The sequence below is a fragment of the Rhipicephalus microplus genome, chromosome 5 (assembly GCF_043290135.1).
Source record: "Rhipicephalus microplus isolate Deutch F79 chromosome 5, USDA_Rmic, whole genome shotgun sequence".
Classification (NCBI taxonomy): Eukaryota; Metazoa; Arthropoda; class Arachnida; order Ixodida; family Ixodidae; genus Rhipicephalus; species Rhipicephalus microplus.
The window spans coordinates 160,055,997-160,200,175 of NC_134704.1; the positions used below are offsets into that span (position 1 = coordinate 160,055,997).

Consider the following 144,179-nt stretch of genomic DNA (forward strand, 5'->3'; position numbering starts at 1 on the left):
TTCACCGATTTTCTTTCGCTAATTGCCTTGGACCATTGCGTGCTTATCTCGCACACGTACTTTGCCCCACGCATGAGGGCAGGGGGGGGGGGGTGTAAGGTTCTTGTTCAATCACGCTTATCCTTTGGTGAGGAGAACTGTGTAGCTTGGCCTTACCGGAATGATTGCGTTCGTTTCCTGGGCTACAGAAGTCAACTTCGCTTGCTGGGCAGGCCCCATTTGCGAAAAGAGCGTGCTTTTCAAACACAGCGAAGTACCAACTGGGACACTCGTTAGCTCGCACTGATATTTGTCTTTACCTGAGATAATATTTCGTGCGTCGTTTTTGTTTAAACAGCGCGCTAAGCGTCGAGTTGTAAACGTTGTTAATTATCTCTTGTCCATGAGTGTTGTTTTCGTGCGTAATTTGTGCCTGAGCAGTGCGCTGCATGTTTCGATCTGCTAGAAGTTCTCAGCAATTACATTCCGAGTTATTGCTATCACATTAATTGCTTCGCCCTTGCGGCGAAACTGTGATTCCTTTTTTCCACCTCACCTTTCATCCTGCTCTTTTCCTTGACATAAGCGATCATGCTTTAGCTCTCAGCCGGGAGCATTGCTCGCTGCCAGTACCGTTCGTAGTGGCGTCATTCCACGCCAAACATACCAGCCATTTTGGCGAACATCTCAAATCCATTCGAAGTAAAATTATGCTGATATGCTGCGTTGAAAGCAGCGAAGTGCTAGATTACTCCGAAGAGAAAAAAATTTATTGTCACGGGAGTGCTTTCCGCACTTCTAAATATACCATACGATTGTTTGTGAAAAACAATACTTTTTTAAAGTACAGCTTCTTTTTTTCGAAACAAAGTTTAGTTCATGTAATAAGTATTGGTGACTATGCAAGGTGTTGTAAGCTGATCATTATGAGCGCAGTTTTCCAGCCACATAAGCCTTTAAACATTTTGCCAAAAGAGGTAATGTTTGCAGTTTTTCTATGGCAATGCTGCTCTTTTTATGAATGTCTGAGCAATAAATTATTACTCCATAGAAGGTATATTTTGCTGGAAAATTGCGTTTGAACCGTTCAAGTTGCTAAAATTAACGAGAAAAAATAGCAAATTTCTCAAAATCACCATTTTTGTTTACATTTAGGCCAATTTGCATCACGTGGGGGTCCAAATATAGATAACAATTGCATTTAAATGGAAACAAAATAGGCAATTCTTCTTATATACGAAGTTTTATTACTGCAATTTCGTGTTGAGGAAAAGGAAGAAAATAACTTTTGAAGTGTCCAATTGGCGGCTATCTTGCCATTTCTTTATATGGCACCTTCCGCCTAGTTCTCCGTGGCCCCGGCATCCTACAAAACGGGCAGGGAATTTCCTCTCGGCCTGAGTATAAATTGGTGACATGCGTTGCACGCTGGTGATGTTATCGCATGCGCCCTTCGTGCGACTGAGATGGGCCAGCTTGCTTCCCCCTTGCTTCAGCCGCGTTTGTAGTTTTCGCTCGCGTACGTTGACCCATGGCTAGAACATACGATTTGCGGGGGGGGGGGGGGGGCTGTTGTCGATTTGGACATTATACGGCACGCGACAGCGATGCCGATATCGAATACCTGTCAATTGCAGTGAAAGGTTTAAAGAAGAACTATGACTAAACTAATGTTAGTTACACGCACCCAGGCTGTCTGTCAACACATCAACACGCTCAAAGAAAAAAGTGGCCTGGTAGTGGCTTTTTGGCTGAAAAAAAAAAAAAACTGAACCTGACAGCCAGCTTCTATGTACTTTTTCATATGGTCTAGTGAAAGACAATGTCTCTGTACCAACAATAACTGCAATGTGTCCGTTGATATCGCAAACGTTTTTTTTTTTCACGTCACAAAATAAAAGGCCTCCGTGAGCTTTACGTAGATCTCTGCCGTGCCAATGACGGACAGTTTTTATAGTGTGGTTTCTGTCCCAGCTAGGCCAGGGTCAGCAGGTACGCGGACTCCTACGAGCTCGATTATATGGACTACGGAGATCCCTTCTACACACTAGATCCCATGCTCAGGCGGGTTCCGTAGTTACGGCCGAACGATCGTCTCCCCCGGAAACAAAGTGGGAAGAAGTACTCAAGAGCTCCGACCTCGCCGCTCAGCTACGGGCCCTACACAGAGGTCGCTGACGCAGCGGTTAGACACCGCCTGCGTCGTGGGAGCTGCCTGCAGTGGCTCCTCCTTCATGGGAGGAATTTCGCAGTCACACCTTCAGACCTTGATAAAGTTCATTGTCTGTCCATTTGTCAAGAAGAACGCCACACACGTTCTGAGTTTGGTGTACCTGGTATGAAACATTGAGCGTTACATAGCTGTGATAACTTGCACTTTTTTCTCTGTTTAGTTCTTCACCATGACGAATACTTATTTTTCTTCAGAAAGACGCAGTTCTCCTGCATGTCTGACCCTTTGACTTGGAGGCAGTTGAAGGTACAGTAAATGAAGACGATACTAATATTGTCATTTGACGAGCTAATAATAATTAAAATACAGATTACAAAAAAACACCAGACCTACGCAGAAGGCGCAGCACAGTCACAGTGAAACCTAGAAGAGCGGCCTTTCATAGCCTTTGTCAACACTTATTGTGTAACTGCTGCAAGCACACTTGCTTGATATCTACTGGGCATCAATAATAAACTTTTCGATAGTAGGCCAGCATTCGCAATGCTATTTTTCGTCATTCTTATGAGTAGTATCTGCTTCGCACTTGCAAGGAATTTCGTGCCAATTATTCATGCAGTGGCTGATGACGATGAGAAATTATTGCTGAAGTGGGTATGCGCAACAGTTATTGGGGGAAGGAGAACAAGCTTTTGTAATGGACATTCAAAACATTAGTACCACCGCAGTTATTACTCCTGAGGTTACTATGGTTTCCGGGACACTGTGGATTAAGAATAAATGAACTGGCCGATTCCTTAGCACGAGCCGCACTTGATGGCCCAATTTTATCCATACTGAAAGATGTTGAATATCTTACAGCAATAAGATATCAAAAATCAGCAATCTGCACTGATATGACAGAAAAAAGTAACTGCATGGACAGAATATAACCACCTCAAGTTTCCATGACGACCCCACTGGAGCCAGTCCAGAAAGCTCGAAGTGTTAATTACTAAATTCCGATGTCGTGTCCACCCCCTCCCCCCTAAACCTGTATCTACACAGAGCTGGTCAGACTACATCACCCCTCTGCGCATTCTGCGGGTAAATGGAATCAACTGAACATTAATTTTTGTATTGTCGCCGTTACGCTATACTTAAAAAATGCTTCTAGTTATTCCATTTCGGAAAATAGGCGTTACATTGACGGCGGAAACTGCACTAAGCTTTGGTGTCCCAATTTTGGGATATTGCCACTGGGAAGCTTTCAACGCCATTTGTGATTATATGCCGACGTCCAAATGTATATCTTTGTGATCTACAATCTAATAATTATTATTTATTACCCCCAAAAATTCTAAATGGTGAGGTGACATAAACGCAGCTGAGTGATAGTCACAACACCTGAAATCTCAAAATTTCTCAGCTTGACTTTTTTATGTTTTTCGTTTTTTCGTTTGCTCTCTTTTTATGTGGTTTCTCTCACATTAATAATATTATAATACGAATTAATACACATAGCTATAACGCTCTGAGAAAAAATGCACAACACTTTCTTGGCAAATCCCCCAAAGTTGTTGTGTGAGCCATGAGTCAAGGGAAACAAACAAACAAACAATGGGTTGGAGCAATGAACGACCCACTCGTTACGCTATTCGCATTGTGCAACGACTGGTTCTTCTTTCGCTGTTTTAATACGGTATATAAGTCATATTAACGCGATTGCTTCCCCGACATCAAGCCTGCCTAAGGCAAGTTTGCCAGTGAATCACAAGCACCAGCATAGCTTAGTGATAGAATACGGGGCTATCACCCAATGGACCCGGGTTCAAGCCCTACTGTGTCTTTGGTACTAGGTTTGCCAACAAGTCACAAGCACCAGCGTAGCTCGGTAGTACAATACGGGCCTGGCAAACAGCAGACCCGGGTTTCGAGCCCCACTGCGTCTTTGTACTAGGTCTTTTTCGCATTTCGCCGGCGCCAATGAAGACCGCTATTCAAGAGCCAACGTTTAATTGTGGACCTTTGCCAGATTTTTGCAAATATGAGGTGGAGTTGAAGCGACTTCGCGCAATCCGTCGTCGTGCCAAACGACGTTATAGGCGCACGAAATCCATCTACGACTTGAGGGAAGCGAGACGTCTACAAAAGAAGATTCAACGTCGAATGAATGCACTACAGTCGCAACGATGGAAATCACTATGCGAGTCACTCGATCCCCACAAACCTCTTTCGCAAATATGGAGAATAATCCGCGGCCTACAAACATTGCCACAACAGAATCGTCCGTTCAAATGCCTTGCTCTCCACCAAGGCCGGCGTGAAATTGATGCAGCGGAAGACTTCTGTGCCAGGGTTGCAAACAAGGGGTCCGAGATCAACATGAGTAACCTACGAAACGCGCCGGCGTCCAGAGACACTCGCATGGACAATATGTTTTCTCTGGAGGAGCTTCAGGCAGCATTGATAGCATGCAAGCGCTCGTCATCGCCTGGACCCGATGGAGTCACTTACATGGCCCTTGCTAACCTAGGACGAACAGCTCGGCGTGCCCTTCTAGCTGTATACAATGACTCGTGGAGCAACGGTTTAGTTCCTCCTTCGTGGAAGTGCAGCCGCCTTGTACCCCTGCTCAAACCAGGCAAATCGCCTCTATACATGGCCTCCTATCGCCCCATCGCGCTTGCCAGCTGTTTTGGAAAGGTGATGGAGAGAATGGTGCTGACTCGCCTGGAGTGGTACTTGGAACATAACAATATATACCCCAATGCTTTGACCGGCTTTCGACGTGGACGGTCTTCCATAGGCATTGTTGTTGATCTTGTCACGTCTGTACAACAGCAGAAGAGCCTAAAGAGATTATCAGCGGCACTTTTCTTGGATATTAAGGCTGCATACGAGAATGTATTACATGAAATCATCCTGGACGCCTTGGGCAGCATTGGATTGGGAGGCTGCGTTTGCCAATGGAATTCAGCTATTTGAAGGACAGAACCTTCTTCGTTCAGACAGAAGATGGCGCAACAAGGCAACATCATACTTATCGCGGCGTACCTCAAGGTGGTGTCCTAAGCCCCATACTTTTCAACCTTGCGCTCATCGGCCTCGTTGACGTCCTGCCACACTCCGTACATCTGTCGATATACGCGGATGACATCTACATCTGGGCATCAGGGGTCACGCGTCTACACGTACGAGCCAGGCTAGAGACAGCGGCTACACTGACGTCAAACTACCTTCAAGGACGAGGACTGGAGCTGTCATATGAGAAAAGCTCACTAGTCGCGTTTACACGCAAGACAATGACGCCATACCGCATCAGAAATAATGGGCACACAATCAGCTATCAAAAGACTCGCCGTTTCCTGGGAGTAATAATAGATCGTGATTTGTCTTTGAGCCCTCATATCGCTTACATGAAGAAGAAACTGACCATGATCACCCACGTCCTAAGGTTTCTTGCGAGAAAATCATGGGGTGCATCGGTACGAGCCATGCTTCAACTGTATGCTGCACTTTTTCTTGGCTTCATGCGCTACAGCCTACCTGTGCTTGGTAAGGCCCGCATAACAAACGTACACGTCCTCCAGTCATTACAAGCTCAAGCACTGAGAATATGCCTCGGGCTGCCGAGATGCGCATCCTCAGCAGCGACTGTCGCAATCGCTCATGAACACCCTATCACAACCTACATTCGTGTCGATGCTTTAAGAACGCACATAAGACATGCCACCCGGATTCAATCGCATCACCTCGCCTCCCTTCCAACTTCCAGGCCATGCTCTGCGTTCTGCTCTATTATTGCCCCACATCGCATGGTGATTCCCACGAACTTCACGCACGCAGCAAAACCGTCGTTACCATTGTGGTGTCTACATCCACTGGAAGCCCTGATAACCATCCCCGGAATGCAAAAGAAGAAAAATTTTTCAAATTTGGCCCTAAACCAAACAACATTACCGTTTCTGCATGAGAAACACAGTGGACGCATTCACATTTACACGGATGGGTCGGTCACTTCAACAAGTTCAACAGGCGCAGTGGTAATTCCGGAGAAATCCATCACAATAAAGCTCAGGACCTCACATCTGACATCATCCACGGTGGCAGAACTTGCCGCCATTCGTGCGACTCTGGAGTTCCTAGTTGAAGAACCGCAACAGACATGGTCAATATTCTCCGACTCCAAAGCAGCTCTCCTGGGCATCGCCTCGCCATATCGTCATGGACCAAACGAACAGCTAATTGCTGAAATACGACTGCTTCATCACCGGGCTATAGAGAAACAACATGACATAGCGTATCAATGGATACCAGGCCACTGCAGCATTGATGGAAACGACCGGGCAGACGAAGCAGCCCGAACTGCTCATGATGATGCCCCTTGTGTAGCTATACCATTATCAAGAACGGACGCCGCTGCAAGGCTTCGATAACTTGCACGAGAACTGACACTCACTCAGTGAAATTCACCGACATTCACCAACGTCCGCCTTCATAATTTGAACCCACACCTACAGCTCCGTATTCCATCAGGAATAACCAGAGCAGAGGAGACAATTTTGTGCCGTCTGTGGATTAGGGTGGCCTTTACGAATGCTTATTCGTTTCGAATCGGAATGGCCACAAGCCCGACATGTGACAACTGTGGCTGCGCAGAGACTTTCTCCCATCTTTTCTGCGAGTGTCCCCGCTTCAGCGTGCCAAGAAAAGAACTGTCAAAATCTTTAGATAGAATAGACAATCGCCAATTGTCGGAAGAAAGGGTATTAGGACACCGGCCGAGACCGTCCTCTGCACGCAAGACACTGAGAGCGTTGTTGCGCTTTCTGTGGGCAAGTAGTCTTAGAGACAGACTGTAAACAGCGTCGTGGATCGTCTGATGACCTTCTCTCTCTTTTTTACAACGTCTCTTTTCTCTCATCCTTTATCCCCCTTACCCCCTTCTCCAGTACAGGGTAGCCAGCTGGTCTGAGAACTGGCTAACCTCCCTGTCCTTCCTCATTTATTCCTCCTTCCTCGCCGGCGGCGGCGGGGGCGGCGGCAGTGGCGCAGGGGCGGTGACGGACCACTGCGCGTGACCAGAATTGTAATCTCATAACAGCTTTCGCTATAACAGGATACGATGCCATTTCAGGTACTTCCACGGAGACGTGGGGAGAGAATATAGGTCGGCTAATCAAAGCTTTCTACAATGTTTCTGCAAAATTATTTATCACCTAACAACAGTGACATGAACAGGGCGCTCAGTGTGTAACTGCGCTTCAGTTGACGCCTTCAAAGATATCCCTGCGCGCAGGGGTGGATGGATTATCCAGGGTTCAAAGGGTTCTAATGAACCGAGCTCTCCGGTTGTAGGGGCTGCCCGAGGGGCAAACAAAGTGGCCGATTTCGTTCTCTTGTTTGAAATTGTTTAGCTAAATTTCCCTGATAGAAACAGATTATCTCTTTCAATAATCGATATACATGTTTCTAAGACATTCATCCTTGCTTTACGTGCTAATCTTCAAGTCTGCTAACTGTTCTGCAATATGCGAATTAAAACCTTTTACTCGCCCAAGACCATGCATCGATGCATCGTATAGAGTGAAGGAGCTGATCCAGCGGATGGACACGTAGGGTAGCCTGACGTGGATTTTAGTAGCTATGGTTCAACATGTGCGGCGCAAAGCGAAGGCCCAAAGAGAGCGATTCCTGTTTGAAATATCGTTTAATGCGCTCAATGAAAATATTCGGCATGAAGCTGACGCATATGTATGCTATCCTATGCTTTCATTATAGTGTAAACAACGCTCAATGAAACATTTGTATGGTATGGAACTACTTCATTCTGCAGGTACTTTGAAAAAGGAATAGTTTCATTGTTCGCTTCTGGCATTGTCATTCTCTCCTAATTCCTGCTTGGTGGTAATATATGGTGGTAAGAGGCTGTGCAGAGGAAATAGCTACAATATTGTTACGGGGATCACAAATACACGGAAAAGTGAAACGAGTGTATTTGCAATATTTACAGGTAGGTGTGACACCTCAAGGCTGCTAGGATCTCGCGCGCCAAATCCGCTTCTTCTTCATCTATGCGTCTACGACGGCGGAGCCATGCCCACTGCCTCGTAACATCACCGCCGGCGGACAAAGCGCCGTCATGGCGCCTCTAAGTCAATCAGGACTGGCAGTCTGTAGCACAGCTACTTGGAAAGGCACGACTTATAGCGTATCTGGTCGCATAGTCAGTTGCGACAGTGATCCATTTGTTGCCTGACACGGACGTTGGGAAAGGTTCGAGCAAGTCGAGGCCGACGCGGAAGAATGATTCTGGGGGTATGTCGACAGGTTGGAGCAGGCCAGCCGTACGGAGAGCAAGACGTTTGCCACGTTGGCAGCGCTCGCAAGCAGTGACATTGCGGCGCACAAATTTATACAGGCCAGGTCAAAAGAACCGTTGCCGCACGCGGTGATAGGTGCGTGAAAAACCCAGGTGTCCTGCCGTCGGAGTGTCATGCAGATGTTTAAGAATTGTGGCACGCAGGTGTCGGGGAATAACTAACCGAAAATTCCGGGCCACCAGGTTTTATGATGCGGTGGTACAAAATTTTGTTGCGGAGGACATATTGACGGAGCGAAGGGTGGGAGTGTCCTGAAGATACTCGCTCAATGACCGTCTTGAGGGTTGCGTCCCGGTGCTGCTTTGTGCCGATGTCGCGCAAATCGGATATGACGAGCACACAAGAATCTCCCTCATAGACAACGAGGCTAGCAGGGTCCACCGGATAACGCGAGAGACAATCGGCATCTTGGTGTAAGCTGCCAGACTTATAAGTTACGTCGAAGTTATACTCCTGGAGACGTAGAGCCCAGCGACCTAGGTGACCATTTAGGTCTTTGAGCGACGACAACCAACACAGAGCGTGGCGGTCCGTCATAAGTGAAAACTTCAAGCCATACAAGTAGGGGCGAAATTTCGCTACAGCCCAGACCAACGCAAGACACTCACGCTCCGTTATCGAATAGTTCTGCTCAGATGTGGAGAGGAGGTGGCTGGCATACGCAATAACACGCGTTTGTCCCCCCCTGGTGTTGAGCGAGGACGGCACCGATGCTGTGAGCACTGGCGTCTGTGCGAACTTCAGTCGTCGCGGACGGGTAGAAGTTAGCCAAAATTGGCGGTGAAGTGAACAATTGAATCAGCGTGGAAAACGCAGCTGCTTGGTCTTGGCCCCACGAGAAGGCCGCATTCTTTTTGAGATTATCAGTGAGTGGTCCTGCAATTGTAGCGAAATTGCGTATGAAACGTTGGAAGTACGAGCATAAGCCCCCAAAACAACGAACATCTTTGGTAGTAGAAGGCAGAGGAAAGTTCTTGACAGCGCTAATCTTGTCAGGGTCTGTTTGGACGCCAGGAGCACTTACACGATGACCAAAGACCGTCATTTCTCGTCGGCCAAAATCGCACTTTTTCGTGTTCAGCTAGAGTCCTACTCGACGAAAAACGGCTAGAATGGTCGACAAACGAGTTAGGTGGCTTTCAAATGTTTGGGAATACACAATCACATCGTCCAGGTAGCAAAGGCAGATCGATCATTTATAACCGCGGAGGAGAGAGTCCATCATGCGTTCGAACGTTGCTGGGCGTCGCACAGCCCAAAAGACATAACCTTGAACTGATAAAGGCTGTCCGGTGTGACAAAGACAGTTTTATCGTGGTCTAAGTTGTCAACAGAAATTTGCCAATAGCCCGAACGCAGATCTATAGATGAGAAGTATCGCGCGCCATGAGGGCAGTCAAGGACGTCGTAGATTCGTGGCAGCGGATATACGTCTTTGCGGGTTATCTTGTTCAAGGCACGGTAGTCAACGCAAAATCTCCAACTGCTATCCTTCTTTTTGACTATAACAACAGGTGACGCCCATGGATTTGAAGAGGCCTCTATGACTCCTTTGGAGAGCATCTTGTCGACTTCTCGTTGTATGACCTGGCGTTTGGACTGGGAAACACGACACGGTCACCGTTCAACCGGACTAGTAGCGCAGATATGTATTTTACGACGCACGACGGATGTTTGATCTAAAGGGCAGTCATCGATCTCGAAAATATCTCGGTTGGTGGTCAGAACGTGGTGGAGTTGCGCAGCCTCACTGGGCAGATCAGGGGCAATCATCATCTCATCGTCGTGATTTTATAGGTAGGGGCGTTTGCTCGGCTGGCTGCAATAGGGGACGAGCAGTCTTCAGAGTCTAATGCCACGATGTTACACGCATATAGCGGGGAAACATGGCCTAACGAAATGCCTTGCGGGAGAATTCGGGTTGAACTACTAAAGTTGAGAAGCAGAAGCTGAACGTAGTTGTCCACGATAGTAACGATGGTATGCGGCACAGCAACACTTCACGCCAAGAGCACATCCACTAATGGAGGCACTATGTAGTCACCCTCAGTAAGAGCTGGTGATATCGTTAAGGCCACAAACGTGGTGGCTTGCGGTGACAGCCGAACATAATACAGCGCACAAGCGGTGTGATGGTGAGGATGGCATAGCCCCAAGTCGAGGCAGTTCCAGTTGGAGAACGCTGGTTGCACAGTCGATGAGAGCGGCATGAGTGGACAAGAAATGCAACCCAAGAATCAGGTCATTGGGGCACTGCTCAATAACTGCAAAAAGAACTGATGTGGGGTGATCGGCCATTGCGATGCGTGCTGTGCACATTCCTGTGATGGCAAGACTTCTTCCATCGGCGATACGAATAATGCCAGAAGCAGCCGGTGTGAGAACTTTCTTCAGGCTGCGACGAAGTCGGGCACTCATCACAGAAATTTTCGCCCCGGTGTCAATAAGTGCAGAAACAGTCAGGCTGTCAACGTCTACGTCGATCAAATTTCGTCGTGTCGGCAGTACAAGGAGAGGATTTGAGGTCGGTGTCGAAGATGCAGCTTCACCTCTAAGAGCTGCACCGCTTAGTTTCCCTGATCGGAATTGAGCGGGGAGGTCGGGTATCATCGTAGAGGAGAAGGGGACGACGGGCGACGGCCAGGCGGCGAACGAGACTGATGACGTCGAGGCGACGGTGAGTGTCTGTGCTGCGTATCAGGGGCTTCGAAGGGTGGAAGGCGATGGTAGCTGTCGGGGATCAGTACAGGAGGCTAGAAAAGGCGGTAGCTGTCGGCGCGGTGAGCAGTGTTATGCTGTGTTCGGGACGGAGACCAATGGTTGCGGCAATACGGTGCGACGTGCCCTATGCGGTGGCAAAGAAAGCCGGCCGATCATCCGCCGTTCGTCATTCGGCGGGATTGCGAGATTGTGGAAAGGACCGTTCCTGGGGCGGTGACCTAAGGCGAGGCGGCGACCTTGAGCGGAAGCCAATTGGTCAAGACTGAGCAACGGCGCAGACATCGAAGCCCGAATAGCTGAGTTATTCCCGCACGATCGACTATACCAAGCAAACCGGAGGTACTTGCGAATCGACGTGGCCGTTGGTGGTAAGAGCAGGTGTAATTGTTTCGATTTTCTGCCGGACGGCTCGCGTAATTTCAGACGCCGGTGAAGACTGTCGATGAGAGGTCAGTCCTTCTTCGCAGGAGGATGTCATAGCGGTGTTCGGCAGTCGAGTGAATGAATACGCCTGCTTTTGGCCTGTTCAAAACGCCGGTATTCCTGAATAATTTCCTCGACAGTCGCGCAGTTGCGGCACATTAGCAGCTTGAATGCATCATCCGCTATCCCCTTGAGGACGTGGCCAGCATTATCAGACTCCGACATGTCGTTGTCGACTTTACGACATAGAGCCAGCACGTCCTGTATATACGAGATATACGGCACTGTGGACGTCTGAGCACGTATAGACAACTCCTTCTTTGAAGCCACCTTTCGACCGATTGGCTTCCTAAATAAGTCATGAAGCTTCTCCTTGAATGTGTCCCAACTGCCGATCTCCTCCTCATGGTTCTCGTACCAGACTTTGGCTGTTCCTTTCAGGTAAAACAGCACGTTGACCAGCATGAGAGTCGGGTCATTTCTGTTAAGCACACTGGTACGTTCGTAGCAGCTATCCAATCGTCAAGATCAACTTCGTCTGTACCCCAGAACGTTCCTGGATGTTTCGGATGCATCAGCACGTACGTGGGGGGGGGGGGGGGCGGTGGAGGCGTTGCCGTGGATGGTGCAGGCGTCGCCAAGGCCGATGAAGAGGTGGTCATGGGATCAGTCCCGTGTTCCATCACGGAAACTCCGATTTGACGACCATTGCGGAGCTCTGATGTATGGCGCTTCGTTACCCCACACTTCCACCAATTTATTACGGGGATCACAAATACGCGGAAAATGGAAACGAGTGTATTTGCAATATTTACAAGTAGGTGTGACACCTCAGGGCTGCGAGGATCTCGTGCGCCGAATCCGCTTCTTCTTCATCGATGCGTCTACGACGGCGGAGCCATGCCCACTGCCCCGTAACAATATATATATATATATATATATATATATATATATATATATATATATATATATATATATATATATATATATATATATATATATATATGAACCGCCTGCCGACAGGACGTTTTTAGAGGCCTTGAATGGGAAGAGTTTGGGATAAGAGTCAACGGGGTGTACCTCAATAATCTGAATCGATGACTTGCATTTCTGAGTTACTTAGGGGACGAATTGCAACTCATGATTATGGAGTTAGATAAGAAAAGCAGAAAGGAGGGTTCGGCAGAAAACGCAAGTATTGTACAACAACCTCGGAAAAGAACAGCGCTTCGAGATAGGTAAAAGTGCACTAGAAGTTGCAAGAGACTGTATACTTAATACAGGTAGGAAGCACGGGTCAAAACAAACCACGAGATTGAAGTAACTAGAAGGATAAAAAGGAAGTGGCGCACATTTGGCCAACACTCTCATATTTTGAAAGGTAGATCGCCACTTCGAGAAGAAGGGAGTTTGGCTGGTGTAAACGACCTCACTAAATTGTAGTCGGGTGCTTTGGCGTACGCGTGTTACAGCGAGAGAACGGCTAGTGCTTATGCGGAAAGGTTGAATTTCACCATTAGGTGGCATTCATAGCATAAAAAGTCGCGACGACAACTCGGAAAAATACACAAATTGGTCACACAGCCCACTCACAGAGCCATCATGGCAGCGAGCACATTGCTCCTTTACCCAGCAGCGCCCTCTAGTCACGCGCCGACTGGTCATCGCTAGAAGGACCCTCTTTCCGGCGCCGCACAGCACACTTCCTCCTCAAGTACACTGTAATGCCACCTCTCGGTAGCAGACTTGCGTCACTGTTTTCCGGGTGCCGCTCGCTCCGCCTGCAGGGATTAAGCGCCCCTATTCACGTAGCGCCATCACGTGGTCACCGTTGCTTCATTTAAATTGCCAAGAAGCGAACACTACGCAGACGCCGATGCTTCGCAGATTCTGGGCTGATTAAGCGTGGTTGCCATCGGTCGTCGTAATTCTTGCCGCACTTCTTCGGTAATGTAGTCATGTTGCCTGTTGATCCCGAGAAAGGGGGCAGAATGCGCCTTTCATGTTGAATTGTGCTGCGTACAGCTCATGTGATTAGACGCGGGTGTTGCTATATACAAACGTTAGCGATCAGTGAGAAAGATAAACGCTTGGCCATGATCGTCCGAAGGATTTGCTCTTGGCGGGTGCAAATCAATGTTGCATCATGGCCTAGGAAGAAGGAAAGCGCTGGTGTAGCGGGGGGGGGGGAAGAAGTGCTGTTGTGCAAGTGCCCTTTTTGCATTCCCCCGGGCACTGCACCGTGCTCCCTGCTACTGCAGAAGTTAGGTGCCTTTTCTTTCTCTTCTCACCACGATCACTGCCAGAACTCTCCTGCTCACGCTGATGTGCTTGGCTTCTCTTTATATATCCACGGAACTGCAAGAGTTGCTCTATTTGTATCAACCACAGATACAGTAGTGCATCTGTGAGTAATAAAAATAGTCCACGCAGTGAAAACTCCAAGTACCACCATCTCGCATCTTTCATTGAGATAGCATTGTATCAGCACTCTCGGCTGTATTTTGCCACCGTAGTCGGCGTCGCCGTTGCCGTCCTTCACCGTATATGCATACATATCTATATAAATGAAAACGCAAGAAAGAAAAATAATCCAGAACGAGACCACGGCGCGTGGAATCGAATGCGGGACCTCTGCATTGTAAGTGCGAGGCGTTAGCCACTGAGTCACGAAGGACCACCTTCTTTAATGTAGAAGCGGCAAGCTTTCTATATCTACCATTTACCGCTGGCGATGGCCATCTCAGGAGAGAACTATCGTGTTCACAGCATTACCAGCATTAGCAGCATTACCAGCAAGACGTCTTCCTGGGTGTTGGGCACGCCCGCAGAGCTTTTTTAGGGTTGAAGCTCCTTATAGCGGCACCCGTTCGTCCCTCGTGGCCGTAGTAGTAGTGTGTACAAGTATGACATTTCGACCTACAAGGTGATCTGGAAAGGGATTTCTTCTGTGCGTTGTTGAACAATAAAAGATAGTGCTCAATATACATCCCAATAGCTTCTAAGGGGGATTGAGAGAGAGGAGAATTCGGCTTTTAGTTAACGTGCACGCTGCGAATTTTTTATTGTTCAACAACGCACAAAAGAGAAGAAAGGGTTGCTACGTCATACTCACTGGGCGTAACCTCATAGGTTTTAGAAAGATTTAGCGAGAAATGTGCCGCCATGCCATGAATACAGTGAACTAGTATATATCATGAACCCTAGGTGTGTAAAAGTGGGAAGTAGACACGAAGTGCAAGCCGTAAGAAAGTGTGCGTGTCCCTCCTCTCGTTCAGTCCTGGAATGTCCGCTGGATGGCGGTGCTTCTATATGAGGAATACATGATGAAAACATGCGAGATGGTGGTACTCGGAGTGTTGAATAGGTGGACAAATAGACACACAGACAGATGCATGGACGGACGCATGGATGGCTGCACGGAGGGATGGACGCATGGACGGACGCGGGAGTGGATGCACGGACGAAAGCAGGGACGGGCGCACAGATGAACGTGCGGATGCATGAACAGACGCAGGCACGGACGGGCGGATGGACGCACGGGTGGCCACACAGACGCACACATGCATTAACGGAAGTAAGAACGAATAGACGGACAGATGCTTCGCTCCACTAGCCATCATTCACTCCATGGATATGCTGCCATTTTTTTCGACACTTGGGAATGAATTTTCGGTTTTCCACAAAGCCTCCGGATTTGTTGAGTGAAAGTAGGCAATTCAGGGAAGCTGCTCTCGTGGGGTGAAAAGCCATGATTTCGCGATATTGAACAGATAAAACGTGATGAAGTAATAAGCTCATCTCATTGGTTATAAACATTGGTCATGTTGTATTCTTTCAGCGATACCTCGACGTTCTCGAGTGGAAGGCCGGAGAAGATGGGTGGGTCGCACTGCCAGGCGTTCAGGATCCAAGCAGAAATGGTTGGTTGGGCAGGGTTGCTGGATGGTCCAGGCGGCATTTCTTGAGCCACGACAGCGGACGGGTGGAGCAAGCGGTGAGCCGAATGAACCTCTAGGGGAACGTGACGTCGGAGAGAACCTGGGGAGCAAAAGCAGCCTTCACCACTCTGCAAGACAGTAGCTGCGTTGGTGTCACGACGTCGTTTATTAGGCAGAACCGCCCAATCAATGCTTTGAACGAAGGAACGAAGAGGACGTACCCCGCTATGAATATTGAGCGTGGAATATATATATATAAATAAATATATATATATATATATATATATATATATATATATATATATATATATATATATATATATATATATATATATTGTAGTGAGGAATTCGCAAGGTACTGCCTAGTGGGACCATCTCTCTCTGAGTGCGAAGCGCGAGTGGGTGCACGAGCTGTAGACGCTGGACTGCTCGAGCATTTCTGTTCGTACCGCCTGCCTACTACCTGGCGTCGCTATTAAACTCCCTTGCAAAGTGGTGGAAGTGTGCTGGGTACGCAAACCTGGAACTTCGAAGCCGGAAGCTGCCCACTGCATCAGCAATGCCTGATCAGACGACCGAGCAAGGTACCACCCTTCAAAGCACGGCCCGATCTCAACTGGTCATCGTACCTATTACCCTGCGCCAACGAGATCCCCCCTTCTTCAGCGGCACCGAGGACCAAGATGTGTAAGATTGGTTGCAGCTGTTCGAAAAAGTGAGCGCCGCCAACAAGTGCGACGACCCCTCGAAATTGGAGTACGTCCCATTTTATCTTAAAGACGTCGCCAGCCTGTGGTTCACAAACCACCGTACTGAATTTACCACTTGGGCCGCTTTTAAGACTACCCTTGCAGCTGTGTTCGATCGCCCCGTAGTGCGCAAGCTGCGTGCTGAACAGCACCGACGCGGACGAGCACAAAGGCAGGGCAAAAGCTTCACAAGCTATATTGAAGATGTCATCGATTTATGCCGGCGTTTTAACCCTGAGATGACCAAACAAGACAAGATTGGCATATCTTGAAAGGAATAGACGATGATGCCTTTCAAATGTTGCTGGTAAAGGGCCCAAGTACCGTGTCCGAACTTGTGACCCTGTGCCAGAGCTTGGAAGAGATTCGGAAACAACGTGCGTCAGTTCGGAGGTCGACGACAGCAGACGACCCTCTCACTTCCCTGGCCGTCGGTGGTGACAGCACCCTGCTGGAGCAGATAAAAGACTATGTACGCGAAGAGGTCGCCCGACAGCTTTTGTGTCTTTCGTGTCTGCCGACCACCGAAGCACCAATGAACCGCCTAACGCCGGCAATCAGACAGGCTATTCAGGAGCAGGTCTCCGAGGCGTTGCCATTACCTACGTCTGCCTCCCCACCAACACCTGTTGCCGCGCCACTGGCTTATGCGGCCGTCACGGCAATGCCTCCACCTCGTATGCAACTGTATGCGCCACAACCTGTACGACCTTCCACTGCACCGTTTCCACCTACACAGCAGCACGGCGGAAATCTTTGGCGCACTGCTGACAAGCGGCCCATATGTTACTTTTGCGGATTTCCAGGTCACGTTGCACGTCTAGGTCGTCGGCGCTTCGCAGTTAGTGCACCAAGATACGCTGACTACCCGTTTCGGCCTCCATACCACGCGCCTCCCATGCCACCTGAAGTTCACGAACGCGATGCGCAAGCTGCGTCCAGCACCCGAACCTCCGCTTCTCGACGTTCAACTTCCCGCTCGCCTTCCCCTTCAACAAGTCGTCGTTCTGTATCACCTATGCGTCGACGACCCACCTCCATTGAGACGGAAAACTAACTGCCGCAGCTCCGGAGGCACGAGCTGCGTCATCGTCTAATCGTTCAAGTCCTCGCCTGTCTCCCGCCAATCTTATCGATGTAATTGTCGAAGGTGTACGAACTCTTGAACTCATCGATACCGGTGCCGCGATATCTGTGATTAGTCAAAGACTCTGTCGCTCTCTTCGTAAAGTGACGATGCTTTCTCCCGTAGTTTCTCTTAGCACTGCGAGCGCCCAACAAATTGAGCCCATCGCGGCATGTACGGCAAAAGTGGTTATTCGAGACGTGTTGTACATCATTGAATTTCACGTGTTGGCTTCATGTTCCCACGATGTCATCCTAGGATGGGATTTCTTATCACGTCACCACGCCGTCGTTGACTGCGCTCGGGCCGAAGTGGAGCTGTTACCGTTTCGTGACGCGCCTTCTGTTGATGCGGCCGTATCTAGTGTGGCTAACCTTGTCGTCGCGACGGACATAGACATTCCTGCTTTCAGCGCCCAGTTTGTCCCTGCCTGCTGCACTTCACTTTCTGACGCTACCGTCCTATTCGCGCCATCTGACATCTTCGGTAGCCGCCACCATACATCGCTGCCATTCGCCGTTCTTGCGCTTTGTCAAGACACTACCGGAATATTTATTTGCAATCCGAACTCGTGCCCCCTCAGTTTGCGCCGCAACGAAACGCTCGGCCACATTAAGCTTATCGATGAAGGTACTATCGTGCCTGCCGATTTCTTCGACACCAAGCCGAATATGGAGCTGAACGCGTTGGTTCCTCACTTTGCCTCGAACAACGTGTCGTCCGATGCATTTCAAAGTTCTATTCACAGCCACCTCGCCCCGGTTCAACGAGAGCAGCTTGTTACCCTGTTGCACGAATCCAGGCGTTCGTATGACTTTCCTCAAGCGGTGCTAGGAAGAACGAACACCGTTGTGCACACGATTGACACAGGGAAGAGTGCTCCTTTGCGCCAGCGCCCCTATCGCGTGTCCCCGGCGGAGCGTCATGTAATCGCAGAACAAGTAGACGACATGCTACAGCGTGGAGTCATCAAGCATTCTGGTAGTCCTTGGTCTTCATCGGTTGTACTCGTCAAAAAAAAAGGATGGTTCGATCCGGTTCTGCGTAGACTACAGGCGCCTAAACAACATTACAAGGAAAGATGTTTACCCTCTTCCCCGCATAGACGACGATCTCGATTGTCTCCAAGGTGCAGAATTCTTTTCCTCGCTTGACCTTCGCTCAGGTTATTGGCAGGTCCCAATGGCTGAGTCTGATCGTCCAAAAACGGCGTTCGTCACACCGAATGGTCTCTATGAATTTACCGTAATGCCATTCGGACTCTACAATGCGCCCGCCACATTCGAGCGAATGATGGACAGCATTTTACGTGGCCTCAAATGGAACATTTGCTTGTGCTATCTTGATGACGTTGTGGTCTTTTCACCCGATTTCACTTCGCATCTCACTCGTCTGCGTAAAATTCTACAGTGCCTTACAAACGCCAGGCTTCAGCTTAACCTGAAGAAATGTCACTTCGGGTCTAAACAACTCACCATACTTGGTCATGTCGTCTCGAAAGCCGGCAACCTTCCCGACCCTGACAAGCTTCGTGCTGTTGCCGAATTTCCTAAGCCAACTAAAGTTAAAGAATTACGGAGCTTTGTCAGCCTGTGCTCCTATTTTCGTCGGTTTGTCCGGAACTTTGCTTCCATCATCGCTCCGCTCACCAAGCTCCTTGCTGGTCCTGCAGATCTTTCACATTGGACTGCAGCCTGTGACGAATCCTTCGCAACACTGCGCCAACTCCTTACCTCACCACCCGTACTGTGTCACTACGACCCTACTGCGCCGACCGAAGTACACACGGATGCAAGTGACGTCGGCCTTGGTGCAGTGTTCGCGCAACGCAAACCAGGTTTTACGGAGTATGTGGTCGCCTATGCCAGCCGCGCCCTCACTAAGGCAGAAGCGAACTATTCTGTTACGGAAAAAGAGTGCTTGGCGATTGTGTGGGCGTTAAACAAGTTTCGCCCCTATTTGTACGGCCAAACGTTTGATGTGGTAACTGACCATCACGCACTCTGTTGGTTGGCTTCACTGAAAGATCTTTCTGGTCGCCTCGGACGTTGGGCACTACGCCTCCGGGAATTTGACATACGCTTCGTCTACCGATCGGGGCGAAAACACTCTGACGCAGATGCGCTTTCACGATCACCCGTGAAATTTGATAATACGGAGATATCAGCCCTTGACCTTCCTCTCTCTGCCGTCAGCGTCACAGACATGTCATCCGAACAGCGGAAAGACCCTTGGATTTTCTCGCTCTTGAATATGTTTTCGGTCGCATCAACTTCCGGTTACCCGCGTGCTCTTCGCCGCCAAGCAACGCATTTCGCCATACGGGATGGCCTGTTACACCGTCGCAACTACCAAGTGGTGGGTCGTAAATGGCCGCTAGTCATACCCAGCCATATGCGGTCTGATATCTGCGAATATTTTCATGCTGAGCCGCAACACGCACACGCCGGTGCGCTAAAGACGTATGAGCGGATCCGCCAACGTTACTACTGGCGGGGTATGTACACGTTTGTACGCAAACACATTCGCTCATGTTCCCTGTGTCAGCAGCGCAAGACATTTCCTCATTCACCCGGTCAACTGCAGCCTTTACCACGTCCTGCACGCCCATTTGACCGTGTTGGGATTGACCTATACGGCCCACTACCGTGCTCTGTTGGTGGTAATCGATGGATGATTGTGGCTGCCGACCATCTGACAAGGTACGCCGAAACGGCAGCGCTACCTTCGGCTGGCGCTCGTGATGCTGCAACCTTCATCTTGCACCGATTTGTTCTTCGTCATGGTGCACCACGCGAGCTCCTGAGTGACAGAGGTCGCGTATTTTTTTCCGAAGTTCTGCAGCAGCTCCTACAGTCATGCCGTACGGTACACCGCACATCAACAGCCTACCACCCTCAGACGAACGGCCTAACGGAACGTTTCAATAGAACCCTCGGAGACATGCTCGCTATGTATATTGATTCAGACCACTCCAACTGGGACGTTGTCCTTCCTTTCGTGACGTATGCCTACAATATGGCGATTCAATCAACAACAGGCTTTTCTCCATTTTTTCTTTTATATGGTCGTGACCCATGCAGCACACTCGACACAATTCTGCCATACAATCCTGATGCCTCCGAGTTCAGCCCAGTTTCTGAAATGGCCGAACATGCCGAAGAGTGTCGTCAGCTTGCACGGTCCTTCACAGCAGATAATCAAGCCCTCCAAAAAGATCGCCACGACCGTGATCTTGTTCAGGACACTTTCCTCGTCGGTTCTCTCGTGTGGCTCCGACTGCCTCTGCACTCTCCTGGCCTGACTCCCAAGTTTGCACCGAAGTATACTGGCCCTTACCGCGTCATACAGCACCCTTCTTCTGTCACCTATGTGATTGAACTGCTCAAGCCGTCCACGGACAAGCGCCGCCTTGGTCGTGAGACGGTCCACGTCAGTCGCCTCAAGCCCTGCTACGACCCTCCTGTTCTCTCGTCACCTTGAGTCGCCAGGATGGCTCGTCTTCGTCGCCGGGGTATTGTAGTGGGGAATTCGCAAGGCACTGCCTAGTGAGACCATCTCTCTCTGAGTGCGAAGCGCGAGTGGGTGCACGAGCTGTAGACGCTGGACTGCTCGAGCATTTCTGTTCGTACCGGCTGCCTGCCTACTACCTGGCGTCGCTATTGAACTCCCTTGCAATATATATATATATATATATATATATATATATATATATATATATATATATATATATAATTATTGATTCAAAAATTCATTGGCTACTTTTTTTCTGCTGGGGCGCTGTCGCTTGGAGGTGGCACTCACCGGCAACGAGCTTATCAACCAAACCAGTCTTGGGCCATTCGAGAGCCGAAGATGCTCCCCTAGTCCAAGGACTTTGCGCCGTCACTTGGGGCACCGACTTCGTCAGCAACAGAGGGTGAGACGGACAGGGGATGATCCCCTTTTGCCCTGCCCTGCTCGAAGGAAACTGCTGGGCTACCCTAAGATGCGACATTCGATTTTGCACAATGTCAAAAATTTTGTTGCGAGATACAAAAAAACGTAAAAACGTAAAACACGTTACACCAAGTGAAAATTGAAGGCATCCCTATTCAGTTTACTATTATGTTGTGTCTTACAGAACGTGTACTGAAGACAGTATTCCCGGATAAACATTTAGTCCAGCCTTCAAAGCATTGAAGTGAGAAATCATATATATTTCGCGCTGTTCGCTACAACTTATGCTGGAGAAACCACTCTGTAAGAGTGTATTTTGATGAAGTCAAACGGCTGATTTTCAGAAATTATATGCAGAGACAAAGGCAGATTTGGTAGGGATTGAACATGTAAACGATATAGTTATTAAAGGGGGTGCGGAAAGCAGTGTCAGAGACCTATGTATTGAGCTCTGTATACAGCGCAAATCGAGAAGGTTATAAACAACATCTGAGCGGTCAGAGTTAAGGTTTGGTTGAACAGAGGACTTGAAATTCGAATGTGTGCTTTCAACCACGTTAGTAGCCTGTATGTGTTTGCACCATAGAGTTAATATACTGACTTTATAAGAAAAGCTGCCCATAGGGCCGATGCAATAAAATTTATAATCACTCGGGCGCCACCCTGATAGGACGACACTCGGCTTTCGGGTGATCTACACTCGCACTTGCCACTGCATGCGGCATTAAGCCCTGGAATTGTTTTTGTGTTTCATAGATTTCTATTGCATCGCAGTAAGAGACAGTCACAAAAAGATGGGTTGTCAGCTCATGGTAGCGAAAAACGCGGGTGTTGAGGCACAAGTGAACCAGCTGAATCGGCCACACGGCCCCACTCCCAAATGTTGAGAGATCGGATAAGACAATTATTAGGATTTTCTACGCCGAATGGCATGCTTAGTCTGGGATTCAATTAGCGTGGGCCGCTGTACTGGCACGTTTCACAAAGGCGTATCGGGTCTTCGTGTCGAAGCTGCAGAACAGCGCTGCCTCCGATCCTTCCACGCTGTGTATCAACATTTGTGGCAAACCCCCTTTACACCCAAACGTTTCTTTGGTACAATGATTGTGGCACAATCTGGTAAACAAACCGGCAAACGCTTTTTCAGCCGGAGAAAATTACAAAAATTACCATTGTATCTTTCGTAATAGTAGTTCATATATACATCACACAATTTCGGCTTCATTATAATACGTTAAGATACTTATTTATGATGAATACTGCAAGAATGTGAGTGTTCTAAACTGATATAATAACGCTTCCTTCAAATATTGTAATGGCAGCATTGACAACATTCCAATATGTCAGCCCTTTGGTGGTTATAGCTTTTTTTGGCCCAGCTTTTCATCTAGAGTTTGTATATTAACGCTGTGGTTTGCACAGCCACGGCCGGATGACAGGAGCAACAAGAGCGTACAGCATGCTTGCCGCTCAAGTACACTGTTAAAAATAAGTTAGTAAAAAGCTAATGACCACGAGCAAACCATTAGTAACAGCAGCTCTTACTAACCTTCTTGGGTCATTACTAACTTTCTACTATCCACATTTCGAGATGCTTTAAGGTTGCAATAGTTACTAGGTTTTTTTTGCGCACTGTCAGTAACTTTTTTGTCATGCACGTACCTAATGAACTTTTTAAACAAACTTTAGAGATTATTACTATCAGCGTTCGCTTCGTGTATCTGTAGCTTTTCTAAGTCAGCCTCTTAACAGCACACGGGACGGCTTATGCTCTCCCATAGTATAGTACCTCGTGCTCTAAATTACTAACAACTTTTTCTAAACCCACAAGCGTCTAACGACCTATTTAGTAGCACGGGGATGCATTCGAGGTCATTGAGACAATATATGCAAGCTTACTACTCAGTCTTATATCTTCAATATTAGGCCATGTTGAGGCGGTAGTATGCAAAGTACGCATAGCTAATTATCTTCTTAATACGCTTGTATAAATGTCTTACACTACGTTACCTCGCTCGCCTGAAAAAACTGTACGTTGTACAAATAAAGGCGCCTAACCTAATTTATACACCCTACAGCATAGCCACCCAGCAGCACCAGCTGCACTTTTTAAAGTTAGGGCTATAAGTACTCCTGAAACCGCTTGGGATCCGTACTTCTCCCATGGACTTGTGCATGTGTGCTTGACTTCATTAAGACAGTATGCGCGTAATTATTCAGTGATACATCGAAATGTTGACGCTCGCGAATAGAACTGTTACAAAACGAGTGATTCGTGAGGGAAAATGATCGCGCCTAGTAGATTTTTTTTTGTTAGCAGCCGTTACTACTCAAGTTAGAAACCATTACAAACTGCGTCAGTAAAGGTGAAGGTAGTAACGGTTACTTACCTCCCCGTTACTTACCTCACTTACTAACCGGTTAGTAACATATGAGAGAAGCAGTAAGTAAACTGAGTTTTGTAAGTACTACAACCTTCTTTTAGAGTGTAGTCCGACCATGGCACAGTTTTGCCGCATGATCCCATTAGAGGTGTTTCATCATATTGTAACGCGGACTGAAATAGCGAGAAAGAAGAAGAGGTAGGACGCTCTCGAGCGATGGTGATTCGGCAGTAGGTAGGCTTGGCCGCCTCCGTTCCGGTCTTCGCAGAGATACGCTGATCATGATTTATCGCATGTACGTTCGTCCGATTCTTGAATTCGAATGTGTACTATTCTTTGGTGGACCAGCATACAAAATAAACCCCCTGATTCTCTTATAGATGGAAGCTCTACGTAGTTGTTTAGGTGTGCCAAAATTCACAGCTAACAATGTTTTGTATCAAGAAGCTCGGACACCCACCCTTGCTTGCAGATTTCGTATTTTAACAGTAAAAACTTATTTAATATTTTCTGAATTCACTTTAAGAAGCCGACAGTTTGTATTCTTTGCCGAGCCTGGTGTCTTTTTTAATGAGCATTGGTCCCGTGTATATAAACCCCAAGTGCTATTTGTTCAAACACTTCTAGATGCTTTAAATGTTAATATATTCGAGATCACACCATCTGTCAAACCAATCGGCCAAGTGCAAATAAAATTTGACGATATCTTCCCCATGAACGCTAAACACTTGCCCTCTAAATATTTGATTGATTTATTCGAACAACACCTGTCTCAATTAGGTACTAATACAGTAATTGCAACAGATGCATCTATGAGTGGCGAAAAGGCAGGTGTGGGTATGTTTTCTCTCTCATTATTCTGGTCATTTTCATTACGCCTCCCAGATTATACACCAATATTTGAAGCGGAATCAATGGCCGTTATACTAGCTATTCGTAAACTTCCTGCGACTCATTCGACAGCTGTGATAGTGTCTGACTCGTATTCCGTGTGTTCATTTTTATCATCGTCGTCGACATCAGCAGTACTAGCAACTTTAATCCCAGCAAACATTCGTCTAGTGCAAATGATATGGGTGCCAGGCCATCGTAGTATATTTATAAACGAGATGGCTGACAGACTTGCGCGAACATCTCTTGATCTTCCGATTGTGCCAATCATGTCTCCTACAGCTTATGTAACAGCGGCGAGGTTTAGAAAACTTTCCCTTCTTGGAGACTCATCAAAAATCACGATACTGAATCCAGATTTCTCGCACCTGCACTTCACATGGAATAATAAATGGTGTCCCACGCGTAAATTAGAAGTCTAGATAACAAAATTACTTTGCTGTGTACCAACTCTTAATTTCTACTTAAACAGGTCTGGTCTGGTGCCATCCCCTCTGTGCTCAAGCTGTAATGAACCTCTACATATCGACCATTTTCTTATCAGATGTCACCGTTTCAAAAATCAAAGAAAAAACTGCTTCGAAATTTTATTCAGGAAATTAGGAATATCACCTAATACTCCCAATATTTTGTCTTTTGGGGCCACTTCATTGGGACACAGCGACAGGAACATCTGCGGGGCTCTCTGCGAATTCATATATAACACAAGAATATTACCTTGCTGAGTCAGCGATCAGCTCTCGAATTTTACTAGCAACGCTACCACTTATTATTTAGCTGATACACTGCAATGATTCAACTTTCGAAGAATTTTATATAACGATTCCACCTCAGATATTCAACAAATTCTAATATTTCTCCCCCTCCCTTTTTTCCTCTTTTTTCACATTGCGCCAAAATAATTTTACAGTCAAAATACAGTAATATTCCCCTAGTCTAGAAAACCTAAAGGTATTGACTTGCATTAACCACCGGCTTCTTGGCCAATCCCCCTTAGTTGGTGAGAGCCACAAAAGAAAGGAACAAGCATGCAAGGCAGTGACAGTTAAGCGCTGGCATTTTCAGTCTAAAAAAACTCATCACATCCGTAAGAAATTTGGTGTAGTGGTGCTGGGTAATTTGCCATCCTGGACCCCGCAGCAGTAGTTCTTCGAAGAAGCAGACGCTTAGCTGGTTTACTCCCGGCAAAATCATGAACGACGTCACAGCAATCCCGTTAATGTACTACGCTGCTGCATCCACCAGTGCCACCAACACGGCTCAAGGTAACCGTCGACCTCGACAACCAGACTACTGGGCACCTGAACCGCGGATATTCTCTGGTAAAACTGACGAAGACGTGGATATTTGGCTAAAACGCTATGACAGAGTGAGCCACTACTACGAATGGGGCGTGCCGGCGGAGCTCGTGAACGTAGTATTCTTCCTTGCCGGGACCGCCTTGCTTTGGTTTGACAACCATGAACATGTCATCACCACTTGGGATATATTTGTTGAGGAACTGAAGGCCTTCTTTGGGGGCACAAGTTGTATGAAAAAGAAAGCTGAGCAAACGCTGTCACGTAGGGCTCATTTGCCCAGTGAAACTTGCACAACCTGCATTGAAGAGGTATTGAAGCTTTGTGTGACTGTCAACACAAATATGTCTGACAAAGGCGAAGTTGGTCATTTGCTAAAAGGCATCGCCGAGGACGTGTGCAATTTTCTGATAAAGAAAGAAAGCTTGAACACTCCTTCTATTTTCAGACAGCAGTGTCGCACATTCAAGGCGTTGAGAAGCTGCAGGATTTTACCCAAGTTCGGGCACTTGGACAATGTTCCCACTGTCAAGTATGGACGTCACAGCCTGCGAAGACATTCCCTTCCTCGTACGTCGGGTAAGTCGAGAAGAGCTCGTATGGCTTCAAGCAGGAGACGCTCACCACCAATGCTCGTTCGCCGCATGCCTCGAACCACCTCCCTACTGGACGCGAGAGCGCCACGTCGAAAACTGACCGCGCACAGAAACTGCAGATTTCACCCCGCGGCTTCCATTTTTCCCGACGGGTCACGGCCACCACGGCATGTCATCATCTCGACGTGCCGCTGCGGACCTCCGACCGTTGTCAATCAGACCTCTACCAGAAGACTACTATGCGTCATCATCGAATTGTTCCTGCGGAGCACGACCTGCTTCCGAGTACTTCTGCCACTTCTGCTCCTGCTAATGTAAGCCGACAAGTCCGCGTTTGCTACACATGTGGTCTCCCAGGGCATATTTTGCGCTTCTGTCCCAGCCGGCCGCTTGTGCCGCCATATTTTCGACGTACCCGGCTCGTATGCACGAAACGCCTGTGCCGCCCCATTTTTTGACGTACCCTCCTCGTATGCACAAAACCTGGACCTCTCACCAGGCCGACCACCGTCCCCGACAGCAATGACCTAACGAATTTCGCGGCGAGTTCTCCACATCCAAGCAAAGCCTGACGCCGCCTCCGACACGTTCCCGCCGGTCGCCGTCTCCACGTCGTCGGTCGCCTTCTCCGCATCAGCTGGGAAACTAGCTGGGGCGACCGATGGAGGTGCGGTCGCGGGACGGTCAGTTTCGCCAATTAGTCCTTCTGCTGTGATGTTGATGAACAAAGTGCGTGTGTGTATAGACTGTGTAGATACTATTGCTCTTGTGGACACTGGTGCTGCTATTTCAGTTATGAGTCTTCGTTTCAAGCATATTTTCTTGGGTCACGAAGTTATGTTCGCGTGGAATCACAAAAAAACTCTTCGTGGAGCTGTAGGTGAAGCGCTATGCTCTGTTGGTATTTTCTCAGTTGTACGCATGATTGGTGGAGAAAATTTCCGAGTTTAGTTCACTATACCGGCTCGCGCAACTCATTACGTCATTTTAGGGATAGAACTCTTTCATGATTGCGGCGCTACGCTTGACTGTGGAACTGGAGGGATTATTCTACAAAGTACGTTCTCCGCTGCCACAGTTGACGACTTTTCGACTCTGCCCATCGATGCACTTTTGTTGTCTGAAGATGTCACGATCCCTGGTCGGACAGCACTGTTTGTTCCCGTATGCTCTTCTCACGTCCGCTGAAGACCCTGCACTGGACTAGTCGAGCATGATCATACAAACGCCAGCAAGTCGAATGTGTTGCTCCCACGGTCGGTCCTTACAGCCATCGACGGACATGCTTGTTTGTGGGCGCTCAACGCAGTCTCAGAGCCTCTTCTTCTACTAGTCGGATTCTAACTGGGAACGTTTGAGGAGCAGGCCACAGTTGACGTGAGATTGGTCTCAGAGTCTCCAGCAATCAGACGTACTGCGCCACACTACTCAGTCTAGAGCAAACGCATGATCAATAAGTCGTTGCCTTCTTCTGAGCAGCATGTTCTTGAAAAGGTGCTTACATGCTACGCGGGAGTCTGATTTCGCTCAAGACAAGCGTTCTTCTATGTTGCCCGAATCCCGTATGCACCACCGCATCAACGCGGGAGATGCTACACCAATACGTCAGAAACACTATCACGTATCCCCGTCAGAGAGGCAACTGATCGCCGATCAGGTCAAATACATGCTGCAGAAAGACGTTATTCAAGAGTCAAGCAGTCCCTGGGCAGCTCCTGTTATATTGGTAAAAAAGAAAGACAACTCTTGGCGATTTTGTGGAGACTACCGGCGTCTCAACGTGGTCACAAAAAAAAACGTGTATCCGCTACCGCGCATCAATGATTCTGTTGATTGTCTGCACTCGGCCACATACTTTTCAGCCGTTGACTTAAGGTCTGGATACTAGCAAATACCAATGCATACCTCTGACAGAGAGAAGACTGCTTTTGTCACGCCTGATGGGTTATTTGAATTTAAAGTTATGCCGTTTGGCTTCCGTAATGTGTGGCAGGTTTCGAGCGAGATTCATAGACTTCATCGTTCGCGGTCTCAAATGGGAGATATGTGTGTGTTATCTCGATGATGTAACTATTTTCGGCAAGAAATTCTACGAGCACAACCCTCAGCTTAGCGGTGTTCTAGATTGCGTCAAACAAGCTGGTCTCATTTTAAACGCAAAGAAGTGTCATTTTGGTGAGCGTCAAGCCCTTGTGCTCGGATATCTAGTCGACAGGGACGGTATACGGCCAGACCCGCAAAAGATCAGTGCTGTCCGAGACTTCAAGCAACCAACGTCTGTGAAGGATCTCCGCAGCTTCGTGGGCATGTGTTCTTATTTTCGCCGGTTTATCAAAGACTTCGCGCAGCTTGCTTATCCTCTGACAGAGTTGCTCCGCCAAAATGCCCCAATCCAATGGACCATTGAGTGTGAGGCGGCTTTCTAGCAGCTGAAGTATTTGCTTACTTCCGGGTCCCCCTTGCGCCGTGTAGAACAGGAGGCACTCACGGAACGGTATACAGATGTTAGTGGTATCGGTGTTGGTGCCGTGCTAGTTTAGTATCACGACAGCCGCAAGCAGTCGTGGCGTATGCGAGTCGTACTTTGACTAAAGCGGAGAGGAATTATATAGTCACCTAGCTGGAATGTCTTGCGATTGTTATCGCCGTCCAAAAGTTCAGACCTTATTTGTACAGCCGGCAATTCAAGATCATTACATCTCATCATTTCCTTTGGTGGCTCGTCAGACTACGTTACCCAGCTGGCCGGTTGGCTCGTTGGGTCTTACGGCTTCAAGAATATAAATTTTCTGTGACCTACAAGAGCGGTCGATGTCACGCAGAGTCCGACTGCATATCTCGTCTTTCATCTCCGACTGTGCATGCTGCTGATGATGATTTCGATAACTACCTGGCTACAATGTTATCCAACTTCCCTAATTTGGACGTCTTCCGTCACGAGCAACAGCGTGACCCTTCGCTGAAACCAATGATCGATGTGGCTTGTAGCTCTAAACGCACCACGCCATTCGTGATTCATGACGCCCTACTATATCGCAAGAATAACTACAGCCATGGTTTCACACTACTCCTTGTCGTGCCAGAATGTCTGCGTCTTGCGGTATTGCAAGCCATGCACGGATACATCTCGTCTGGGCACCTTGGATTTGCTCGAAGGCTTCGAAGGCTTCACCGTATCCGACAACGTTTTTACTGGCCTCGACTCTGAAAGACCACCACGCACTACGTCGCAAGTTGTCATGTCTGCCATCGCCACAAACAACCTACCACGCCCTTGGCCGAGCCACTGCAGCCGGTTAAGCCACCGACATCCCCGTTCGAAAAAGTCGGCATAGATTTACTGGGCCCTTTCCACGAGTCTACCACCGGCCACCGCTGAATTATTGTGTGCGTAGATTACCTGACGCGGTATACTGAAACGATAGCGGTTGCTTCAGCCACATCATCTGATGTGTCATGGTTTCTTCGCACTCGATCATACTCCATCACGGGGCCCTTCATGTGGTGATAAGTGATCGTGGCCGGCAGTTTACCGCTGACGTTCTCGAAGAGTTGCTACGACCTTGTGGGTGCCAGTATCGGCATTCCACGCCATACCACCCTCAGACTAATGACCTCACTGAGCGCACCAATTGTACCATCATCAACATGCTTTTAATGTCCGTCGCGGCAGATCACAAGAACTGGGATGCCGGATTACCTTTTGTTACAAACGTTTTTAACACCGCGAAACACATGGACACAGGTTATACGCCTTTCTTTCTCCTCTATGCTCGTCATCCCCAAATGTTCATTCACACCATACTTCTTTTTTTAAAACGCCAGTGTCGCCCAGACTTTGTGTCGCGCCGAAGAAGCTCGTAGACTTAATCGTCTCCGAACTCTTTCTGCCCACGCTCGCGTGAAAAACTGTTACGACGCCAACACCCGCCTGTGACTTTCGCTACAGGTGATTTCGTCTGGCTGTGGACGCCCGTTCGAAAGAAGGGACTTTGTCAGAAGCTTCTTTCCAAATACGCAAGACCATTCGTCATTACTCAGTGCCTGAGTGACCTCACTTACGTTGTTGCGAAAGTGACAGCTCAGAACCGGCATTCGCGTAAGACGCAAATTGTGCACATTGCCCGATTGAAGCCCTACAACATCCGATCGCTTCTACTCGCTCGGTGAGCTTCGTCTTGCCCAGAGAAAAATGTAACGCGGACCGAAACAGCGCGAGAGAAGAAGGGTTAGGACGCTCTCGAGCGATGGTGATTTGGCAATGACAGTTGAGCGCCAGCATTTTCAGTGTAAGTGAACCCATCACAACCGTGTATACACACACACACACACACACGCACACACACACACACACACACACACACACACACACACACACACACACACACACACACACACACACACACATATATATATATATATATATATATATATATATATATATATATAAATATATATATATATATATATATATATATATATATATATATATATGTAATGAAACAGAGAAATTTTGCATAAGTATGAAAAGAAAGAAATCGAGAAGCACGAAAGAAAAAAATATTCATAACTAATACAATTAAGGCTCCTTGAAAGCAACGAACTGCATCTTAACTTTTTTCTTCACTCTTCTTAGTGTTGTTAGTGTTGTGTTCTTTGACAAGTTTACGGACATAGCTATTTTCGTGGAGTAGAGAAGGTATTTGATATGATAAAGTTTGCTCACCATATGTTGTTCTGAATAAAAGCAATCGAAGACGATCAAAGCGTAGATCACAGGGAGTATTGCTCCATATAAGTGCCAACGGTGTTTCCTATTTTAACTATGACATATAATCTGAGTTTAAGGTTGTATAATTGATAGACAGTATCTGGAGCTTGCCGAAAAATTGAGGTTATGATCTCTAGTTTGCAGATTTTCTATGTAGCGTACAGAACTTTTTTTGTAAAACTAACAACCTGTCAAGATTAATTGTTGAAGTTGTGCGCCAAAATAAAATACAGTAATATGAATAAAAATGAACTGAAGAATAATATAGGGGTAGCTTTAACCATTTCGGAACTAGGACCTAAGCTCATTTGAAACCCAAATCGATCAAGACATATTGGCATGTACTTTATTTATTGAGGTGCACAACTCAGGTGTTCATTAAAAAGTACACCTAAAAATTTAAGGAATGATGCTCGTCGGATTTCATTATTTTTAACCCCGAGAGAACTCCTCTAATCTTCCCACTTGTTTTTGCTCTTAAACGAAATAAATTTAGTTTTACTAACACTCAGTTGTAGTTGGTTCGAAACTAGCCAGTAAGAGAGTGAGACAAGGCTTTCATTCGCTTTCTTCTCAAGATCTTTTAGACAGCTGCCAGAGAACTACAAACTTGTATCATCTGTATACATTACTATAGAAGAAGCCACTGGCACATGAACGACGTCATTTATATAAATTGTAACAAGCGTGTTCTTCGAAATAAAAAAAATAGAGGTCCCAGTATAGAACCTTGAGGCCCACCTAGTGTTACTGGTTTTAACCGTGAAATATACCTGTGAACATATGTAGATTGTAACCTGTCTGTTAAATAGTTACGTACTAACTCTCGAACAATACATTGAATATCATAATACGGTAATTTTTTTAACAGAATATCATGGTTAGCTGAATCGAATGCCTTTCGAAAGCCTAAAAATATTCCCATTGTGAACTGCTTGCTGTCTATATTTTCAACGATTTCTTCTTTGTAGCCAAGTAATGCCATTTTTGTAGATTTCCTTGCTCGAAAGCCTAATTGCTCCCTGACAAGTGGTTCATGATCATCGAGAAACATGGTTATCCTTGTTTTTATAACGTTTTCTAACACTTTCGAGAATAAGGGTAACACCGATATTGACCGGTAATTATTAAAATCATTGATAAGGCCTCCTTTATGTAGGATTGTTACCCTTACAGTTTTCATAGCAGCTGGGAAAGGGCCTGTTACTAGCGCTTTGTTGCAAATATGTTGTAAAGGTGCCGCAAGTAAATTTGCAACAAAAGGTATTGGAATGGCTTTGATTTCATCGTTAGCAGCCGCAGTGTGTTTTTTTAGCCCCATAAGAAAAGAATAGATCTTCAATTCACTACTTGGCGATAGAAATAGAGAATTCATATAAGAGGAAGTTATGCATTTTTTTAACTTTTAATTCCTTGGCGGAAGAAGAATATGTACCAGAAGTTAACAAGTATGAATGGAATTTATTTGACAAAGCCCATTTACTGTATGAGACATCCTCAGTCACCAACGTGCTTGGAATATCACAATGAACAAGGGCACGTTGGTGAGAACAATGAATCGTGACCTGCCGACTTGAGGGAAATGCGTTAGAAACTTTGTTGCTCCCTGGTGCCACATAGTCACCCCTGACGAAGATTCGAGTTTTCGGCTTTACTAAAGCAGGATTATAGCTTTCCGGTCACTGACTTTGTGTTTTCTTCTTTTTTTTAGTCCAACCAACTTGACTGTGCGGTCGCTCTTTGTCCTGCGGATGAGTCCAGCTCTTTTTGTCGTGAAACGCTGCCCCATTAATTTCTCACAAGGTGACATGTTTTCTGTGTACGACCTCTGGAGACTGCAAAAACAAAACGTGTTCTCTCCATCGAGATTTAGCGGCAGCCCGTCTTTGACACAGTTGCAATTTCCTGCTAAACACAGATGTTGATCGTTCAGAAAAAGAAAAAAGAAAACGAAAAAGCATACACAATACGTTCAGCAAAGCGACACGTGTGGTACCAACAAAGGTCCTACGAACGAACGGTTGGCGGGAGCAGGCCCTGCAGCTAAGCACACACGAAGAGAAACAGTAGCTTGAACTGCTAGGACCAGTTAAAAAAAATCAAGACCCCTGACACCTTGCATATGCAGGGCAGTCACGGCGCAGCGCAGGGTAGGGCTTGCAGTGAGCACTGCCTCCGTCTAGTACATGGTACTTGAAGGTGTAGAAGTGGCGATGCTCGACTCGTCGTGTGCGCTCATAAGCACTCTGGGATCGCCAGCGATGCCTTCGTGTGTCCTGAGTTGAGGAGGAAAGGCACAGGTGTGAAGAAGGATAAGATGTGATGTCCGTAGCGGCCTCGGTACGCAGCGTCTCGATAAATTTGTGTGGCAATTGGTTTGAAGATGCTCTAGCCTAAATGCTGACATAACTTTAAAAAACCGCTTCAGGGTCACTTTAGGTATACACACATGTGCGTGAAATAAAAGAAAGAGAGAGAAATATAGAGATGGTAAGTGTAATGAAACCAATTTTGTTCCCGCCCCACATAAAAATAAAAACTCTCGGTCTATGCGCTGCGCCGTGGGGTTTGTGTGTATCTGGGATGACTGCGTAACTCACTGCTTTCATGCAACAGCTGCACAATAGCATGCATTTAAAAAAAACGCCTCCAATATTCCAATAAACAACGGTATTTCTCTGCCGGCTAGTCCCTCATCATCTCAATAATGTTCCCTGTCTGTCTCTGTGTCTCAATCCAATATGAAAAAAAAATACGACGTCCGGCCGCAGCACATACGCCTAGCTTTGCAATTTACCAGCTGTCTGCGCAGATATAAAAATCGGCTGACATTGCTTCTCTTTCCACAGAATCACTGAGTCGCCGGTAGTTCGTAACGTCGTAGCTCTGAACATCTGCATACTTACAGAGCCAGGAATCCAGAGCCATATATTTTTCAGGACGCCAGTCACCTATCTAAAGTTAACATAAACAGAAACCCACCAGAGTTCTAGCAAGTGCTGATTGTTCACTTCGATGTGTAGTCCCTACCTATAGGAAAGTTCTGACGACGACGCTACTTGATTTACACCAATATTTAGAGGGAGTAGCCATGAATGACGACGCGACCTTCATCAGCAGCCTCGCTACGAGGGAGTTTGCCAAAGAAATCATCGGCAATAACGCCAAGGTGAGCATCCTATCAATATCTCTGGTGTAATCAAGAAGTTCATCCTCGTTGGAGCAACCGGTTGGTTGCATCTTACCATAGTGTAGACTCGTGATGTTTTCCTGAATGAGGGCCTTTAATGCTACAGAAGGCTGAAAATTGTGCTTATATTACAGTGCGATGTATCGGCGAGGTATACACAGCAGCATATGTTTGTAAAAAGGTGTAACCTTGTAGTAGAGTTACAAGTGTACTCACAAAACATCGAAGTCGGATGCACTTCGCCTTGATGCGCTTTGCCTTGATGCACTTCGCCTTGATGCTGATGCTTCGCCTTGATCTGACGGCACAGCGATCCAGTGAAGAGAAGTTGTATTGGCTCGTTACACAAGGTACGTCCTCGCGCGGCACAGGTGGTGCTTATGTACGCCAGCACAGATTACGTCTGCAAAAAGCCTCTGGCATTTTCAACTTTGTGGGCTTCTAAGCGAGTCACGGCTCTGGCAGCGTTAACGTGAATGTACAAATCGGATTATTTTGTGGCTGGTTCACGAGTTTATACATGTGGGTATACAGCGGAATGCAGTGAATATAGTGGCATGGCCCTTTGTGCAACTCAGCCACTCGCACGCTAACCTAAGCACCCCCCCCCTCCCTCCCCTACACCAATCACACACACCTTCACACATATTAACACGTATTCAGGAAGACTGTAGCTACGTTGCGGCCATAAAATTTCCTTTTCTTTCACTTTCCTTTACGTCACGTACACATACACACGATTTGCGCGGATTCCTGCTACAAGAACAGTATGTCCATGCTGGTAATACGTCACCAATTGTGTACAGCTTGAAAGACAGATGGCTGGTCGAGAGCTCAAAGGTACTCGTGGTGGTCATTTTATGTACCAACATTAGTGTGGCGTCTACCTATAAATTTGTTTTTGCTCAGCACTACACTCCATGATAGGAGAGCGCATCGGCAACATGGCGGCCAGACTCGACACTTTTCTGTAAATAATAAAAAAACGCATTTTCAGCATGGTTTTAAGAGATATACGATACGCATGCTCTCAGAGATGGCGGGAGCGCGGCGTGTTTATCCGGTCATCTGAATCACACGGCAAAATCGCGCGCCCATCCCAACCACACTGAAAAGACGCAGAGGATCGAAATGGCTGCCGCGCTGCTGACGCAGCTTGCGTGTGACGGGAAGAATAGTTTCGCGCATTCATATAACTTCGTGCTCATTGGAAAATGCCTTGTCAAGATGTACGACAGGCAAAGTCAATGTTGGGCCGTAAACATTGTCAAGGGGTCGTGACGTAGACGAAACAAGCAAACTCTAGTTGAAAGATCAAACTGTTTAGTAGGCCGAACTTGTGGTCAGTAAGTTGATAATCAGATTACAGTGACGTATGTGCACTGGCACTGTAGCGTCGAACAGAGAGAGCATCAGCCATCGGACAACTGACAAGCGGTGAAACGCGTCGGCATTTATGCACGTGCCGTCGAATATTCTAGCGTTATCGCTAGCTGCCACGTAGGTTGCAGGACAATGTTGAATTTTCGCTAAGTGGGCGTAATTTGAACGAAACAATCTACTACAGTTCTGAAGTTTTTCGAACACTGCAGGTGCGGTTTGCGCTGAAAATTACTGACTGTGAACGGGGCGGTAGCACATCTTAGGACGGAATGTGGCATCTCTCTCCTCTGAATAAGGCATATCATCTCGATGCTTTAACAAAAGACAAATGTACAATAATAAGGTAAGAAAATAAACAATAAGTACAAGGAATAAGTTACAATAACATCGCAACCCCTCCGAAAAACTACAGCCACGAAGTGAATGGTGATCAGTGGGGCGAAGCGTTCGTCCGTCTGTTCGTTCGTTCATTCGTTCATCTGTCTGTCGGTCTGTTTTTTTGTATGTGCGTCTGCCTGTCTGCCTGGCTATCTGTACATCCGTTTGTCAGTCCGCCTGTGGGTCCGTGCGTCCATTCGTTCATCTGTCTGTCTGTCTGTCTGTCTGTCTGTCTGTCTGTCTGTCTGTCTGTCTGTCTGTCTGTCTGTCCATCCGTCCGTCTGTCCGTCAGTCCGTCCGTCCGTCCGTCCGTCCGTCCATCCATCCATCCATTTATCCATCCATCCATCCATCCATCCATCCATCCATCCATCCATCCATCCATCCATCCATCCATCCATCCATGCATCCATCCATCCATCCATTCATCCATTCATCCATCCATCCATCCATCCCTCAGTGCTCTGTGCATGCGTCCGTTCGTGCTTCTGTCCATGCTTCCGTCCATCCATGCGTCCGCCCGTCCATTCGTGCGTCTGTCTGTTTGTGTGTCTGTCTGTTGATCTATTTGCCTGATACTGCCGGTTACGCCTAACCCATGACAAGTTTAGTCAAAGAGAAGCTCTTTCGGTTTATTAACGGCCATGAAACGACTTGAGGCGCATGGCATGGACTACATCAGGTCGTGCACGGCCCCATTGAGAGTTCATGATGCCATAAAGGCATCACGAACTCATACCATACCTTGTAGTCTTGTAAGCTGAGAAGCTGAATTACTCTGTACGGTCTGAAGTACCATGGCACACGTTTTTCACTCAGTCTACATCGGCGTATCGGCATCTACACCGAAACACGGTCCCCGGGCTGGTAATCTGTGAAGAGTCGTCGAAGATTGTGACGGCGGCTGTCGATCGTATGTAGGTTCCCTTCATCAGCGACAATAGGCAGCGTTGCGTGTAGCGTTATGTCCGGTTTTATTCCTCAGACCGATTTGTACGGCGTCAGCTGCGTCATCTCCTGTGCGGCTGTGTTGTACGCGAAGGTCACGTACGGAAGAATGGTGTCTCACGTCTTCTGTTCAAGGTCGACGTACATGGCCAGCATGTTGGCGATGGTCTTGTTCAGACCATCAGTGAGGCCATTCGTATGGGTGTGGTAGGCGGTGCGGTGGCGGTGGCCTGTCTGGCTATGTCTCAAGATCACCTGAGTAAAATCCGTAGTAAAGGCCGTACCTCTGTCAGTGATAAGACCTTCTGGGACGCCATGACGAACCACTATCTTCGCAATGAATAACTTGGCTACTTCTTTGGCACTACCTTTTGGGTGGGCCCTTTGTTTGGGTGTAGCAGGTGAGGTAGTAAGTAGTTACGATGATCCGTTTGTTCCCGAAATTGGACGTCGGAAACAGCCCCAGCAGGTCAGCGAGGTGGTTCGATCGGTTGAAAAAACCCTGTATTATGGCCTTGTAGGTAGTGTGTTGCGTCGCTGACAGTCTCGAAAGGTTTTTACGTAGTGGGTCACGTCTGTAGTGGGGCGGGGCCAGTAGTACTTTTCCTGTATACTCACGAGCGTACGGAAAACTCCAAGATATCCAGCCATCGGGTCATTATGCAGAGCATTCAGAACGTCTGGACGTAACGCCGAAGGTAGCTGGTCCGGTGTGGCGAGAATTTTTTTCTTAACGAGGATACTCTGCGCAAGAAAAACAACGCCACTGCTTACTTGAATACATTTGGAAGGACGGCAGTTTTGCCCTCGAGGTATTCAACAAGATCCTTGAATTCAGCGTCAGCTGTCGGTTCTTCGGCAAAGTCATCGACTCCTAAGGCTCTTAAAAAGTGGTCTCCGCTCTCGTCGTCCCTTGTGGTGGCTTAACGGGGCACGTGACAGGCAGTCGGCGTCAGAGTGCTTCAGTCCGGAGTTGTAAACGATGATAACGCCAAGTTCTTGAAGTCTTAGACTCCAGTGCGCGGTGACCTGAAGGGTCCTTCAAGCTTGCTAGCCAGCACAAGGCTTTTTGGTCACTCAAAACATTGGGCAGCCTTCCGTAAAGGTATAGAGGATACTTTGACGTAGCCCAGAATACAACAAGGACTCTTTTTTTAGTCATGTTATGCTAGCCGTGGCTATCGAAGGCAATCTGCCTTTTATAGCGACCGGCTAGCATAACTGATCTCCATTAGTTTTGTGTACAGGAACGGCACCGAGAACTACACTAGTTGCGTCGGCGTCGATTTCCGTATTGGCGTATTCGTCAAAATGCGCAAGCATCGGAAAAAGTCTACAGGCGTCCATTCAGTTTCTAAAACGCTTCAATTTGCGCCGTTTCCCACTTCAAATCGACATTGGTCTTCGTGAGCACCATTAGCGGCTTGGAGGTGTGTGAAAAATGCTTGGCGAAATGTCTGTAATAGGCGTACAAGCTGAGAGATCAGCGCACGGCTTTGTTGTCGGCGGGTGACTAGGTGGTGATGGCAGCTGTTTTCTGTGGATCTGGCCGCACTCCTGTGTTGCTGATCACGTGACCCGAAAATAGGGGTCCTTGTAGGGGAAGCAAGTTTCTCTGGCTTTAGGGTCTGACAGAAGCTACTGATTGCTTGAAGTACAGTATGAAGGTGCTGAAGATGTTCGTGTAGAAGCTTGAGGAAAACGCAACGACGTCGCCCAAGTAAAGGAGGCAAGTCTGCTACTTCAATTGAGCTAGGACTGCACTCATGACTCGTTGGAAAGTCGCAGGTGCCGAGCAAAGGCCAAAGGGTGCATGGCCCTAAAGTCGAACAAGCCATGCAGTCTTATGACGACAGTCTTTTCTCGGCGACTCTTGTTAACTTTGGTTAATAGGAGCCTTAACTCTCCGTCGCCTTGTCCGCTCATCTACCAGCTCTGCGCAGAAGTGGTTCCGAGCTGAGAAACAAATGCTAACAAACTGCTGGTGACCTTGACAGTCCGTGACCTCGGCGCACTACGCAACAGTGTCAGCAGCGGTGCGACTCGTAAAAGTGGGTGGCAGCTGCGGGATCCGCCGGCGTCAGCGACATCAATGTGGTGAGTGCCTGATGTTTTACTCTCAGTTCACCAGACTGTTCTAGCACAAGTTATGGTAGTTTAGAGAATGCTGTGTGAACCATTGGAATAAGCTTTGATCGTTTCAAGCCAAGTCAGAGCGCTTTGAAACGAATGTTAACGCGGAGGGTGCAAGCACGGCAGTATTAAAAATTGCTTGCGCGTCTTGCTAGTCGAATTATAGTGGGTACGGCAAGTATATTTTTAACAGGGCAAACAGCAAGAGCCTAGTTTAAACGACGGAGAATCTTAAAGTGAAAGAACTCGTCGATGTTTGTGATGAACTTGGCCTTATTTTGGGCTGTGTGAAATGAAAGCAAATAGATCCTTGAGATCATAAAGCATGCAGGAGTAACTGCTGAGGAAGTCGATGAGACCTGGGCGGATATCAAAGCACGCCGCGAGGAGGCTGAAAGGCGAGAAGTTCACAAACGCGAAGTTGCCGAAAGGCGTCGTGAATGCGAAGAAGCTGAAAGGCGAGAACGCCTTGAGGAGGCCGAGAGATAGGAGCGCCTCGAGTTGAAACGAATAGAATCGGCAATCCTACAGTTTTCGCAGGCACCTAGCGTAGCTTCTGCGGCAGTTCCGATCAGCGGTTATGGAATTCAGGACCACCTACCGACTGTGAACTGCCACCGTTCGCCGTCGGCGAGGACATGGTGAAGCATCTCGTCAAGTTCGAACACGTCTGTGAGCGAAATGCCTGGAGCGGTCGTTTTGGTAGCAGAACCTGTTAGCTCTTTTTCCTGGCGAAGTGTCAGACATGATAACGTGCTAGTCGAGTAAAGTGTTCCAGAGCAATGACGAGGTTAAGGAAGTGCTCTTGAGACATTTTAAGGTGTTACCCGAGGCTTTTCAGCAAAGGTTCCGGTACGCAAAAAAGGGCAATGAGGTACACGTTGCTTAGGTGAAGACACTACAAATCGGCTTTAGGACGCGTTTCGTCCTAAAGTCGATTTAATTGACTAGCTCAAGGGCGAAGGTGTTTATGACGATCGCGATAAAGTGGTAGAATGCATTGCATTAAAGCGATTCTTGCGCTGCATTGAGGATGATGTCAAGCTGTGGCTGCAGGACAATCTTGGTGAAGTGCAGCTTAACAAGGCAGCAGGGTTAGCTGAGCAGTATTATACTCGCCGAAAGTTGCATAGCAGGGTTGATAACGATGAAAGGATTTGATTGATTGATATGGGGGGTTTAACGTCCCAAAACCACCATATGATTATGAGAGACGCCGTAGTGGAGGGCTCCGGAAATTTTGACCACCTGGGGTTCTTTAACGTGCACCCAAATCTGAGCACACGGGCAACGATGAAAGGAAAGAGAGCTTTTCAAAGAAACCTGATCAACGGAAACCCACTCCGCAGAGTAATTTCAGGAAGGACCCGTCTTTTACGAAGGAGACTGTAGGGGAAGGGCAAACGGAAGTTGAGAAATCGAGTGAGGTTCCTAAACAAGGCACTGACCCCACATGGGCAATTGAACCACGGAAGCTGCTTATCTGCTACAACTGCAAAAAGGAAGGGCACGTGGTGGTCAACTGTAAACAAAAGTTCGCTTTCGCAAAAATCCGAGAATCGGAAAAAAACACGCGGCTGTTAGAGGCGAATGTCCAGGAAATTAGTGTGAATGTGAAAACGTGCTGAGCACTTAGAGACTCAGAGGCAACCATGGACATTGTCCATCCTTCGTTGGTGTCTCCGACGACTTTAGAGGAGAATTCGCGTGTATCATGCAAGTCGCCGAGGAGCAGAGTGCTTGCTTACCAATAGCTGCGGTTGCCATTGCAGGCCCGTTCGGTAAGCTTCACACCGAAGTGGTTGTGTCTGCCGCACTTCCGGAACGTTTTCCTTATCTTTTTTTCAATCTGAGTAGATTCTCAAAGAGCGGGGTAAATCGTTCTTCTTCAACTTAGCCTACATAGCCCTCACGCAATCGCAAGCGGGGAAGCATTTGCAGGAATTTGATCTCGTTTAGTGTAGTGAAACACCACCTGCTAAATAGGCTGATCTGTGTGACCTTGGCGGCGAGGCGATAGTGCTTCGGACAGGTAGTTCTCCGGATGAGTCACTCGAGCCGCCCGACGTGGAAGCCGTCTCTGTCGGTGGAGGAGACGACATGACGCCATCGGATGAGAGCGAGAGGGGTGCTACGCTGTTACATGTTGCAGAAAGTTGGGGTGAGCTGTCGAGGGTAGATCAAGAAACGCTGATTCGAGAGCAGCGTGAGGGCCTCTTGAATAAAGCGCTAATGCAAAGCGTAAAGTTGGAAACAAAGAAAAATAATTATTCTTGTTTTGAGAAAGCAGGGCTCCTGTATCGGAGCTTCACAAATGTGCAAGGTAGCAAGTATGAGCTGCTCTCGCTGCCACAAACGTATCGTCAATAACTCTTGCAACTGGCGAATGAAAACGCGTGGGCAGGACATCTCGGCATAAAGAAGACCAAGGGTAGAATTTCTCTTGAGTTTTATTGGCCGAAATGCTGGAGCAACATTGAAGACTTTGTACGCTCATGCGACACTTGTCAGAGAGTGGGGAAATACACGGACAAGTGGAAGGCAGCCGTGAAGCTAGTGCCGTACATCACAGAACATTTCCGGCGCGTAGTAATTGATATCGACGGGCCATTTCCAGAGTCAAGGCAAGGTTGTCGGTACATACTAACGGCTCTCAGTGTAGCCACGAAATGTCCAGAAACTATACCACATAAGGAGCTCAATTGTCTTTATGTGGTGGATGCACTGCTATCTATATTTGCACGCGTTGGATTTTCTTCTGAAATTCAATGCGACAACGATAGTGTCTTCACCAGCTGCCTTCCCTCTAGCTTTTTAGATAAATGCGGAATAAAAGTAGTACACTACTCGATCCATCACTCTCAATCTAATCCGGTAGAGCGTATGCTTTTCGTTCTGAAACGAATACTGAGAGCTGTATGCTACGAGGACAAATGCGACTGGGAAGCGTGTATTCTTCCCACTATGTTTGCTTTGAAATCAGCTGCTCATGAGAGCACTGGTTTTAGCCCTGCAGAGTTTATCTAAGGGAGGAGTTTGAGAACATCATTTCGAATGCTGCGGGAGTCCTGGAGTTCTGGAAGAGAGTTGATGAGGACTCTAATGTAGTTGCGTATGTTCTAGACCTCGTTCAGAGGCTTAAAAAAACGAAAGGTCTTGTTGAAAACCACATGAAGGCTCCACAAGTGTTGTCGAAGGAGTACTATGACGAATCGGCGAGGAAACGCACCTTTGAAGCAAAGCTAAACATTCAGCAAAAGTCTGTCTGGTTGCGTATGAAACTGAGAGATGATTTAGACTCCAACCAAAAGTTTTGAAGATACCCGACGTTTCGAAACCGACTTGGTTCCTTCCTCAAAGGTGACTGCGGAGACTACGTAGCAGCGGCATGTTCAAAGCACTCGCTTGGCTGGTAATGACCCGCTTTCTCTCTCTCTTACTTTGCCATAGAGCGCAGTTCATGTGTATACACTGGGGGAAGGTTTCCTAGAGAGTGGTTGATGTAATGGGCTGTCCTCTGTATGTGCCATGACTCGAGTAATAACCTTCTCCTTCAGTTCGGCTCTCCTTCAAGGACGGCTGTCGCTTCAAAATCTATACGGGGATCCGATGTCCCATCATGCTCGGTGACTGCGCTGCGCTCTTTGCAGAACTTCCCCACACCGTTGGCGTGTTGCTTCAGTCGTTTCGGCAGGCTTTTAGTCTCGCTGATATACGAAGATGGACACTCGGCGCACGGAATTTCGTAAACGACACCGGGGGTCCTGTTTATTGTTGGCTGGTCTTTCGGGCGGGGGCGGAGGCGGCCCAGCGTACACGAAGGAACCTGCGCGATGCGAACCCCTTCCTTTTTGAAGATTCACGCCAACATCTCGCTGGTTCCCTGAACCTATAGAACTAGTACGCGTTTCGGCAGAAAATTTGACTTCTAGTGATGTAATCGAAAGGGGATCTGATGCAATCTTGGGGAAGCTGACCCTGGAGCCTAGGTTAAGTGATGTCGAGAAGGAGGACTTGAGGAAGATTGTTTCCGAGTTTGAAGACGTGTTTTCGGACCGTCCCGGAAACATGACGATGATTGAACACGAAATTGAGCTAACATGTGATGAGCCGATCCGTAGCAAGCCGTATCAATGTTCCCCTGTGCAAAAGCAGATCATGAAAGAGAAGATCGATAAAATGCTGGAGTTAGGGGTCATAGTACCGGGCGAGAGTGACTATACATTCCCTGTAATACTGTTTAGGGGCCGGAAAAAGATCCTAGGCCATGCAATAAATATTGGCGTCTTAACGCCATAACTCGAGACTAAACTTACCCGATACCAAACCTAGAGGAGGGGGTAGAAACTGTGTCGCAGTCTAGCTGTATTTCCACGTTAAATATCATGCGAGGGTATTGGCAAGAACCCCTTACGGAGCGCGCTAGCCGCATTTCCGTGTTCGTTTCTCCATTCCAAACGAACGTATCGTCCACTTAAGCTCAGCTTTGGATTCAAAAAGGCCCCTTTTGGTTTTTCAGGCTTAATAGACCACGCTCTTAAAGGCCTCTCTGAGTTTGCTCTGTCGTATCTTGACGATATTGCCATCTTCTCAAACAGCTGGGAAGAACATGTCGAACATTTAGGAGTGCTAAACAGGTTGAAAGAAGCTGGCCTTACCGTGAAACCTGCTAAATGCCACCTAGGGTGCGGTGAGTTGTCTTACCTGGAGCAAGTTGCGGGGCGTGGCCGGCGCAGATCTTCAAAAATGTAGGTAGCCGCCGTCGTGAACTATCCATGACCAACCGCAAATTTTGCATTTTTGGGCCTAGCTGAATACTATCAGCATTACGTGCAAAACTATTCTAGCGTTGCCAGCCCTATAACTGACGCACTTCGAAAGTCCGAGCCGGTAAAGTGGCATGGGACTCAAAAGAGAATGCGTTTTGCAAGCTGAAACAGGCCCTAAGCGAGAAGCCCGTTCTCATGGCACCCGATTTATCTAAGAGATTTGTGATTCAATGCGACGCGAGTGATCGCGGCATGGGAGCTGTATTGTGTCAGAAAGACAGTGCTGGTAACGAAAGGCCAGTTTTGTATTTAAGTCCAAAACTCAGTGGCAGGGAGGAGGCATACAGTACCTCTGAAAAGGAATGCGCTTGCCTCGTGTGGGCCGTTCAAAAGCTAGCTTGTTATGTCTCCGGTTCGAGGTTTGTGGTCGAAAAGTACCCCTCTCCTCTAACCTGGTTAAATAACATGTCACCTAAAAGTGGCCGGTTACTGAGGTGGAGCATGATACTCCAACAGCACAACTTTGACGTTCGCTACAAAAAAAGGAAAGCTAAACGCTAATGCAGACGCATTGAGTCGCGCGTTTTAAAAAGTACCTCTTCCACCTTTTGGTCTTTCGCTGGCGAGTCGGGGCAAAATTTTGTCCTCATCACAGCCTTAGCTGGGTGCTCTCGTCCAGAGTGATCTCAAGGGGCTGAGTTTACGTTGTTGTACGTGTAAACATTTGAGTTCTTATTTTAAGAGTCTTGTGTCCCTCATAAGCCTCTTGATGTAGAGGGAACGAAATTCCGATAGACTCGTAGATAGGTATATGTTGTACTACACTTTGTCTGGTACTCTGTCGGGTAACCGAGGGGACTTGCTTGTGTCGTGTGTTGTCTGCTGTCGAACCATTTTTGACAAGTTGCAAAACCATCGACAAGTACTGAGGCCAAAAATTGTCAAAAGACTAGTAAATTTAGTCGACAAGTTTTGGCGGCAAGCCAGTGGAGCTGGGATCCGCCCTCAAGAATGGGATGTGTTCACGGAACTGAACTTCGAGTCACATCCTTCCCTGGCCCGGGAGGCGAACCTGGAGGGACCTTGCGAACGAGCGCGCCCGACATCCAAGCCACGTGGAAGCAGCTCACCTTTACGGCGCATTGTCTGGCGGTGGGGGTGCTGTTACGCCTAGAAGTCCACACCGAATGTCATTGCCTCTGGAAAGACAATCTGTGCCAAGGCCAGTGAGGAAGCCCGCCTGACGCCATTATCTCAACGACGTCATGTAGCCCGGCGCCGCCGGTCTGTCTTACGCAACGCACGGCGAGCTCGCTCAACCCGCTGGCCAGATAGCAACCCGATGATGCAGGCGGCGCCATCCGGTCTGGCGAGTCTTACGCAATGCGTGGCAACATTACTCGTCCTTGGGTGCAACACAGCACAACGGCTTCAAATTTGAGCATCATGACGCAACCCCGTGGCGGGTCCCCATTGAGGGATTCTTACGCAACCCGGTGGCAGTTCTGATTGGACATTGATTATGTAAAGGATACCCTGGGACCCATAAAGAACCACGCGGCGCTTCGCGAAGCAGCCGACGTATGCGTCACAGAGAAGACATCTCGGCTCTTCGAGTCCCTAAGCTGTCGGCCCCAGTGCCGAATATGTGACACCTTTATTTCTATGCTCTATATAAACCTTGCCTTAACTCACAATCATCGTGTCCGCTCGTGTAACAGCTCTGCGCAGAAGCAGTCGCTAGCTGAGAAACACACGCTACTAAACAGCTGGTGACTTTGGCGGCTCGTGACCTCACCGCACTACGCAACAGTGTCGGCAGCGGTGCGACTCGTAACGGTGTCTGTGTCACTGGCTACACTGTGCCATCAGCTTGCCTGCCTGGACCCTGGAGCTTTTTAGTCTGTCCGGAATTCCGGTAACGCAAAGACGTGACATAGCCTGTCTCGTAGCTGCCACCTCGGCAAGTGGCGCAATCTATGCATGATAAATACAAAATTAGAAAACGTTCAATGCCGTGCATTCCACTTCATTAGCACGAATTACCGCCGGTAAGATACTGTCACGCAGATGTTGGCGTCCTGTGAACTAGAATTACTTGAGGCACGAAGACATAAAAACCAGTTGAAAGCTCTTCTAAGGATACTGCATGGACAACTAAAAATTACCAAATATTTGTACTTAAAAGTACCAGGAAAACGAAGCAGTCGGGTTAATCACGACTGTGTTTTAGTACCGTACTTTTGTCGGAGTGATGTGTTTCGTTATTCTTTTTTTCCAGCTGCGATTGAGCTTTGGAATGCGTTGCCAGGCATTTTAGTAAATGCAAACGATCTTTGCCGATTCGAAAAATTGTTGGACATGTATTTGAGTGAATGAGCTGCCAGATGATAAGCCTGCAAGTTTGTTTGGTTTGACGTTCTTTGTTTTCTTTCTCCCAGCTGTCTTTAAGACTTGTAATGCGTAGCCAGGCATTGCTGTGAAGGCAGACAGTGTTTGTCGGTCTGATAAAATGTTACACATGTATTATTGATTACGCTAGCACCTGACATAGACGTACATTGGTTGGTTTGTATTTGGTTGTACCCTACCTGTAAGAGCCCTTATGAGAGGGCTGACAGTATTATGAAATAAATCAATAATAAGCACGTAATCCATGTCTGAAATATCGGGAACGCGACTCGCTAAGCCTACCGCAACGAAGCCGCATCGACACAGATACATTGCAGTCATATCTTAAGGAAATAAATCGCAGCAAATAAAATATTGTATTCGAAGCTAACGAGCTACAGAGTGCACGTCGGTTACTTTAAAAAAAATTAGGTGGACGACAACTGCTTTCGGTGCCACGACCATGTTTCGATGTGGGTGTATGCGCCGGTCGCGCCAGGTATTCCTGCTCACGTAAGCGGTGTGCACATAGTGGTGTGCCCATTAGACAAAAGTCCTGTACTGCGTGCAAGCACGTGGTGACGCCAGAGGTTACGCCACTGCCAACAGTGCATGTACTCTTTCGTACTGTCTAAAACGAGCACTTGGCTGCAGGCATAACGAGGCCAAAATTGTTCGCACTAACAATGGCGAAGGCGCTTATCAGTAAACGGGGCACGCTGCCAAGCGAGGCTGCTAGACTCGAGTCGTTTCAAGCAGTCCAGGACAAAATACAGCCATAACGGTGAGGGGCGACTGTGCTGAACCAGACTCGCATCACTTATACCTCACGTGTAACGTCATGTATAACTTTTCAACATTTGGCATCATTCAGGATAACCTATCATCACTTCGTATGGCAAGAAAAAGTTAAGAACGAATCAGCTCTACTGAGCCTTGTACTGATAGTGTAAGCAAGTTATGGCTGGCTTCTTGGTAATGCTGGCTGAAAAAAACTACTGCGGCGCTTCAAACTTGTGCATTGGCCGACTACACCGGAGCATTGAGCTTTGACATATTCGAAGCAGCTTACTGCAAAGTGATACCACTTTTTCAACGCCAGAATATTAACGAGTGGACTGTGGTATTCAGAAGTTTTCACTGCGTTGCTGATGACTGAAGTTGACCTTTTTTTGCAGGATGGCATAGAAAACCCAATTTTCGTTGTCGACATAGACGACGTGTATTACAAGATTGACCTTTTACGCAAGCATATGCCACGAGTTAAGCCTTTTTATGGTGAGTTCGGTTGGTCCTGAAAAATTGGTTGTACTATGTTAGAAGTGAAAGTGGGTGTTGAACGTAAATAACGTTGGTGCTTCGGGATATGGTAACAAATTTTCAAGCAATGATAGACTGAACGCTTTGCAGTGGAATAAAAAAATGTCAGTGACAGTTTGTATGCATAACAAAAAGCAGTGTTTGGCTTTGGGGACTTTGCGCACGCTTCTTGGCGCCAGCACTTGAGCATCTCTATAGCCATTTTCACTGTTCTTCCTACCAACATATTGTTCTGTACTTCATGTGCCCGCGGCAGTGAAGACGAACAGGCTTCTTTCCAACTAGAAATGTCGAAGGAGCGGAAAAGTTATAAGCGAGAAGGAAATTCCATGCTGCACATGTTCGATTGGTCACTTTTGCTCACCGAAAACGCTGCTGCTTTCGCCACTTCTACGTGCTTTTCGTCAACAACCAAAATAAGTGCAAGTCATCCTGTCTCTTATCCGAGCTCTTTCTATTGTATCACATATGAGCTACGCGTGCATGCCCAGTTAAAAAACAATTGGATCAATCGGAAAATTTTCACTTGGTTTCCATTGGTACTATTCGGGAATTAGTACACCATTGGGCCATTTGGACCAGTTGGGCCAATTGGTTGTATGCCAGTTGGGTAAATGGTTCAGTAGTGTATAACCAATTGGGCTGATTCATTGTATTTCTATTGGACCAATTGGTTATATTCCAATTGAGTCAAATGGTTTGTTCAGTACATAAAGAATTGGACCAATTGATTTTATGCCAAATGGTTCAAACGACGCAGTTAACACATTTGTCTGTAAAATTGCTCAACCTTGATTCTTTAGTAATGAAGCATGTCCAGCCAAGATCGATCCTAAAACTGTCCAGAACTTGCACGAATCTACGCTTGTATATTGCACGTCATTTAATTAGTTTTTTTTATAGGTCCAGGACCGGCTGATCCAGCAAACGTCACACGGTTTAGGTGGTGAAACTCGAAAATTCATTTGGGCACTTGCAGTAGGCGTTGTTGTAATGAGCAATGTGCTTGCACGTATCCTTGTACACCACCTGAAAGAAATTAAGATAATAATAATAATAATAATAATAATAATAATAATAATAATAATAATAATAATAATAATAATAATAATAATAATAATAATAATAATAATAATAATAATAATAATAATAATAATAATAATAATAATAATAATATTATTAATATTATTATTAATGTTTATTTTTCATTAATAGTTTGATGAAAGACAGCTGCAGGTAAAAGCTGCTCTTCAAAAGAGACAGCTTGAAAAAAGCCCACAGCCACCACTGAATCATCAAACAAATGGGCTCATCAAATGAATCATCAAATGAATAAGCAACGAATCATCAAACGTACGCAATTACAGCAAACGTATAGCTTTACCAAATAACCAGTGGCATTAACCAATTCGTGTTTAGCAGTACAACGTTAAAATTACCCTTAGCCCTGTCTGACATGCAGTCGCCGAGATAATGCTGTAGAAAAAATATGTAACGATGATGGCTCCCCGTTGCGGTGACTCATAACTTACTGGGCTTGACAAACTGACTCAAAAAAAAGAGGGGGGGGTTGACATTGTGTGCAGCGATCGCATTTCCATGTAGGTGAAATGCGACAATGAAGGCAACCGATTATTTTTCACTCAATACTTCACTGACTAGATGTCAAATAAATTCGCTTGCACATACATTTGAGCGCTTGCTGCAAAGATACTTGCATAAGCCTCAAGCATGACACAAAGGATGCTTACACTAACAAGCATGAGCGCGTGTCGCGCATTTCATTGCACAGTGCAGAAAGGTATGCAATGACACAATGCTTATTATAAAAAACAAAAATACTCGAGACCAACTTAGAAGTGTGGCAGCTTGGGCTAGTTGGTATGGCATGACGATAGTTATAGCGCGAGAACAAAACGACACTTGTCTTTCGTGTCCTTTTCTCTGTGTCGTCGTTTTGTTCTAGCGCTATAACTATCGTCGGGACCAACGTTTGCATGTACTGGAAATGTGTAAGTGAAATTCTTACATGCAAATATCGAGCTGAGAAAACCACGACGACCCTCGATTAACGCTGATGAAGTGATCACTGCATTGCACAACGAACAAAGCACCAAACAACTGCTCGAACATGCTCGTCTTGACTAGTGACACTTTCCATAAATAAAAGCGACCAACAATAAATGTCACATCTTAATGTCACCAAGGTTCTCGCACGATAGAGCATGCCGCACGCCCCATACCCACACGCAAACACGAAACATCCATGACTAGCCACGCTACGAAACTGCCAAAACTACGGCGTAATAATATTGTTGGACCATCACCTGCAACGTTGTTACTTGTAAATGAAAATGGGGCTAACTTTTAATGTATATTCACTTTATGAAATACCGTATTATTTTTCATTTGTATCGTATTTCATAAATAAAGATACGAGACTAGTGCTACGTACTAAGATATGGCTAAACCTGTTGTCCACGAAAATTCCGGCACTGCGGTGTTCGTGGCGACAGCGCGAAGTCACTGCACTCCGATCGTGGCAGATAACGAGTGCCTATTGAAAAAAAAAAACCCTTTGCACATGAAAGTATTTTACCATTATGCTTTAAACATTAGGTACTGGCGCAACGGCTCAATATGGCAAATAGATCTCGTGTAATTTGTGCACAAGTATGCCAAGTATGCGGAAACGTCGAATTAAAGTTCGCTTTCACCTAGCCATATTTTTTTGCAATCCGTTCTGTAAAATGGGTATCTATTCTCACACCATCAAAATTCATTTCCCCTACAGTGCCTCGCATGACAATCGCACATATATATATATATATATATATATATATATATATATATATATATATATATATATATATATATATATATATATATTTATATATATATATATATATATATATATATATATATATATATATATATATAAGAAAAGAAGTGTATACCTAAGGGCTCGTTTTTCCGTGTTTTTACACAATAATAACGAGATCTAACAGACATTGATGCCAAGAAAAGTATAGGGAAAGATATTAGACCAAATTGTAATGTAAATATGAAGATAAGTGGGTGAAAAGATAACTTGCCGAGGGCAGGATCCTGCCAACGATACGCCCAAGATACGCCTAAGTGGCCGGCACTTCATTCGTCGTGAAGCTCATCCAGGACCACTAAACGGAGATGGTTAGGCACGACTAGAAGTAGCTCAGGGCCATCTGGCTGGATGCTACGACGGTACAGCGTGCCATTTAGGAGAACGAACATGCGGACTGACACGTCGTTAGGGTCAGAATCCAGACGGCCAATGAATGACCGCAAGGAACGATCGTGATGCTGTTCGTCACCAATCTGACGAAACCTAGACATGACCATGACGCTGCAGAGGCCAGGCTCGCCGACATATTCATCTGGTTGTTCAACAGGGTAGCGGGACAAGCAATCGGCGTCCAGATGGAGGCGGATGAACTTGCAGGCAACTGAGTAGGAGTACTTCTGAAGACGCAACGCCCAACGACCAAGTCGTCCAGAAAGGTCCTTCAGTGAAGAAAGCCAACAGAGGGCACGATAATCTGTGATGACAAGGAATAGGTGGCCATACAAGTAAGGACAAAATTTCGAAACCGCCCAGACAAGGGCAACTCATTCTCGTTCTGTTATAGAGTAGTTACGCTCAGACTTTGAAAGGAGACGACTTGCGTGTGCAATTACACGATCAGTGCCCCGCTGAGTTTCGGCCAAAACTGCGCCGATGCTATGACCGCTAGCGTCTGTGTGCACTTATGTAGGAGCATCTGGGTCGAAATGTGCAAGTATCGGTGGTGTCCTTAGAACGCTGATTAGTCGAGAGAAAGTGTTAGCTTGAAGAGGACCTCAACAAAACGGGACGTTGTGTTTAAGAAGGTCTGTGAGTGGGCGTGCGAGTGCCACAAAGTCTTTCACGAATCGGCGAAAGTAAGAGCGTAGGCTCACGAAACTGCGAACATCATGGATAAAGCGCGGAACGAGAAAAATTGTTACTGCGCGTATTTTTGTCGGGTCTGGCCGTACTCCGGAAGCGTCAACAAGGTGGCTCAACACAGTAATTTGACGAAGACCAAAGTGGCACATCGATGAATTCATCTAGAGGCCGGCATGTCGGAATGTCGATAGAATGGTCGAAAGACGTTCAAGGTGTGTGGCGAAGGTGGGTGAGAAGATTATCACGTCATCTAAGTAACACAAGCAAATCGCCCATTTAAATCCTAGAAGCAGCGTGTCCATGATTCCCTCGAAGGTTGCTGGCGCGTTGCAGAGACCAAATGACATGACCCTGAATTGCTAAAAGCCGTCTGGGGTAACGAACGCAATTTCCTCACGGTCCAATTCGTCCACAGCAATTTGCCTGTAGCCAGATCGGATGTCGAGAGATGAAAAAAAGGTGGCGCCTAGAAGACAATCGAGTGCGTCGTCAATACGTGGAAGAAGACACACGTCTTTTTTGGTTATCTTGTTGAGGGGCCGATAATCAATACAGAAACACCAGGAGCCGTCTTTCTTCCTTACCAAGACCACTGGGGAGGCCCAAGGGCTTGACGATGGTTTGATGATGTCTTTCGATAGCATGTTGTCTACTTCCTTCTGAATGACTGTTCGTTCTGATGCGGACACGCGGCAAGGCCGACGGTAGATGGGCGAAGAATCACCGGTGTTGATTCGGTGCTTGACAATATTAGTCTGGCCCAAGGTATCATCAAAGATATAAAAACTTTCACCCTAGGAGGCCAAAACGCGGCAGAGAGCGTCAGCCTGATCAGGCGAAAGGTCTGGTCCAATCATATTTCGAAAGATGGCTTCGGCAGATGCGGGTAATCGTAAGACTTCGGCTTCATCCGGAACAGATACAGCGACAACGTTTATGTCATCATCTCTTATCGCAGTGAGTTGAGTAAACGACATCTGGTAGGGCAACACTTGAGGAATAAGGCCGAAATTTAGGATCAAAAGAAACATACAGTTGTCCACTGTGATGAGTGAAGAAAACGATAACAACGATGGAAGTGCGGGGCAAGGCGCGTGGGATTTTGAGCCAACTGTGCGCGTGAGGTCAGCCAATCAGCTGATGACCTGTGGTGGCCCATAGAGGTGCCGTACCACGATTGGGCCACGTGTGACCATTACGTGGCGGTTAGCTTTGTGGCTGGGGATGAGCCGAAGCAGCGGCAGACGGGAGACAGCGGGCCAAAGCGTCGGACGCAGGCAATCCAGGTTCCGGCCAGGGAATGCGGCTGTCCACGCTACTGCCGTCCAACTACCAGCTGGGGCGGCATTGCCGGCACGAGTACTGCATCTCTGGGCGTGGCCTGGCCTGCTGTTTTCTTCCTTGCCGAGGGCATCGCGGATCTCGGCGAGGCGTCTCCACGGTCAGCCGTTCAGCACAGCGATGAACGTGGCCTGGCTAATGGTCACGGTTGCGCCGAGCATCGCGTCTCGACGCAAGCTGTTCGCTGAACGGGCTGGCTCATTACACGCATAGAGCATCGCATCTCCGATGCGGGTTGACTGCTCAGTAGTCGCACCCACGCCCCCACTCCGCCAAGCGTCATCGTCACCACAGCGTCGCACATTGAGGCGCAACCCGCTTCCGATCGACTGTCAGCGCCTGCTGCCCTGCACCTCGGCGTTCGTCGGGCCCCCTATCTCATCGTGAGGTTTTGGAACTTTCCGCCTTGAACTCGTGTTCTGTAGTTTTATCATTCGATCAGACAGTTTTGTTACTTATTCGGCTTCACGGTTTTTCTGGTTCTGTGTTCTATGTTTTTCTTTCGTGCTCTGTCACAAACGTCGTGTGTGTTGTTACCGCGTTTTGTCAAAGTTCGTTTCTCCTCGCACGACACGCAAAACAAGCGTTGACGAACCTTGGCCTCGATAAAGAATATTTTTTATTACATCCGCTATGGTGGCGATGGTATGCGGCACTGTAACATTGCGCGTTAGTTGTGCGTCTGTTATTGGTGTGACGATGTAGTCCACGTCGGGAACTGGAGGGGTGGATGACAGACAGACGTATGTCACAGCTCAAGGCGGCAAACGAACGAATATGGCTGGCCCTAGTGGCTGACGGGCTTTTCACAGGCGTCAGAGAGCAGGAGAAGGTCCAGGCTGTGCGTGCCAGAAGAACAGTCATTTAAAGCCGAGTGTGCCGAGAGGAAATCAAGGCCTAGTATGAGGTCATAAAGCAACGTTCCAGAATGGCACATAGGACTACGTTGTGACGACCAGCAATGTTTACACGAGCAGTGCACATTCCTGCGAATTACACAGGGTGCCATCGGCAACACGTATGGCTTGAGTCGCAGAGGGCGTCATAATCTTCTGCAAATATCGCCGTAGATGTGCGGACATAATAGATTGGTGGGCACCTGTGTTAACAAGGGCAGTAACAGGAACATTGTCGACTTTTACTTTAATGAGGCTGTGGTGTGTGGGCAGCGTCAGTAGAGGGTTTCCGGGCGTCGTTGATATTGCAGCTTCACCTCCATAAGCTGCAATGTCTAGTTTTCCTGCTGCGATCGTCCAGAGAAGCTCGGCGAGAAAATCGCCGAGACGGCGGAGAGTGGGACTGGCGGCGTAGCGGCGACGGGGAGCGGGAGTAGCGGCTACCGGAAGAAGGGGCGTCAGTGGGGAGAGGCTTGTGAGGAGGCGGCGACTGAAAGGTTGACAGTGTAGCGGCTGGATGTCCAGAAGTGGTAGGGCGCATATAAGTAGGGTAGCTCTGACGTGGTAGGTTGGACCAGCGGCGACGGCAATAACGAGAAATGTGTCCAGGTTAATGACAGGAAAAGCAGATAGGCTGGTCGTCAGGGGTTCGCCATTGCGTAGGGTTCTGAAAGGGATGGAGGAGATCGGCGAGCGTTACCTGAGGGGTATGGGTGTACTTCAAAGTGAGTCACGGGACACGCTGACGGAAGACCGAGATTAGCGCACTCCTGCCTTACCACAGCTTGAATTAAGGCTATTGATGGGTGTGATGGGTCACTGGCTTGGGTTGTAAAAACCGGGTGTTGAATGTGTTCTTGGTAGACAGCTTCAAGCTCCCGACAAACAATTCGGGTTACGTGGTCATAAGTGGGTGGTTGGCGAGCAGCTTCACACGATGAAGTTGTGGCCGTGTTGGGCAGTCGTGTGAATATCTGCGTGATACGACGGCTCTTGGCGTGTTCGAACCGCCGGCACTCTTTCATGATTTCATCGATGGCGGTGACGTTAGTGTACACAAGCAGGTTGAATGCATCGTCGGCGATGCCTTTGAGCACATTCGATACGTTCTCAGGCTCGGGCATATGTTCATTACCTGGCGGCAAAGGGCGATGACGTCGTGAATATACGCGACGTAGGACGCGGTAGACGTCTGAGCCCGAGTTTCCAACTGGTGTCGCGGAGTTATCTATCGTGCAGCGGTGTTCATAAAAAGGTCACGGATCTTCTCCTTGGAAGTGTCCCAGCTGGCAATGTCGGCTTCGTGCGCCTTGAACCACACCCACGGAGGGCCATCAAGGTAAAAAAGCACGTTGGCAAGCATGAGTGTCGGGTCCCACATCAAGCTGGCGCTGATCCGTTCACACACGTTGAGCCACTTGTCAACGTCAAGGCCATCGTGTCCGGAAAATACGCCTAGATCACCACCAGGAGGTAGGACAACGTAGGTAGACGTCACAGAAGAAGCGGGTGGTGAAGACGATGTACCTTGAACCTGTGACATGATAAGCCCGTGATGATGTAGCCGTTGCGGAGCTTCGTGATGGGTACAGGGAAGGACCAGCATCTCCACCACAAATATTTTACGTAAAATAAGGCGGGATGTGACTATTTGCCAGTGTATGTAAACCGATAAAATCGGAGCGCGGCACACAGAGCGAGCAAACCAGTCCTCTCCGTCGTCTTCTAAAGAATGCTTCACCCTTCACGCGATAGCTACGTAGCCATATATAGCTGTTTACGCAAGTCGAAAGTGAATGAAGTCGAAGTTCTTGATTACTTAACTCTGTTAATTATTTGTAGGCGCAAACTTGTATTTAAAATGCCTGGCCTAATTGAAAACGATTGTTTCCATTTCGCAGTTTCTATTGAACCAAATAGTTCAGTTGGGTATTTTATTTTCTATTGCAAGTGAGCTTCCAATTGAGAGCTTCCAATTGTTTGAATGAATTTGTATTTGTATTGTATTGGTATTTTGTTATATATTGGTATATTGTATTTGTATTTGTATTGGTATTTTCAATTGGATCAAATGGTCCAGTTAGTGGGCCCATTCGGCCCAATTGGAATTGAGCACATGATATTGAACCATTTGGAAATTTCAAATGGTCTGGTTGGGAATACGATTGATGCAATGGGAAATCGCTATTACCATTTGGACCCATTCATATTTCTAATTGGTTCCAAATGTTTTTTCCAACTGGGTAACACAGTGATGAAATATTTTTGACGTATATTGGTCGTGTAAATACATAGGTGAAACCCAGAAAACAAAATAAGTTTTGCCGATTTGGTTAAAACGATTCACCTGTCCGCGACAATAGGTGCCCGGCGCTTCACCCTCTGCGCTACCATCACACGTGCTTAAAGGCTGACACTCCCTCAACGTTGATATCTCCCTCAACGTCTCTTGGTTTGCAAGGGTGGTGCTACCATCTAGGAGCAGATAAATGAAGTACAGCACTATGATACAAATGAGCTCTTACAGGAAACATTTCGGTATATCTTCAGGGCAGCGGAGGCTGTCTCCCAGATTTCCGCTTCCATTAAGCGCCAATAAAAATCATCGGTACTGCCTTTTGCTAGGCAAGTGAGTCGTACATCAATAAACAAAGCGCCGCGCAAAAAAATGCACGAGAAAAGAACGCTCCACTTCTTGTTCTCTTCTGGTTCATGTTTTTGTTGCACAGCGCAGTGTTTTAATTTTTCACCTTCCCCTCTCCCCATTTCCCACCGAGGCTATCGTTGGAAGAGTGATTCGATTCCACGTCTGCACAGATATGCGCCCTGTTTTTTGCGTCATGTCAGCACGTACTTCCGAGAGGCAAGCATAGTGAAGCTTCCACCTGCACCAGGTATGTTTCTCAGTCATCTACTGCTTTGAACGTGATGGCGATGACTGGGAAAACCTCAGCATTAAGCATTATAGAAGATACCGACGTAGACGAGCGAATGTCGCGCGGTGAGTTTTGGTGCAGATAAAGACACGCCACCAGGAAGTACGACGACTTTGTGCGTCCATGGCTCAGGCAACGAGCACTACCACTCGCCTGCCTGAAGTCCAGCGTGGCACTGCATGAATGAGCACATTCTGAAATTCTTGTGTGTAGGTTACCCAATTTGTAGAGAATTCAATACCTCGCCACTGCTCTTCTAAAACGACAAGGCTCTTCATGAGTGCCTGTCGTATACCACCGACGCCATCTGTGTGCGGAAGTCACCATTACATACCATGTCTGGGCTTTTAATAATTACTTAGAGTACCACAAAGAGAGAGAGAGAGAGCAAAAAGAAAAATTAGCAAGGGAAGGAGGTTAACCAGATGCTAGCATCTGGTATGCTACCCTTCACTGAGGTTGGGGAACAGGAAGTTGAAAGAGAGGGAGAGAGAAGAAAGTAAGAACAAAACACGGACACACACAGGCACATACGAAATCGATCCACTCAGAGTCACTCAAACAGGCCAGACATACCTGCAGAAGTTTTACCATAGTCATGAACTTTAGTTGTCAGGATGAAGACATGCGACCATGCAATAAAGTAGATGCGTTCATATCAAAGGGTTAAATATCAATCAAACATTCACAGACATCATACAAGCTTTCACTCGTGACCTAAAAACTAAAATCACGGCAAATCCACGGAGTGAATGATGACGAGTCAAGCGAAGCTTTTGATAGCTTTATCGGTAAACCGTGGATCATCTGTACATCCATCCATCTATCCATGTGTCGATCCGTTGGCCCGTCTGTCTGTCTGTCCGTCCGCTCATTCGTTCATCCATGTATCCACACGTGCCGAGTGAGTCATCGAACTAGGCGGTCACGTATGAGCTAGAAGGGACAGATCTACGGTTTTAAGAGCTTCGCCCCCCAAAAAGTAGAACTACCTCGGTGAAGACAGGTTTCACTCTCGTGCAATATATAAAGATTAACCATTATTTTTTATGTGGCAGTTTGTCTATCCTGATTGTCAACTAGTAATAATGCAGTTGTATCAACGTGCGACTAACTGCAGTTGGCGTACCACTCCTGCGGATAATGACACAGCAATACAAGCCGATTCCTGCTAGAGTATGACACTCTTTTGTGTCAAATTTGTTCGCGAAGTGTATTAGGGTGAAGCTTATTAAGCCATTGGTCGTGCGTCCTCGATGTATGTAGCAGTAATAGGTAGCCACTTCTCATTCAGTCCTGGAATTGTCCGCTGGATGGCGGTACTTGTATATGATGAATATATGATGAAAAGATGCGAAGTGGTGGTACTTAGAGTGTTCACTAAATGAATGGACGGACGGATGAACGGGTGGACAGACACGTGACAGACAGACAGACAGACAGACAGACAGACAGACAGACAGACAGACAGACAGACAGACCGACAGACAGACAGACAGACAGACAGATGAACGCTGACAACTAGTTGTGCCAAGCACTAACACCTATTTGTGCACGAGGTGGCTCGTGGTTTCACTAGTAAACTGACCTCCACGAACACTTTAGAGGAAGACTCGTTGCCCTCAAAACATGATTGCGTCTCAATTCTTCACCATTACAGGAATAATACAATAAGAAATTCCGCACCATATAAGAATCTAACAACTCTCAATCTACGGTGATACGCAGACTCTGCACATATACATCTAGCAACTTACACAGACTGCAGGAATTTCATGCGACCGCATACAGGAATATATGTCCGTGATGGGGTGCGGCACCAAATATGCCTCAGATCAAGCGGTAGTGGGCGCTATACCCATTGAAAATACATCACAAATTTAACAACACGCAGGAACAACGAATGGCAGTGCTGTCCTTACAAAATCAGCCTCGGCTGCTCAAACAAGAAGTGGTATTGGCAAAGGCCAGGGGATCCTTGTGATAGGGGATCCGACCATTTCCCGTGCACGGCCTTACGGGTTAGTTGTGTTCTCTCTCCTTTTCTCGCGGCATTGTGTAGGTGCGCACCAACAAGCGAAGCGTAGAAAGCGAGCGAGAATGCGTTGCGAACGATTTCCGGCTGCGTTATCAATTCCGCTCTTAAAGACGAAGTTAAAGCACGTTCCATGTGCATTGCTCGATTACCTTTTCAACGAATAACTTTACTTTCATCATTGCCTGCAGCACGCAGCCGCTACCTTAACAATTTACTCGGTTTGGCACTTCAGCCCTGTTTCTTTCTGCCCCACTCAAAAGATCCAACTTACGACAATTGTTTATTCCTGTATGCTTTTCTTTAGCTGAAGATTCGGTGTGAAAATTTTTCTAACTCCAACTCCTCATACACGCAGCTGTCAAGTGCAACAATAACCCAGTCATTCTGGAAGTGCTTGCGAGCCTTGGCATCGGCTTTGATTGCGCGAGCATCGCAGAAATCGAAACCATGATCTCGCTTGGCGTAGACCCATCTCGCATCATCTACGCTCACCCGCAAAAGCACGTCACCTACCTTCGCCGTGCCTGGAAGCAGGGAGTCGATCTCATGACCTTCGACTGCCGCAATGAACTTTACAAGGTAAAGATGGTGAAACTGAATGTACTACAGTAATTGTTGTGCTTGTTGAGCCTGGTACCTGCAAATGTCGTGGACGACTTACTCCGCCGTATTATACAAAACCAAGAATGCAAGACAACTTGCCGGCTTCGCATGAGTGCCGGTGGTGTGTACGTACTGCATTTTTATTGCGAGGTATTGAAATAATATAGTTTAACACTTCCACTTTGTAAGTATTGCTTGAATAACAAAGATGTCAATTATTGAGTTCTAAGCCATCTGCTCAAACGGCGTTGTAATACCAGCATTTGCTTCGTGCTGAAGTTTGCTGTGAACCTGCCAGCATGGTTAGGTGTTTACGATGCTCAACTGCTAGTCCGTAGGTCGCGGGACCGAATCCTGGCCACGGCGGCCACATTTTCAATGGTGGCGAAATTGCAAGAGACAAATTTATTTCGATTCAGGTGCACGTAAGACAACCCCTGGTGGCCGAAGCTTACAGAGTCTTCCACTACGGCGTTCCACACTCCTATTGCGGTTCTGGAACGTCAAGGTTTGACTACAAATTCCTACTTAGTCACAGTTTCCTGATTAATCAAATTATAAGGTATTGGAACTCTCGCGCTCCGTTGGTTCAATGCTTCCAAGAGAACGTTGAAGGTTGGACGGCTGCTTCCGTTTATCGCCGCATTATATAGGGCTTCGCCATGTATAGTGTTACGCGGAAAATAACAGTTGTCAGTCCGCAGCCACAACGCAGCTCCCCGACAACGTCCACTTTTTCACTCTCAGTCTGAGGCACCTTACTTAAGTATGCCCCACTATGCCCTCTTTCAGTCAGACGAAATCACGTAACACGACCCCCAGCGGCAAAAGCGCCGACCCGGCGAGTTTACGGGGCCACAGCCGGAGCAGTGTGGTAACGCTTGAGCCTTGATACGTGGACGATGTCCCTTGACAGCAGAGCGGAAGAGGTTGATGGATTATCAGGGACAATTTCATATGTAGTGTCGGTCACTCGTCTAAGCACGCGGTATGGGCCTGTGAAACGAGAGAGAAGTTTTTCTGAAAGGCCTGCATGTTGTGTAGGGGACCAAAGAAGAACGAGGGAACCAGTTGGAAAGTGTTCGTCGCGATGCCGCTCGTCGTAACGATGCTTCTGCGAGTCTTGGGACGCCATTAAACTGCTGCGGGCAAGCTGACGAGCGTGGTAAGCTCGGGTAATAGCGTCGTGTGCATATTCAGAAGTAGACTGCGCAGCGGCTGGCAGGAAGGTATTCAACGGCAATGTTGGTTCGCGTCCAAACAGAAGGTAAAATGGCGAGTACCCGGCAGTGTCATGCCGGGAGAAATTGTATGCGAACGTCACGTAGGGTAGTGCAAGGTCCCAATCACGAGGGTCGGCCGAGACGTATTTCGATAGCATGTCTGTCAGGGCGTGGTTTAAACGTTCTGTAAGCCCGTTTGTCGAGGGGTGGTACGATGTCGTGAGCTTATGTTGGGTACAGCAGGAACGCAGGATATCGTCAACCACTTTCGAAAGGAACGTACGGCCTCGGTCTGTCAGCAGTTGACGAGGGGCTCCATGCACTAAAATGAGATCGCCTAGTAGAAAATCAGCGGCGTCTGTAGCGCAGCTTGTTGGCATTGCTCGCGTAACTGCATAACGGGTCGCGTAATCCGTAGCCACCGCGACCCACTTGTTTCCGGAGGCGGAAGTTGGGAAGGGACCGAGAAGGTCCAAACCAACACGGAAGAATGGCTCCGATGGGATGTCGATGGGCTGAAGATATCCGGAAGGTAGTCCCGACGGCTTTTTGCGACGCTGGCAAATTTCAAAAGCGCTGACATAGCGACGTACAGAGCGTGAAAGGCCAGGCCAGTAGAAGCGGCGGCGCACACGGTCATATGTGCGAGAGACACCAAGGTGACCCTCGGTTGGCGCGTCATGGAGCTCGCGTAGGACTGTGGAACGCAGGTGCTTTGGTATGACCAGAAGTAGGTTGGGACCACTGGGCGATGAATTACGCCGATATAAGGTGTGGTCCTTTAAGGTAAACTTGCGAACAGAAGCGTCTTGCGGTGAAGATTCGACCTGTTGTATTAGGTGGCTGATACCCGGATTGCGACGCTGCTCGTCCCCGAGATGAAGCAGCTGGGAGATGGAAAGGACGCAGCCCACAGAATCAGTGCTCGTAGGATCACAGTCGGCCACAGGGTAGCGTGACAGACAATCCACAACTTTGTGCAGTTTTCCTGATTTGTACACTACGGTGTAAGAATACTCCTGGAGGCGGAGTGCCCAGCGCGCGAGACGACCTGTGGGATCTTTGAGGGAGGCGAGCCAGCAGAGAGCGTGGTGGTCGGTAAGAAGTATAAATGGTCGGCCGTATAAGTAAGGGCAAGATTTCGCGACTGCCTACGCCAGCGCTAGGCATTCGCGCTGTGTGATGGAATAATCACGCTCCGAGGTGGACAGCAGCCTGCTGGCATAAGCTATCACGCGATGCTGCGCACGTTGTCGCTGAGCCAACACAGCGCCTATTCCGTAACCGCTGGCATCGGTGCGCACTTCGGTCGGTGCCGTAGGGTCGAAGTGAGCCAGCACAGGAGAAGAAGTGAGCAAAGTGGTCATGTCGGAAAATGATGCTGCTTGCGAGGGACCCCAGGTAAACGTCTCATCTGGTTTGAGTAAATCTGTTAGGAGCCGAGCGATTTCCGCGAAGTTCTTGATGAACCGCCGAAAATAGGAGCAGAACCCCACAAAGCTGCGGACATCTTTGGCGGTTTTCGGCACAGGAAAGTCCTTCACAGCTCGAACTTTTTCTGGGTCAGGCTGTACGCCGTAAGCGTCAACAATATGTCCAAGTATTGTAATGCGACGGCGACCAAACCGGCACTTTGATGAATTCAGCTGAAGGCCGGCGAGACGGAATACATCAAGAATTTTCGACAGTCTCTCAAGGTGCGCTTCAAAAGTGGGAGCAAACACAATCACGTCATCCAGATAACAAAGACACGTAGACCACTTGAATCCATGGAGCAGGGAGTCCATCATTCGTTCAAAGGTGGCGGGGGCATTACATAAGCCGAAAGGCATGACTTTGAATTGGTAGAGGCCATCGGGTGTTACAAAAGCCGTCTTCTCTCGGTCCATGCGGTCCACGGCAATCTGCTAATAACCAGAACGAAGATTAATGGAAGAAAAGTAAGCGGTACCATGGAGGCAATCAAGGGCGTCATCAATGCGGGGCAGAGAGTATGCGTTTTTCTTGGTGATGTTGTTATGGTGGCGATAGTCCACACAAAATTGCCACGACCCGTCCTTCTTTTTAACTAATACCACCGGGGATGGCCAGGGACTGGAGGATGGTTCAATAATGTCCTTCACTCGCATCTTGTTCACCTCCTTCTGAATTATGCTCCGCTCAAAAGCAGACACTCTGTAGGGACGGCAGTGAACAGGGTTGGCATCACCTGTGTGTATGCGATGCTGGACAAAGGACGTCTGCCCAAGAGGTCGGTCACCAAAATCGAAAATATCCTAGTAGGCCTCGAGAAGATGTTGTAGGGCTTCAACTTGCGGAGGCGGAAGATCAGTGGCGATCATGTCTACAATTTGACGGCTGCCCGAATGTGTTGCGAGTGATGTGCGCTGCGGTAAAACAAGTGTGTCTAAGGCAAGCACTTCAATTTCTGAATCGAGCAACGGACACAGGTGGGCCACAGAAATGCCTCGTGGAAGCACATGATTCATGTAGCCGAAATTGACAAGAGGTAGACAAGTTTTGTTATCTGTGATGCTGAGCACCGTATAGGGCACTGCAACATTGTGCGCAAGTAGTACGTCTGTGAGAGGCGTAGCGTAATAGTCACCGTCGGGCACAGCTGGTGAGCACAGAAAATCGACGTACGTCCCAGTTTTGGAGGGCAGGCGAACAAAATCGCTGCATTGTAATCGGCATGTAGTTTGGTACGGGGCGGCACTCATTTGTGGCAGTTCAAGGCGGAGCACACCCGCGGAGCAATCAATCAGGGCAGAATTGGCGGCAAGCAAATCGAGGCCTAGTATGAGGTCGTGGGGACATGTTGCAAGCACGGTAAAAAGGACGACCACTTGATGACCGGCTACAGTAAGTTGAGCTGTGCACATACCGACGACAGGGACTTTTGCACCATCTGCAACTTGGACGACACTGGTCAAGGGGGGCGTGAGGACCTTCTTCATGCGACGACGAAAACGCGAACTCATAATACAGACGTGAGCGCCCGTATCTATCAAAGCTTCAACAGGTGTGCCATCAGCATATACTTCTAGGGTGTTTCGGTTCAAACGTAAGGGCAACAGAGGATTTTTGGGTAAGGTTGACAGGGCAGCTTCACCTCCAGAAGCTGCGCAGCTTAGTTTTCCGGGAACATGCGGCGGTTGAACGATGGCGAGCGAGAGCGGCGACGCGTGTTTGAACGAGAAGGGCGGCTTTGAGGCGGTGGCGACGACGGGGCAAGGTGGCCGTAGTCCTCAGGGGCAGTAAATGCTGTAGACTCCGTGCGGGTCGGATAACGGTGGTTTGGTGGACGGAATGAGTTACTGTAAGCGGGGTACGAGCCAGAAGACATAGATGGCCATTGGCTGTGGCAGTAACGAGCGATGTGTCCTGCGCGACCACGGCGAAAGCAGATTGGCTTATCATCAGCTGTTCGCCATTCAGACGGGTTCCTGGTTCGAATAGAGTACGGATGGCGACGTCTCATGTCCACAGAAGATGTTGAGGGACCAGTATTATCCAGTGTAGATGCAGTGGACAGGATGCCAAGGTTAGCGAATTCCTGGCGGACAACAGCCTGGATCAAGGCGACAGCTGGCGTTGAGGCGTCGGGCAACGTCGGTTTGTTGGCAGCCGGGTAAGCGGCCTCGAGTTCACGTCGGAGATGCGCGTCACGTCTTCGGTTGTAGACGGATGACAAGGAGTGGCTTCGCAAGACGACGTTGCCGTGGTGTTGGGTAGGCGCTGAAACTGCTGCAAAATCCGTCGACTCTTCACCTGCCCGAGACGGTGGCACTCTTTGATCACGGCGTCGATGGTCGTTACGTTGGTAAATACAAGCAGGCTGAACGCATCGTCGGCGATTCCTTTTAAAACGTGCGAAATCTTGTCGGCCTCAGTCATGTTGGGATCGGCTCTTTGACACAACGCTAAGACGTCTTGAATATAAGTCAAGTAGGGCTCAGTGGACGTCTGTGTACGTACAGTCAATTGCTTTCGGACATCAAGCTGTGGACCAAACGGGTTTTCAAAAAGGTCGCGGAGCTGTTGTTTAAACATTTCCCAGCTTGCGATTTCGTGCTCGTGGGTCTCAAACCAGATGCGAAAGGTCTTGTCAAGATAGAAAATGACATTCGCAAGCATAACGGTTGGGTCCCAGCCATATTGCTTGCTGATGCGCTCGTACATGCTAAGCCACTTGTCCACATTCGCGTTGTCCTCTCCAGTAAAGGTACCGGGATCACGGGGTTGCGTTAGGGCGACGTACCGGGTTGCTGTCGTTGCTGAGGTAGGTGGCGAAGCCGTATCCTCACCCGGAGCCATGGTAGCAGACTTAAGGAGGCGTCCACTGCGTAGCTCCGTTGTCAGAAGAGCAGCCAGCACTTCCACCAAAATGTTACGTGGAAATTAACAGTTGTCAGTCCGCAGCCACAACGCAGCTCACCGACAACGTCCACTTCTTCACTCTCAGTCTGAGGCACCTTACTTGGATATGCCCCACTATGCCCTTTTTCAGTCAGACGAAATCACGCAACAATGGGACAGCTTGATACGCTTTACTCCTTGAGTGGCAGTGACTTGAGCTTAGTCATCTACAGACGCAACAGTGTTGTCTCGAGTGTCCGGGAGCATAAGTTTAACGTTGTGCGGGCTGCAGTCCGAGGATTGATTTGAGCAGAGCTAGGATATGGCCTGGTTGTTGGTGGTTCATGATTTTTTTGTGCTTCAGATTGCGACACGAGGGTGAGGCAGAGAGTCTTGCAAACATTTTCTTTGTAGTCTCCGTTTCGTCTTCGTCTCGTTCTCCTAAGCGCAACAATAAAATCATGATTCATTAGTAATTATTGGGGTTGAACGTCCCAAAACCATGGTATGATTTTGAGAGACGCCGTTGTAGAGGGCTCCGGAAATTTACTCAACGCGCACCTGACCTCGAGCATTTTCTGCTCCTTCGAACATGCGGTCGCGCCACGCTGCGAACCGATTCCGCGACCTGCGGGCCAGCAGGCGAGCACACTAGACAACCCCGGTGGGTTGAAGGGTCATGAAACATTGAGTACAAGTTGAGATAAGTCCATGTATTTGTAAATAATAGGCCGTTTACTAGGTTTGCGTGCTTTCCTAAATTGGCAGAATTTGTCATTACAAGTTGCTTGTTCGTTTTCGGCCAACAGATAAAAGAGCACTACCCAAGCGCACGCCTAGTGTTGAGATTAAAGGTGGAAAACAAGAATGCTTGGTTTCGCCTGGGCGACAAGTTTGGCTGCTCTGAGGGTCAGGCTGTCGAGCTGCTCCATCTGGCCAAGGCCCTCAATATGGCAGTTGTGGGCATATGGTGAGGACAACACTTCCTGTTTAAAACCTGCACTATGATTTCTACTGAACCTTGTGGCGCAGTTACGTGCCCAGCGTGCATTTTGTGAAGGCTAGCAGAACGGAGACCAGAGAGTTATACTTCACTGATATTGAAATTGACAGTGATAGCATTTGCGGTTGAACACGGCAAAAATAATCAATGAACAAGTAAACATGGAGCGTTCAAAAATTACAATATACATACTCGCCCATAACTCACGATTTTTTACCTGGCTTTCATACATAGTTCGGTGCGCATTTACGTCATTTGTATGATTCTAATATTCAAAGGGTTGGAATGAGAAGTACTCGAGTCGACTGCATGTAAGGGTATAATCTGTAAATATTCGTTGTAACGACAAGCACTGTTTTTTTTTTCAGTTACAGTAGTAGGGTATCGGAAGTTATTAGTAACATGACAAATTTATGACAAGAATTTTGATCGCACCCTTTAAGTTTCGCCCATGCAAAATCTCTGACTTCGCAATATCATGCATTACAGAATGTAAAAAGCGCCCATTTTACAGAAGGGCAAAAGGAAAAGGCACGAACAAGCGCGTATTTTCAAGTGGCATTCTTATTGCACATGAAACCTACATGTGTTTTCGGAAATCATGTTAGGGTTTATTGTTACTTTTCACCCAACTTTACATAACAGGTGCACTTTTCGTCTGCAATGAAATTCGTCAATATACTGTTCTTTTTGTTTACCTGACATGTGCACTACGTAGGCTTCTCTCAGGCGCGCTAACGTTTGCGAGTGACGTCACTAGTCAGATACTCGTCCGATACGTATACAGCACTCCTAGTGCGAGCTAAATAAAACGCAAATAAGTAAATGAGTAGTACCTTTAGTTGAAGTAGTCCTATGTGTCATGGTCAAGATGACTTCTAATTTTAACCCTTGGAATGGCAGCTTTCACGTCGGAGGAGGCAACGAGGATGCTAGTGCTTTTGCGTCAGCGATCGCAGCAGCGAGGCGAACTTTCGACGTTGGCCGAGATTTGGGTTTTGATATTACATTGCTGGACATCGGCGGCGGCTTTCCAAGGGAGCCGGGATGTCACCCACTTTTCATAAAGGCAAGTTGCTGATTTTCGAACAAGCGGCTGGTGTCACCCAACTCATGCTTGCTGTTTTTCACGAGAACCGAGGAGGGTTACCAACCATCTCGCATCTTGCGGGACTGTCCCAACTTTTCATACAGCGTCCCAAAACCCACGCAATCCTTTTCGGACAGCTATATGTACTGAATTTGTTCCGGGCCATCCAGCTACATATCGTTGAGTTATCCAAGGCACGCCCACCAATGTACGTCATGCTATGGAAAAGGAAGTGCGCATGAATCGCGTGCACAAAGCAATGTTGCGATTGATATCGGTTGCTACGATGAGCTTTAGCAACTTCGTCGTGAAGTACGATGACGTTGGCGGCAATATTCTGAAACAAAAGGAAGTGTTACGAACAGCGTGTAGCCAGCTGAATTACCTCTGCAAAAGGTGACAACAGAAAAAAAACAGGAATTTATCTTAAAATTACCGCCATAAGGAATACTAAATTCGCTGGCCCTATGTTAATGTACCCCTCCTCCCCAGAGCGTCGCCATTTTCTTCATTGAAGTGTAGGTCACACTAAAAAAGAAACTATGTGGAACTGCATTGGGAAACAACAAAAAAGCGAACGATGATCAGTGGGGCGAAGCTGCAATGCTTATTGGTAAAACCGGACACATTCGCCCACACAGCATACAAAGGTTCCTTACCCTGTTATAGGGTTGATCGATTACACACGATGTTTATTACCTACGTATAAATGAAATTATATACACCTAATACACACGAGATGTAATCAATTACATTGTGATTAAAATTATATACAAAGATTACATAATGGTTATACAGCTGTGGGAAGGATTTTATTTTGAACAATACAGCTTAGTGGTTCGTGGAGTACGGGGAAAGAGAATGTTGTATGAGAGTTTGTAGCTTTGGCACGGTGGGAGACGCTAGGAAGCGCCGATTCATGCGGTCGTCTAAACATCGGCTCCTGCTTGTTCACCGTTTTTTTCTGTGAAAGTTAGCTATGTGTTTGATGCCTTTTGCTTCAGTCGACGCCTGAAGTCTTGAGGACCACGTAGAAGCAATTTTGTCACGGTGGGTGGATCTTTTACCGAGTTTTGAAGGACTTTCTTGCTCGACCACGCCGTGGGTTGCTAGGCCTAAGGTTAGGCTTAGCTAAGCTTAACGCTAGGCTTAGCGCGTTTGAACTATCAAGTTGGCTATGCAACTCACTGTGCAAGGAGAGGACATTTCTCTCGAAGAATTGCAGTGTCCTGGGTGGACAACGGCGCTTTTTAAGCGTAAGTCAACTAAAGCACCCGTGATGGGCGCTGAAGTTCAAGGCCCACCATACGACAAGAACGCTGGCACCCAATCTCCAGCCAACGTGAAGAAACGCCTCGCTAACGCATCAAGGCTGCCTCATCTACCAAGGGAGCATTTTCGAATCATTGTTAGCCCTCGGGGAGGTCTCAACGTTAAGAATACTAGCAACGTCCGGATTTATCAAGCCCTCACGACAGCGGCGCGTCTCTCCGCTGCGGATATTACAGAAGACATCATTTGTTCTAACGCTATGCAGAACATTGTTGTGATTAGTACGCCATCACAAGCCAACGCCAAGGCCTATGCAAGTCTAGAGGCCATCACCATTAATAACGCAAGATACGAGGTTAGCTCTTACATTGCTGCGCCCGACAACACATGCAAAGGCATGATCAGAAACATTGATATGGAAATACACGAGGAAGAGCTCAGAAGACTTCTTATTTAGCCGAGGAATCACACTGTTCTCGAAGTGTGGCGAATCAAGAATTCTACCACAGTCGTTATCTTCTTCGAAGGACTTCGAGTCCCAAATTACGTCATGTGTGGTCCCAGCACAGTCAAGTGCACCCTCTACCGACGGCAGACGGATGTCTGCTATACCTGTGGTAGACTCGGCCACAGAGCCGACGTGTGCCCCACTCCAGGAAATGTTATTTATCGAGGTTGCGGAATGACCTCCTCTGGCGACCAGCACGTTTGCTCACTGAAGTGTGCCTTCTGTGGAGGGCCTCATCCAACGGCCGACAGAACCTGTACACAAAGATTCGAGATACCTTACATCGTCAGACAGCGCAGAAGACAGAGTTGCGACTTTGACAAGGACTTCCCACTGATACATCACCTGTCCGAACCAGCCAAGAAGTCCAGGTTCCAGTCCAGAAGCTCGAGGGGGCACTCCTGATACAGGAGTGGTCCCCGATCCACAAGTCGTTCCCAGTCCCGCAGCTGTTCCCGATCACGGGGCCTGGCCGCCAGCATTCAGGTGCCTGCTGCCACAGTGACCGAGTGGGCTGGCCGCGTCAAAGGATCCCAGAAACAGATAACGGGCGGCATACTGCCAGAGCAGAACAATGACAGAATTAATCAGCTGGAAAGGGAGAACGCTGGACTAAAGGAGGCGATCGTGCAACTTAGAGTCGAGGTAGTTGCACTTAAGAATGCTAATAACGCTAATAGTGGGGCTCCACAACTTCTTCATATCACTAGACTCGAAATGCCTGTTGAAACGCCTATGAAAACGCCCGTGGAAACACCTATGGAAACGGCCATGGTAATGCCCGTAGAAAAACCCGCGGAGATGCCCGTTGAAACACCCATGAAAGTGCAGTGTACTGTTCCTCCAGCCAAAAAGAGGGCTTTGACGAGTCTCACGTTTGATGAGGAACTGAATAGCTTTAAAACAGAGATCAGAGACATGTTCTAGTCGCTTAGCCAAACAGTCGCATTGGTTCATGTTAAGGTCGATACCTTGGCGGACAAGTTCAGCGCACTGGATGCCAAGGTCAATACGTTGGACACTAACTTCTGTGCGTTGGACGCTAAAGCCAACGCGCTCGAACGCAGGCACATATCTTTCGAGCCTAACCTTGGCGCGTCTGCCTAAAGAGTTCAGGATTTGTCAGTGGAACTGCTGTGGGTCTACCCGCAAGAAGGCAGTTCTTCAGCAGTTCATGAGACGCTTTCGGAGTCTGTCATTCTGCCGGGTTCCACATCTCGCACTCTTTTCGGAGACAGACGAAAGGGCGTTTTCACGCTCGTATCTAAGGAATACATCTATATCTCGCAGGATCTTTCTATGAACAGTAGTAAAGTGAAACACTCATTGGTCGAAATTATTCCGTGGGGTCATTTAAAGAGTAGCGTTCTCATCCTGCATGTTTAGAGTTCACCAAATGACTCGAAACAAAGTTTTGAGGCACTCTTGAGTAGGGCTACCCCCAGAACCGGTATCTCTCCGTTTGTAGTGGCGGGTGATTTCAGTGCTCCTCATCTGGGTTGGGGTTATCGGCGGTCATCCCGTGAAGGCGAGAATTTGTGGCAAGCAGCGGCGAACTTGAACCCCACCCTGGCCACGGACCCAGCATTTCCGACCAGGATGGGTAACTCCTGCACGAGGGACACCACGCCGGATCTTACCTTTGTTAAAAATAGTGAATCTGCTACTTGGCACAACTTGCACGTGGATCTGGGTAGTGACCATAATGTCTTAGCAACCCATATCAGTGTAAAGGTCAAACCCATAAGAGAGTTTAGTTTCACACGTTGGGTTTACTTCCTGCATATTAGAAAAAAACGCGCGCAAGCTGAACACTCGACCCCCAGCCTGGATCAATGGGCCAAACAGCTCAAGGGAGACGTTGGTGAGGCGACAAAAAAGATACACACAGATTTGGAAACGGATAGGATGAACAGCCGCCTTGCGCACCTCCTTGAGGCCAAGAAATCATTACTGAATAGGTGGAAGGGGCAGAGGCTCAATCGTCGGCTCCGCAAGAAAATTGCAGAACTTAACCAAACCATCGAGGATCACTGCCAGACCTTCTCTAGGCAGCAGTGCGATGAGGTGTGCAATTCTGTGTATGGCCAATTGAGAATAGGAGGGAAATAGAATTTGCTAAAGCACCTTTTGCACGAGTCGAATTCCAAGAGTAATCAAAGGCAAGCCATTGCTAAACTGATACATGCGGCAAGACAGTCTTATTCTGAAGACGCTATACTGTATGGTTTCGCTCACAGGTACTTACCTAGTGGCTCCTCGAGCTGTTCAGACTAACCGTCTTACACTGGACCCCCTTGCACTGAGCTCGGAGAGCCCTTTACCACCAGCGACAATTGGGAAGTTCTTCAAAACTTTAATGGATGGTCGACTCCGGGGCCAGATGGCATCTTGAACAAGGCCCTCAGGAATCTGGAAGACGAATCCATCAATTTCTTTACCTATGAGATCAATCGCTTATGGAGAGAAGGTTTTGTCCCAGACTTTGGGAAAATGGCATCGGTTGTCTTAATTCCCAAGCTGAGGCAACTTCCAGGTTTAGGCAATCTAAGGCCCATATCGCTAACGTCCTGTGTCGGCAAAGTGGCGGAGCACGTCGTTTACAACCGTGTTAAGTACAATGAGAAGAAAGGTCTTTTTCCTTACAACATGGTTGGGTTTCGTCCGTCTTTGTCCGCACAGGACACAATGAAGCTGCTGAAACATCAAATCATAGACGTGAACACAAGGGGCGTAAAAGGCATCCTGGGTCTTGACTTGGAAAAAGCGTTTGACAACATGTCTCACGCGCACATCTTAAACTCCATTTCAGACTTTGGACTAGGCGAAGCCTTCCACAGATACGTCAGCTCCTTTCTCGGATCCAGGAAAGCCACGCTCAATATTGGAGACCTCAAGTCCTCTCCCATAGCACTGGGCCCTAAAGGCACGCCGCAAGGAGCGGTGATATCTCCGCTTCTCTTTAACATCGATATATGCAAGTTGTCTACACTGCTATCTAACGTGAAGGGCATTAACTATACGCTTTACGCTGATGATTTTCCCATCTGGTGTCCCGGAGGTAGCGAAGGGAAGTCAAGACTGCACTCCAGGAAGCCATCGATCAAACTGAGCTTTTGTTTGCTGGCACAGGGCTGAGGTGCTCCTCGAGTAAATCGGAGCTGCTTTTATACAGGCCCAATAGAAAAGGAGCCAGGCCAAAAAACTGGAAGCCTTTATCAGAGGTAGACATTGTACTTCACACCGGAAGTGGCGCCCCCATTCCGAGAGTGGGTGCTATTAGAGTACTGGGCATGATGATAGAGTCGCACGGGTACAACGGACAAACCATCGCTAAGATTTCAACCAAGACCGAGAACATGCTCAGGTTGATTAATAGGGTTTTGAACAGAAGGGGGGGGGGACTCAGAGAAGAAAATCTACTGGGACTTTTTCATGCATTCCTCATGAGCCACATAACATACGTTGCTGCCATGCACTCTAGGTATGGATTCGAAAAGAAGAAGCTGGAAACTCTTGTCAGAAAAAGTGTAAAGAGGGTGTTGGGAATCCCCGTGCGAACAAGCACTGAATGGCTTATGCAGCTAGGAGTTCATAACACCCCAGAGGAGATCATTGAAGCCCAAGAGACTGCAAAGCTAATGCGCCTGTCGTCTACGCCGGCTGCTAGGAAGATTCTGTCCGTCCTAGGCCTCAGTCCGGCGCTCGTATAGGATCACCGTCTTCAACTACCAGATGAACAGTGTACTGCCATCCAGATTTCTCCGTTTCCGCGAAACGTTCATCCTGAGTACAACGTAGGAAGGTGGCGGGCTATCGCCATCACACTTCTGAAGAACATCAGGAACGATCCTTATTCAGTTTGTTTTGTCGATGCCACTCAGTACGGTGGCTCAGCTAGGTTTTCTGTTATTTTAGTCACTCATATAGGCTCTACTAATAATGCTGCGTCAGTTAGGGACTCCAATTCCTTAAGAGCCGAACAGTTGGCTGTAGCCCTTGCTCTTTTGGATGACAGTAGGTCGCAAACCTTCACCGACTCAAGGTCAGTGGTCAAGGCTTTCGCCTTTGGTCCCATCTGTGCTGAAATATTTAAACTACTTGAAAATAGGACACTTTCTCCAAATACCATTACCGGGTTCCCTGCACATCTCGAATCCCCTACTGGACTCTCATGTACACCTGAATGACACTGCTCACTCCCGGGTTCGCGCTAACCCTCCGCGCTGGGGAGGACGTAGGTCCACAGGTTGGCAGCGAGATGTTCAGGGACGCTTTAATTACATTCAGTGAAGTGGCTAAACACTACCAGTTGAGTAGGCGGTCATTTGCTCCACCACACAACAAGTTGTCTAGACCTCAAGCAATCACGTTTAGAATGCTCCCGACCAGGTCCTATTCAAGCCAATTTTTCCTCAGCATAGTCTCCTCAGAAGCTTTTGGCTTTACTTGTCCTGATTGTGGTGAAGTTAGTGACTTAGCACATATGCTCTGGCAGTGCCCCTCGTTACCTCGTTACTGGGCTCAAGTCGGCTCACAGAAGAAGATTGAGACTCTACCTTACGAAGTTCAGAGTTGCTACCATAACTACGGGCTGTTCAGAGAGCCCACGACGCGGCGGTGAAGCTAGGCCTCCCCGTTCTTACGTGGGAGGGGCCCGCGACGTTGCTCTAAAGGAGCAGCGTTTCTCAGGACCCAATAAAGTGCTTTGTCTGTCGGCCTGTCTGACTTTGGCATGGGACTGGTCGTTGCGAAAAGATGCGATCGTGGTAAGGTTGTTGTTAAATTACACGCGGTCGCATACCTTAAAGCTAAGGCTGAACAAGCCATCACGCTCGAAGCGTGCGTCGGTGCCACCAAGCTCAAGTTGTGACCACTTTCGGTGCTTGACCACTGATTCCCGCTCCCATTTTGATTTCACGTTCTCTTGCCACCGCTTGCGCGCCACTTTCACTTCGCGAGCTCTCACTTCGGGATCCGCTTATAGACGACGCCGCTTAGCTTCGTGTGCGTGAGCGCTCACCCTAACACAGCATTGAGACCGATGCTGGTGCTGGATTGCGATTGCTGCAGACGCTGGCTTCTTTCTTCTGTCTCGCAAGCTCTCATTGCGGGTGCTTGACCGCAGGCCTGCATCGCAGCAGTGTTGCGAGCTTTGCATGCCGCTGCGTTCACTTTCAAGGTGTTCATGACAAGTAGCTCTGTGTAGATGTGTGCTCAGTTAGCTAACGGCGGTGAGAAAGGAAGCGCACCAAAACCGCTCGCTTCGATGACTAGTGGGCGTGGTACGACGAGGGACTTGCCTTGAGCAAGGGGAGCTTTGCCCTTGAAAATTGGCTGCCATCCTGCCGTGCGAAGCTGGATGTCAAGCAAAGCTGTAATAAATATCACAGGTGGGAGAGGGGGCATGTTTTAATTGTAATTCAGAGCTTTAGAGTAATGGTAAGAAAATATGTTTGTGGTCGCTGTAGTAAACCGTCACAGGTCTCACGACCAATTTCAAAATTTCAGCAAGGCGAATTTGTTCCTGCCATAGAGCAGTGCATTCACGTTCTTCCTCAGGTGCCTTTTTGTCTCGTGGTATTCCTACGGCCGTTTCAGAATTAACTGAATCGGTTGCTAGATGGAGTCTCCTTTTTATACATAAAAGCAGAAAATAGACGGCTGAATAAAAAGGGCCGTTTAACGTCATTCGAAGCCCCGGTGTGACTTTCATTGCAGCTGATACCAAAAGCTTATCTAGAACGTGAGGGAGGTTGTTTCCGATGGTCACAGCCACCTTTTCATGTATCGCGTTTTTCGGATGCTTGCTTTCTGGTTTTGTTTATCAAAACGAATACTGAAACGCGTTCGTCAACTCGTCTTTCCACCTGCCCCGCCGTAGTGGTCAAGTGGCTAAGGTACTCGGCTGCTGACGCGCAGGTCCCGGGATCAAATTCCGACTGCGGCGGCTGTATTTTAGATAGAGGCGGAAATGCTGTACGCCCATGTGCTCAGATTTGCGTGCACGTTAAAGAACCCCAGGTGGTCGAAATTTCCGAAGCCCTCCACTACGGCGTATCTCGTAGTCATATAGTGGTTTTGAAACGTTAAAAACTAGATATCAATCAATCAAATCAATCGTCTTTCCACCTTTTCCAATGCCCTTCTTTAGCGTCCGAGGGTAAAACGCAAAGTGCTCTCGCATCTCTTAGCAGCGGAACCTGCGAGCGTCTGTTCGTGCTTTATGGGCCTGGCGTTCAGAAGGGGTTGAGGGCCACTCGTGGTATACAGCTTCGGGTGAAGGTGGAAAAAGTTAATTGGTATTAAGCGTCGCCTTTAACAGTGTCCAGTGATGCTGCTGTGATATGCCCTCGCTGCGAAATTTTCCCATGGCACTGTTGCGTGCATGTGGACCTTGAGGTACGATAGCACCGATGTATGTGTAACACTGGTCACTTCAGTCATGCAAAATTACACTGCTATGGGCTGGTGGAAGTGGGCCGGCATAAATACATGCAATGAAAGGTGTTGGAGCCATCAATCGAGCCGACAGCCGACAGTTCACTTGGGACTTTGGGATCCCGAAATAATGCAGTCATGTGACGTAGTTACCTCTGGCACGTGTCAGTACCTTAAAATGAATGGTTGTGCAGCGCAAACAGTCTGTTTCTTCAGTCAACAAACTCGCAAGGAGACGCTGCCTGCATCGGCGTCACGTGGCTGGAGAGGGTAAGGGGACGCGTATAGGCAAGGTTGGTGTAAACGCGTGGTGAGGGATACTTTGAGGAAAGAGAGGGAAAACAACTGTAGGCTAGCAGACGCTGCCAGCGTCTGCTAGCCTTCGCTAGCCTACTCGCCCAACTCGCCATTTTTTAGAGAGAGCGGGAGCGTAGGAGAGAAGAGTGGGAGAGTGAGTAGCGCATGTGCAGTCGAGTGTGGATGCCACCGGGTCAAACATGCTCATAAGATGCAAAGTAACGAAAAAGCCACCCCAGGTAAAATACACAAAAATTAAAAAGACGTTTCGGCTCCCCACACGGGAGCCTGCCATGGCTCCCGTGTATTTTACTTTGGTCGGCGTTTTTGTTACTTTACACTATGTTTGTCCGCGACCAGACGGTATTCCGTCGGACTCTTGACGCTCATAAGTTGTTTCGCATCTAAAAAACCACCGCAAGCTCTTGAAGTGAATTATGATGAGTGCCGAAGCGCGGTGGTAACTTACCCATTTCTAACCACGTAAAGAACATGTTTCCAACGTTGCTCTACGTTTATTCTACGTGGTTCAAAGCGGAAAGTGGAAAATCGGGGTTTGGTGGATAGGAGCCGCTGTATGTGGTGTTCATTGCCAGGACTTTGCCTGCCACCAAGTAATCATTAAGCGGATCAAACCATGCATTTGCTGTGAGTTTTATCATCGCGCCCAGTTTTACTGCAGCACTGCAATGGCAAGGCGCATGTCCGTTCATTCACAAAATTAGCAACCTTCGTCAGAAAAATGCTGAAGCTCAAGTGGTCACAAACTTAACAGCTGTACCCGAAACATTGGTCGAAAAAATCGTGTTTAATCCACGCATCGGCGCCACCAACATTACGTAGCGACCGCTTTCGGTGTTCCGCAGCCACTTCCCGCATTTCTGGCTGCCTCCGGGCGCGTTTGCTGGCGTTGACGTGCCGCCGAAGCTTCGCGAGCCCTCGGAGCCTCTGGGTTCGCTTGTCTTCCCTGCCGTACTGCTGTAGCTTCACGAGCACTCAACTCCGGGTCAGCTTGCTGCCGCTGCCTTTTCGATGCAGCTTCGCGAGCCTGCAACTGTGGATCCACTTGTCTGCGTTGCCAGGCTGCAGCCGCTTTGCGAGCCCTTAAGTACGCATTCAGTTTTGCCGTATAGTCTTCAGTGTCAAAGAAAGATCACGCGCCGTGAGTGAGCAACACCGCAGTACCCCTACCGGTCTCCACTCAAACCCGGAGCACGTGCGTAGAGCCAGCTTCATTGTCTTCGCTTTTAAAAAGAGAGTGATCGCGTGCAGGGTGCGAAAAGGCACCGCAGTGCTACTAGCGGTCCCTCTAAGTACTATGTTACGCGGACGGGGATACAAAGCTCGACCCTAGGGCGTTTCTTTTATAAATGCGGAGAAACAAAAAAGGAAGGATTGATGTATGCTTCAGCCCTCAAGGTAGCATCACGCAGTCGTAACTTTTGGTATACATCAGCTAGCTTCACAAGCATAATACTAGTGTGTTGGGTTGAGCGTCCCGAAATCACCATGTGAATATGCGAGACGCTGTAGTGGTGGGCTCCGGAAATTTCGACCACCTAGGGTTCTTTCACGTGCACCCAAATCTGAGCCCACAGGCCTACAGCATTTTCACCTGTATTTAAAATGCTGCTACCCCAGCAGGGATTCAAACCCGCTACCTGCTGGTCAGCTTCAGAAGCAGCAACAGTCGTTATTGCTCTGTCATGAGTGACACTGAGAGATCAGGCCATACAGTGTGTCCGTCTCACATAAGCTAAAACGTATTCTCAGTGGCTGTCTCTACGTCAAGGCACGCCTATAGAAGGAAGGAAGGAAGAATGGAAGGAAGGAAGGAAGGAAGGAAGGAAGGAAGGAAGGAAGGAAGGAAGGAAGGAAGGAAGGAAGGAAGGAAGGAAGGAAGGTGAACAAGAGAAAAGGCAGGAAGTTTAACCAGGCACATGGCCGGTTTTCTACCCTCTGCTAGAGGACTGGGAAAGGGGATTAAAGATCAGAGAGAGCGAGAGAAGAAAAGAATAGAAAACTCTCAGTACATTGGTAGACGCGTATTCCACGGTGGCTTATTGTAATAAATATGAATAATGTTCAGACGACTTCCATCGAACCTTCATTATGGTTTAGCGTGAGTCATTCAAATCACTGCTCGTCGGTGTTTTCGTGAATGTGATTGTGACCCCTAATCACAGTTGATACGGAAACGACGTTTCAAGACGACGCAATCTGGACCAACCCTCATCAGTAAGGGCATGTGATGATCGAAACCTCAGTAATCTTCAGCAACTGCGGTGGTCCCCGAATTTGTAGCTAGTACTTGCCGAATACATGTTTTTTTTTCGCTTTCATTACAAGTGTTACAGTCGTTGCGAGAGTGCTCGTAGATCATTCTCGTCGTTATCAGAGATGGTGCAAACTACATAGATGCCGTTAGTGCGCAAGTATAGTCGGCAGTCCGCGTGCGGCCCTTACCATGCAACTTATGGAAAAGTTGACCAGCGTTTCGCAGGCATTACGTTCGCACGTCCTCACAATCCAAGCGGAGTCATCATAGCCACCCTAACCTTGTAAACATGCTCGAAATGTATCTGGCGGTAGGTTGCAACTAGATACTAGACAGAGCAGCAAAAAAAGAGCAACTTTAATCGATATACGGTGATGCTCATAATCTCGCTCTCAAAGTCACGCAGCGTCGCATCGGTTCAATGATGCGCGGGTTTTTTGTCTTCTGTGCTATGATTACTTTTTAGTTTCCTCATTATTTTCCACATTGCACACTAGTCAGTAGGTTTGTACACTAGCTAACCTCCCTGCATTTTTATTCCTTCTCCCTTCCTCTTCCCGATTTCACGTTTCAAGACTGCAGAAATTGTCAACGAAGGCCTGGAGAGGTACTTCCCTGAAAGTTACGGCACTACCATAATCAGCGAACCTGGTGGATTTGTCGTTTCGTCAGCCTTCTTCCTCTGCACGAAAATAATTGGCAAGCGGATGTGCGAAAGCAGCGACGGTAAGCACATGCACACAGCAAAAACTGACTGCGCAGTTCCAGGTCATTGTGATTATGTAACGTCATAACACAGGACATGAAACGCTTAACAGGAAGACACAAAGAGAAGCACTGGTCTTCTTCATCAGTATTTTCGTCCTCCCGTTGCGCCGTTAGATAATTATGAACTTCTAATAGCTCGACAATAAGCGTGACTGTATGGCCGTGAGCTAAAGCTTAGCGAGACTCAATTTCTGTACACTATACGTAACTTTCATTATGCTGTACTGAAGTTTGCATGGAAAAAGTGTCTTAGCCTAAATAAGTTTATTCGCCTCGCAGGATCGAAACGTTCAAGTGGGTTAATGACTCGCGTTCGTGAACTACAAATATTGAAGACTCGTCTGCCTTCATGTGCTATTCGCCAAGTCTTCTGTAAACATGTAAAGAAAGACTTAAAGACAACACGATTATTAATTTGCGGTGTCCTTTGTTAGAATATCGGTCACTGTGGTGTACTGAAAATCGCCATTCTGACATTCTCTTTGCGGGCTGAAAGGCGACAAAAGCCTGCTGATAGAACACACGTCATCTAATTTGAAGAGCGAACCGTGTATTCAAACACTGATAATGGCTTGTTTATTCTCCTGCCCAAATAAAGTGTATGACTGCGGTCTATGTGGCAGCAGCACTACTATCATTATGAAAAAAATCTACAATGCGATATATGCTGTACACTAACTGTGTGATTTTGTTTTGTCAACAGACAATAAGACACCTATGTGCATGTACTACATCAATGATTCCACATACAAGTCCTTCATGATGGTCATCTACAGCGAGAAAATCGCTCGTCCGGAGCCGTTAGACGTAAGGATCAATTGTGTTCTTTCTTCATTGGTTGTGTTCGTACAATGATGGAATACTTTGTCGTGTTTGTACAATGCTGCAATGTTTCACCTATCTCAAAAGTTCGCTTATTGTGATGCACGTCTATTGAATAAATTGAACATAATCACCTAGAGTGGGCCTGATCAGATGATTTTGAATTTACTCGAGTCTTTTGTGCTTCACGCACTCACTCAGCCGTCACACGCATGAATAAAATCTATCTATTTGTGATCTATCAATCCGACATTCTCATTTTTCCAGTGTATTGGGTAGACCACCCGACGCTTTTCCGGGTAACCCCCGTGCCATGTGCACTTATGTTTTCTTCTACCATTTTCATCTCAAGTAACAGATCTCCAGAATTTGGTTATTATTATTATTATTATTATATGTGGGGTTTAACGTCCCAAAACCACCATATGATTATGAGAGACGCCGTAGTGGAGGGCTCAGGAAATTTCGACCACCTTGGGTTCTTTAACGTGCACCCAAATCTGAGCACACGGGCCTACAACGTTTCCGCCTCCATCGGAAATGCAGCTGCCACAGCCGGGATCAGAATTTGGTAAAGTTGATTCAGTACAGCTTCTAGTCTAGGAAAGACACGTGCAGACGTTTGTCGAGAAACAAACTGCTGCTCGCCGTTTTTTAATTTTCTGCGCATATTGCGATGACAATTGTCGCTAACATTTTTTTTTTTAATCAATCAATGAAGCTTTATTTTCATAAATAGATATATGCAATTACAGGGATTATTTGGACCGATAGCCTAAAGTGGCTAGTGGACGGTCCAATACAATGTGCAACATAAAAAAGTGTACAGGTCAGCTCTGAGGTAACAACATAAAAAAAACAATCATGTGATACAGATAACACAGTAATACATTTTTTCTTGCAGATATGCATACTTATTAGCTTGCAGCTAGTTTCTATACATAGGCACTTATTAAAAAATACAATGAAAATCGAATCACACACACATGCTTACATGTCTTGACTCCACAGAAAAAATGATTTACATGCCATGCTGAAATTACGTGCCGTTTTAATCTCTAGGGGGACCGTGTTCCATATTTTTGTTCCACTAAACTGTATCAGTCTTTCTCCGTAAACATTAAAACATTTGGGCAGATTGAAATTACCATTCGAAGCATGTCGCGTATTGCGTTTAGGAATTGAAAAAAGATCAGCAGGCAAAGGTGAATTTCTATTAATTATGTTATTTACTGAAACAGCAATTTTGTAGTCACGCAACATCGGAACTGAGAGAATGCGTTGTGATTGGAAAATATTACTTACTGATTCACCTTGGCTTATGATTTTCAGTGTACGCTTTTGAAGTCGCTCAAGAGTTTTTAGATAACTGTTGTACGTCACACCCCACGATTCCAGACAGTAACCTATGTGACAATGACACAATGAAAAGTAGAGTGTGCGGAGAATAGCTTGTGGAAAATATTGGCGAGCTTTTATTAGAGAATAGCAGCCATAGGCTAGCTTTGCGCACACACTCTGTACTTGCTCATGCCAGTGTAAGTGTTCATCAAAAGTGACGCCTAAATATTTAAAACAAGGAACTTGTTGAATAGGAGTGTTGTTTATTGTTAGGTTAAGAGATTCAGCGTCAATATGTTTCCTACGAGAGTGAAACACCGTATACTTTGTTTTAGTACAGTTAACAGTCAGCTGATTCCTGGCAAACCATTCCGAAATGTTCGATAAATCGGTCATCGCGTCATTTTGTAAATCTGCTAAGGAGTGTCCTGTGAAAACTAAAACAGTGTCGTCCGCGTACATCAGTGCCCTTGACCTTTGTAGGGATCGCGGGACATCATTAATATAAAGAGAGAACAATATAGGGCCCAAAACTGAACCCTGTGGCACCCCGCATTTAATATAACCGTAGGATGATTTGATGTCACCAATGACTACCTTTTGTTTGCGTGCCGATAGATAACTAGAAAAAAAATCAAGCGAGTTACCTTTTATCCCATAAGAATGCATTTTTTCCAGTAAAATGGAATGACTAATAGCATCAAATGCCTTTCGTATGTCTAAAAATACTGCTATTGCTATGTTGTTTTCATGTAGCGCGGAATTAATATATTGCGTAAGCATCGAAACAGCAGTTGAAGTGGACCTGTTTGCAACAAAGCCGTGTTGCTGGGGACAAAGTACATTCTGTTCACCCAGGAAGCGCCTTAATTGCGACGATATTAGTTTTTCAAGCGTAGTGTTAATACTACTCAGAACAGATATTGGTCTGTAGCTGTCCGGAAGATTCCGATCACCAGATTTGTACACAGGTATTACTTTGGCGGTCTTAAGTATACTAGGATAAGTTTTAGAGGAAAATGCATGATTAAATATATGGCATAAGGGACCACACAATACATCAATATTCTCCTTTAAAATCCTTGATGATATGGCGTCATGTCCAGCTGCCTTGTTCCCTGGTAACTTATTAATTACTTGTCGGATGTCATCCTCAGTTACATCACATAAATCAAAATTATTGGTAACAGTACAGGGTGCATTTAAATTCTGCATATGAGTAGGGAACTTCCTCGCAAGGCTGAGACCAATATTAGTAAAGTAATCGTTAAAGTTGTCGGCCACTTCACGAGTTGGATTATCAGGTGTAATGCGTTCTTTGCTACCCATGCCAGTGACGTCTTTAACAATCTGCCATATTTTCTTCGTGTTACCATCATTTTTTTTCACTAGGTTGGTATAGTAGCACTTCTTGGATTTTCTTATCATTGCTACTGACTTGTTTCTGTAAAGCTTAAAATTTTGATGGTAGTATTCATTGCTCCTGTTATTTTTCCATTTGTCGTAGTAAAAATCTTTCAGCTTCAAAACCTCAAGTATATTTCTATTCATCCATGGACATATGGCATGGTCATAATTTCGGCGCGAACAGCTACGCGTTGATCGTTCAATGACATCCATAATGCATTTTACAATGTTATCACACTCGACGTCCACGTCTTCATCATAGAGGGCATCAAAATCAACATTAACAACACATTACATGATTGCGCTCATGTTTCAAATCTTGCAGCAGATCGTGCGCCCTACACAGCCAAGCATGGTGTGGGGGATCACATGTGATAGCTCGGATAAAATAAAGGACGCGTGCAGTCTTCCGGACATGGACGTAGGGGAGTGGATGGCCTTTCCAAACATGGGTGCATACTCGACCACAGTTACTTCAGCATTCAATGGATTTCCGGATGCAGAAATTCACTACCGAGCAAGCAAATGTATACAGTGAGTGCAAATCTCAATTACTATTGTCTCAAATTCACAATGGCGAACGTGTAATCGAATATACCGCGCGACAAAGGTATAGTTGCTATTTTTTTCATTCTGACATTGCGTACTGATGGAATTCATTGCAGCTAAACTGTGAGGACACACAACTGAATATGGTCCGTGCGTGCAGCATACATAACTGTTATCTTACGAGCACCAGAGGTTTAGGGAAGTTGACCTCGCAGAATACCTGATAAGGGATTCTGAGGTCTTTATAACAGGAAAGACGTTCAGGTTATGCAATATTCCATTGAGAACAACAGAACCATCAGGTTGCCAGCTGCCGAAAAATGAGTGGCAGAATGTGTCTACGGTAAACAAGTCATATGACAGTATGCCTCGAAAGAAGCTTTGCAAGGAAAGCGCAGGGACAGATGTAGAACTAGGACCCTGATTCTGTTGTATATGTGGAGTAAATTTCTCACATCAGCTGCCATCTTTTTCAGAGATATCTTTCAAATCCCAGCTGCACGCAATCTTTCATTTTAACATTAAGTGGCCCAAGCTTTCACACTTTATATCCACTACTTTATGCACAACACTAGTCCTTCAATTTTCTGCACGCGTTAGCATATGGGGCAAAGGTGTTTATATGCACAAATGCTCAATATGTTCCGAATAATTTAGAAAATAATGACATTCTAGAGCGCTAGATCATAAAACTTAATTTCATTTGCTACTCCTCAAATCATCTAGTTGCATAGTTTTAATGTAAAGCTGACACTTTCATTTAGGTTTAGGGTTTCATATGTTATCTAACCGTGTTCATCTGTAGTTACCTACAGTGCGTCTAAACGGACTACACGTTACAACTTTCCGAAACGCAGACACTGGAAAGTGAACACCTTTAACTTGATTTGATAAGCAGCCTCGATACTCAAAATGGCAGATGACGGTCGCTACAGCTTTTCACAATTTCTCAGAAAAGTGTTTCTCTAATAGGACACGAAATAAAAAGCGTTGTATTTTTTCGTGATTAGTGATTTACAATACTCAATCTAGATCAAATGATTTATTGTAGCCTAAGAGTATATTGACGCAAACATTTCTGTCTGCCTTGTGCTTTTTTTTTCAGGGAACGTATGCGCCGAAAGCGAATAGTTTTGTTTCCCGATAGTGCTTGAAGAGAATCATAAATGTCTATTCAAGCAAGTTTCATATATCTGCAACATTTCTCGTAAGGTCGTCTGCCTGAAGGGATGAGATGATGGCTTGGCGTATATTCATAAGACAGTGGAGCCGAAAGGGCCTGCAGAACAGGCTCCAACTCTTTTGTTCCACAATCAGCTTCTGAATGCCGATTATCTGTAGCACCTGGGGCCCGATCGCTGATAGTATCGAAATAAATACCACCTAAATAAGGACAATGTACGTAGCTGTTAAGCGGATCCTGCCTTCTCCGAATGCATTAAACTTTTGAGATATGACAACCGCCTCTGTGTTTCATGAGTCATTTTCTTTTTTAGCGCAATTCCTGTTAACCGAATTCCTTCGTTTTTTTTTCAAAAACATGCAAAGTAAGCTTAATTGTAATAAAAGTGGCCGCCTCGTCTTTCAGTGAATAAAGGACAAGCTGCATTTGTTGTTCCATGTCAGTATACGCTCAGTAATGGTGCATCGGGCGCGGGGGTCTGGTCAGACTGGCCGAGATTGTTTCAGCAGAGAGGGTTTCGAATGTTATCGACGACGTTCTTGAAAAAAGACAATAAGCAACGTGGTCTTGACATTCCCAATTTTATTTTAGCGCAAATGTCTTTTATGTGAGGGTCCATTAGGGCTTCAGTGACTCATTTTCACAACAAAAATGACAGGAACAGCATTACATGTCAGTGAAAAATTCAGTACAGGGCACTCAACGCATGACCTCTCGTACTACACAACAAATGCCATGCAGCATTTCTCTCCGCCCCAGCCACACATACTGGAGGCACTACAAACACATATTTTATATACCTTGCACTTTCCTCTCACAATGCCCTAGGTCGGTGGAGTGGTGTCGCCTTCCGAGAGCTGTGAAGTCAGGTAATTCATCATTGCTGTGACCTCCGAGATTAGCGATTGCCACGAGTGTCGTTCCGCATCCGTACCATTCGGCGCATTTTCCATAGAAGTTCTAATTTGCCGATGCCTCAAAGCCGAACTACGGCGATTTTTGAAGTCAATGGATCTCAATGAAATTCACTGGGTACGTTCATTTGTACGTTTGCGCCATTTATGCCAAATCGCAAGCTTGAGAAGTTCGCAGATGATTTTTAAATAAATTTTAAAGCTTGCCTCTAAACGTTCACCTCACTTGCCAGAATTATTGGCAACGTTGTGCGTGTGACGTTGAGTTTTGCCAGGCGAAAGTGACGGAATTGATATGTCACTGCAGCATATGTTTATCTGCTATCAATTTTGTGGATTTGGCTGCTGCTGCGTTGGTTGAGTTTGCGATTGCTTTTTTTCACATCGAGGCAATCTGTAGTAACGCATGCCAAACGCTAGACTTCATCCGGCGTAACATTTACTTGACAAACAAATATACGAAATTATTGGCCTATACGACATTATTTCGCGCAAAACTTGAGTGTGTATCTTTTATAAGGAACGCGCACCCGTCCTACCTCTACAACAAACTCGAGAAAATACAACACAAAGCTACCCGCCTCATTGCCAAAAATACTCACGAACATCTAACAAGCCCTAAGAAAATATCTGAACTAAAGCTCCCTATAAAATAGAAAAATGATCTCACTTCTGGTACATTTCCAAAAAGTTTATCACTCAACATCGTTCACTACGTGCTATATTGGAGCGGCCCATCGTATATTTCTTTCTGAGCCCTCATTACCCTATTAAAGTGCAACCCGCTTTTCCTCGCACAAACTTCTTAAGCAAATCTCCCTTTTTCTTGTAATACATGATTAAAACAAGCTACCGTACATAATCTCTTCTCTAAATAATAAAAATTTCATAAATAATTCTAAAATTTCCTTTGATGAATAGTATTAGGGTTCTTTTGCTTATCTTTTTGTTGTTGATCTTCGAAGACCGTAATTCAATGAGCATGAATTACCTTTTCCATTGTACCTTTTTTTTTGCTCTTGGAGCATTCGAAAAACGTTTACTTTAAGTTGCTTTCTGTGTTCTTTTTTTTCTCTTTTTCAATGGCACTTTTAATTTGTCCACGTTGCATTAGAGCTCTCTCATGTAATGGTAAGTCTACATATGTATGCATGTATGTATTAGAGTATATGTATATGTATAGCTATTTGTATCGAATTTTTATTTGTTGTCAATTATATATGCTGCACTTGTAGCAGCATTATTTTTGTTATAAGTGCATTGCCTATATAATGCCTACTCAAGCCCTAAAGTTATTTGAACAAAAAAAAAACAGCTCTTACGCTGTTCACAAAACGAAGGAAACCTGTCATTGCTGGAACACTATAACTAACACTCTAAAGACACTAGTGTTTCTTGGCATACTTCAACACAAAAATTTCGCTCTGGCTGTATGTCTTTTTGCCACGCGATTTAGCCACCCGTCCAAAGTTTAAGCCCTTGCTGAATGCGCAACCGTCTTCAACTGGTGGCTCCGTTCATACTTGAGAAAATTGACGACGAACAAGCCAATATTACGCATATTTGAGGTGCTACACTGATACGTAAGTATTATAGGTTGTCTATTCCTTTACTAGAAAATACGTAGGTACGTTATTCTAAAGAATCTAGTGCTTCTTACGCTGCGCTGAAATTGTGACGCTATGCACAAAGGCCTCCTCTGCTGATGATATGGTGATGCCACCTGGCAGCAGACCTGGCTTCTGCACAACCTCATGTTTCCAGGTGGCACTGCCAGATGGCTACCATATCTCACGGAGCGCCTGCTCCATTGTATCAATGCCAGCCAGATGCGACCATTTCAAAATGGAGGACGCGCTGTCTCAGGCAAGACAAATCATAAATGGCCACTTCGCCGGCAGAAGGCTGCCGTCTTTCGACAGCAGTCGCAGCAAACCACGCAGATATATGGGCAATTTTTTAGTTGAGTTTATTTGTTACTTGAATGAAGAAAAAGAATGCACCGACACGAACTTGTTTGGTCGACATGATGAGCAATATATATGCCCTGCAGCGGTGGTGTAGTAGCTAAGGTACTCGGCTGCTGACGCGCAGGTAGCGGGATACAATCCCGGATGCGGCGCCTGCATTTTCGATGAAGGTGCAAATGCTGTAAACTCGTGTGACCAGATTTGGTGCACGTTAAAGAACCTCAGGTGGTCAAAATTTCCGGAACCCTCCACTACGGCGTCTCTCATAATCATATGGTGGTTTTGGGACGTTAAGCTCTACAAATCAATCATAAATCAGATTGACAATATGCTTTGATTGGGAAATTATTGATGCGTGTATAAATGCCCTACAGACAGTTATTAAGGCGAAATCTTTTAATGTCTCATACTCGCAGTGACGGGCGGCGTGTGTCCGTGTCATAGATGCTAGCATATGCTCCCATGACGAGCCTCCACACTTGCACTAGCTCATCTACAAGTTTTGTCAGCACAACAGTTTCGGATGATACTAACAATATTATGAAGCGCCCCTCTTAAAACATTTTATGTAGGCTTAATGTGCTTGGGGCTAACGTTCCTAAATGCAAAGTATAAAGCGCCCATTAGTTGAAGGTAGTGGTAAAAAATTAAAAGCTACAACAGAAGGCACTTCGATAGATTACAGCCCATGATAAACACCGGGACCACATGCTGTGGCATCGCTGGTTAATCACCTATACGGAATGCCCCACCACGGTGGTCTATTGGCTCACGTACTTGGCTGCAGACCCGCAGGTCATGGCATGGAATCGCCACTGCGGCGGCTGCATTTTCGATTGGGGCGAAAATGCTGTAGGCCCATGAGCTCAGATTTGGGTGCACCTTAAAGAACCCCTGGTGGTCTAAATTTCCGGAGCCCTCCATTACAGCTTTTCTCATTATCAAATGTTGGTTTTGGAACGTTAAACCCCACTTATCGATCAATCACGTGCACGGAATGCTTGAGTGGTTACGGTATCAAGGCTCTCTCCTCCTTCATGATGATAAGGGGCGCGAAAAAAACGACACACAACAGAGAAGAAGTACACGGGACGACGCGCTACTAGCAACTGGAATATTTTATTCAGGAAACACCATTTATACCGCAGTGACATCAAATTTAACCCAACGAATCGACCAAAAACTAAAAATACGTGCTCAGCATGCCTATAAGTAACGTTGCAGATAGGCTATCTCTCCTCCTTACACTCCCTCAGAAATTGCCTGATAACACAGTGATGCATGCGACAACGCTTCATCTATAGACGCTTCGTTGCAGCAGTCAAGTTAGTCGCACGGCTCTCATGCGGAGGTGTTTCCGCTGTAGTCGACTACAATCCACGCACTCATGCAAGAAGGAAGACGTGCACATCAGGTTCTGTTTTAACCTAACCCGTATTAATGGGCAGAGGCTCTCGTCAAACACAATAACACAATAATATTTACAAAGTTTCCTTCAATTCGCATGCCTACGGCCGATTTTGTTGCTCGCTTGCACCTCAAGCGAAAATTTCAGAGCCATATACTATGTTATATGCATTTTGAAAGAGGCGGTCGTAGCCACGCACGTGCGTGAGAGCACTATTGAGCAACATCAGCTTGTTGGTGTTGCACATCGTCGAAACCAACTATTTATGCATATAAAAATGTGTAAGCAGTCCCACAGACACTGCTGGGCACATCCACTTCAAATCAGTGCCATTACACGATACTCGATCACCGCAAATATTCTGACAGTGTCCTTGCAAACTTGTGTGCGTCAAAGTACATAGTCCGCATGTCGTGTCTCTCCTTCGCTTTGCACCCCCTCATCTGTTTTCTCTTCTTATTTGTGTTTTCTTGATTTGCTTTCTTCGGTCAACGTGCACTGCAAATGCGCAGCCACACGGTATAGAGGGAGCATTTTTTTTTCTGTAGATTAGAGTCGCTGAAAAACTTTTTCATTTAGTCTACGTAAATCATTGCACTATTCTTTTTTTGCGGTTCGCACGTTCTCGCATGCTTTATGCGCGCCAACATGGCAGGCTAAAGTAAACAGCGCAATATTTCAAAAAGGTATGTCTATGAACACCCACGTATAACCATCAAAAGCACAACGGCTGAACCAGCTTTCCGGAGCCCTCCACTACGGCGTCTCTCGTAATCATATGCTGGTTTTGGGACGTTAAAACCCCAAATATCGACGAACACTGTACCAGCGCGATAGATTACAGCTACAAAATATCATCAACAACGGGCGTGCAGTAAAAGAGCATTACTAGTTTTTAATACCACTCCACTTTGTTTTCAATTGACGGTTGCCGGCATCTTGTACTGATAAGCGAATGTTTGGTGGCTTTCTATACTGTAACATGAAAAGATCATGGTCTTGAAACACTGAATGTACCAACCCAAGTTTTTTCATGGGTGCGAGTTCTCCATAGCACTGTTTGTGTATTTGATACGGATATAAAAGGGCAACATTATCAGTCCAAGAAGGCTATCGCTTCAGTGCGTCCGGAAATGTGCGTATGATCAGTATGTTTGTTTGGTTCGTGGCGCACCATTCACGCAAATGTCCGTGTCAATTTTTTAGCGAAAAAACTGCGACAGACGCTATCACCGTGCGTGTTCTAGCTAAAAGAATGAGTTGATTGATATGTGGGGTTTAACGTCCCAAAACCACCATATGATTATGAGAGACGCCGTAGTGAAGGGCTTCGGAAATTTCGACCACCTGAGGTTCTTTAACGTGCACCCAAATCTGAGCACACGGGCCTACAACATTTCCGCCTCCATCGTAAATGCAGCCGCCGCAGCCGGGATCCGATCCCGCGACCTGCGGGTCAGCAGCCGAGTACCTTAGCCACTAGACCACCGCGGCGGGGCAAGAATGAGTTGAGGAAAGCAGCTGAGTGTTGAACTGGTTGCGCACAATTAACGAGGTGGTCATATCTGACAAGTGTCTCTGACGCGCGTGTAAAATCGCAATAGGAAATATAATATTCCAAGTTTCTTGCAATCCAATGCTATCATAGTAGTTAACAATGATATCTGTTTTGCAAAGAACACTTTTATTGGACGACTGCCTCAGATCTGAAACGAAGGCTACTTGAGCACAAGAGATCGGCTTAGCGCAATTCTATTACTTAATTTAGTGAATAACATGAGCAGTAAAAAAAAAAAAACAGGTGCACCTGTTACAGCTGGCACTGCGATGAGTATGTAAGCACAGAGCTCTGATATTGAGTTCTTGGCGATCCTCGGTAGCACCGTGAAGTCTGCTCAACGACGTTAAGCCTGCTGAAATAGTGGTAATGGTGACATCACACTGTTTTTATGAGACCACAACTATTTTTTATGAGATCAAAGATATTATGAGATTATAACAAGAGTCACGTGTGGCACCGTAGTTTTCCATCGCTGGTGTCCGTAAGCAATATCGCACAAACTTTGTAAATAAAAAATGCCGCCATATCCACGAAGTGAATGATGATGAGTGGGCGAAGCTCCGGAGGTAAACCTGGTAAACCATGAATCCTCTGTACATTTTGCCCACTCGATTGGATTACATCGCTCCCCCTAGCGTACGTCACCGCACTAAATCGAACGATTGCCTTCAACCAATGACACGCGCCATATGTGACATCATTCCTATTTTATAAGATCTCGCGTCTTTCATCAACTACAAGTACCGCTTTCTAGTTTATAACATCTTGCATCTTTTCATCATCAGCTACAAGTACCACCATCTAGTAAACACTACAAGAACTAAACGAGAGGTGGCTACATACAGGAGACGGAACCGCCATCTAGTGAACACTGCAAGAACTAAACTAGAGGTGGCTACATACAGAGGACGGTACCGCCATCTAGTGAACACTGCAAGAACTAAACTAGAGGTGGCTACATACAGGGGACGCACAGCCCACGCCCTAAGGAGCTTCGCCCCTAAAAAATGGTAGCATATCCACGAAGTGAATGATGGAGAGTGGGGCAAAGCATTCGTCCGTCTATTCATTCTTGCTTCCGTATGTCCATGTGGCCGTGTGTGTGACCAATCTATGTGTCCATCCGCCCGTCCGTGCGTGCGTCTGTTCGTGCGTCCGTCCCTGCGTTCGTCCATGCATCGAGTAATGCCTGTGCTCGAAACTCCGTTGCAAACTTGCTTCAGGCAGGCTTGACGTCGGGAGAGGAATCGCGTTATAACGTGTGAGTAATAAACCGTTTTAGAACATCAAAGCAAAAAAAAACAACAACAGGAGTCACTGATGTTACCAAATATGTAAAACAGATATCAAAACTTGTGTAATTTACATAATTTACAGCGTTAGAATGAAGTGCATATGTACAAAAACCCGCACGCATATGGGGCATAAGCAAACACATAGAAATAGTAAACACATGCAGATAACATGCACTAATCAGACACTCACAGGTGACCTGGCTATAGGAACCAGACCAGGTGGGAAACTGACCGAGCACGTCTATTAACTATGGATAGGATGCGGCACGACCATTGTCGTAGAATTATTTCTCCCCAAGGAAGAACAATTCTTCCGACAGAAACGATAGAAGTTCAGAGTATGAACGTTCCAGAACAGGAAAGAGAGCACGACGATGATGACCTACGGCAACAGCCTCGCACCTATTACGCCACAAATAAAAAACTACCGGAGCTACTAGAAGGCGCTCAAAGCGACAACGTGAGCAGCGACAAAATGTCACAAAGTGATTAACACCAAGGCCAAGAAAACTAGTGTTAGCGGCCTTGCATAACGAGTAGGTTGCCCAACTCTCCAAACCATTACATAACCTTGTTTTTTATCAGCCAACTGCGGTGCGTGCCCACTTCAGGCATTATTCTTCGTCGTCAGCCACTGCATAAAAAAATGTAGCATAGCACATTCACGGACTGATTGATCATGACTGGGGCGAAGCGTCCATAAGCCCATACATGCTTCCGTCCGTCCATTTGTTCTTGCTCCCATTCATCCGTGCGTTTGTCCATGCGCCCGTTCGTGCGTCCGTGTGTTCGTCCATCCATCGGTCCATGCGTTCATCTGGTCGCACGTCTATCTGTCCGTCCGTCCACGCGTGCGTCCATCCATCTGACCGCTTGTTTGTCTGTCTGTCCGTGCGTGCGTCTGTCCGTGTAGTGAACAATCTAAGTACCACCATCTCGCATCTTTTTATCATATAATAATCATATAGAAGTACCGTCCTCCAGCGGACATTCATGGGACTGAACGAGAGGTGGCTACCTACTATTACAGCGACTCTTACTACATACATCACGCACGCACGATCCACGGCATAAGAGAAATTCACTTCTGAAAATTTCACAAAATTTAATGCAAGTGTGATGCGAATACCACACTTCTCCGAAGAATGACGTAGGGTTACATAGTGCATGCCTGCCTACTACATAACATTATAATACGGTACCGAAAAAAGGAAGAACAAGGACGCCGCCCTCCTTTTTAAGCTAAGTTCTAAGTTGAAATCTAAACTACGAGAAGCTAAAGAGCACTTCTATTCAACCACCCTTGGGCGCTTTGCTACTGAATCCCCTCACAAATTCTGGCAATTTTTATCAAACAAGGACTCAAGAAGCGTAGATCAAATAGCTGTTGGTGCTCGCATTGTTACAGATAAAAAAGAAATTGCTGATACGTTCAATTCCTATTTCCAGAGCGTATTCTCAAGGCCAGCCACGCTGGGTAATACGCCTTACGTCAACGATAGCAACCAATATATCCATATTACTGTCGAAGGTGTTACTGAGCTGCTCTTACGATTAGATCCTAAAAAATCCGCAGGACCTGATAACATTCCCACCGCATTTCTCAAAAGATATGCAGAGCTCCTAGCTAGATTCTTGGTACAGTTGTATTCTAAGTCTCTTGAAACTTCTTGCCTCCCACTTGAATGGTTGGTTGCCCGAGTGAAACCAATTTTTAAAAAAGGCTCTGTCACCGATTATTGTAATTACCGACCCATATCTCTCACTTGCACAGTTTGTAAAGTTCTCGAACACGTAATTGCTAAACACCTAAATGATTTTCTTGACAACAATAATCTTCTTACTAACGTACAGCACGGTTTTCGAAGAGGTTTTTCAACTGCAACTCAATTAGTAGTTACCGTTCATGAGATGGCACAGGTACTTGACGAGGGCGGACAGATTGACGCAGTTCTAATAGACTTCTCAAAAGCGTTCGATAGAGTTCCACACTCGAAACTAATAACAAAAATGAAAAACTTAGGCATTCCATCACAAGTCGTCAATTGGGTCATTTCATACCTAACTGGCCGCAAACAGTATGTTGAAATTGACGGTGCCTGTTCTCGTTTTCTTGATGTTTTTTCTGGCGTCCCACAGGGTTCGGTCTTGGCACCGGTTCTATTTAACATTTATATTAATGATCTTGGCCAAATTGTGAAGCCCCCTCTACGCCTTAAGCTGTTTGCAGACGATTGCATCATCTTTAGCCACATAGTGTCTGTCACTGACCAGCACGTTCTTAACCGTGCTTTGCATGCAATAACGGAATGGTGCAATAAATGGGATATGATTATAAATCTCGACAAGACAGTTTACATGTGCATCTCCAATAAGAATAAATCTCACTTCATGTATAGTCTTGGCAATTATCAGATTAAACAAGTGGAGGAACATAAGTACCTGGGGTTAACCTTGACGTCCAGACTTAACTGGTCAACACATATAAATAACATATGTTCCTCCGCGAGAAAAAAGTTAGGATTTCTGAAGCATAAATTAGGTGATGCCCCCTCATCGCTTAGACTCATTGCATACAAATCCATTGTAAGACCCACCCTAGAATACGGAAGCATTGTATGGGATCCCCATACTATCACTAATAAAGAAAAGCTTGAAAAAATTCAGAGATTGGCAGCTCGCTTTATTTATAAACGTTTTAGACGTCGCGACTCCCCTTCAGCTATGTTGGAGCTCGCACACCTAGAGCCATTGGCCAACCGACGTAAAAGTGCCCGCCTAAACTTTCTACACCAGCTATATTTTAATAAATTGGGAATCCAGTCGCAAGATTACATAGCTAATAACCCTAGTCGAGCGTCTCGTCACAAACATAGCCGAAGTATTACACCGTTCTTTGCCCGTACAGACCAATACAAATATTCATTTTTTCCCAGAACTGTTTCCGATTGGAATGTTTTGCCAGAGTGTTCACCCTTGCTGTCATCCAATGTATAATGATTGTATACTTGCCTGTTGATTATGTACCCTCACATTCATGTGTCGATCTTGCATCCATACGCATGTCTGCTGGATATGTACATCCCTCTCCTGCTTGGACCTTTCAAGGTTCGCAGTATTGTCCAAATAAAATAAATAAAATAATTATTGATGGCGTAGTGAGTACCCAGCAAGTGTGCTTGTAGCAGTTACCCAAAGAGTGTTGAGAAAAGCCTCTGAAAGGCCATTTTGCCAGCTCTCGCTGGGACTGTGCTGCGCGTTCCGCACAGGCCTGATCGTTCTTATTGCTTGACTTTGCCGTATAGTACTGTGGGAATGGTATTTGGTTCTTAAACTTTTCTTTATTTTGTTCAACTATTCCTCATTTGAAAAAAAAAATGCTGTTGTTAAAAATTCTGTACAGTTTCTCAGGAGACCTTATAGAGCTAACAAGGGCTCGCAGCACAAAAGCGTGAGCATGACACTGAAATATTGGTCATTGACCGCGAGATCAAGATAAGTCGCCGCCTGGCGGCAACTGGCCGAAACTATGAAGTGGAAATTGCTCCTTGCGTCGTCTGCTTGCCACGTGCACGGCGTTTCTATGTTCGCGTTCGTCATGCACGTTCACAAAGTGTGGTTTGTCCGGTCATGTCAACGTGAGTATAACTGTTTTTACGCATGTATGAAACGACGTACGAAATCATTTGGTCTTTCTAGGTTGCTATTGCATTGTATTAAGATCAGCGAGTGCAATTTTCTAGAGTGCTGTTTATTGTCGTTGTACCCTTCATTCACCAGAATATTTGCAGAGTGGGTGCCGCTTTCTGTTTCAAGCACATCGCAAAATGCTCTTGGCATCCTCCCAAAGCTGAGGACTATTAAATGCTGTGTTAATGCAGCGTTTTGTTGTGACTTGATTGTAAAAAAAAAAGCTTTAGGCCATGCACTTGCGCGCTGTTGGTAGGTTTACACATACGACACAGACGTTGAAGTATGATTCAGACGCCATGCCTTATATATATATAATAATAATAAGTTCACGTGCTACGTGACGCCAAACATGCGCATAAGAGTGTTTTCACACTCGTCGTTTTGCTTATAGATGGCGCTGACTGTCACTCCTACTTCCAAATCCACATATAAACCCAAAAAAGTGGATGGAGGGAAGGCCGCAGTGGTAGCTCAGTGGTTAGAGAATGGAACGCGTTATACGATGGTCGTAGGTTCGATTCCTGCCCACGGTTGGTTATTTTTTCGTCCACTTTTCTTTCCTATTTACATTCCATTGGTTCTAATAACTTCCCCTGTACATTCCTTGGCATTACTGTCTGTTAGATCTCATTAATATTGTGTTAAAACACGGAAAAACGAGCCCTTAGGTATACACTTCTTCCCTTTTATATATATATATATATATATATATATATATATATATATATATATATATATATATATATATATATATATATATATATATATATATAATGTATTATTTCACTGAAAATTTCATCTTTTTTTACAGTCTGCGGCGTTTGTGTTGCATTGTTAGTCACCGAACGAAGGCAGTAGTAATATTTTGTGGCTTAAAAAAACACGCTTGTCCCAATAACCAGGCATTTGTTTTAGCACCGTCATGCACGTAATTCATCGATGAAAGCTTTCTGCTGACATCTATATAAGATTTTTAGTGGTCCAAGAACATGTGCGTACACGTGGTAAGCGCAGTTTAGCGCGAAGCGCCGTCAGCCACTAAGCTTTCCTGACTACACTTATCGGCTATCCCACTATGGTGAACAGAATAAGAGAAAAATCATACGTATAAGGTGTGAACGGTGGTACTGAACAAATCGCACAGATATGCGGGCTTTCTACAATCTTTCTTTTTCTGTTTTTTTGTAGTATGCAGATGACAAAGATGTAAATAGGTAGTTCAGTCACGCTACAGCAGTGCGTAGCAGGCGGAACACAAGCTAACTACGCACAAACACAGTAAAGATGTGATATAGTGCGAGTGTGAAGAGAGTCACCCGAGGTGAGCATCCTATAAAAGGCAGAATGCGGTTTACTCGCGGTTAATGCTAACGTTGCATAGGCGTCGTGCACCAATTCAGTAGAGAAGGGCGTAGATAATATTAACAGTAAATTGCAGTTAACGCATTTTATCCGCCGACAATCAGCTCAGACCACATGCAACAAAGCGTCGCTGGATGTATTTGTATACACGACGCCGACTGCCTATCCACACTTGCACGGGGACGGTGCAGCCACCTATAGTCCGATGTCGCTGCGAATAGCGCTGTTTGCCAGCATTATGACTATCTCGTCATGACGTTCTTACTGCTTGTGCTCGCATTGTTTATGTCATTTCATGCATACACTTCCAAAGCTCACAAATCTCTCTCTGAAAATAAAGTCATCGTGATAAGCTTTGTATATTTGGAAGGAACGCTAAGAACCCTGCATATTTCATTTACTTATGACCAAAAGGTAATGTAAACTGACAAACTGACACAAGGAATTTCGAGCAATGACAGTCGTTAGATATCGGTGCATTCAAAAAAGTATTTCACACTATTGGCTAAGATCCAATGTCTTGTTTCACCTATTGTTTAATGTACTCCTCTGTGTACTTCTCGATCCACTGTAAGGACACCCTGTAATGACCTGTGAAAGGCGAGACATTATTGTACAAGTAAATAGAAATAAAATAAAGAGCATGAATAATCTATGCAGAACACAGTTTCAGGACTGTAGACAATGTTCTAGGTGATATCATGGCGTCAACTAACGTGTTTTCTAATTCTATTGCCTGAAGAACTGCTTCCACAGTTAAGATGTTATAGGGATGTCGTACAGCACGATTCGAGGTTTTATATTGCAATATGTATCATACAGGTTCCTATCGTCCTTTGGTAAATAACTCAGTGTAGACGTGACATGGTGTGCATGCGAATTCAGTTTGCGTGGTTACTACTTAAACTGTATCTTTCAATTCGAAAGCGCGGAAATGGCGTTCCAGCCCGTCATACCAGCAAACGTCTCCAGGTTTTCCTTACACACAGCATCGGCGTCTGCCTCACATAAAGAGAAATACAATTACCAGCAGCAACAACAGTAAGAACTCAATGTTTTACAAGCCACCATCTGTCAGAGGGGCCACAAAAACTCGCTGATAAGATCCCTCCCAGCGAGGTAACACCATTCTTTACGATTATGTTGTTTCCGAGTCGCTTATGATCCCTTGGTCAGGTCACCTCCACTGTATAAATGCTTGGACACCACCAACTCTGCTAAATATAAATCATGCTCATACAACCAGGAGTTCTCGTCAAGGTTGGAAGGCTATTGTTTACATAGGCATCACTAGAATTCAAGCGATCGACAACGCTACTTAAATTTCAACTGCAAGCAGAAAGAGTGGCGATGAATAAGGAGCCTACCTTTATCAGCAGCCTAGCACCAAAGGAGCTTGCCAAAAATATCATCGGCAACAGCGCCAATGTAAGTTGCGCAAAGTTCAGAAGTAAATCAGCTGGCAAAAAAATTCTTTTACGCAAGGTAAAGTATTTATTGTTTATGCTTTTCTTCGTTGAAAACACATTCAATTTTTCATGCAACGCTGACGAGTTCAAGAATTCTTAGAAGAGGACAGAAATATTGCCTGCCCTACATGGCGACTACTTTCACTTTGTACCATTGTGGCCCGCTGTCCATTGCAGCTCGATATTTTTTTAGTTAAAACTAGGAAAACAGGAGCGGGTCTCCTATCTACAAGGAGATACTCATTCGGGAGATTGCTCGTTCGAGAGAATGATGTGTCCGCATGTCATCGATAGCATAGACCCAGGATGAGATGAAACATTTATAACTAGGTAATTACGACTTGCCGGTATTGCTCAGTTTCTATGTTGCCGCTTGTATTTTTCTTCTGCTTCGTTTCTTTACTTTACTCACTGGCGCTTCTGTATGTATTCATACCCGTTATCATCAGCAGAATACGCAGTTCCAAAGCAGCACTCTTTGCACTATGTCTTCGCCGTACTTTCCAGTTTCGCGCGCTGTTACACGTGTTGAAGTGAATCAACTAGCCAAGTAAGTAACTATCCACAGAAATTGAGTGCGCTTGTTCTGACAAGGCGGCATTTCACCCCTAAAGTCGTGGTGACTGACCAGAGTGTCTACTCAGAGAATTAAAATACCATCTAACTTTGGCCCTCCTCAGAGAAGACCTTCGGGTTCCGACACAACCCCCCGCATTGTGTCATGCGCAGGCGAGTCTAAAAGCAAAATTTTCAGTGCCTCTGCAATGTGCACCGATGCGCATATTCAGACCATCGTAATGATTCCCATACTTTATTGAGGGTCTTTTAGTGGGCCTGCTAATCAAGCAAAGGGCCTGCGCTATCGGCTCTGTCACGCGCTAAGACCTCGAAGGAACGTATAAAGGGATGCGCTGGGATGATGGTGAGCCTCCTTCTTGAACCACTTCGTAGTTCACGTCGCTCACACGTCTGAGTACTTTGTAAGGTCCAAAGTACTTTCTCAAAAGTTTCTCACTGAGACCTCGCCGCCTAATGGGTGTCCAAACCCAAACTTGGTCACCAGGTTCACAATTACCTTCTCGATGGTGGATGTTGTACCGCCGTGCATCTGCGCAATGTTGAGTTCGGATGTGCACACGGGCCAGTTGACGTGCTTCCTCGGCGCGCTGAATGTACTCATTGATGTCGGGGGATAATTGGTCGAGCTTGTCAATGTCCTCATATGGAATCATGGCGTCCAGCATAGTTCTAACATCTCGACCATAAACGAGTCGGAATGGCGGTAGATTTTCCGTCAATTCCCCTCGTCCCCGAATTGGTCAAAGGCTAAGGGATATCGAAGAGTATCTCGCGCAACAGCGTGCACCCTTTACACGACGGCAATCGCGGTCACCATCTCCGAGGAGACCCGCAGCCACTGGGCCACGTTTCGGGGTGACGGCACGGGAACGCTCCCCGAGCCCTCGTCGGGAAAACTGAAGGCAGCGGCCTTCGGGGGCAAGGTCGCTGGGACTCAAAGTGCGGAAGACCTCCCATCGATGCTTTCACGCAACGCCGAAGGCATTTCGTCCGAGAATAATCGCAGTGCCGAAGAAACGCCGACATCCGCATCCGAACTTAGTGACCGCGTGTCACTCGACATACCTGTGCTGGTTGACAGTCTTCAGGTCAGTGCATTGGTAGACACTGGTGCAGACTATTCGATCATCAGCGGGAGGCTAGCGAAAGATCTCAGGAAAGTGATCACGCCGTGGAATGGAACGCGAATTCGAACAGCTGGAGGACACGTTGTAACACCGCTGGGTCGCTGTACCGCAAGAGTGAAAATTCGTGCGTCAACGTTTGTGCTCAGCTGCCTCGTTCTTCCCGACTGTTCGCGTCAGCTGATTATCGGCATGGACTTCCTTCGGGAATACGGTGCCGTCATAAATCCCCGTGAGCGCATCGTGATCTTCTCGACTCAAGGCGCAACAGATCGAGACGCTGATAACTGCCGTAGACTTGCGCTGCGTGTTGCTGACGACAGTGTGACGCTGCCACCTCGAGCAACTGTTCCCATCGAAGTCACTTGTGAAGACTTCCAAGACGGCGACGTGGTGGCTGAAAGCAACTTATCACTTCTGCTGCTCCAAGGTGTATGCGCCGCCCGAAGTGTTGTGCGCGTCCGTGATGGACAGTCAACGAAACTAGCTACGAACTTCAATTACGAGCACCGGCATCTTTTTCGTGGAACCACCCTAGCTTATGGAGAACCTGTTGCCGACGTCACGGAGTGCTTCGCGTCCGAGGAAACGCATGAGGATGAGGAATTTCTAGACCACATCGACATTAACTCGACGCTGTCAGACGAGAGAAAGGCTGCACTTCACGACCTTTTAAAAGAGTTTAGATCTTGCTTCGCCTCTTCTTCTAAAGTCCGTCAAACACACCTCACGAAGCATCGAATTATTACCGACGATGATGTCCGCCCCATCCAGCAGCAGCCTTATCGCGTTTCTGCCAAAGAACGCTAGGCTATTCAGACACAAGTAAAAGAGATGCTCGATGACGGGATTATTCAACCATCCTTGGTCCTCGCCAGTCGTTCTAGTAAAGAAAAAAAGACGGAACGCTGCGATTCTGTATTGACTACAGGAAGCTTAATAGCGTCACAAAAAAGGACGTCTACCCGCTTCCACGGGTCGACGACTCCCTCGACAGGTTACGACGTGCGAAGTATTTTTCGTCCATCGATCTAAAGAGTGGCTATTGGCTAATTGAAGTGGATGAACGAGACCGAGAAAAAACCGCGTTTGTGACTCCAGACGGACTTTACGAATTCCGAGTTCTTCCCTTCGGCCTCTGTTCTGCACTAGCCACTTTTCAGAGGATGATGGACACAGTTCTCGCTGGCTTGAAGTGGCAAAGCTGCCTTGTCTACCTCCATGATGTGGTCATCTTTTCCGAGAGCTTTGAAGAACATCTGAAGCGTCTGAGAAAAGTTCTGGAAGCCATTCGCACAGCTGAACTTACGCTGAAACCCCAAAAATGCCATTTCGGCTATGAAGAGCTGAAATTTCTGGGACATGTCATTAGTGCGACCTGATCCAGACAAAACTGCTGCTGTCGCCGCCTTCCCTGTCCCATCAGATAAAAGAGCAGTACGCCGTTTCCTCGGCTTGTGCGCGTATTATCGCCGATTTATAGCCCACTTCTCTAAGATAGCTGAACCTCTTACGCGACTCACCCGAGATAACGTACCCTTTACTTGGGGCGCAGAACAAGATACAGCGTTCACAGAGTTACGACAGAGAATGCAAACAGCCCCTGTTCTTGCCCATTTTGATGAGGACGCTGCTACAGAAATTCATACAGATGCCAGCAACGTCGGACTTGGCGCTGTCCTTGTACAACGACACGGCGGCGTTGAGCATGTGATAGCTTACGCCAGTCGTACTCTTTCTCGAGCTGAGACCAACTATTCTACGTCAGAAAAAGAATGCCTCGCAGTCGTGTGGGCGACGACCAAATTTCGGCCTTACCTCTACGGTCGTCCCTTCAAAGTGGTGACTGACCACCACTCGCTCTGCTGGCTGGCAAATCTCAGAGATCCATCCGGCCGTCTCGCACGGTGGAGTTTGCGTTTGCAGGAGTTTGATATTACGATTGTGTACAGGTCAGGGCGCAAACACGAAGACGCCGACGTGCTTTCTCGAGCACCTGTGGGGAACGCTGTCAGGGGCTCCGAAGATGAAGATGCCTTTCTCGGAGCAGTTAGTGACTCCGAATTTATGTCAAAGCAGCGGGCAGACGATGAATTGCGCCCAGTCATTGATTCCCTGGAAGGCCGCAACTCTCAGGTTTCTCAACACATTGCTCGCGAACTGTCCTCTTTTTGTCTAAGAAGAGGCATTCTTTAAAAGAAAAACGCCCGTGATAGCGACAAAGCCTTCCTACCCGGTGTTCCTACCGACGTGCGTGATGAAATCCTCCTGGCGTGCCACGACGAGCCCACGTCAGGACATTTGGGCTATTCGCGAACTCTCGCCCGAGTACGCCAACAGTATTACTGGCCGCGACTATCAACTAGTGTACATCGATATGTGAAAGGCTGCCGTGAGTGCCAGCGCCGCAAGACTCCGCCTGTGAGACCCGCGGGTCTGCTCCAGCCGATCGCACCACCACGGACACCGTTTGACCTCGTGGGAATGGACCTTCTCGGGCCTTTCCCTTTGTCGTCCTCTGGGAACAAATGGATTATAGTTGCGACAGATTATCTTACGCGTTATGCTGAAACAAAAGCGTTACCCCGTGGCACGGCCTCTGAAGTCGCGCAGTTCTTCGTGCACCAAATCGTCCTACGGCATGGTGCCCCGTCATGCGTGATTACGGACAGAGGGACGTCGTTTACAGCACGAATGATGGAGGACATTTTTAAACTGAGCTGCACAAGTCATCGAAAAACAACAGCTTATCATCCGCAATCCAATGGACTGACAGAGAGGCTTAACAAGACCATAGCGGACATGCTGTCAATGTACGTGGACGTACAACATAAAACCTGGGACGAGATTCTTCCATACATCACGTTTGCTTATAATACGGCAACGCAAGAAACAACGCGATTTCCGCCTTTCCGACTTGTTTACGGACGCAACGTGCGAACCATGCTCGATGCTATGCTTCCGTGCGACCAAAGCAATGAACTTGCTCAAGATGCTGAGCAATACACTCAATACGCCGAAGAAGCTCGTCAGCTAGCTCGCATAAACACCAGTCACCAACAAGATGCAGACGCACGACGTTACAACCTCCGCCATCGAAATGTCACCTACCACCCTGGGGACCGAGTGTGGGTGTGGATCCCTGTCCGGCGACCAGGCTTATTCGAAAAACTCCTAAGCCGTTATTTTGGACCGTACAAGGTTCTTAGACGAATCACAGATCTTACCTACGAGGTATTTCTGGACGGCGCAGCGTCTTCTCGTCGACAGCTTCGGCCCGAAACCGTGCATGTCGTTCGGCTGAAGCCCTACTTCACACAGTAGCCCTTGTGGTTTCACGTGCTACGACATGCCGTGACATTGCGTTGCTGCTGCTGTTTGTGTTCTCCTGTGTTTTTATGTCTTTTCTTTTTGCGCTTGGTGGAAGCGTTGGCGAAACTTCCTCATTTGCGCTGCGAGTAGTGACACTCTCCCTCTTTTGGTTCTCTATATCTGCGTGTGTATACCTTCATTTTTTTTATTTACGAGCATCGAGTCGATGCTTTAAAAGGGGGGGGGGGGGACTATTGCCACATGGTTTGCTTGGGTGAGATCGAAGAGTGAAAGAAGACAAAGACGATCTCTCTGAGCCGCTGCTTGAGTAGTCGACTAAACGAGCCCATTTTTATCAATTTTGTCGAGAGTGACGTGACACTATATTAGTTTTGCAACATTTCAAGTGAACGAAAACCCCGTAATAGCAGCAGGAGCGTGAAATCTCAATCATGACATTCATGACATATTAGGATTTTCATGTTATGACTAGTCAAATATGTTCTTTGTACAGTCACGTTATGCCATACCAAGTTTGGTATTGATAGCATTATCAAAACGGCCAGGAGAGCTAAAAGTCGTAGGCGGCTAGATAGATAGATAGATAGATAGATAGATAGATAGATAGATAGATAGATAGATAGATAGATAGATAGATAGATAGATAGATAGATAGATAGATAGATAGACAGACAGACAGACAGACAGACAGACAGACAGACAGACAGACAGATACATAGATAGATAGATAGATAGATAGATAGATAGATAGATAGATAGATAGATAGATAGATAGATAGATAGATAGATAGATAGATAGATAGATAGATAGATAGATAGATAGATAGATAGATAGATAGATAGATAGATAGACAGACAGATACGCTCAAAGTTGCCGAAGTTCGCTAAGAAATGCTTCGCATTTAAAATTGACTTTACTAGTTTCTCTTAACGTTCCTATAACATTGTAAGTTGGCTGTACCACGACAATGTTTGCGGGGTACACATGAAAAATGGAGAAAAAGCAGTTGCGCTGTACTGAAAGCGAAAGTGAGAATTATCGAGAAACTGTAGCGGGAGACGAAAACAAAAATGCAGCAAATAACCAAGTACGAATGGTGCGAACCCCGACGTATATATGCTAGTGACTAGTTTTCTTTTGCGTTGGTTTAAAAGATGTTTCGGTCAATATTTCAGTAGCGTATCTGCAAATATTCAGAGTTAATAGCGGCACTGACCGAGGAAAAGGGCACGCTACAAGGGTCATTTATTGCAGTAAAAACGTTTTGTGAGTGTAGGAAGAATGGATGCAATAACATCCTAATATTTGGCGAGCTTTGATGAGTGTCTTTTGTAACCTCTAAATTATGTCATTACATGAAGGTGCTTCTCCTCACGACACCTTCACTCTTATATTGCGTACTACAGCAATTTTCAATGGAATGACAGCGGTGGCCCTTCGAGGCTCTGAAAGTGGTGAAGTTACCACGCATATCCTTGCCTGTACCTATGTCTGCCATATACTCTTATCCACATATTTATATTGTGTATCAGAGGAGGACCATACGAATATAGCGCTGTTTTGTGATTCCATGACAAGTGGGCCATTGTCAAAGGCCACACTAACAGTGCTACAAACTTGGTAAGCGTGAATATATTAGTGCGAAATTATTATTAGCTTAATTAACAACAAACTGTGTAACTAAAAACATACTCCAAGCTTTGAGGGTCCTACTTGTTGTTTTGAGCGTTGGCACTTACCTACATCTATTGCAACGGCAGCTTTCATGTCGGAGGAAACAACGAGGATGCCAGAGCTTTTGCAGCGGCCATTGCAGCGGCGAGGCGCATCTTCGACGCCGGGCGAAACATGGGTTTCGACATTACCTTCCTGGACATCGGAGGCGGGTTTCCGAGAGAGCCGGGATGTCCACGGCTTTTCCTAGAGGCGAATTGTCGAACGCTTTTTTGACGAACGGTTGCTGTTTCCCCTCATGCTAAAGGGGCTTGTCCTTTTGAATCGAGAACCCAAACGTAATTCGGTGCTTGACAGAAAGCAGAGCACATAGAGCTGAGCAATCCCTTTTCTTTGCTCGTCAGGTGGGAGAAACTATGTTACTAATATGATCAAAGAATCTGGATAAATAATTTTTCATTCACAAACGAAGTGGATAAAGACTTTTTCATTGACAAACAAAAAGCTTTAGACGCGTTTCCGGGGCAACGATACAGTCTGATATGGCCAAATAAATGATGTGCTATAGGCACAAGCAACGCTTGTCCTTTAGCCTGGTAGATATTTGTAGATGAGCACTGTCGGAGCAAAAGCACTGCTCTGTGATACCACAAAAGCCTTCCATACCACAAAAGTCAAAGAGTAACAAGTAATCGGCACAGGTTCACCGCAACACTCTGAGCACTCGTTTAATTCATATCGTGTAGTTTTTTTTTTTTCACTAGAAACGCCCCTACAACACGTTTCTATGCTTTTGTGACCTCACAGCTTGCCAGGCTATCTTACGCCGTATTACTTGGCAAACGCAGCGTAATAGGACTGCTTTTATAGTTTATCATCTTGATGAGTGGTATTGCACACGTTGATACTATAATCCAATATATTGCACATGCGCACTCTTTTTTTTTGGTACGAAAAATAAATCATCCCGTGAATGCAGCTAGCTTAACATTACAAGAAGTGCACACCAAGACTCTTGAAAGTTATTCACTGCGCCGAAACTTATGTTTGTATTTGTCGTTCCAAATACTCACTGAATGAGCCCACTATTTCCTATAATCTGATGTTGAATTACAGCATAATTTGTTTGCTACGTTGAAAATTTTATGCGTTGGTTTTCATGAACAAATGAAATGGGATTATGATACGGAATTTTCATACAACAAACTTCACATGGTGCTAAGTGTGCTGATACAATGTCAGCGCGTAATACAAATTATCAATTCTTTAAGAGCTTTGATATTTATAGCGCTCTTTCCAACACGCCTGCGTTATTGCCACTTAATATGGGGAAATGCAAGAAAGCAATTCATAAGTACTTACGTTACAGAAAAAAAAGATCTACGTTCTGTTGCGAATCTTTCTTTTATTGCCAAAATATTAGAAATATTCCAAAAATTAAACTGATTAAGGTAGCCCTGCTCTACGAACACTCACTATTCGTGGTTATATACACAGTTTACCTATTCGAAAACCAAATTTTTGCGCACTCCTAAAACTACATTGAACATTTGAAGGTGTTCCGAGGCGGTGCACTAAATATCTCAAAAAAAATTTTGAAAATGATTGTAATTTCTACAGTAGTTCTATTTTGAATACATTTTGTTCAATAAGCCCGTTGTAACATTTGTTTTTGTTCAACGTTTTTTCCGTCAGGTTATAACATGTTGCATTGCTGCTTCGAGTTGTCTTGAAATTTATATTGCTCTTGTCGTCGTGATGACACAGTGAACCTGGGGATGTGGGCTTTGATCAAGCTACCTCATGCAGCCTTGTTTTTTTTTTTTCATTTTCAAAGCTCTCACTGCATAACTATACGAGGTATAAGAAAACAACTAAAATTATTATTGATCGAGTAATTGTAAAGCTCCTGACTCTCTCTTCTTCTGTTGTTCAGACAGCAGACATAGTCAACAAGTGTCTCGAGAAGCATTTTCCTGAAAGTTACAACGTTACCGTAATCAGCGAACCCGGTGGCTTTGTCGTTTCATCAGCCTTCTCCCTCTACACAAAGATCATCGGCAAGCGGATGAGCGGGAGAAGCGATGGTGAGCTGAGAAACGAGGAGAGAACCGTTGGTATAGATCACGGGTTTTTGAACTTTCTGGCCTTGGGGAACTGGGGAACCGAAAACGTTTTATTGGGCACAAGAACAAATAAAGAATCACAACATATCCACGTAGTGCAAGATGATGAGTGAGAAGAAGCGTCCGTCCGTCCGTTCTTTCATGCTTCCCGTGCATGCGTCCGTCTGTACGACCGTCCAAGCGTCCATCCACCCGTGCATTTGTCTGTGCGTCCTTCCATGCGTCTCTCCATGCGTCCATCCATTTTCCTTCCATCCGTGCGGATATCCATGCATCTGTTTGTCTGTCCGTCCGTCCACCTAGTGAACACTCCAAGTACCGCCATTTCGCATCTTTTCATCGCATATTCAGCATATGAAAGTACCGCCATCAAGCGGACACTCCGACGAATAAATGAGAGGTGCACACGCGCACTTTCTTACGGCCTGCGCTTCTTGTCTACTTCCCACCTTTCATCGCCTTTAATTCATGGCTATATACTAGTTTGCTATATTCATGGCACCGCAGCCAAACCCGCGCTAAACCTTGTTAAAACCAAGGAGGTTATGCCCAGCGAGTTTAATGTGGCAATCCTTTCTGGTCAGATAGGGCTCAAAGTGCGTCCTACTGATGCTAGTTTTTTTGTTAGCATCAAATTCAAGGCAAAGTTTATTGAAGAATAAGTCAGCAATACTCGTCTCTGTAACTTAATTCCGCAGAAACAACTATCTTTTTATGATGATCAACGTGCGCTGGTTTCCTTCTCAATTGAAAAGGATGCGCGCGTGCCACTCTCTAGTTCGGCCGTCGAGTAGGCTACCTACTACTACTACTACTACTACTAATACTACTACTACTACTACTACTACTACTACTACTACTACTACTACTACTACATACATTGCGGACGCCCGACCCACGGCATACGCAGCTTCAACCCCTCCCCCCCCCAAAAAAAAAAATGACAGCATATCCAATAGACGCCCGACCCATGGCATAGGGAGCTCCGACCCCCCCCCCCCCCCCCCAAATGACAGCGTATCGAAGGGGTGAGTCACGCAGAATGTAGAGAAGCTGGGTCCGCATGCCGATGCGGCCTCCCGTTCTCATACGCCAGAATCTTGTCGGCACCGCAACTCATCTTCACAGCACACTTCTGCCTCGCGCGCTCGCACATCGGGGTTCCGTCTTCCAGCGCGAGCCGCCGCCTCTTGCACGTATTATTCGTTTAAAGATGATAGTCTTGGTTGGGGACCTTCGACGGAAAAGCTTTGGTCTGTCTGTCTGTCTCTCTGTACATTTGTCTGTTTTTCCACTTTAACGGTACCCTAAATGGCAACAGACGATACCCTAGAGCTACTGTATATGCTACCTTTAGGTAGCACTGTTGCGCCACTGTTTTCCGGGCTCCGCTGGCTCCGCATACAGGAGTTCAGTGCCCCTATTCGCCGAGCGCCATCACGTGGTCATAGGTGGCTCATTTCCACTGCGGGGAAGCCAATGCTGCGCAGATTCCGGGCGCATCAAGCGGAGTTGACAACAGCTGTTGTCATTCTCGCCGCGCTTCTTCGGTAATGTAGCCATGCTCCTATTGGTCACGAGAAATGCAGCAGGAAATGCATTCTGTGTTGAATTGTACTAGACAGAGCCCATGCGATTAGACGCTGGTGCAGCGGGTGTTGCTATAGCAAGATTAGTGTTCAGTCAGAAGGAATAAACGCTTGATCATTACCGTTTGCAGGATTTTCTTTTAGGGGGTGCGAACCATTGTTGCATCGCGGTTTAAGGAGAACAAGAGCACTGGTCTAGCTTGGGTGAGGGCAAGTACTGTGGTGGTTTGAAGGGCGCAAGTGCCCTTTTTACCCCTCTCTGCTGACGCCCATGCGCTTGGCTTTTTTTAATATGTCCATGGCGCTGCAAAACTTGCTCTATTTGTATTAATCACAGATGCAGTAGTAAATACGTTACACAAGCATAGTTGTCCAGCGTGTGTTAGCTGCATACGTTCAAATTGGTCTGGCGAATAAAACGCTAAAAATAAACGGAAAATTTAAAGTACATAACTATTTGATTCGGCATAGTGTTGCTGCTACTTTGTGAATTGAACGCAGCTTTGAAACCTTAGGTGAAAAGAATGTTAGACACGACAACGTTGTAAACAACGATTTACATCAATTGTCGTTAGCTGCAATTGTAATACGAGCGTAACATGTGAGCCGCATCTAACGCGGGCCTCGCACGGCCACTCTCGATCGTTATCCTGCATGCGCGATTCAGTTGAAGACTACAAAGCTTCAGCTGGTTAACTCAAACAGTTAACGAATGAGCTCAACGCAATGAAAATATTCCATCCCTAACTTCCTCGAGAGCGATCAAGAGTAAAAAATAATTTTATGCACATGATTGAGAAAAAACAGCGCAAAAAAAGCCGAAACTAATGTGTGGGCTACTATGAATATACATATTGTAACGGGCTAGTAAAAGGCAGAAAAGAGAAGGAGAGGAAGGCGAAGAGTCTTAGGAAGATCACAGTGCGCTGCCGTGACCGACCATCGCTAACCTCATGTAAATAAAGCCATTTCATCACTGCAGCTCGCTATAACAATGTGTATCACTGATTGAACGAGCTGACGCACGTTTTTTTCAATATTACATACCTAAAACGTCAACTTTAAATCAAGGCTTCCAGGCGTGACCAGAACAACTGAGTTTTTCTTGTAGTTTCATAAAAAATAGAGAGAAAAGAAAGAGAAAGGAATAAATAAAGCGATGCTAGTACTCTGAAACGTGAGCGCTGCTCCTACGGGAGTGGTGAGTGGCTTTGCCGCAAGACATTTGAACCAAAGATGGCGTATCTTGACGCAACTCTGCTACCTAAAGGTAGCATATATAGTAACTCTACGATACCCCAAACCTATGTACCCTAGAAGAACTATGCCTGGAACGTCGCTGTCTTTTGAATTGGAAGCCTTCTACCAGCACGCAATCTCGGAGGCCATGCCTTCTGCCTTGTGTTGCGACCGGCCACCACGTGAGACCACTCGCCTCCGTACCGCTCAGTCACGTGAAATAATGATACCGGTCTGTCATGTGACTTCACGGCTGCTCGGAGGCAACTGTGAGAGCATTGCTGTGTTCGCAGGGGGTGACTGTCAGAGACACTCGCCTTCGTACCGAAGAAGGGGGATAAAATCAGACGGTAGGGCAGCGATTTCGTGGTTTACGTTCTAGGCATAATTTTTTTAGAAGGCGTTGCGCGAACAGCCAACCCCATCCGCAGCGCCCACCAATGTCGCTCAAGATTCAGCGTTCATACCTAATTGTGTGATTGTCAATTAAAAAAAATTTTAGGTATTTCTGAGGCACCATAACAACACGTCAATATTGTATATGCGTATTTTACTATAAAAGGCATACATAAGTAATTCTAATGACAGTAGCATTTATCACGCTACGCTCATTATGCAACGCTTGCACGAAAAGGCAAGTGTTTCCAACGCTTTGCTCAGTGAACACGGTGGTGGCACCCGTCACCTTGCATTGTACACCTTATCACCTCCAAATGGGCACGCACGCCGCGCGCTTCGTTAGCGCTCATGTCTCACGTCTGACCTGACTTGATGCACCCGTTCGCCTCCGATGCACGCTCGAGGCAATCTAACGCAGCGCATCCAGAATACCATTCACCGCTTTTCTTGTGCAGGACATCAAATAAACGTTTTGTTCACTCTCTCCAGACGCAAGACTATTGTCTTTCGACGACATTTGCAGTGTTACATGCAGATACGGGGCCAATTTTTATCGGCAAACCGTGAATCATCCGCTGGCCACGTCTGTACGTTGTCTGTCCGTCTGTCTGTCTGTCTGTCGCACAGACGGACGGACGCACGGATGGACGCACAGATAGATGCATAGAAGAACGCAAGGACTGACGCATGGATAGACGGACGGATGGAAGCACATATGGACGTACGGATGGACAGTAAGACTTGTAGTTGGGCGAGTTGGTTCATAAGTCTGGGTAAACTGTATTCTGGGCCCCTGTCTCTTCTTTTCCGTTGTCTTTGTCTGCATTTGTGAACACAAGAGGTGAGATTATATACAAATTACAAATCCGGACGGAGGTGGTCTGTTCCATTGAGTCGTACGCGATTGGCCCATTCGAGCCGTGACGAATGCTGTGACGTTCTATGTGACGTGAGACGAGGTGTCACGTGACTGTTTTTCTACGGTTTTTGGAGGAAGGCGAAGGAACGGCCGGAGAGACCGTCCGAAAGGAACCGGATGGATTGAAATAGCTGCGAGGTGACATGGAATGGATTGCAATTTAAGGGCTTCGCGACTTTTCGGCATCCGGGCACTTAGACAACATGGCATTTCCCACTGCCATGGTTCTTCGCCTCGCCTGTGCGGCAGCGGTTCAGCGCGTCGCTTAGCTCTTGCCACAGCCGCCGCCGGTCGGCGACCGTGACGCCGTGCTGCAGCTCGATGGCTTCTGCCGCGAGCTGCAGATGTTCGGTCATGAAAGCGAGCACCAGCGCACACTGACCCTCGTAAACGCGGATGAGCCGCTGTTGCTGGTGGCTATAGCTAGGCCGTTGCCCTCCGCCATGACTGCGCTCGACTGAGCCAATGGTTTCGAAAATTGCGCCGTTTGGTGGTGGAGATATGAGAACAGTAACTGCTTGAAACAGGATTGTACTTAGCGCCATCACTAACCATCCCGCTAAATTTAGCGTTGTTTCAAAACAATAACAGAAAAAATACATTTGGATTGTGCCATATTGCTTCTTCAACGTTTGAAAACTAGTGCCATCACATTTTATTAGTGAGTAATAATAGTTAAAGACTTCTCAACATGTTACAAACACTTTTTACTTTGCTCTATGGTCCCCAAGTCGACCTCAAAATGATGACGCAGGCCTTCTTTTCCCTCGTTGGCTGTTTGCTTCCCCTCGTCCTCGCGACCGCTGCGGGCCGCCCACTTTCTGACGTCACTGACAGAACGCCTCCATCCAGATTTGGAATTTGTATATAAATGCACCACAGTTTACCCTCAAAAGGGTAAACTATGGTGCAATTATGCACCATAGTTTTAACTTTGACGCATGAAACTGTGACGCATGAAGAATGACGCCTAAAACTGTGACGCACCACAGTTTTACCTGTGACGCATGACGCATAAACTGTGACGCATGAAAGGATGGATGGACGCATACGCACGGATGGATGGACGCGCGGATGAACGAATGGACGCGCGGATGGATGGACAGACGCACGGATGGACGAAAGCAAGAACGAACGGATGGCTGGAAGCACGGACGGAATGACGGATGCTTCGCCCTACTCATCATCATCCACTCCAAGGATATGCTGTGGTCTTTAATATTTATCACACTACAAGTACCGTCCTCTAGTATTGCGTCATTTGCATTTTTCAGCGCTTATGCAATACGTTATATGTACTAGTACCACCCTGTACAGATGGTTCAAGAACTAACGAGAAGTGGCTACACACGACGGGGTGCTCAGCCCACGCCTTAAGGAGCTTCGCTCCTAAAAGGGGAGGGGGGGGGGGCTTGTAACACTGCCTGTGTAGGCCTGTTCTCTTTTCTTTATTGTTGAAGGCTATCGCCATTAATGGGACCCCCAATACTACATAGACTTATCATTCCCTCCCCTAACCCCCCTAACCCCACGTCACTGTACGAGCTAGTCGCATAAAGCACCACCGACCGCACCCTGTATATGCATTATGTTAATACAAACGAAACACCGGACGTACAGAGGCCCGTTTGACATTTTGCGAAACAAAAAAGGAGGCATCTTGCTCACACAGAGAAACGGCCGTCGACTGATAAACCAGTCGTAAAATTAAGCCTAATGCTCGTGTAGCTCACAGGCGGCACGAAGCGACGCGTCTTACGCGTATCAAAGCACTCTTGCGCGTTCCGATCGCAAGATTGACATAGAGCAGTGACAAAGCAACGTGTATGAAACTGTGCCATGTAATCACCAACGCGCCATGAACTAGGAATACCGCGTTGAGGTACCCGTAGCTCACGAGCATGATATAACGAAGCTCCAAGCGTTGTGTCAAGACATCTGCGTGAATGGTGTAAGATTTACGGCGCCCACTAGACGACGAACCTTTAGTGCTGCTACTACATCGATCTCTCGATATGGCCTCACTAGTTTTAGGTAGGAAAACCTAAACCATTGGTAGTTAAGCAACAAGTTGAAAACTATTTCATACGACAAAACTTTGAGACATTACCTAGTTATGACAAGAAGGCAAGATGACTTACTTTAGAAAAGATGTATTCAGCGAGGAAACAAAACAAACAAATGTTTTGACCAATTGTTGGATAGAATGCAGAAAAGTGGAACAGTATGGTATTGTCGTCCAAAAATTGATTTATGCAGGCAGCCACACGGTACTCAAGGAGTTTACAACACGAAAAAAGTATACATATTGGGCGGTAAATTAAAATGGATCTTCCTTTTATAGGATGTGAACTACGCGCACTGTCCTCCCGTTATTGGGGATGTAACAAGTTTTTGAATAACATTAAAATGTTGTATACAGAAACGTAACTAAGGGCGCAACGTATCGGCGAAGGAACGCGTTGGGTATTTCATCCGGTTTAGGTGATGATTTTACCTTCAGTTTCCGATGCATAATAAGACACAAGGTCGACATGAAAAGAACCTAATGAGGAGCCAAAGGCATGAATCTCAGCAGTAATAGAAAACACCATCAAATTGGTTACTAAAATTGTCGGCGACAACCTTTGGGTCATGATGTATTTTATTATTACGTGAAATGCTCGCCACTTGCGCTCTTTAATCTAATTCCAGTGCTTGTGGGGATCATCCATGATAAAGTTCGGTGAAGTGGTGTTGACGAAACCGTCTTTCGCCTTTTAAACTGCCTGACCGAGTGCTGTCCGCATTTCATGTATGCTTGTGAAGAAGGCGACCGCTTTCTCAAACGCTTTGCTTTACGTTTCAAGCGGATAATGCGTCTGTCCATCCATGGAGTATGCTTGGCCGTTTTTACAACATTACTGGGTACAAAATGATCGATGCTGTGCAGACAAATATTTGTAAACTTCAACCAAAGCAGCAAAGGATCACCCTAAAAAAATACACCCCCCCCCCTTTAAAACTAACGCGCCAAGAATGAAAAGGCGCTTTTAACACAGGTAGGTCCTTTTATCGAAACGTCGGCCAGCTTGCCTGAGGCACTTCTATTGTTCCAGATTATCCTGCTACTTGATTCCATCTGTCAGCTCCCATCTTGATTTTGGATACCAAGTTCAGTTGCAAGATAATTTGTAATGGCTTCACCATTGGCACGCAAGATGTTTTTTTTCCAGTTCAAAGCCCATTTAGGTGCCTCTTGTAGTTAGGAACATATGAAAATGAAATAAAAACCAGCAAGTGATCAGAGAAACCTCTTTCTATACAGAAACAACGCAATCTACGATGAACCACTCCATGAAAACGAAATCAACCGCAGAACTTGCATCCTTGGCAATGCGCGTAGGTTCCTCGACAGGGTTGTTTTCAAGAAGAATAACAAACATAATATCTGCGTATAGTCTACGTATAATTTTGTGTTTTCTGCGTTGTCGCAAGTGATTTCGCAAGATAATTAGGGGGTCTGTACACAGCGCACAAAACAAAAACAGTGCCAGGCAGGCTCAACTTAAGGCATAAACAGTCAACATCAACAATTGCAGCTAAAGAAATGCATTCAATTATAGATTTACCTACTACAGCAACTCCACTCCATCTGGTTGGTCGATCACGACGAAATATTTTATACGAAGGTGGAAACAAGACTTCTTCATAACCATCTCTGTGCAGCCAAGTTTCACTGATTACAGTGGCGTGTAGGCTATGAGAGAGAAGGACTGCCTCAAGCTGTTCTGTTTTATTGATAAGACTACGCGCATTAACAATTATAGGTTTAAAGTTGTCGAGTGAGGAATTTCCCGAAGGCTGTGACATCGCATGCTGATTTGTAACACACTGACGCGCATTGTTTATGTCATCTCCCTCTCAAAAAAAAAAAAAAACAAGTCACCGTATACACATACCTTATCATGAATAATTTATAGTTTCATTCCAAGCTTTTTGTCAGATTTAGAGTTCTCCTAGAGAAAATTTCCTTGACCTAAATTCTAGCGCGAGCAATCGTTCCGAACAAAATTTTTTGTTGTTTTTAGTTGGCCGAAATTCTTATAAACAGAGATCTCTTTATTAGTGGTGCGAAACGAAACAAACGTAAGATCGAATTCATATTGTAAGACTTACGTGACCTTTGTACTCCAGATGTGGATCGAAATGTGTGCATGTACTACATCAACGAGTCTATGTACAAGTCGTTCATGATGTCCTTCTACAACGACGAAGTTATCCACCCTGAGCCATTCGAGGTGAGGATCAGTATGACGTTTAGTTTCGGAGACTTGAAGCATCTGCCATGAAGTTAAAATATCTGTATGGACGGTGCTCTAGATCATAGCTTTTTTTTTTTCTTCGGGGCATGAGTACAAAGTGATTGCTTTGAGAATTTTGCTTCAAGGCTACTTGGTTCTTTGGCCGATCTCCCAGCTTGGCCCAGCGTCCCGGATACATATATCTAACTGTACTACGCCTGTTTACAGTCGTCAAGAGCCTGTGTTTACGCCTATGAATGTTTCCAATCTTGCAGGATGTGCTACGTGCCATGTATCCAAGCTTGGTTTAGAGGATCACATGTGATGGCTGGGACAAGATAAAAAACGCATGCAGCCTCCCGGATATGAATGTAAGTGAATGGATAACGTTCCAGAACATGGGCGCATACTCCCTAACAATTACGTCGCCCTTCAATGGATTTCCAAACGCTGATGTCTATTACCGGGCAAGCAAATATTTTGAGTAAGTGTGAACGCAGCGATTGCAGACCTTACAATGGCTTAATTTGATAATTGATGACTAGAAGAGTCCATGTGCACTGTTCAGTCCGTTAGTGCATTTCAACCTGTTGAGATATTTAAAATATTCACGGAGTGTATCGTGATCAGTGAAACGAAGCACCCGTCAGTCCGTCCGCGCTTCCATCAATACATTCGTTCTTGCTTCCGTCCATTCGTGCGGCCGTCTGTGCGACCGTCCGTACGTCTGCTCGTGCGTCCGTTTGTGCGTCAAGCTGACCATGCGTCCGTCCGTGCGTCCACCCACTCGTCCATGGGTCTGTCCGTTCGTGCATCTGTCTGTCTCTCCATCCGTGCGTCTGTTCATTCGTCCGTTCATCTAGTGAACACTCCAAGTACCACCTCGCATATTTTCACCATATATGAATTCAACATATCGAACTACTGCCATCCAGCGGACGATAGGTGGCACAGCCAGACTAGAGTAGCGGCCTACTCTTCGAGTGTATTTCGCACCTTTCACCGCCTCTACTTCATGGCACTGCGGCCCAACCCTAGCTTAACCTAGCTAAAACCAATAAGGTTACGCCCAGTGAGTTAAACATGACAACCTTTTTTGCTCAGATGATTCTCAAATTGCGTTCTTCTGATACTAGCTTTACTTAGTAAGCTTCAAATTCAAGGCAAATCTCATTTAAGAATAAGTCTTCGATACTCGTCTATGTAAGTTATTTCATCAGAAACAACTATCTTTTTTTATTTATGAGTAACGTGCGCTGGTTTCATCCCCGATTCAAATGGGTGAGCGTGTGGTTCTCTAGTCCAGCTGTGGAAAAGGCTACCCACTACTACAACGCACTACTACTACTACGTACATCACGCACGCACACCCACGGCTTAAGAAGCTTCGCCCCTAAAACAAATCAAGTGAATACACTATGGTGTTTTCTAGCGTAGTCTGTACTAACACTGGAGAGGCGTTCTACTGATGACAGTATTCCTCCGACGTATTTGGATGAACTGATAAGTTCCATACCACGCTGGGTTGCACGCCAGTGCGTTCTTAAGTAATCTTGAGAGAGGCCTCTTATGCAGGTTAAATGCCCCCAAATAATGCAAAAGTACCTTCTTAAAGGTTTCAACCACAGACACTCTAACACGTTGCTTTGGCTGTAATCTAGAATTGACAGAATACTGAAAAATCACAGCACATGCACGGAGTGAATGATGATGAGGGGGCAAGGAATCCATCCGTCCGTTTATTCGTGCGTCCTTCCATACGTGCGTTCGTCCTTGCGTTTGTCCGTGCATCTGTCCATCCATCCCGTCCGTCTGCTTGTCTGTCTATCCGTCCGTGCATCTGCCACTCCGTCTATCTAGTGTATCTAGTGAATACTCCAAGTACGGTCATCTCGCACCTTTTCATCATATATTCATCATATAAAAGTACAACCATCCAGCGGACATTCTAAGGACTAAACGAGAGGTAGCTACCTACTACTACTACTACTACTACTACTACTACTACTACTACTACTACTACTACTACTACTACTACTCTACTACTACTACTACTACTACTACTACTACTACTACTACTACTACTACTACTACTACTACAACTATTACTACATACATTGCGGACACGCAACTCACGGCGCAAGGAGCTTCGCCCCTAAATACAGGGACATGTAGCTTTCAGACATACGTACGGAAACCCGTCATGACGTAAGAGTTCACGTTTAAAATCACAAAGTTCTGGGATAACGCATGTGACAAGTTTGCATCCCACAAGTGAAAGCACTTTGTTGCGTCCCAGTGAACGCCTTGGCGTGTCATGGTTGTTCACGCAAGCTTTCAAGATCATGTGTGATAGCCTTGCATTAGCCTAGAAAGGGGAAGGTGAAAGTGCGTCATAAATACGTGTCTGTTTAAAATCATTGCCCCGCGTGCTCTTTATGCGAATTTCAAAGCGTTTGGAAACATTTCGTAAAGATGTCCAGCTGGTAGCCCCCCCCCCCCTCCCCTAATACTCTTAGAAACTACAAAATAGTTAAGTACTGCTACGCGTCAAAGGAAATGAAGGACGGATATTGGAGAGTGCTGAACAGCCTCAGTGCTGGTTTTGTTGTATGGACGAATTAAGAGAACACAAGTTCTTGCTAAAACTTAGCGCAAAAAGGTGCACATTCATCAAAGAAACAACGAGGACAAGTGCCATCTTCTAACTATGCTTTTATTAAAGGTGCATGCAACTATATACTGGACTTACGTGCTCACATTTATACCTGTCAAACCACGAGGGTGAGAAAACAAACAAAATCCTAAAAACAAATAACTTCCCAGTAACACCCCGCGGGCACGTTTGGCTTGAACTTTGAAGTTCCAAGTGTATTAACACAGTAGCGATACATAAAATGAAAGAGTCGTTTTACAGACTAAGGTCTCATAGTCCAAACACTCTAGGGGGACTCACAGTAAACGAAGCACGTAAAAATGCAATGACAAATGACAAGACACTGTAGCATAACAGATAATGGGACATGACAACTACAGCAAAATAATGAAGTGGTAAAACGAATAAACGCTACAACAATACAACGACAACAGGTGAATTTAGCTAAGACAGTTCGTTTTGTGTTCGGGTGATACATGCCTTGATCACATAGCTTTCATTAGCTATGTGATCAAGTGACCACCGTCTCAAGGATGATACTGATGCTATCGTTACGGAGAGTGGCTATAACGCTGTTGCTCTGTCTAATAAAGGCATGCATTGACATTTCCAGCAATGAGCCACTAGGTAGCCGCCGGTGCCTCCTTTAACTTTTTGATCTTAGTAAGCAGTTGCTAATTTAGTCACCTGCTTGTCTGCTTGACGTAACTTATTACCAGCATAGTTGAAGGGCACGATAGGTGTTGGAACAACTTGGAAATCAGCGCTTGTCCTCGTCGTTTCTCTGCTTACTGTGCGCCTTTTTGGGCTGAAGCTTTAACACTATAAAGTACCGACAATCATGCTCGCGCACCTTATAACAAGGCTTTGCTCATGCAATCACCTCTATGACTTTTTTTCTGGAATAATCCGCTATTGATATAAGATTGTACCTCTCGAATGCAAGTTTGTTTCTTTGGGAGCCACCTCGATGGGCCCCGGGATCGGATAATATTGCATATAATCGAGTAATAGTTCTCTACATTCAGAAATTTCAATTTTAACTTCTTTTGATCGCCCCAAAGTTTCGCAAAAATAATACAATGGAAGTGTAACCAATTCAATCAAGTAATAAGGAATGGCTCATTATTTGTACAATATGGTGGGTGTGAGTGGGCTCGAGAGTGTCATCAGCATCGTAATCAGCTAGCTTAAAGGCAATAATCATCGGCATAGTCAAGTATTTATCGTATTTTGCTAGTGCAGTACTTACTGGGTGCGGTACCATTTCAGCAACTTTTCTTGAACTTTAGAGCTTTTGGAGCGTTCTTGTCACAAACTTACTCATCCCAGCTTTATTTATTTGTGTGAACCCTAGGGCTGGCGTAGCAACGGGTCTAGCCGCATTTCAGAGAGGAATTTTCTATATTGCAGACTACTGCTCAACATACCTTGCAGTTAAGTGACCGCCACGTCTCAGTGTTTTAAAAACACATTTATTCAAGTTCTTCGCTGCACGAAAATCAGAGAAAACGAGCAGTGCTGGCCATGTTCGATTTTTATTCCTACACACTCAGTTATTTTGCTTGCTTTTCCAGTAACCACATGTTCGAGTTGCACAGATAAATGGAAGGTTTCGTCGTCATACGATGCCCAGATGGTGACTGCTTAGCAAGAGATTTCTTTCCTTCAGCCGTTTTTATGACTATGCAATGATGATATTGTCACAACAAATATATTGGTCATCAAAATGGCCTTGAACGTATGCAAGCAGTTCATGAAGGAAGCTGTCAAATACCTTCAGTAAATATAAACTTCTGGTTTTCTAGTTTGAAAAAGCAATATAATAGTAACCTGCAACACATTTTGAAGCGGAAATGGTACCAGCGTGTCAGCTAGCCTCAATCGGCTCATAGGTAACTGTCAACCAGTAGCTTTCGTTTCTTTCAACATCGCTGTAAAGTCGAGAAGGACTGTTTATTGAAAAGAACCCATGATAATGCTTATCGTTGGCCGTCCAGCTGTTTTGATAGTTACAGAACTTATTTGTTCAGAACGGCTGCGGAAGAAGTCTGCCTACCTTTCGCGCCTTGGGACATGATAAAATTCCGCCTTAACAACCATTTCCCATGTATCGCACTGCATAGCAGCAAAGGTCGTTTCGCACACCCATTTGTTTGTTCTCTTCACACATTGCCACAGCATTCGCGGACACAGAAAGAAAATTTCTGCTGCAAAGGAAAAAAGGACAGAAGTGCCTACAGAAAGTGGCTGGAGCAGACGAAGAGTATGACATCCCAAGATGCTGGCAGTGATAAGAGCGAAGGCACACCCAATAGGCGCAATAATAGAAGCACTGAATAGGACGCCGAAAAAGGGAATACTAAACATTATTTTTTAATTCTGGACAATTAATTGGTTTTTTATTGCTGTGTAGGTTGGCAAAACACCACACATTTAAAAGCTGGGGGAAGATATCTCATCGTTATAAGAAAATTGAGAAGCTACAATGCCGCTGTTATGGTGGACAATTGAATGCGTTAGTTTATTATGATCCGTAGTGATAGGCGTGAAAACGACGACGGCAAAACAAGAAAGAGAGAGAGAGAGAAGAATGCTTGCACATAGCACACCACTTTCAATAATATCCCTTCGGGGAGCAACGTGGGTACTATTTACGAACACAGAGCTGTCGCACTTCTTCGGTCTCCATCCCATTCAGGAAAGGTTGATATTTTGGTGATAATGAGTGCTACGCTCTTTCATCAATCACTACCTTAAACATCGATTATAGCCTTTATTATTATTCTAGTCAGTTTACCAAGGCCTCTGTCAGGTGCGGAAACAGTGTACAATGCCGAGACTGCCGAAAGTCTAATTGGACTTTTCTCCTGCTCGTTGATACAGGTAGCAATATGGCTGTCTGCTTTGCAAACTGTGCCTTTTCTTTCCAATAAATAAGGCGAGCATGCTGCGAAAGCATAGCGTTCAGTCTTCCCGAAAAATATGAGAGCCTTTTTTAATATTCCAAGACGAAATCTTTTACGGAAGCGCCCCCTCTGTCACTGCAGTGAAAATGCGTCTAAGTGTCTTTGTGGTTAAAGAACACGTCGTGCTTTTCCTTGTTTTATTAGGCAGTTTTAGATTATTGGCATGCTTCAGTAGCTTGAGATGTTCAACAATGACTCGGATTCACGTTCTTGCCTTTTTTAAAGGGCATGAATCTGCGCAGACAAAATTAACATTGTTTGCCTTTTGTGCTGGTGCCGCGATCTCACTGGTCCATCTTTTTAGGTGCTCTTTACATTGAAAGCCCCCACAATTTCATCTTATATACATTGCTAAGGCACTTTCGATTGATGTTTTGTTTTCTTTTCGTTTCAGGGAACGTCTGCGTCGAAAGCAAATTATTTTGCTCCAGGACTGAGCCTGAAAACTTTCATTCGCGTGCATGAAGAATACCCGCATTTTTTTAAAGTAAGCAACAAATTTATATACCCACCGCATTAAAAAGGCACCAGATGTATGCTCAAAAGACGGTAGAACTAAGAGAGCTTATAGGTGCTCCAGATTCAGGGTTGTCAATTGTACGCTTAATCACTTAGATATAAGCTATAGAAAGCACGCTGGACGAAGTGTTCCAATATAGATCCTGACAATGTGCAATACTGCCAGAAGGTTCGTATCTTATACGAGTACATCTCTAAGATATGATTGTTGAATCGTGTGCCACTTTTTCTTTCAATGCATTTTAAACTCCCACAAAATCTTTTTTGTCGATCAACTTTTCGGACTTGATTTGAAGAACAGAAAATAAACTCTGTCGCTATCGTTGCGTCCACGTATTGTTTCGACAGAGCACTTCAAAACTTCAAATGAAGCTTTCACATGCTCCAAGATTAAGCATTTCGTGAATTTGTGTAGTGAATATTCAGTATAATCAAAATTATGGGCTTGGTACCGGTGATTGAGCCGTGTAAATTTATTGTTTTCATTTTGTAAATGTTACCACTAGCTAATGAAACATTAGGAAGCCTGCCTTACCATCCTAACACGCTTCACTGCGGTCCATGTTGCTTACAGGGGTACTGATGAAGGAATGACTAAAGGTGAAGCATCTGCTTGTGTCTTTGATATAAAGCACAAAATTATTTAACATTGCCTAAACATTCTTTTTACTATGTTAATAAAAGCACCATTATGAAATAACGAAATACCAGAATTTGTTGATTTTGTGCAAGAGGAGTGCATGCACTCTGGTATTTTAACTCATTAGGTTTGATCGTCTCAAACCTCTCACTTGGGGAAACTTCAAGCGACCAAAAGAAATAATTTTTTTAGCATGAAGTTCTCTAAAGCGAGTATTCACCAGAATGTGGAACTCTATTGGACACAGCGGATATCGAGGAAAAAGTGTGAAATAGAATTCGTTATGAAGTGACGTGTTTATTTGCAGTTAAACTGGTGCCTTTAAAAAGCAAGAAAAGGCCAAGTTGGCTTCAGATAGTTTACGTTTGCATGCACTACCTCTGACACAGTTCGTTGCTGCATCCTGAAATCTCAAAACTTCTTAATGTATCCGGCAGCCTCGGCTGGAAACGCAAGATTTCAATGCACCTCAGGGATTACAACTTGTCGCGTTCTTCTTCTCATTCCGGATAAACACCGGAAACAAACTGTAAACTGGATAGCTCTGCGTGGCTCATTTTCGTCTGCCACACGGCCGCTTTGCCTCGGTGGCACCGTATGCACAAGCAATCTTGCACCACTTTCAATGTATGTCAGTAACTTGGCGATCTTTAGCCAGGACGTCGCTAAATATAGCGTCTTTGCAGTTGTCCTAGTGATAATTATATCTCTTTGGAGTCTTAGCGACTTGTTTGGCGGATTTCAAAATTTGAGATTGTATTCTGAAACAGCCATAAAAAATTAGGAAACCATGAGGACAGTGAAATGGTAGGAACGAGCTTTAATCAATAAATGAGTACAAAGCATACGGGATCAAGCTCATTGTCGTGCTGCTATCTTTACCATGAAATATCGCCGTTTCGAGCACTCCTGTTCCAGTTGGAGATGGGCAAAGTGTCTCAGTTGAATGGCTCACAGTTCACCGCAAACAGGTAGACTACAGCTGCTACCGGTTCACAGTGACGTAGCCAGAGTGTGGCAGTGGTATTCAACTTCATTCACCAGAACTGAAATTGATTTAAAATTTATTTAAATAAAACCATAATCTCTTGACAGGCTTTATCAAGTCAACACCTAAAAACTCAACAAGATATTATAATCATCAATTTAGTGACTTTAGCTAAAATTGACGACTTTTCGGAAGTGTCCTGGCGACTTTTCCAAAAAAAGTAAACGCCGTAAGATTTATGCTTCAGTCACCATATGATGAATGGCCAATTCGAGAACAGCACGCATCAGCTACGCCTGGGCTGGGGAGCGCAAAACTTCGTTGAATGACCACAGATCAAGTTCGTTAGACTGAAATATTTCCTTTTTTTATGGGGACATTGAGCGCGAAAATTTTGTCCTGCCTGCCTGACTGCCTAACGGCATCAAACGATGGCCCAAACGGCCGACCCCACCCGCAGCGCCAACCAATATTGCTCAAGGTTTAGCTTTCATAGTAGTGCGATTCTCAATTGAAAAGGAAATATTGCGCATATCTGAACCACCATAGCACGTAAATATTCTGTATGTGTGTATGTCAATTTTTTGTGTGAATTATTGCGTTAACACACAAGGCAATGGCGTCATATCTCATCGCCATTAAGTTGTCTGCTACACCTGCAAGCACGGTTTCTTGGGAGTCACCTTTGATCGAAATATTTGTTGAAATACCCATGTGGCCACTCTGAAAAAGCGCCTAACAGCCATCTCCCAACGTCTGAACTTTCTCGTAGGACAAAAAGTGGACGACGTCAGTACACGCAATGCTGCAGCTATACAGGACGTTGTTCCTGGGGTACCTGTGGCACAGCTTGTCTGTTTTGACGAACACCTCCAAAAGTAGCATACGAACAATTGAAAACGCCTAGGGTCAGGCACTCAAAGTGTAGTTTGGATTACCACGCTGCAAATCTACTATAGAGACCATCGCAATCGCCAAAGATTGCCAAAGATCACCTAGTTGTTCAATTGTTACTTTTTTTTAATTCATAACCCCTCTGTCTTATATGCAAAAAAAATTGTGTAAAAAACGCTTTGCAACCTTGTTTCATTCGGTTATTTAGTGTGTTTCATGTATGCTCTCCCTGCTTGGACTTTTTGTCTGCAGTATTCTATAAATAAATAAATAAATAAATCCGGCCTCAACGCACATTACTCTAGTAGTGCTTCGAGAACACATTTGACCGTAACGGTGCCCTGCAACACGCTTCGACGATAGGCCCAGCCTACACACGGATGACCTACTACCCGTGCCTATCTTCGCAGCGTCGCTGTGCTCTCCGAACACCGCCGAGTCTGTCCACCTGTTCCCCATCTTCGGCCACGCAGCTGTAGTGACATCGACCATCCTTCCGTCCAAGCATTTAAAAGCTGGGTTTGCGGGCTCGATTGTCAGTAGGCATAGAGGCACGACTGGAGTGGCCAACAATTCACGACTCGTCTTCTTTGCGCAGTTTAGTAAACGCTTTGTAATTATTGACTGTTTCAAGTCAGAAAATCGGTTTATAGTCATGCTTCCATGCCCTGGAACGCTGTTTGACCCATTTCGTGACCATTTGTTGTTATTGTGTGGTGACATTGAGGAAAATTCGGGATCTAGAAATGAAACCGTGACTGATACACTTATTCTTATAAAAGATACTAACGAGCGCTTAATCCGCATTCAGCAGAATCAATCCGACATGTCGCAGGCTATCACTGCACTGAAGGATGCACAAGAATCCATTTTTAAGTCAATAGCTGATATTAACAAACAATTACAGGCACTTGAAACACAATCCGCCACCTACGATTGCCGGAAACTTGACACAGACGAAATACGTCAAGCCCTACAGCGCATGGAAAAAGAAAATGCAACCCTTAAAGCACGATTGGCAGATGCCGAAGATCGATCTCAACGAGACAACTTAGTTTTTTACAGAATTGTGGACAGCAAATCAGAAACATGGCAAGATTCAGAAAAGAATATTGTTGCACTTGCTGCCGAAAAGCTCGAGTTTGAAATTCCAACTGCTACCATTACCCGTGCATAAAATTACAAAAAATTGGCAGATTTACTCTTGGTAGGAATCAACCTAAAATTGTTAAATATTCTGCAAACAAAATAAATGAACTTGTTTGCTAGGCGATCATCGCTTGATGATTTAGATTTTAGCATTAGTTTGGATTTTTGTCCTGCAACTCGAATTGCCCGCAAAAAGCTGCTTGAGTATGGTAAACACCTAAAAGCTTCTTTCAAGTTAAAACACAACAGAGTGGTCAAGCTAGACGGCAATATTATTCCAGAGAAAGCAACCGTTTGAATCTTAGGGATGTGGTTACAGTCCAATCAGCGATGTCTCCACGCACTGAATATGCTTAAATGAACAGCTCAACAAATTGCTCGTATGATAGTTTGAATAACGAACATTCGTGCTTGACTGAAAGAGCAAGACGTACTTCGTTTGGTAAAGAGCTTACTCATCAGCGAACTAACATACTCGCTACCCTACCACAACGTGAATAGAGAGGAGAAAGAAAAAGCACACAAAATAATAAGGATGGCGTATAAAGCGGCTCTGCGACTACCACAAAGCACTTCAACAGCAAAGCTATTAGCGCTCGGACTTCACAATAAATTTGATGAGTTAGCTGAGGCGCAAGTAACCACCCTGATTAACCGTCTGCTACAGACAGCAACCGGCAGAAAACTTCTTCGGAGGATCGGCTTTGGTGGACAAGTACAGGCACATGTAAGAGCTAAGGAATTGTCGTGCTCAGTGAGAGCCTGGTACAAGATATGCTCCCTACCGAAGAACATGGACCCAGTTTCACATGCTGGAAGACGTAAAGCAAGAGCCGCTTACATAGATAAAAAGACAAAATATTTGAATACGGCGAGACTTACTGACGCTGCACCATATCAGGCAAATGCAAAGAACATGGTGGCCATGGTCACAGAACGAAAAGGAAACGTCACAAGTTGTGCCTCCATAGCCCAAGCCTCTATCACAGAGCAGAGGATATAGCCATCGCGCTGGCAATCAAAGAGGGCAGGGAGCGAAAAGCCCCAATGACAATAATCACAGATTCGAAGGCTGCATGTAGAAATTATCATAAAGGTAGAATATATATGAAGGCCTTCCAAATTCTAACCAAAGCTCATAAAGACTTCCCAATTGAATACACCCAAACCATTATCTGGGCGCCAGGGCACGAGGGCGTCACCGGGAACCAGTTTGCGGATGAGCCGGCTCGAGGCTTCACAAACCACCGAGCTTCCTTGCACACTGCAATAGAGGATTCAACGCCCCTAGACCTTAACTTTGGTACAATTCTTCAGTATTACAGAGATAATAGAAAACTGTATCAAGCACCGCATAAGAAACTCACAGCAATGGAATCGATGGCATTACGCAGAATCCAAACAAACACATACACGAACTTACACAGACTGCATGTATTCTACCCCACAGCATACAAACATATATGTCCGTGGTGTGGGGCCACACCAACCCTGTTTTACACCACGTGGGAGTGTATGCATCACAATGAAGAACATCACAACACGAACAACACAAAGGAACAATGGGAGGCACTGCTGTCCAGCTCGGCCATTGTTGATCAGCGCTGGCTGGTCCAACGGGGACGGCTAGGCCCAGCGGAGCCCTGGAATAGGGACCCGACCATTTGGAATGCTCCGCGTTATGCACAAATAAAGTTTTCTCTCTCTCTCTCTTATTGGTAACCAATATTACGCATATGACCCGAACGATGATGCGATTCACCCGACGAGTACTGAGGGGGACTCCCGAAACCTAGATACTTCGTGCCCAGGAGCAACTCGCTCTGGCCGTGTTTTCTCGGCGACGAAGTATACGGGATGCTCGAGGGGTGGTGGCGTAACGTTAGATGTGCCCGTACTTTTTACTAACATACCTAGTCTTTATGCAAAAAGAGACAGCCTAAATGCCCTAATTAATGATTGCGCCGCTGAGAATATTGTACTCATTGAGGCCTGGCTCTCCGATAAAATAACTACCTCTGAATTGTTTTATTGCAACAAAAAATTGTCTTTCGCAACGACCACGAACAAAAAAACGGTGGAGGTGTATTAATTGCGGGTAACGATACATTTGACTGTTTTTCACTGTCGCTTACTTGCAATTTAGGAACTACATGGGCTGTATAAAAATTTCCTTCAGAAAACTACTTTTCAGTGCATGTTATCGCCCACCTGGGTCCTACGATAATTTTTGCGAAAACACTGATGACTGTCTCAATCAAATTTTAATCCCATTCCCCGGTGTACCCATCTTCTTTTTCGGCGATTTTAGTTTTCGTTCTTTGACCTAGGACAACTTTAATTTCGTTTCTAAGCCCGCGTCAACTGACGCTGCTTCTTTTCTGAATGATTGCTCAGATTTCATGCTGTGTCAGATCGTTCAGCATCCCACACGTGTAACATAGCATCAACGTCTTCTTTGCTTGATCTAATCCTCACGTCATCACTTGATATTGCGTCACCAGTAATGCACGTTCCTGGCCTCAGTGATCATGATGTATTGCATTTAACCATATCTGTTCCTTTCCCCCATGCTAGCAATCACGCTAAGTATATCAGAGATTACGACAAGGGTAATTTTGATACTATAAACGGTGACCTTTTGTCTTTTCTAGACGCTTTCTTGCTAACCTGAAATGAGCTACCGATTGAAGAAATTTGGGCCTCTTTCAAAGCAAAAGTCATGTATGTGATAAACAAATACATTCCACTAGAAAGAGTATTGTAATCCTCTAACTCTCCTTGGTATTACAAGTTTCTTAAGCGCTTATCTAATAAAAACGGTGGTTTTTTCGCACAGCAAAAAAAGCCTAAATGCCACTGAATGGGCAGCGTACAAGCGCGAAGCTAAAGTTTATTCTAACACACTCAAGAATGCCAAAGTTTGTCTTTTTTGAGCATATTCTATCGTCAATTCTTTATTATTGATGATGTTCGTTTTATTAAAAACGAACAGAACAGAGGTCAAGCGCTCAGCAATCCGGATCGGAGCTATCACGAGCACAAACCACGGTCCTCTTTCTCGTCTTTTGCAGGCACTGCTTATTGCACCCTATCCATTCAACAAATCACTCCCCCGAGGAAAAGGAGCCATCCTGACGACCTAAGGCACAGGTAAAACTGGTGGGTCACAGCGCGGCTTTAGTCGGTCGACGTGAACAGTCTCACGGCCGTGACGGTGGCGGTCTGTGGATGACTGTACGGGCTCGACAATATAGTGTACCGGGGATGCTTGACGCAGGATGCGGTAGGGGCTTTCATACTTAAGCAGCAGCTTTGAGGAAAGGCCTGGAGCTGAGGAGGCAACGCGAAGCCACACAAATGTACCAGGCGAATATGACTGGAGATGCAGGTTGACGTCATGGCGGTCCTTTTGGTGTGCTTGGTCTAGTGTAGGTAACGAACGTGCTAGCTGCCTGCCTTCTTCCACATAGGTGGCGACTTCTGAGAGAGTTGCAGACTCTAAAGTATCCGGGCGCTCCAACAGAATAGTATCCATACATGAGGAGGGATCGCGGCCATATACAAGAGAAAAGGGAGAAAATCCAGTCGTGAACTGAGTGGCGCTGTTGTACGCATAGGTGACAAATGGTAGTATGCGGTCCCAGTCGGTGTGGTCAGCAGATACATACATGGACAGCATGTCGCTTAATGTGCGATTGAAGCGTTCAGTCATGCCATTGGCTTGGGGATGGTACGCACTGGTCGTTCGATGAACAACATTGCATTCACGCAGGAGGTCTTGTACGGCTTCTGAGAGGAACGTGCGTCCACGGTCGCTGAGTAACTCGCGAGGAGCGCCGTGGCAAAGAACAAGTTTGTGAAGAATAAATACGCCGACTTCACGTGATGTCGCCTCTGGCAGCGCATCAGCCTCGGCATGCTGTGTCAAATGATCAATAGCGACAACCACCCAGCGATTCCCGTCAGGTGTGTATAGAAGTGGGCCGTATAAGTCAATTCCGATGCGATCAAAAGGTCGGGATGGGCAGGGCAACGGCTGGAGCGGTCCAGTGACGGCATGCGGTGAACTCTTTCGGCATTGACATTTTGAGCATGAACGCACGTATTGGGGGACAAATCGGTACATTCCACGCCAGTAGTACCGCAGCCGGAGGCGTGCATACGTCTGCATTACACCAGCGTGACCGCATTGGTGATCTGCATGGAATGACGCGCAAATATAAGCACGTAGATGACGAGGAATCACCAACAACCACTTGCGACCTTCACTGAAGTAATTGCGGCGGTAAGGTAGCCCATCGCGCATGGAGAAATGGTGAGCTGTGCGCCGCAGCGAGCGACTGACGGTACTCGGTGATGGCTTCGATAGGAACTTCATCAAGGACACTATCCAAGGGTCTTGACGCTGCTCGAATGGCATGTCAGCGTGTGTGAGGGAGGCAGAATTGTAGGTAGAAACAGGCACATTTGCACAGTCATGGGGAAGCGGAGATCGAGAGAGAGGGTCGGCGTCTGAATGTCTGCGCCCTGACCTTTAGACGATGCGGATGTCGTAGTCTTGGAGTCGTAATGCCTAATGGGCTAGGTGAGCAGATTGGTCTTTTAGAGACGACAACCAGCAGAGGGCGTGATGGTTGGTCACAGCAAATGTCCGACCATATATGCAAGGTCTAAATTTAGCGATTGCCCAAACGATGGCTAGACATTCTTTCTCCTTGACCAAATAATTTTCTTCAGCTCTGGTCAGAGTGTGACTCACGTAAGAAACAATGCACTCACCGAAGCCAGACTTCCGCTGTGCAAGGATAGCGCTAAGGCCGACTCCACTAGCGTCCGTGTGGATTTCAGTAGGGGCGTCTGGTTCGAAGTGACGGAGAATCGGCAGCGATGTCAGAAGATGACGTGATTTCGCAAGTGCGTCGTCTCAGGTGGACGACCATGCCGAGATGCCTTGGCTGTCACAAATACACGTGTTAAAGGGATCATTATAGATGCGATGTTACAAATAAATCGTTGAAAATACGAGCATAGCCCAATAAAGCTCCGGAGTTATTTGAGTGTCGACGGCTTTGGAAACTCGGGGACGGCGTGGAGCTTGTGTTGGTCTGGTAGAACGCCATCCTTGATGACAACTTGCCCTAATATTGCGAGCTTCCGTGTGGCAAAGTGACATTTCTTCAAATTTAGTTGTAGCCCAGCCTGTGTGAGGCATTCCAGGACACTTGCGAGGCACTGGAGATGGGTATCCAAATCTTTTGAAAAAACCACGACGTCGTCCAGATAGCAAAGGCACGTATGCCACTTGAGACCTCGAAGTATGTTGTCCATAAGACGCTCGAATGAGGCCGGGGCATCGCAAAGGCCGAACGGCATCACGTTGAACACGTACAAGGCGTGAGGAGTTAGGAACGCAGTTTTGTGGTGGTCGGCTTCATCCATAGGTACCTGCCAGTACCGCGACCGAAGATCCAGCGAAGAGAGGAACTTCGCTCCTTGCAAACAGTCGAGCGCGTCATCAACTCTGAGGAGCGGATAGACATATTTGCGAGTGATCTTGTTAAGGTGCCTATAATCAACGCAGAAGCGGATGCTTCTGTGTTGATTCACGAGCACCACCGGGGATGCCCAGGGACTGTGGGACGGCTGTGGGACTCCCCGGATAAGCATGTCAGTCACCTGGTCTTCAATAATCCAACGTTCAGCTTGAGAGACGTGGTATGGACGCTGGCGCAGGGGTGCATGGCTGGCGGTGTCTATATGGTGAGCGATCGAAGTTGTTCTGCCTAAACTGGGTTGCTTGTAATCGAAAGACATCCAAAAGCGGTCGAGAAGTTTCAAGACTTGTGTCCGCTGAACGTTTGGAAGTTCCGAAGGAATGGATAAAAGGAAAGCTTCTGGGGTAGATGTGTTGGCCGTGGTATCGAGATTAACGCTCGCGACATGGAGACTAGCTGTGCGACCAGGTAGTTAGTTGGGGCAGACGGAATCAATGTCCTCATGTTGCCCTATACATTCTCCGCCGAACATAGTGGCTGGGACCGAAAGCAGGTTCGTGACATAAATGGTTGCGGAGGAGTTTTCGATCGTCATAAGAGCAAATGAGAGAAGAAAGTGCTTACGGGAAGTGAATTTCACTGACGGCGTAAACAAGGCGGTAGAGAAAGCATAGTCGCAGGAGATAGGCACCATAGCAGACGACATAGGTGGGATGTCCGTGTCCTCGGCGATGACGACACAAGAAAAAGATGACTTGGCAGGAGCGATGTTCGAGATTGCTGATAATTCAAGCTCGGCATGGGCACAATCGACAACGGCATGATGCATGGAAAGAAAGTCCCAGCCCAATATAACGTCATGCGAGCAGTGCGGAAAGACGACGAATTCAACCACATACAAAACGTCCTGAATGAGTAGACAAGCTGTGCACGTGACGGAAGGTTGTGTGTGATGTGTGGTCACCATACGGAGAGAAACACCAGAAAGCGGAGTCGTAATCTTTTTCAACTTGCGGCACATTGCTTCGTTCAACACGGACACAGCAGCTCCACTACCGACTAAGGCGGACACGGCAACACCTTCAATGAAGATTGGTATTTCGTTTGCAGGTTGGGAACGAGGCCTTGTAGATGTCGACAGTGGCGCAGTTCTTGTTTCGGGAACTGCAGTGGTCAGTTTTCCGTAAGGACGGGCCCGGTGCGTAGAAGCAGTGGCGAGAGAGAGCGCTAGCGCGGGGAGGGTGATTGAGACGAGTTGGAGGTGCGGCGGTTCGACGATGAGGTGTTTCAAGGAGCGTGGGAGGGTATTGGCTGTTGCGGCTCTGTATGGTCCTAGCTGTAATTGGCTTCAACGGCAGTTGGACGAGGAACGCGGCGGCGGCAGAAACGCTCGACATGCCCGGGTAGACCACAGTGATAGCATATTGGTCGGTTGTCCAGTGTGCGCCAAGGATTATTGGGACGGGTGGCAGGACGTCGATAAAGCGCAACTTGCGGGCTTGTCGGCGCCTGCGGTGCGTAGAAGACATGAGGGCATTGAGGAGGGCCTGTGCTTTGTGGCACTGAATGTGAAGGCCTTCTCACGTCGTCGGCATAGGTGAACGGCGCTGATACAGGCGGTGGCTGGTGTGTAGGCGAAGAGCTTCGGATACTTGCTCCTTAACGGCTTGGCCCAGTGGCGAGGGGAGTCCATAACTATTACTAGGGAGAAAGGGAGCAATAGACAATTGACGGGCAACCCCCTCGCGTATGAACTGTTGTATTTGGTGCGTCAATACTACCGGACCAGGGGAGATCGCGCCAATGGTCAGTGCAAACGTGCTGGTCGGTCGTGTCGAAACTGTGACGTCGCATGGAAACGCGCTGCTTTCGCAACTGGTCGTAGCTCTGGCAGTGCTGAATGATGTCTGTGATGGTTCGAGGAGAATTCGCCACAAGCATGTGGAACGCATCGTCCTCGATGCCCTTTATGGTATTCTTGACTTTGTCGGTTTAGGACATGGCCGGATTGAAGCGCTGGCAGAGGCCTACGACGTCTTCAATGTAAGACGTGAAACTTTCTCGTGGCAACTGGGCACGATCACGCAAACGCTGCTCCGCGCGAAGCTTGCGCACTGTCGGTCGGCCGAATACGTCTGCGAAGGTCGTTTTGAAAGAGGCCCAGGTGGTAATCTCAGCCTCATGGTTGTTCACCCAAAGCTCCGCGACACCCCTCAGGTAGAAGTGGACACGACCGAGTTTGTCGTTATCGTCCCACCAGTTGTTGACACTCACTTTTTCAAACGAAGCGAGCCAGTCCTCGACGTGCCGTTCATCAGTGCCGTTGAACAGAACTGGGTCGCACTCTCTCGGAATACCGGGGCAGCGGAGAGCGGGGGTGTGACAGCATTTGGCTGTGCTGCAACGTCGCGAAGCATGATGTACGGCAAAGGTATAGTCCGGCTACGGAGTTCCAGGATGAAAAAGAGAACCAGCACTCTCCACCACTTGATAGTACGCGTTGAGCGTTGAGTCCGCGATGTGTTTATTAAAAACGAACACAGGTCAAGCGCTCAGCGATCCAAATCCGAGCTGTCACGAGCACGAACCACGGTCCTCTTCCTAGTCTTTTGCAGGCACTGCTAAATGCACCCTACCCATTCTACGATATATATATATATATATATATATATATATATATATATATATATATATATATATATATATATATATATATATATATATATATATATATATATATATATATATATATATAATGTAACAGACTAGAAAAATGTAGAGAAGAGAAGCAGAGGAAGACGAAGAGTCTTGGCACGATCGCAGTGTGCTGCCGCAAACGACCATCGTTCACCTCCTGTGAATAAAACCATCTTATCACAGCTCGCTGTTACAGTTGGTCGTTTGCGATAGTCGTTTGCGGCAGCACACTGCGATCGTGCCAAGACTCTTCGTCTTCCTCTGCTTCTCTTCTCTACCTTTTTCTAATCTGTTACAATATATATATATATATATATATATATATATATATATATATATATATATATATATATATAGAGAGAGAGAGAGAGAGAGAGAGAGAGAGATAATAAAGAAATCAAGGAGCACACTTACGAAAATTTGATAGTTGTTTACGTTTCGGCCATGGCACGGCCTTCGTCAGGACTATCAGAAATACGAGTATGTCGCCGCTTTTATGGGCAGGCATGAACACGTCAGCACAAAACGAGTGAGATCAGCATGTGAGTGTCAAAACATTCTTTGAAACAGCCGTGACTACACTAAAAAAACATTAAAATTGTAATACAATAGCCAAGATTGTGGGTATGTAAAAAGGCATTTGTAACATTCACCAATGACGACGAGGATAACGCATGAAAAAATAAAAATAAATAAATATTTGATAACCATTAGGAAGTATAGGATACGTTAGGGATGCTTCTTTAAATATTTCACAAAATTGCGGACGTCAGGGCATCGTAGAATGGCACGACACTTTGCATACGCATTCGTTGATGCCGGATAACAAACTATTGAACTTGTGAATCAAGAGCAATTCTCGAATTTCGCGATCATGGTGCGATTTGAAGCCTGAGTCTAATAGTGTCACCATAATCTTGTCAAACGAATGACCTGGTAGATGAAAATGCTTGGACAATAGAAGATGTGGCAAACTGTTTACGTGTGATTTGTGGTTGTTGAAACGAATGCGAAAGGATGTCTCGGTTTGACTGATGTATTGCATGTGGCAGATTGAGCATTCAAGTAAGTAAATGATGTTGCTGTTTTCGCAGTTTAAGTCCCCTTTAATCCTAAGTGAAAAGTTAGATGCTGTGCTTTTAGCAACAGTCGCAGTTGTCATGTGCGCACAAACTCTACATCGCGTTTATTTACAGGGGTGACAACAAACGGGAGCAATGAATCTAGTCTTGGAAGAAGTTACCATGTCGCACAAGTTCCTTGATCTCCGATATACAACCCGCGGTGATTCAGTGAACACGTCCTTAAGCCGATCGCTCTGTGTCAGTAAGTTGTAATGCTTTCGGAGTATATGCGACACGTTAGGAATAGATGCAGAATGCGTTAGAACGAGGTTGGTTCTGGAAGGCAGCGCTAATTGCTTGTCCTTACTGATGAGCTCTTTCCGATCGAGACATTTGGCCCGCTGGAGAGGGTCGTCAATTATTTGTGAAGAATATTGTTGTTCGGTTAATGCTTTACGGAGCTGGTCACAGTTGCGAGTGAATTCCCTGTTGTCCGAACAAATTCTTTTAAAACGGATAGCTTGGCTGTATAGGGGATACTTGTTTTGCAGTGTTTGACATGGCTACTTTTAAAATGAAGATATCTTTGTCGGTCAGTGGGCTTCCTGTATAGGTTTGTCGTTAGTTACCATTGCTTAAAGCTACATTGACGTCAAGGAAGTTTATGGTGACTGGTGAATAAGAGTGGGAAAAGGAGATGGATGGTTCTACTTTGTTGAAGTCTGCAATGAAAGAATGTAATGCCGCTTCACCATGGTGCCAAATTAGGAAAAAGTCGTTAATGAAGTCGTTAATAAAGTGGTTTAAGGTGACGAGTGGCGAGAAAGTTATTTTCTAGAATGCCCACGAAGATATTCTCCTAATCGGGACCTATTTTTGTGCCCATTGAGGTGCCGCTGGTTTGAACATAATGTTCACCGTTATATTCAAAGTTGTTAAGCTCGAGTATCAGTGCTAAAATAGTGCCCAAGGTGGAACTGTCGATGGGTTTGTCATTTTCCGAGTCATTATATGCTTGGAGTACAGAACAAATCCCGTGCGCATGGGGTATATTTGCGTACAGTGACACCACATCTAGTGTGACCAGAAGAGCCTCACTCGGAACACGCGTATTTACAATGTCACGCAGAAAGTGATTAGTGTCCTTACATATAAAGAAAAGTTAGGAGGATGGGAACTAATTAAGCTGTCTGCATATCGAGCCAGGCTTTCCGTGATGGTTCCTATTCCTGAAATTATTGGCCGGCCTGGATTATTTAGTTTATGAATCTTAGGAAGCAGATAAAATCTACCAGCTACCGGACTCAGGTGGACTAAGGATTTAGGCACAGTTTCTTGAATTTTATTTTTTCTTACAAGCTCTTTCAAAGTTTCTTTTACTGTAGTCTTGAATTCCTTGGTTGGGTCGTAGCTCAAATGTCTGTAAAATGTTTGGTCATTGCCTGTGGGCCTCACAAAGGTAATCAGCCTTATTCATTATTACGATTGCTCAACCTTTATCAGCCGGTTTGATGACGATGTCGTCTCGGGAAGCCAGGGTCTAGATCGCTTGTTTTTCTTTGTCGCTTAGGTTGCGGTGAAACGGCAATTGCTTTTTGTATGCTTCGAGTACATCTCGCTGCACTGCGTGGATGTAAATATCAAGACATTTATCCCTCTGCGAAGGGAGAGTCCAGTGCTTAGTAGAAAAAAAATGCTGCTTTGATAGATGGAGGCCGATTATGAAAGTATTCGCGTAAGCGCATGCTTCTTTCAAAATTGTGTAAGTCACTGATTAGTTGGAATTCATTGTATCCTACAGTGGCAGGACAAATGTTCAAACCACGGGAAAGAACGCTCAATTCTTCAGCCGATAACGTGGCACTAGAAATATTTACTATATTTCCAGCTTCTGCGGAGGACGAATGCACTGAAGACGTTGCGTCATCAGGAGTGCTGACGCTTGTGCAAATGTTATCGCGCATCAACTTTCGGTGAATGGTATTCGGTGAATCGGTGAATGGTATTCTGAAAGCGCTAGGTTAGAGTGCCTCGAGCGTGCAGTGGAGGCGTCCTTGTGCGTTCTACATCAGGTGCGTTCATCAGTATGAATCATGATGTCCATCAAGTCCTAATGCCCAGACCATCGTTGATGCGACGGCCTCAACACTCGGTCTCTCAGAGGTATACTGCGTGCAGCATCAGGGAGCTCAATGCTTCCAAGTCACCGTGAAGAGCGTGTCCTCCATGTCTCTAATTGTCAATGCTGGCTTCCTGGTGATTGGCGGCGAGCGTGTTCAGTCGTCCCCGTTGGTCTACACGTGAGCACTGTCGCTTGCCTGTTCCTGCCATCGTTCGTCTCAAACGTAGCTCTCGTTTAAGCGTTCACCTCATATGGCAATGTGCTCACTGTCACGTTGTTTAATCAGTGGGCGACGTGACGTACTCACTGGAACGCGGTTTGTTCGAACGGAGATGAACGCCGCTAATCCTGTATCGAACTACCTGTGCACCTCTGGTCACCGTGCCACGTTCGACTACCGTGGTCTCCAGCGCGTATGCCGAAGATGCGGCTCACGGGACCATCTACTATCCCAGTGCACAAAACCGTATTGGGGTCCCTGTGGTGTGCACGGTCACATTGGTGAAGGATGTGAGCGCCCGTGTCGACGCTGCGGGAACGGCCACCCAACTGTGGTTTGCCCTGTCCGACGCTCTCACTCAGGCGCCGCCGCTGGTGCCTTTCTACCACTGACACAGGCAATGGAACCAATTACTGACTCGAGGGAAGTGGAGGAAGTCACGGACGCTGGGCTGGCCTCACACCTTCAAGTTCCTTCGGATGAAGCGTACAACGAAAGCCCGATTGTTGATGCGACGCTATGTGCGTCAACTTTCTTGCTGGCGCAGGAACCGTGAGCTTCGAAAGACGCAGTGCGCTGCTCTGAAAACGGCGCCAGCATCCCTTCTAAGACGCCACTTGATGTTCAGTGCACAAATGAGGCCAGTTCTCTCGCTGCTGCTGCTGTTGGAGTTGACCCTACGACACCTGTTATACCGGAAAACAGTAGCAAAAAAGCACAGCCTCTTCTGTTGCTACCACTTCGACCACTTCGACGCCGCGTCGTACACGTAAAAATTGCCTACACAACCGGTACCTACACTGGTCTGCCGAGACGTGGACAGTTCTGCCAAAATCAAAGACGTGGATCCAAGCGTGCCGGTGGCTCAGCCCCTAGCTCCACAGGTCACGTCTTCGGAAGACAGCTTCAGCCTGGGACTGGATGGTAGCATCGGACTGTTTTGCCTTAGCGAAGTCGACGTCAAAATGGGAGCTCCACGTGACACCAAGCGAGAACACTTTTCCAGCTCTTGCTGCTATGAACGCAGTGATGGTCGTGGTAGATCTCAATGGTCCAAAGCACCTTGACCTTCTTCCAAACGGTCAAGCAGTGCGTTGTGATTTGGTTGAGGCAGTGTTCCCTGGACACTTTGCAGGACACCGTCTAGAACTACGCGTCTAGGTTAGTCGTCACCTTTCATTATGACAACTACGTTGCATATTATTTCATTGAACGTTCAAAGTTTTCGCAGTCCGGTAAAGCAGGCAGAAGAAATTACTTTTGCCCATGCTGCGTATTGTTATGTTTTGTGTCTGCAGAACAGAATTTCTTCTCGCTATTCGACGTGCTTTTTTTAAAAGAAAGTTCAACCTAGATAGTTATTTCTTTTTCGCTATATCTTGTTTTACGGGAATAGGCATTATTATTTCAAATCGGCCTTTATTGCGGGATCATCAGAGCTTTTCACGATGGTGTGGGCAGGGTTCTTAGCTTCAGACTGTAGATACTTTTCTTTAAGATTGCGGCTATTGTGTGTGTATGGGCCATAACAAACTGGACAGTCTAATTATTTTTTAGAGAACTTTATTCTAGTTGGTGACTTCAACTGCGTTTTAAATACACAAACCGATGTACAAGGTCCTGGCTGAGGCTGGTCTGCCTGGAATTAACGCAAGCTGCGGCACCTTTTTTTCTTCATTTCATTTCATTTATTTACCCTCAATCACACATAGCTCTACAGAGGGGAGTGGGGTACAAAAATAATAAACTATAAACAAGAGCAAACATAGTAACATAAAAATAATTAAGATTACAAGACATGAAAATTTGATGTTAGGCAATACACTGAATGTATGTGTAAGTATCATCAGAAACATGGCGGAAACAGAGTACAATAATGTATATATGTACAATATACGCCTCACGCGTCATCACGAAAGTACTCCTGTATTGTAGAAGAAAACAATTCATGTTTTGAAATGGAAACCATGTCCGAGAAAAGGTGGTTCCAGTCGTTTGGATGTGCGTGGGACGAAGGAATGATGGAAAGTGTTAGTGCGGCAGCTAATGATGTGTACCTTATGTTGATAATCTAAACGGGCTTAGTAATACGATGGAGTGGTAATGAACTGAGCTTTTAAAAGTCCACCCCTTTCTGTTACTGGACACGCACAATGTATTGCACGGAAATGCCTTTGTTTGGACATGGCGACACGGACGGTCCTCCAGCAGAATCAATCAGGCTTGTGTTCCACGTGCGTTAGAGGCGTTTGCCTCCGATTTGTGCATTTTGCCCTTCCCACCGTCTCACGTGTACGTATTTGATCATCGGCCTACTGTCTTGAAGCTCGAAGTTCCATTTTCGTTTTCAGAAAAGCTAGCATCTTGATGTTCGCATCCCGCAAAATGCGCGCTCAAGATTAGAATTGTCACGCGCAATAGGCACCCGACAGTGGACCAGAGGCTGCGACGAAGCTTTTTGGGCAACCTAAGCTTTGATGGTAACGACCGCTAGGGATAAGAAAATGAAACGCTCGCTGAACACAGTGACACGCTGAAGTGTCCATTCTTTTTTTGTCACGTTATCAAAGGACACTTCCTAGGCGCCTACATAAGCAGCCATGACCCCCCTGCTCACAACTAAAAAATAAATTGATATGCACGTGCAAGTTCGGTTTTGCTGCGTCTACTCGCTATGCTAAGCATTGGAAGACTCGATTTTGCTGCGCCTACTCGCTAGGCTGTGTTCAGGCGCTACCATCGGATATCGTAAACTGCGTTGCCGGGTGCCTATACGTGTGTCACTCACGGCGTCCGGTCCTGAAGATTGGGATGCGCCTAAAACGCAGGGCGCCTGCTTTGCTCAGTAGAGGGGCGTTCACTTTGTCAACGCGTTTCTCAATAGCTTGCTGACACTGCAATGAAGTTGCGCATTGCTTTGCGCACTGAAACGCCTTCCTCTCTGGTGCGAGCTTGGCAGCGTGAACTTCGTAAACGCTTTCAGCGCTTGACTGCTTCTTCGTCTTTGGCGGCAGCGAAGTGGCGCTGTAGACACAACCCATGTGCACATTCTGAGGTGCTTTGCTGCGCGATACATTTGTTTTTTGAGCAATCACAGCCATCCGTCTCTATGGCAGCACAAATATGTCTGTGTTTAGCACAAGCGTATCTTTATTCTCCCTTGCAAGGTAGTCTTGGACAGAAGTTGGCACTGTTTTTTTTTAATTTTCACTGCCAACTCTATTTTTATACTTGTCGCAATGAACATTCTTCAAAGTAGTTATTGCATGAGTATGTATTGCTTTAAAACAAACAGCCTCAAGTCCAAACTAAATAAAGTTTCCTACTACGCAAAAAAAATTAGCAATGAAAGGTACAAATATTACACCACCTGTGCTAACTGCATTTCCATCATATGCTGACAGAAATAAAGGGAGGTCGCAAATGTGTTCTCCAGAAACCCGCAAGGCGGGGAAAAAGTTAAGAAAAGGAGAAAGACAACCACCTGTTTGTAGCACTAAGTCACATGGTAATCCGTACAGATTTATCAGAAAGAAAATATTCTCAGTTGCCGAAAAATTCTTTGTGGTCCGGGGTTTGAACCCGGGACCAGCGCCTTTCCGGGGTGGTCGCTGTATGAATTCACCCAACGAGAAATATTTTACTCTACCACTGATCCTCGCCGGTTTTTTTATTATCTGGCTTAGACGATGCACAGCGCAATTATTTCACACTCACACTACAAATACATTCACGAAAACAAAACAATGTTATCGGTCCCGTTTGGACTGGTGTGTTTCATTTAAAAATACTTAAGTGTTGTCAGAGGTTCGAACCTTGAACACCATTCTGGCACGATCTCCTGTATTTTGCTCATTCAATGAACACAGACATGCTTTCCTTCCTGATATAAAAAAAAACTGCTGCCTTCGAATCCTGTTCAAAGAGGTATCCAAACATATGAGCTCACCAGGAAGATGGAAACTGACAACGCGAGGGCGGTAAAGTGATTTTTTCATGGTTAGCTCAACTGGTGGGGGGACCATCCCGGAATGGCGTTGGTCCCAGTTTCAAACTCCGGACCAGGACGAATGTTTTGCAACTAAAAAGCTTTTGTTTCTGAGAAATTTCTGCGAATTTCTTAGGGGCTTCGCGCTGCAAAGGGGTAGTTGTCTTTTTTTCTTCTTTTTCCTAAAAGCGGGTTGACCAGTTTACTCAACATACAGGTCCGTGAAAACGTCCCGAAGGTCATGGAAGGTGATGCGTGTGAAAACGTCACAACGTGTGCTCTAGGATTCCGGGAATAAGATTTTCCTATCATCTGTTCACAGGCCAGCGTACTTGTATTGTTCATGCCTAAACTGCGTCTCAAATTCGGGCACTGCTCGTCAAAGAGAAAGAGAAAGAGGTGTTCTATTGTCAGAGAAAAAGGGGACATGAAGCCGAACATTTTGACAGTTTTACCTGTTTTGTCGGCAAAACTTAACTTCCGTCTCACCTCCCCCCCCCCCTCGCATTCACGGCTATGGAAGCAGGACAGAAAACAAGAAAAAATGCATCATTGTGGTATCACTCTATCCCATCATCAACACAGAAAATACGGCTAGTTCCTCAAAAATGAGCCCTCTCTTTTCTCTCTTTTACTACTATATCCTCTTCTTCTCTCTTTTACTATTTGTCCATTCGAGAGCACGACGTTAAGCCGTGCTCTCAAATGGGTCGCATGAATAAGTATTTCTCTTTTTCTCAAACAACTTCACTGACTCCCCCCCCCCCCCCTCTCTTACCCAAAAACGTGAAGCACCGCACAACTCGTTTTGCCAAGCGACCCCTCCCTTTATTTCGCTTTATTTATCCCTAGTTTCGTCAGTTTCCTTCGCCACTATCTTTCTTGTCCCGAAAGCACAACCACCGGTGAATGGTCACTTCTACGTCTGGTATAATACATCGAGTACTACTTGTACAATCAAAATATTTTTTTCTCGAAAGAGAGGGCGTGTATGTGTTCTATAAGCATACCCTAGGTAAATTCACTACATTGATAAACAGTTAACTCTGATTCCAATTATTCATGATTTATTTATTAAGTTTACATGATACATAAATACAACATACACGTCGTAGTAGACCTTGACCTGGCGTTTAGTAATATGGAGAACGGACAAATATTACTGACCAGACCAAAAAGATTTTTAAACCAGTTAAGTTCACATATAAGAATTATCAACTTCTCATAGAATCAACCCGCAACTATAATATCCCCCTTATTCCGTATCTAATCAGCATACCAAATATTGCAACGGTGTGAATAAACTTAGCGAAGTTAAGCTAAGAAAAAAAATGGCCGTTCACACGTGCAGTGGGAATCGATGAATGCGAAGCACGACTGAATAAGGTTGATATATCAGTTTAAACTCAGGACACCGTTACGAATCAGGCGTTAATTATCCCATACATGATTCCCATGTCTTGATTATCATGTTTGGACGTGTCATTTACCTTCGTCGTCTATTCAGGTCATTTGATACCCAATGTAGTAAATGTGGTGCTAGCGAAACGGCCGCGAACACGCTATGAGCGTAGCATGTAGTCTTGTTTTACATGACATGCATGTCATGATTATCGTGTTTGGTCGTGTAATTTACCTTCGTCGCCTATTCACGTCAACTGATACCAAATTTGCTATCTCTGGAACTAGTGAAACAGCCGTGAGCACGCTATGAGAGTAGCTTGTATTCATGATTTACATGAACCGCGTATCATGATTATGATCTTTACAAGTGCCTTTTACCTTCGTCATCCAATCACGTCACCTGGTACTACATTTGGTATATGTGACGCTCGCGAAACGGCCGCAAGCGCATCATAAGCGAGGCATTGAGTTATGTTATTACATGAAACGCATCTGATGACTATCATGTTTGTACGTGTCATTTGCCTTCGTCGTCCATTCACGTCATGTAATATGAAATTCGGTAGATGTCGAGCTAGCAAAATGGCTGCAAGCACGCTATGAGCTTAGCATGTAGTCATGTTTTACATTTCACGCTTTTCGTGATTATCCTGTTTAGACTTCGTTCACATCACGTAATACCAAATTGAGTATATGTGACACTAGCGAAACGGCCGCGAGCACATCATGAGGGTGGCATGTAGTCATGTTCTTATATGACACGCATCTCATAATTATCATGTTTGCACCAGTCATATACCTTCGTCATCCAATCACGTCCTGTAATACCGAATCCGGGATATGTCAACCGAGCGAAAGAACCGCGAGCGCATCATGAGCGTGACATGTAGTCATGACTTACGTGACATCCATATCTTGGTTTCCACGTTAGGGTTTCTCATTTATGTTCGCCATGAAGTCATGTCATACCACGCCAGTTTTGCAATATGTCATGTAAACAAAACAACCGCAAAAGCAGCAAGACCATGAAATCTAAATCATGACACTCACAAGACACGTGTCATGATTTTTATGTTATGACTAGTCACATGCTCGCCATACCGTCATGTTATTCCGTACCAATTTTTGTAGCGATATCGTTATGGAAACGGCAAAGAAAGAAGGAAAGAAAATAGGAAGAAAAGAACAGCAGGGAGGTTAATCAGCCTATAGGCAGCCGGTTTGCTACCCTACGCTTGGGAGGGGTATGATGGGGGAGATGAGATATAGAGAGGAGAGAGGGAAGAGAAATAAACACAGCCCATTAGGCAGCACACGCACGCACACTCAGTCGTAGTGGTAAAGTGTCCGCCTCGACTGTGGGAGGTCGTGGGTTCGAACCCACGTGCCGCCGAATACCCACCGGTTTCGAAAAATGGACACGGGAGTCCCCGGGCCTGACCCTACGAAAGAGAGACTATGCGGGACTACGAGAGAGAGAGAGATAGAGAACTTTATTTGCGCATAACGCGGAGCATTCTAGATGGTCGAACCCCTATTCCAGGGCTCCGCTGGCCCTAGCCATCATCTCTACCCGTTGGACCAGCCAGCACTGATCAGCAGTGGCCGAGCTGGACAGCAGTGTCTTCCATCATTCATCTGTTTTGTTCATGTTGTGGTGTTCTCCGTTGTAATGTGTACATCCCCACATGATGTGAAACAGAGTTGGTGCGGCCCCACACCAGGGACATAAATCTCTGTATGCTGTGGGGTAGAATACATGAAGCCCGTGTAAGTTCGTGTATGTGTTCGTTTGGATATACGAACAACGCTGCGTTTCGGCAGCAGCAGAATTTCACTCGGTGTAGAAAGCGGATGTTTCAATGTGAACTAGGGGTTACAGCGAAAGCTGCTATGAGATCAGAAAACTGGTCACGCATGGCGCCGTAGTTTTCGCCGCTGCCGACGCCGCCTGTGTCGGTAACCAGTAACAAACGAAAAAAAAAACTTGGTAAATGAAAACCCTAACGACACACCTGGTATGCTACGTGCCCGCCCAGTAATCTACTATTAAGCCACGCAAGTGCTTGCAACTGAGTAAATAAAAAAAAAACATCAATGACACAATGCTTGGAACTCGTCTCTAAACTGCCCTTAGGCAGGCTTTATGTCGGGAAAGGAATCGCGTTAGTATGAGTAGTAAAGTGTTTTAGCACATTAAAGCAACAGCCAGGTGCGACACATTGCGAATTGCGTAACGA

At 46.2% G+C, this 144,179-nt stretch overlaps 2 protein-coding genes and 1 long non-coding RNA gene across 3 annotated transcripts; 2 read left to right on the plus strand and 1 right to left on the minus strand.

The window, feature by feature from the left end:
- The first annotated feature begins 34,234 nt into the window (after positions 1 to 34,234).
- On the plus strand, positions 34,235 to 84,470 carry LOC119173666 (ornithine decarboxylase-like). The gene is made up of 9 exons (XM_075894447.1): positions 34,235 to 34,525; positions 47,727 to 47,826; positions 59,402 to 59,625; positions 66,044 to 66,204; positions 67,141 to 67,306; positions 78,699 to 78,849; positions 79,595 to 79,698; positions 82,787 to 82,995; positions 84,116 to 84,470. Exons 1-9 carry the CDS (start codon positions 34,448 to 34,450, stop codon positions 84,162 to 84,164), a joined length of 1,242 nt encoding a protein of 413 aa, XP_075750562.1. The 5' UTR covers positions 34,235 to 34,447; the 3' UTR covers positions 84,165 to 84,470.
- LOC142817426 (uncharacterized) lies at positions 48,729 to 67,199 on the minus strand. The gene is made up of 2 exons (XR_012895227.1): positions 67,074 to 67,199; positions 48,729 to 48,897 (listed from the first exon to the last, which is right to left on the minus strand). It is a non-coding gene; the product is annotated as an uncharacterized LOC142817426 (long non-coding RNA).
- Positions 84,471 to 97,608: 13,138 nt separating the features above from the next.
- On the plus strand, positions 97,609 to 106,815 carry LOC119173668 (ornithine decarboxylase-like). The gene is made up of 2 exons (XM_075894646.1): positions 97,609 to 97,824; positions 106,513 to 106,815. Exons 1-2 carry the CDS (start codon positions 97,747 to 97,749, stop codon positions 106,813 to 106,815), a joined length of 381 nt encoding a protein of 126 aa, XP_075750761.1. The 5' UTR covers positions 97,609 to 97,746.
- Positions 106,816 to 144,179: the final 37,364 nt, after the last annotated feature.

Bases quoted from the DNA above. Each gene is read 5' to 3' on its own strand.
- LOC119173668 (XM_075894646.1), top strand. From the start codon at position 97,747: ATGAATAAGGAGCCTACCTTTATCAGCAGCCTAGCACCAAAGGAGCTT. The intron at 97,825-106,512 runs GTAAGTTGCGCA...TCTGTTGTTCAG, and splicing joins TCATCGGCAACAGCGCCAAT to ACAGCAGACATAGTCAACAA.
- LOC119173666 (XM_075894447.1), top strand. From the start codon at position 34,448: ATGAATGACGACGCGACCTTCATCAGCAGCCTCGCTACGAGGGAGTTT. The intron at 66,205-67,140 runs GTGAGGACAACA...TTGGAATGGCAG, and splicing joins ATGGCAGTTGTGGGCATATG to CTTTCACGTCGGAGGAGGCA. The intron at 78,850-79,594 runs GTAAGCACATGC...TTTTGTCAACAG, and splicing joins GATGTGCGAAAGCAGCGACG to ACAATAAGACACCTATGTGC.